Genomic DNA, 144179 nt, shown 5'->3' with positions numbered 1-144179 from the left:
GAATGGAATTCACAACAATACCCCCCCTTGAGGAGGGGTCACCGAACCCTCACCAGAGCCCCAGGCCGATCAGGACGAGCCAAATGAAAGGCATGAACTAAATCGGCAGCATGGACATCAGAGGCAACAACCCAGGAATTATCCTCCTGACCATAGCCCTTCCATTTGACCAAGTACTGAAGTTTTCGTCTCGAAATACGAGAATGCAAAATCTTCTCCACCACATACTCCAACTCCCCCTCGACCAACACCGGAGCAGGAGGATCAACGGAGGGAACCATAGGCGCCACATATCTCTGCAGCAACGACCTATGGAACACATTATGGATGGCAAAAGAAGCAGGAAGGGCCAAACGAAATGATACAGGATTAAGAATTTCAGAAATCTTATAAGGACCAATGAAACGAGGCTTAAACTTAGGAGAAGAAACCTTCATAGGAACATAACGAGATGATAACCAAACCAAATCCCCAACACGAAGTCGGGGGCCAACACGGCGACGGCGGTTAGCGAAACGTTGAGCCTTCTCTTGGGACAAGGTCAAATTGTCCACCACATGAGTCCAAATTTGTTGCAACCTGTCCACCACAGAATCCACACCAGGACAGTCCGAAGGCTCAACCTGCCCTGAAGAAAGACGAGGATGAAAACCAAAATTACAAAAAAAAGGCGAAACCAAAGTAGCCGAACTGGCCCGATTATTAAGGGCGAACTCAGCTAATGGCAAGAAGGTCACCCAATCATCCTGATCCGCAGAAACAAAGCATCTCAGATAAGTTTCCAAAGTCTGATTGGTTTGTTCGGTTTGGCCATTTGTCTGAGGATGGAAAGCCGAAGAAAAAGACAAATCAATGCCCATCTTAGCACAAAAGGACCGCCAAAACCTTGAAACAAACTGGGAACCTCTGTCAGACACGATGTTCTCCGGAATGCCATGCAAACGAACCACATGTTGGAAAAATAATGGAACCAAATCAGAGGAAGAAGGCAATTTAGGCAAGGGTACCAAATGGACCATTTTAGAGAAGCGATCGCAAACCACCCAGATGACCGACATCCTTTGAGAAACAGGAAGATCTGAAATAAAATCCATGGAAACATGCGTCCAAGGCCTTTTCGGGACCGGCAAGGGCAAAAGTAACCCACTGGCATGAGAACAGCAGGGCTTAGCCCGAGCACAAGTCCCACAAGACTGCACAAAAGAACGCACATCCCGCGACAAGAAAGGCCACCAAAAGGACCTAGCCACCAAATCTCTGGTACCAAAAATCCCAGGATGACCAGCCAACACCGAACAATGAACCTCAGAGATAACTCTATTAGTCCATCTATCAGGGACAAACAGTTTCACCGCTGGACAACGGTCAGGTCTATCAGCCTAGAACTCCTGCAGCACCCGCCGCAAATCAGGGGAGATGGCAGACAGAACTACCCCCTCTCTGAGAATACCAGCCGGCTCAGGAGCCCCAGGAGAATCAGGCACAAAACTCCTTGAAAGGGCATCAGCCTTCACATTCTTAGAACCCGGAAGGTACGAAACCACAAAATTGAAACGGGAGAAAAACAGCGACCAACGAGCCTGTCTAGGATTCAACTGCTTGGTAGACTCGAGATAAGTCAGATTCTTGTGATCTGTCAAGACCACCACGCGATGCTTGGCTCCTTCAAGCCAATGTCGCCACTCCTCGAATGCCCACTTCATAGCCAACAACTCCCGATTGCCAACATCATAATTACGCTCAGCAGGCGAAAACTTTCTCGAAAAGAAAGCGCATGGCTTCATTACAGAGCAATCAGAACTTCTCTGAGACAAAACAGCCCCTGCTCCAATTTCAGGAGCATCAACCTCGAACTGAAAAGGGAGCGAAACATCTGGCTGACCCAACACAGGAGCCGAAGAGAAACGACGTTTCAACTCCTGAAAAGCCTCAACGGCCGCAGAGGACCAATTCACCACATCAGCATCCTTCTTGGTCAAATCAGTCAATGGTTTAACAACACTAGAAAAATTAGCGATGAAGCGACGGTAAAAATTGGCAAAGCCCAGAAATTTCTGAAGGCTCTTCACAGATGTAGGCCGAGTCCAATCATAAATAGCTTGGACTTTAACAGGATCCATCTCGATAGTACAAGGGGAAAAAATGAAGCCCAAAAAGGAAACCTTCTGAACTCCAAAGAGACACTTAGATCCCTTTACAAACAAGGAATTAGCACGAAGGACCTGGAACACCATTCTGACCTGCTTCACATGGGACTCCCAATCATCCGAAAAGACCAAAATATCATCCAAATATACGATCATGAATCTATCCAGATACTTTCGGAAGATGTCATGCATAAAGGACTGAAACACAGAGGGAGCATTAGAAAGGCCGAATGGCATCACCAGGTACTCAAAATGGCCCTCGGGCGTATTAAATGCTGTTTTCCATTCATCGCCCTGTTTAATACGCACGAGATTATACGCCCCTCGAAGGTCTATCTTGGTGAACCAACTAGCCCCCTTAATCCGAGCAAATAAATCAGACAGTAGAGGCAAAGGGTACTGAAATTTTATTAAGAAGGCGGTAATCTATACAAGGTCTCAGAGAACCATCCTTCTTGGCCACAAAAAAGAACCCTGCTCCCAATGGTGACGACGACGGGCGAATATGCCCTTTCTCCAAGGAATCCTTTATATAACTCCGCATAGCGGCGTGTTCTGGCACAGACAAATTGAAAAGTCGTCCCATAGGGAACTTGCTACCAGGAATCAGATTAATAGCACAATCACAGTCCCTATGAGGAGGTAGGGTACTAGACTTGGGCTCATCAAATACATCCCGGTAATCCGACAAAAACTCAGGGACTTCAGAAGGAGTGGAGGAAGAAATTGACAATAATGAAACATCCCCATGTACCCCTTGACACCCCCAACTGGACACCGACATTGATTTCCAATCCAATACTGGATTATGGACCTGCAGCCATGGCAAACCCAACACGACCACATCATGCAGATTATGCAACACCAAAAAGCGAATATCCTCCTGATGCGCAGGAGCCATGCACATAGTCAACTGGGTCCAGTACTGAGGCTTATTCTTGGCCAAAGGCGTAGCATCAATTCCCCTCAAAGGAATGGGATGCTGCAAGGGCTCCAAGAAAAAAACACAGCGCCTGGCAAACTCCAAGTCCATCAAATTCAGGGCAGCGCCTGAATCCACAAATGCCATAACAGAATAGGATGACAAAGAGCAAATCAGTGTAACGGACAGAAGAAATTTAGGCTGTACAGTACCAATGGTGACGGACCTAGCGAACCGCTTAGTGCGCTTAGGACAATCAGAGATAGCATGAGTGGAGTCACCACAGTAAAAACACAGCCCCTTCTGACGTCTATGTTCTTGCCGTTCAGCTCTGGTCAAAGTCCTATCACATTGCATAGGCTCAGGCCTCTGCTCAGAGGATACCGCCAAATGGTGCACAGTTTTGCGCTCACGTAAGCGCCGATCGATCTGTATGGCCAAGGACATTGATTCATTCAGACCAGCAGGCGTGGGGAACACCACCATAACATCCTTAAGGGCTTCAGAAAGACCCTTTCTGAAAATTGCTGCCAGGGCACACTCATTCCACTGAGTAAGCACAGACCATTTTCTGAACTTCTGACAATATACCTCCGCTTCATCCTGACCCTGACACAAAGCCAGCAAAATTTTCTCTGCCTGATCCACAGAATTCGGTTCATCATAAAGCAAACCCAGCGCCAGAAAAAACGCATCTACATTACGCAATGCAGGATCTCCTGGCGCCAGGGCGAATGCCCAGTCTTGAGGGTCGCCACGCAACAAAGAAATAATGATTCTTACTTGCTGAATAGGGTCACCAGAAGAGCGGGGTTTCAGAGCAAGAAACAGTTTACAATTGTTTTTGAAATTCTGAAATTTAGATCTATCCCCAGAAAACAAATCAGGAATTGGAATTCTAGGCTCCAACATAGGATTCTGAACTACATAATCTTGAATGTTTTGTACCCTTGCAGCGAGTTGATCTACACTAGAGGACAAACCTTGAATGTCCATATCCACACCTAAGTTCTGAACCACCCAGAGTTTAAGGGGAAAAGAAAGGCAAAACACACTGCCGAGAAAAAAAAAAAATGGTCTCAGAACTTCTCTTTTCCCTCTATTGAGATGCATTAACACTTTATGGGCCAGCTGTACTGTTATGGACCTGTTATGACCCCAATGGCAGAGGGTCTCAGAAATAGTTTCTAAGTCTGCAAACACAAAAACCAGCTCATAGGGCAGTGGTAACTGATCTGACCATATATCTAATCCTAGCACCACAAATAACAGCAGCCGGGGAACGTGCCTACGTTGATTCTAGACGTCTCGCGCCAGCCGGAGAACTAACTAACCCTAGAAGGGAAAAGAAAGACCTTTCTTGCCTCCAGAGAAAAGACCCCAAAAGTTGGATACAAGCCCCCAACAAATAATAACGGTGAGGTAAGAGGAAAAGACAAACGTAAGGATGAGCTAGGTATTTAGCAAAGAGAGGCCCACTAGATAATAGCAGAATGTAGTAAGATAACTTATATGGTCAGCAAAAACCCTATCAAAAATATCCACGCTGGATATTCAAGAACCCCCGAACCGTCTAACGGCCCGGGGGGAGAACACCAGCCCCCTAGAGCTTCCAGCAAGGTCAGGAATCACATTTAGTACAAGCTGGACAAAAATGAGAGCAAGCAAATAACCCAAAAAACAAAGAAGCAGGACTTAGCTTAATTTTGCACGAACCAGGACCAGCAGATAGGAGCAAACAAAAAGGATCTGATTACAACGATGCCAGGCACTGGACTAAGGATCCAGGAGGTTTATATAGCAACACCCCTGGACTAACGACCCAGGTGGGTGCAAACTGAGGAAAGAAAATCCCAGAGTCATATCACTAATAACCACCAGAGGGAGCCAAGAAGTCTAATTCACAACAGTACCCCCCCTTTAAGGAGGGGTCACCGAACCCTCACCAAGACCACCAGGGCGATCAGGATGAGCAGCGTGAAAGGCACGAACTAAATCGGCCGCATGCACATCAGAGGCAACCACCCAGGAATTATCCTCCTGACCATAGCCCTTCCACTTGACCAGATACTGAAGCCTCCGTCTGGAGAGACGAGAATCCAAGATCTTCTCCACCACGAACTCCAACTCGCCCCCAACCAACACCGGAGCAGGAGGCTCAACAGAAGGAACCACAGGTACAACGTACCGCCGCAACAAGGACCTATGGAACACGTTGTGAATGGCAAACGACACCGGAAGATCCAAGCGAAAGGACACAGGATTAAGGATTTCCAATATCTTGTAAGGACCGATGAAGCGAGGCTTAAATTTAGGAGAGGAGACCTTCATAGGAACAAATCGAGAAGACAGCCATACCAAATCCCCAACACGAAGTCGGGGACCCACACCGCGGCGGCGGTTGGCAAAACGCTGAGCCTTCTCCTGTGACAACTTTAAGTTGTCCACCACATGATTCTAGATCTGCTGCAACCTATCCACCACAGAATCTACCCCAGGACAGTCAGAAGGCTCCACATGTCCCGAGGAAAAACGAGGATGGAAACCAGAGTTGCAGAAAAATGGCGAAACCAAAGTAGCGGAACTAGCCCGGTTATTAAGGGCAAACTCAGCCAACGGCAAGAAGGTCACCCAATCATCCTGATCTGCCGAAACAAAACACCTCAAATAAGCCTCCAGAGTCTGATTAGTTCGCTCCGTTTGTCCATTAGTCTGAGGATGAAAGGCAGACGAAAACGACAACTCAATGCCCATCCTAGCACAAAAGGATCGCCAGAACCTGGAAACAAACTGGGATCCTCTGTCAGACACAATATTCTCAGGAATGCCGTGTAAACGAACCACATTCTGAAAGAACACAGGAACCAGATCGGAAGAGGAGGGCAGCTTAGGCAAAGGCACCAAATGGACCATTTTGGAAAAGCGATCACATACCACCCAGATGACAGACATGCCCTGAGACACCGGGAGATCAGAAATGAAATCCATGGAAATGTGTGTCCAAGGCCTCTTCGGGACAGGCAAGGGCAAGAGCAACCCGCTGGCACGAGAACAGCAAGGCTTAGCTCGAGCACAAGTACCACAGGACTGTACAAATAACCGCACATCCCTTGACAAGGAAGGCCACCAAAAGGACCTAGCCACCAGATCTCTGGTGCCAAAAATTCCCGGATGACCTGCCAACACCGAGGAATGAACCTCGGAAATGACTCTGCTGGTCCACCTATCAGGAACAAACAGTCTGTCAGGTGGACAAGAGTCAGGTCTACCAGCCTGAAATCTCTGCAACACGCGTCTCAAATCAGGAGAAATGGCTGACAAGATAACTCCCTCTTTAAGAATACCAACTGGTTCTGCGACTCCAGGAGAGTCAGGCACAAAGCTCCTTGAAAGAGCATCAGCCTTCACATTCTTTGAACCTGGTAAATACGAGACCACAAAGTCAAAACGGGAGAAAAACAATGACCAGCGGGCCTGTCTAGGATTCAGGCGTTTAGCAGACTCGAGATACATCAGATTTTTGTGATCAGTCAAGACCACCACACGATGCTTAGCACCCTCGAGCCAATGACGCCACTCCTCAAATGCCCACTTCATGGCCAGCAACTCCCGATTGCCGACATCATAATTCCGCTCAGCAGGCGAAAACTTCCTGGAGAAGAAGGCACATGGTCTCATTACCGAGCAACCAGGGCCTCTCTGTGACAAAACGGCCCCTGCCCCAATCTCAGAAGCATCCACTTCGACCTGAAAGGGAAGTGAGACATCAGGCTGGCACAAAACAGGCGCCGAAGTAAACCGGCGCTTCAACTCTTGGAACGCCTCCACGGCTGCAGGAACCCAGTTAGCAACATCAGAACCTTTCTTGGTCATATCCGTCAAAGGTTTAACAACGCTAGAAAAATTAGCGATAAAACGACGGCAGAAGTTAGCAAAACCCAAGAACTTCTGAAGACTCTTAACTGACGTGGGTTGAGTCCAATCATGAATAGCTCGGACCTTGACTGGGTCCATCTCCACAGCAGAAGGGGAAAAAATAAACCCCAAAAAGGGAACCTTCTGTACTCCAAAGAGACACTTTGAGCCCTTAACAAACAAAGCATTCTCACGCAAAACCTGAAACACCATCCTGACCTGCTCCACATGTGAGTCCCAATCTTCAGAGAAAACCAGAATATCATCCAGATAAACAATCATAAATTTATCCAGATACTTCCGGAAAATATCATGCATTAAGGACTGAAACACTGAGGGCGCATTAGAGAGCCCAAAAGGCATCACCAAGTACTCAAAATGACCTTCGGGTGTATTAAATGCAGTCTTCCATTCATCTCCTTGCTTAATGCGCACAAGGTTGTACGCACCACGAAGATCTATCTTGGTGAACCACTTGGCACCTTTAATCCGGGCAAACAAGTCCGACAACAGAGGCAAAGGATACTGAAATTTAACAGTGATTTTATTCAGAAGCCGATAGTCAATACAAGGTCTCAAAGATCCGTCCTTCTTGGCCACAAAAAAGAATCCCGCACCAAGAGGGGAAGAGGATGGACGGATATGCCCCTTCTCCAGAGACTCCTTGATATACGAACGCATTGCAGCATGCTCAGGTACAGACAGATTAAATAATCTTCCCTTAGGAAATTTGCTACCTGGAATCAAATCTATGGCACAGTCACAGTCCCTATGAGGAGGCAGAGCACTGGATCTGGACTCACTGAATACATCCTGATAATCAGACAAATACTCAGGAACTTCCGAAGGAGTAGAGGAAGCAATAGACACCGGCGGGGAATCAGCATGAATTCCCTGACAGCCCCAACTTGACACAGACATTGCCTTCCAATCCAGGACTGGATTGTGGGTCTGTAACCATGGCAGACCCAAAACGACCAAATCATGCATTTTATGCAGAACAAGAAAACGAATCACCTCCCGATGTTCAGGAGTCATGCACATGGTTACCTGCGTCCAAAACTGCGGTTTATTTTCCGCCAATGGCGTAGCATCAATACCTCTAAGAGGAATAGGATTTACCAACGGTTCAAGAACAAAACCACAGCGCTTGGCAAATGACAGATCCATAAGACTCAGGGCAGCACCTGAATCCACAAACGCCGTAACAGGGTAAGAAGACAATGAGCAAATTAAAGTCACAGACAAAATAAATTTAGGTTGCAAATTACCAATGGCGACAGGACTAACAACCCTTGTTAGGCGTTTAGAGCATGCTGATATAACATGTGTAGAATCACCACAGTAAAAACATAACCCATTCTGACATCTATGATTTTTCCGCTCATTTCTAGTCTGAATTCTATCACATTGCATTAAATCAGATGTTTGTTCAGACAACACCACCAGAGGATTAGCGGTTTTGCGCTCCCGCAAACGCCGGTCAATTTGAATAGCCAGCGCCATAGAATCATTCAGACTTGTAGGAATGGGGAAACCCACCATCACATTCTTAATGGCTTCAGAAAGGCCATTTCTGAAATTTGCGGCCAGAGCACACTCATTCCACTGAGTAAGCACGGACCATTTCCGAAATTTTTGGCAATACACTTCAGCTTCATCCTGGCCCTGAGAAATAGCCAGCAAGGCTTTTTCTGCCTGAACTTCAAGATTGGGTTCCTCGTAAAGCAATCCGAGCGCCAGAAAAAACGCATCAATATTTGCCAATGCCGGATCTCCTGGCGCTAGCGAAAAAGCCCAATCCTGAGGGTCGCCCCGTAAAAAAGAGATAACAATTTTCACTTGCTGAGCTGGATCTCCAGATGAACGGGGTCTCAGAGAAAGAAACAATTTACAATTGTTCCTGAAATTCCTAAACCTAAATCGGTCTCCAGAAAACAGTTCAGGAATAGGTATTTTAGGTTCAGACATTGGACTACTGGTAACAAAATCTTGTATGCCCTGCACACGAGCAGCAAGCTCGTCTACACTTGTAATCAAGGTCTGGACATTCATGTCTGTAGCAAGCACAAGCCACTCAAAGGTAAAGGGGAGGAAGAGAGGAAAAAAAAAAAAAAACTCAGAATTTCCTTTCTTATTATCCCACTTCTGCAATGCAATAAACATTCAATGTTGGCCTGGCATACTGTTATGACCCCAATGGCAGAGGGTCTCAGAAATAGTTTCTAAGTCTGCAAACACAAAAACCAGCTCATAGGGCAGTGGTAACTGATCTGACCATATATCTAATCCTAGCACCACAAATAACAGCAGCCGGGGAACGTGCCTACGTTGATTCTAGACGTCTCGCGCCAGCCGGAGAACTAACTAACCCTAGAAGGGAAAAGAAAGACCTTTCTTGCCTCCAGAGAAAAGACCCCAAAAGTTGGATACAAGCCCCCAACAAATAATAACGGTGAGGTAAGAGGAAAAGACAAACGTAAGGATGAGCTAGGTATTTAGCAAAGAGAGGCCCACTAGCTAATAGCAGAATGTAGTAAGATAACTTATATGGTCAGCAAAAACCCTATCAAAAATATCCACGCTGGATATTCAAGAACCCCCGAACCGTCTAACGGCCCGGGGGGAGAACACCAGCCCCCTAGAGCTTCCAGCAAGGTCAGGAATCACATTTAGTACAAGCTGGACAAAAATGAGAGCAAGCAAATAACCCAAAAAACAAAGAAGCAGGACTTAGCTTAATTTTGCACAAACCAGGACCAGCAGATAGGAGCAAACAAAAAGGATCTGATTACAACGATGCCAGGCACTGGACTAAGGATCCAGGAGGTTTATATAGCAACACCCCTGGACTAACGACCCAGGTGGGTGCAAACTGAGGAAAGAAAATCCCAGAGTCATATCACTAATAACCACCAGAGGGAGCCAAGAAGTCTAATTCACAACAGGACCTGTTGGTTAGGTGCACCAGGAATGACCTGATAGTTAAACACGGAATCAGGACGAGCTCTGGGGAAATGGGAACTCTGCTGACCGCAAACCCTACTCCTATCAACATAACTAGAAACAGCCGTGGAGCGTGCCTGACTCTGCCTAGACGCCTCTTCACAGCCTAAGAGCTAACTACCCCTAAAGAAAGGAAACAAAGCCTTACTTGCCTCAGAGAAATTTTCCCAAAGGTAAAAGCAGCCCCCCCACAAGTATTGACTGTGAGATAAGAGGAAATCACAAACACAGGATGAAATAGGTTTTAGCAAAGAGAGGCCAGTCTAACTAAACAGATTGAGGATAGAAAAGGGATCTTTGCGGTCAACACAAAAAGCTACAAAAACCACGCAGAGTGTGCAAAAAATACTCCCGCACCGACTCACGATGCGGTGGTGCCGCTCTGCACCCCCAGAGCTTCCAGCTAGCCAGGTAGTTTCATGATAGCAAGCTGGACTAGAACTTAGCAAGAAAAACCATATGTAACAAATGAACAAGCAGGAACTTAGCTAGTGCTGGAGTAGACAGATCCTCAGAAAGATCCAGGAGAGATCTGAACCAGTACTAGAACATTGACAGCTGGCATGGAGCAACGATCTGAGTGGAGTCAAATAGAGAATCAGCCCAGCCCCAAACGAGGGCAGCTGGAGAAGGAATCTCAGAACCAGCAGCTCCACTCACAGCCACCAGAGGGAGTCAACGGACAGAACCCACCGAAGTACCATTCATGACCACAGGAGGGAGCCCGAGAACGGAATTCACAACAAGAAACACCCCCAAAACATAGTGTTTCTACCTCCATGCTTGACAGTGGAGATGGTGTTCTTTGGGTCATAGGCAGCATTTCTCTGCCTCCAAACACGGCGAGTTGAGTTAAAGGGAACCTGTCACCCCGTTTTTTCCGTACGAGATAAAAATACCGTTAAATAGGACCTGAACTGTGCATTACAATAGAGTATTTTGTGGACCCTGATTCCCCACCTATGCTGCCGAAATACGTTACCAAAGTCGCCTTTTTCGCCTGTCAATCAGGCTGGTCTGGTCAAATGGGTGTGGTGACATCGCTGTTCCTTCCCCCAGATCTTGCTTATTTTTCCGTTGGTGGCGTAGTGGTTTGCGCATGCCCAAGGCCCGAATCCACATCATAGGTGTGGAAAAAGAGCGCGATCTGCGCTATTCCCCTGGTGATCGGTGGGGGCGGCCATCTTCCTGTGGCCGCGCGTGCGCAGATAGAGCGCTCTGCTGCCCGCGGCTTCAGGAAAATGGCCACGGGGTGTCTTCCCCTCACCCTTCAAACATGCCAAGATCACACCCATCCTCAAAAAGCCCTCCCTTGACCCATCCTCTGTGTCTAGCTATCGCCCAATATCTCTTCTCCCTTTTGCCTCCAAATTGCTGGAGCAACATGTCCATCTTGAACTGTCCTCCCACCTCTCCTCCTGCTCCCTCTTTGATCAGTTACAATCTGGCTTCCGTTCCCATCACTCAACTGAAACTGCCCTAACTAAAGTCACCAATGACCTACTAACCTCCAAGAGCAAGCGACACTACTCTGTCCTCCTTCTCCTGGACCTGTCTTCTGCCTTTGACACTGTGGACCACTCCCTTCTGCTACAAATCCTCTCATCTCTTGGCATCACAGACTGGCCCTTTCCTGGATCTCGTCATATCTGACAGACCGGACATTCAGTGTCTCCCTCCTCCACACCACCTCCTTACCTCGCCCCTTGTCAGTCGGTGTTCCTCAAGGCTCTGTTCTAGGACCCCTACTCTTCTCCATCTACACCTTCGGTCTGGGACAGCTCATAGAATCCCACGGTATGCAGTACCATCTATATGCTGATGACATGCAGATCTACCTATCCGGACCTGACCTCAACTCCTTACTCACCAAAATCCCACACTGTCTGTCTGCTATTTCAGCCTTCTTTTCTGCTCGCTTTCTACAACTGAACATGGACAGAACAGAATTCATCATCTTTCCCCCATCTCACTCTACCCCTCCACCAGACCTATCCATCAATGTCAATGACTGCTCACTTTCCCCAGTCCCACACGCCCGGTGCCTCGGGGTGATCCTTGACTCTTCCCTCTCTTTCAAGCCACATATCCAAGCCCTTGCCTCCTCCTGCCGCCTCAAACTCAAAAACATTTCCCGGATCCGCGCATTCCTTGACCGCGACACCGCAAAAACACTAGTACATGCCCTTATCATCTCCCGCCTCGACTACTGCAACCTCCTACTCTCTGGACTCCCCTCTAGCACTCTGGCACCACTCCAATCCATCCTACACTCTGCTGCCTGACTAATCTACCTGTCTCCCCGCTATTCCCCAGCCTCTCCCCTAAGCCAAGCCCTTCACTGGCTTCCTATCGCCCAGAGACTCCAGTTCAAAACCCTCACAATGACCTACAGAGCCATCCACAACCTATCTCCTCCATACATCTGTGACATGATCTCCCATTACCTACCAACACGCAACCTCCGATCCTCTCAAGACCTCATTCTCTACTCCCCTCTCATCTCTTCTTCCCACAACCGCATCCAAGACTTCTCCCGTGCCTCCCCCATACTCTGGAACTCTCTACCCCAGCACATCAGACTCTCGCCTACCATAGAAGACTCACCTCTTCCGACAAGCCTACAGCCTGTAGTGATCCTGAACTTACTGAACCGCCGCACAACCTGCCCTACCCTCTCCTAGTGTATCCTCAGCCATCCCCTGCAGACTGTGAGCCCTCGCGGGCAGGGTCCTCCCTCCTTATGTACCCGTATGCCTTGTTTTTTGCTCATGTTTAATGTATTTGTCTATATTTGCCCCGTATTTCACATGTAAAGCGCCGTGGAATAAATGGCGCTATAAAAATGTATAATAATAATAATTTGAGATCTGCTGCAGTTACATTGATGCTGCATACTGTATGCGTAGGTGCGAATTTTACCTCTTGCAAATGAAATGGTGAAATGTGCAGCTCTGCCACTTCTTTGTCGCAATGACACCCAGAGTGGTAAATACGACTCCAAATATCACAGCAGCATCTTCCTGTGATGGCATCGGGGACTGTGTTTACTGGTGACACAATGTGGATTGAGGAAACCCTGTACCGACAACCCGAACAATCATTAAAACCTGAAAAATGAGTATACCAGGCTATTGTGGGTGCGTGTAGATTACTGCAGAATGTGACCACGCTGCAATACCCTGGTAGTCCAGCATTATGGGCGGCGCTATGCGTGGAATCTAAAGGAGTTGCGGTACTTTAGTAAATGTGACCCGGTCGTTTTAGTGATCACAGGATGGATATTAGTAGCTGAGCATGTATTACCAGGGTTCACAAAATCAGGGACCCCTCTAACAGAACATGTGGAGCATTACTGATAAGGCCAAGCAAAGACAAACTGGATGAAATCTCCAGAGGAGCAGGTATTAGTAGAGAGATGAGCGAACCCGAACTGTAAAGTTCACAGTTCAGGAGTCCGGGGAGGAGAGAGAAAGAGGGAGAGATAGGCCGGGGTCACACTTGCGAGTTTGATGCAAGAAACTCACGCGAGTCTCTCGCCTCTTGTCCCGCCACTCGGTACCGGAGCGTGCGGCTGCATGTATTTCTATGAAGCTGAACGTTCCGGTCCCGAGTGCCGGCGGCAGTGCCGGGACATGATGCGAGAGACTCGCGCAAGTGTGACCCTGGCAATAGAGAGTTTTCCGCTCCAAAGTTCGGGTCCTTATTGATTTCAATGGGGTTCAGGTTCAGGTTGAAGTTCGAGTACAGTTCTGGTACCCCAATTGAACTATGGACTAAAGTTCGGACAGGTACCAGAACCCGAACTTTGACGGGTCCGCTCACCCCTAGTTATTAGTACAGATAAGGTACATACCCGTGGGACCTTTCAGCTTTGGACTACCTGTACGGAAATTTGCCCAAAAAAGCCCAGCAAATTCCTTTGCAAAAATGTGGAGGACTCGTCATTCGCATCTCTTGCATTGCAAAAGTAATCAATCCACAACATTGGGTAGGTTCCCACCGGCCCTTTTTCCTGCAACAAACACTCAGCTACAAAATACATTGACTTCGTTGTGGAAATGCCGCGGATTTGCCGTACATTTCATTCTTTGCTTTCCGAAAAAAAAAAAATCTGCATCATAAATTGACAAATCTGCGGCGAGCGGATGAGATTTAACAAAGTCATTGGCACAATGCATCTACGGTAAAAGATGGTGAAGGAGATCTGCTGCGGATATGTCTTGTGCGCACATAACCCATAATGGACCGAGCGGTAAATGACATCAACTGTCCCCATTACGTGGTTTTTTTAGCTTTTTTTGTATAAGATAAAAACTATAAGGTGACCCCCCCCCAATACAATAAAGGTACCACTTAAATTAAGGTGGGGAGGGGGGACGGTGATAGGGGTGATTTTTTTTTGCAATTCTTCCCCTGGGAACACATTAGTCTATCAATCTAATAAATTGGAAAGCTATTAGCAGGTCGGGTTTATGCGTTTCAAGCTGTTAACTAGAGTTTGATGAATTGCGTTCCTTTTGATGGGATATGGAGGCCTGATCTGACTGGCTTTCGTGCTGCCATAAATTACGGGGCTGCTTCCCGGAGAGAATCTCCCCTGCAGGCTGCGGCTGCTCCCAGCACGCTGCACACCCTCTGCTTTATGGAGCCATTTAGCCAGCGAGCTCCTCAGCAATCCTAGCCTCCAAAAAATCGAAGCATAATCAAGGTGTATGTTTGGAAAATTTATTGTTATAATTTTCCCCGAGTAATCTCCTCCATTTTCCCGGCAGCTCTAACTCATAGATCATCATCTAAGAGGCAAAATGAATAGCAGTTTAAAATTTATCGGTCTTTGATTCTCAATTATACGTGTTTATGGCTTCATCTGTCTTCAGTGGCTTCAACCTTTTCCATTCCGATGGAATATTATTTGTACGAGATCCATTAAATTCACAATCCAGCCCTAATGGTCGGCTGTAGCATTTTCAGAAGGAAATTTTTTGAAAGGTGCCGTGCAAAAAAAAAAAAAGCGCAGCTGTTATGACATTAGAAATTGCCTTATTGATGGCTCCCCTCTCAGCCGCTCTCCGTGCAATTTGTAATCTGGTCCATATCTATATCTTAGGCTGACAGCTCCAGAACAGCCCTTTAAGCCCCTCTCACACATCATCACACTCGGTGACAGAGGGCGTCCAGCCCGACAGAGCCCATTCGCCCTCATAACGCTCTCAAAGGACTAGGCGTCTAAAAGCTCGCCCACGCTACCGGGATTTGCCCTTAAGTCGACTTGTTTGGACTTTGCTTCTCGTAAAGGAAAAACAATGTCCCAAAAATGGAAAAAGGGGACAACTCCATATCCCCATAAGTACAGAATTCATCAAGCATCGATCGGCCTGTCCTGGGATGGGGGAGTGGTGACCTAAACTAGCACCAAAAATCGACCTCCATTTGGTTTTTACGACATAGCCCGACCTGTCTTGTGTTTTGGGTGCCCCAGATCAGGCATACATAAATATATATAAAAAAAACCATGCTAAAGGTAATCAGAGAGCAGCATGATGTAATGGCAGAAAGCCCGAGTCTAGTGATATATCACTTATTGGTCTACATAGTGTAGTTTTGATAAAATCCCATTTTTTCTCTGCAGTGCTATGAATGCTGAGCTGTGTATAACCCCGCCCACACTCCTGATTGGCAGCTTCTGGTATTAGGGGTGGAGTTACACAGTTAACTGGACTGCTTGGCACCAGACACCTAGTCCAACAGTGATAATCTCCTGCTGATAAGAGACTGATTATATTGAAACTAAAGCAAGCTTCTGAGCAAGTGATACATGCCTGCAATCAGGCTCTCCGCTCCTACATTATGCTTCTCTCAAATCAAATACTAGGAAACTGCTGACAGTTGCCCTTTAAAAGAGTCACCAAAGTGCTGGGAGCAAAACTGTGTTGTGGAAGGGGGGCCAACACTGTACTGCCTTACCTTCTTGTTGTGAGACTGTCAATATTTGCTCCTATGGGTGTATACACCCATGTACAGTGTGCTCCCTCTAGTGGTGGCTACGTGCAGCTTAAATTTTGTCATGTCAGGAGATCAATTATGACCTGAAATTTTGAACCTGAGAATGGGCATTAACTTAATTATTTTAAAGGGGTTTGGTGGCCTTTTTTAAATTAAGATGTGGGAAGGGATGAAGGCATACTTACTCCCAGAATCCACCCTGTCTCTCTGACTGTCTCCATTAGAATGAAAGAGATGTCATCAGTACCACTAGTCTCCTGACCGCTGAAGCCACAGATCAGATGACTTCTGGTAGAAAGATGGAGATGGTTGGAGCGGCATCAATAGAGTAGATGGGGAAATTGTGGGGTATATATGCTTTCTTTATCTCTTTTAGAATTATCCCTTCCCGCTGTTTAATTTTAGTAAAACCCCCAAAAAACTCTCTAAGTAGTTGAGAGTGGGGCCAATTCTGCTATTGATAGGGTCCTATAATTTCTGCACACCAAATAGCATATTTTTGCATTCAGAAAAAAATTGGAATTGCAAAATATTTAATATGTTTGTATTAAAAAAAAGTATAAATTCCACCACTTTTGATAATGGTCGTACACGACGTACATGAATTTCCCAGTACATTCCTCTGCTATAAGCTCTTTCATTGCCATAGGCTTATATACTGCATAAACTGGGCACATTATAGCTGGGGAGCTCGAGCAGGCATGATGGATAATAGTCTATCTTAGCCCTCGATACTTATATAAACTCTATTGCTCTTTGTGGCAATGCAGCATTTTGACTTAGGGGGCATTCTACCAAAGCGGCTTATTTTCCAGTGCTCAAGTGCTTACACCTTCATAGGCAGGAAGGTTTATGAGAGATTTAGGTAGCCGAAGTCCTAGGAGAATCTCAGGCTGTAAAGTATAACATAGGAACCTCCAAATATGCCGGAGAAAGGAGCGATAAAAGCTGGATAGAAAAATAGGGAAAATAAAAAATAAGTGGTCAAATTGATAGGGGGCCCTGGCTTCTGCACCCCATAGAATGCACCTACATTTCAAAGACAATTCTTACAAACGGTAAAATATACAAAAGTTCTGCCTGCGTTCTAAAAATCTGGTTTATGTTATTTAATAGCATCATTATATCAACAGAATTTACGCCTTTTGTGAATGGGGGACTAATATGTCAGTATATGTACTAGGAACAGTAGAAGAAAATCTGGCCATATGGGACCAGTCTTCCAGAAAGAAATCTAAAGGGTCGAGGAGGACATCGTGTGCACCAGATCCATTCCTATGGAGGTAGGAACCTCAGCACCACAAAAAGAGAATGAGGAGTCGAAAACACTTATGGTCCAACGTTTCCACCAGGAGCGGTCTACGTCAAGGACATGTGTTGCGGGTGCAGGTAGAAGATCCACCGTCTCATTTTCTTTTGTGGTCCTGAGGTTCCTACCTCAATAAGTCGGGACCATGAGTCATTTCCTCAAGCGCATAATTCTTTAAAAAGGACAATGTGTGTCGGTCTTTCTCCTTCTAACAAGCCCCATACCTACCATAGTCCTAATGCACATGTATCTTTTAGGTAGGCCTGTTATTAAAGGGAACCTATCACCTGAATTTGGCGGGACCAGTTTTGGGTCATATGGGTGGGGTTTTCGGGAGTTTGATTCACCCTTTCCTTACCCGCTGGCTGCATGCTGGCTGCAATATTGGATTGAAGTTCATTCTCTGTCCTCCATAGTACACGCCTGTGTAAGGCAATATTGCCTTGCGCAGGCGTGTACTCCGGAGGACAGAGAATGAACTTCAATCCAATATTGCGGCCTGCATGCAGCCAGCGGGTAAGGAAAGGGTGAATCAAACTCCCGAAAACCCCGCCCATATGACCCAAAACTGGTCCTGCCAAATTCAGGTGATAGGTTCCCTTTAAACATGGCGTCTGATCTGCAGGTGGCATGTTATAAAGCAGGTTGTGTTAAGAAGATTTATATACAGTTTTGTTGAAAAAGATTCAATATAATTTGTATTTTCAACATATTAATGGCTGCTTGTCCTATGCTTAGGTGTCCAGTGGGCGGTCCTATTCAATGATTGACAGCCTTCCCTGTACAAACTGAGAACACTGCTGATCAAAAAAGGAAGATTGGCCTTAGGATTTTCCACTTGTGCCACATTGTCCATCATTTTTTTCTAAATATAAAGGTGAAGGTCAAAAAAGGTCAATTTGGTACTGGCATGGTGTGTAGATTATTTCCAAACTGGCATGCCCCAAAGCAGGTATGCCAATTGTAGAAATTCTCCTTCTAACAGGGCATAGTATTCTAGTGGGTCCATTATGGCCTACATACCACCATGATTTTTTAAGGGTTCGCTCACACGAGCGATGATTCTCTCTTCTGAGAGAGTCGGAACGGTTATGGTAATGACAACTCTGATCGGAGTGTGAGTCGAGTTTCATCTTGCGGTGATCCGATCGTCTCACATGAAAGAATGGTATCACAGGAGAAGATGGAGACCTTCATTTCTCCATCTTCTGCATTTTCTTTGTGAGCGTAACTCAGACTGCACTCGGATGACATCCAAGTGCAGTCCGATGTTTTACACGCATGGTCCGATTAGCTGAGCCACTCTTAACAAGCTGCGATTCGGCATGAGAAAAAAAAAGAAAAACGCAGATCTACGCTGCCCCATATCCGATGCTATCCAATAAAACATCATATAGCGCTCGTCTGAGCGAGCCCTAAACCATTGCCATTCTCAAGGCTCAGATGTTATACGTAGGAGATGGCAGTGAGGGGGTTAAGCCTCATTAATAAAAAGATAACGGCCGCTATTTCGGCTTAACAGTCCCTCTCGTATCCGGTAATTTCTTCCAATGTCAATATTTTGCACAAAAGTAAAAAAAATTGGCCGGCAAAATGCACACGAGGGGGTGAGAAAAAAAAAATCCAAGTGCATTATTTTCCACGTATTAGTTTTTATATATATTTTGTAGATTGCAAATAAAAGTCAAGGAGAAAGAATTGTTAGTGGGGTGAGATTTTTCATCATTTGCTTGTTAGATGGTGATGGATGTTTAGCTATAAAAATACCTAAACTAAAACCTTTCGCCATCCAGCAGCCTACTATTCTCATCATCGCTTTAATAGGAATCAGTGACTGCTCAGCACCATTTGTCATTTTCACACAGGAAGAATCAATATCTCGGCTATGAAATTAATAATTTAACACTCCCCCATACATTATTTTCCCTTTCAGTTCCTGTTAAGTAGAAGTTCGGCCGGGGGAGCCCGAGCGCCTCTCATCAGAGAAACAGCTGCCCCTCCAGCTAGACAAAAGCTGGAATATTCATCAAACATCAGAGCCCCTCATTTTATACAGTCTCTTCTCCTATTAGGTAGCACCCCCCGACCTACGCCTGATGACATCATCACTATGACATCATCGCGGTTTTAATTTCACCATTAGAGGTCTCATTACACTACAATCTGTTATTCTTCGCCTCTGTCAATCATTAGTGGAATAATTGGCATATATTCACTTTGTCGTTCTACTTCGGGACTATGCAATATTTGAAGTATAAGGGTAAGTTCACACGTGGCGGGTTTTTTTCAGAATTTTTTCCGCCGCAAAACTTGATCTCATGGCAGGAAAGAAGGAAAAAAGCAGGTTTTTCTTGATTTTTCTTGCTTGTTCAAGGCGTTTTTCGATGCCTTTTTTACGAAGGTTTTGGCATGCTCGATTTGTCTCTTGTTCATGCCGATCAAGTCTTGTTCTACAGAATCGGGTTTTGGCACAAAAAAACGCAGCAACATATGATACCTGCGTTTTTGGTGCATTTTTTTCAGCGTTTTTTCACCACCCATTCAAGCTAATGGGTGAAAAATGCTGAAAGAAGTGACATGCTGTATGTCCAAAAAGCCACAAAATATTGATAATAATAAAAAAAACTGTGTGCATGAGATTTCTGAAATCTCATAGGCTTTGCTGGTACTGTGAAACGCAGCTGAAAATTAGCATAAAAGCGCCTAGTGTGAACATAGCCTAAGCATTCGCTCACGGAAATAATCTTTCCCTTTCTCATCCAGGAGAGCGCAATGATTTTTTTCTGTCTTGACATTCGTGTACGATCCGGTTTTTACTCATCAGTCTTTTACACAACCATTTACAGTTTCCTATGTTAGAGAATTATAATGAATCCGTAAAGATCGCGTGTCACTCTGGTGATCCGTATGGCATGCGATTTTTTTTTCTCGCACTGCCCGATTTCAGAGTGAATTCTCAGCATGCTGCGATTTTTTTTCTCACTCCGAATACAGCTGATATAAAAATACTGCCTCATTGAAAAACATTGTGCAATCCGATTTTTTTTTTTTACCATCCAATTTGTACGACAGTGTGAGTGAGTTCCAAAGTGAAGATCACACGGCTCGCTCCAATATTGCATTCAGAAATATTGCATTTACTCTACAAAGATTTTATATTTATTTTTATTTATATTGCTCCCACTGAGACTCACAATTTAGAGTGGTGGAGGTATGCGGGCACCAAGTGCTGTTTTATGACAAGACATGCTACTATGTCAGGACAGAAGAAGCCTTCTTTCCTAATATGTGTAGGGAAGAATCAGTATGACCCTATTATTTTGTTCCCCTTCTCTTGGTTGATTGAGGTGTCTTAGGAAATAGGAACTCCTAGACAGGTTTCCATTAGCCATGTAGATGGCTGTTGTGAATTCTGTTCTCGAACTCCCTCCTGTGGTCAGGAATGGTACTTCGGCGAGTTCTGTCCATGGACTCCCTCTGGTGGCTGTGAGTGGAGCTGCTGGTTCTGAGGTTCCTTCTTCAGCTGACCTCGTTTAGTCCTGGCTGGCTGCTCTATTTAACTCCCCTCAGATCGTTACTTGATGCCAGCTGTCAATGTCCTAGTACTGGTTCAGTTTTCTCTTGGATCTTTCAGATGACCTGTCTACTCCAGCAAAAGCTAAGTCTCTGCTAGCTTATTTGTTCACCACTGTTTTCTTATCCAGCTTGCTATCATGATTTTGCCTTGCTAGCTGGAAGCTCTGGGATGCAGAGTGGCACCTCCGCACTGTGAGTCAGTGCGGGGGTCTCTTTTTCACACTCTGCGTGGTTTTTTGTAGATTTTTGTGCTGACCGCAAAGATACCTTTTCTATCCTCAATCTGTTTAGTTAAGTCTGGCCTCCTTTGCTGAAACCTGTTTCATTCCTGTGTTTGTGACTTCCATCTTAACTCACAGTCAATATGTGTCGGGGGCTGCCTATTTCTTTGGGGAATTTCTCTGAGGCAAGTTAGGCTTAATTTTCTATCTTTAGGGGTAGTTAGCTCTTAGGCTGTGAAGAGGCGTCTAGGCAGAGTCAGGTACGCTCCACGGCTATTTCTAGTGTGTTGTGATAGGATTAGTGTTGCGGTCAGCAGAGCTCCCACTTCCCAGAGCTAGTCCTGTATTACTAGTTTGCTCATCAGGTCATTCCGGGTGCTTCTAACCACCAGGTCATCATAACAGATGGCACTGGATCCAGCCTACGCTGGTGGTCCCCGTCCGTTAGCCCCATAAGACCTTTCTTATGTTGCATATGCCCTACTTAAAAGCATATTGTACCTGTAGGTCATTTTAGATTGGTTCCAGAAAATTGGAGTAGTCATAGAATCATTTGGATCTTGATCTGACCTCATCTAGAAGTGATGGCTTTCAATCCTAAAAGGGGTTATTGAGGACTGTAGCTTTGATGGCCTAAGGTCATCAATAGGGATGAGCGGACCCTTGGAAGTTCAGGGTCATAGGGTTCGACCAAACGTTAGTCCAAAGTTCAGGTACCAGAACAGTACCCAACCTTGAACCTGAACCCAATAGAAATCAATGGGGACCCAAATTTTGGAGCTGGAAAGTCTCTCTCTCTTCCCTGCTCGATCTGTATAACAGACATTCAGGAAAAGTCCATATTCAGAGTTCAGCACCAGGCACTAAGTGTCTGGTACGAACCCCAAACTTTATAGTTCCGGTTCGCTCATCATCTAGTCATCATTGTCTGATCAGTGGGGGTGCGACACCCAGCACCCCAACCAATCAGTTGTTCCCGTTGTTTGTGGTGGCTGAAACCATTCAGTTGTGGAGCTGCATAACAAAGTTATTTCAACTGTAAAGTGGCTGCGACCGGGTACTGCACATCCGCCACCTATTCAAATCAATAGGGGAGGATGTGCAGTACTATATTATTATTATTATTATTATTATTATTTATTATTATTATAGCACCATTTATTCCATGGCCCTTTACATGTGAGTACCTAGCATTGCCCACTGTTCCGTCTATGGAGCTCTACTGTGCAGCCCCATAAAAGAGCAGTTATTGGTGGGGGTGCTAGGTGTTGTACCCCCACTGATCAGACATTGATGACCTATCCTAAGAATAGGTCATCAAAGTTATAGTCCCGGTCAACCCCTTTAATGAAGATGTGTCCTTTCATCATGGGTGTTTTACACTTAGACATTACTAGCATGTTAGAATCTCCATAAGGAGACAACCTTTATTTTCCTGATGTCTTTAATTCTTCGGAACTAAGAATCCAAAGTTCATCAGACAATATTAGTTGCACTGAGATTTAATGGTTTAAAGACATTAATCTGGGAAATATATAAGTTTTAGTTACTATACCATACGGACAACTAAGTGGAATATCAGACACAGATCATGTCATCCCGCTGCAGAGGATGGGATGAGAGGTATTGCTAATTCTGAATTTTCAACCCCCTTGGATGCAGCGGTCAATGGCAACTGCGGCATCTGATGAGTTTGACAGAAGCAATGAAATGAAACTGAAAGGGAGAAGATACAGATTAGATATTAGAAAAAAAAACTTTTTGACAGTGAGGGTGATCAATGAGTGGAACAGGCTGCCACGAGAGGTGGTGAGTTCTCCTTTAATGGAAGCCTTCAGAGGCTGGACAGACATCTGTCTGAGATGGTTTAGTGGCTCCTGCATTGAGCAGGGGGTCGGACATGATGACCCTGGAGGTCCCTCCAACTCTAATATTCTAGGATTTATGATTCTTTGACAATTAGCTTTTCAGAATGTGTCCCCTTGATGTGAACCCCAACAATGCTCAACTGTGATCTGTTGATTAATATGATTGTGAGTGAGCAGTTCCTGTACAGCGCCATCACAGGGTAAATTATTTAATTGCACAATATCTATTCAAATTAATGGGTAGGACTTGTAGATCTGGAGCAAGAAAAGAAAAACTCTTTTTAGCTACTCTGAGAATTAAAGTTGTTATCAGAAGGCCTTAAAAAGTTGTTAATAAGATTAATGAAAATTAGTTTTTAATACTGGATAACTCCTTTAAAGAGAACCTTTCACCAGGTCAAAAGTGGTCATTCCCCTGAGTATTGCTTGTTTTTTGTAAATCCAACATGTGGATTCCAGTGATATGGGCATTTTTATTTTGCTCTAGTTTTTCTGGTCTATACAAAGGGGTAGTGCTCACATGGTAATTATGTAAAGCATCCTAAAGACACGCCCCAGAGGATCTGTGAGCCACGCCCACTTGCAAGATCATCAAAAGGTCCAAATCTCTGGCACTGTATGGCGGATTTCTAAAAAACAAAAAATGGAAAATGTACAGGGAAGCAGCGGGAATTAAATAAGAGCAAAAACTGGCCACTTTCCAACTGATGTAAGGAGACATAGACAACCTATGGCCGTAAGCTTTGGCCACTGCCTAAATGGTGAGCCTGCCCCTGGTCCCCATTCACATACATGTGGCCTAGTCATTACTATGATGTCATAAGATTTTGATATGACACGCTCCCTAAGAATAAATGAACGAAACCATCGATCAGTTCTTGTGCAGAGAAGACCGACCGAAAAGAGAACAAACAGCGAACATCATCTGTGCATTTTTAAGTAAATCACTAACTTATGGTATTTCGTAATAGCCTATTAAGAAAATGGATGTAGCAATTATGCCAGTGACAACCGCCGACAATTTATTTTTCACATTTAAAGCGACACTTATGCTTTAGTGGGTATCATAATAATGAAAAGCTGAAGCCCATAATCAATGCAATCCTTTCTCTTACGTCAGTAAATTACTCTTCGCGTTAGTAAATCAAGCTCCGAGATTAAACTCGGGTTTGGCGATCAAGCTGTTGCTATGGTTACGGAATCCTCAACTATCTTTTAAAAAAAAAGGTTTAATCGTAGGAGCTTTACCTTTCATATAAAGGGGGGGGAGGGGAGGAGGTGCAGGCAGCACAGGATGGGTTAATGGATGCGAGGCGGTAATTTATGGTGGGCTGAAGGTGGGCATGTGGTCTCTGAAACCATAGATCACTGCATCAAATTTTTATTGGTTTAGAGAATGTGCTCGGGCTGAATTATTATCTGACCCCCCAACCAAGATTAAGTCAGAAGAAAGTGACCTAAGAAGCAGGGGACAATTTATGGCCGGCAGTGAAATTACTCCTGATATATAGGATTTACAGTTCCTTCCTGTCAGGGCTAATACAAAATAATACCTCGTCTTGTATAGGGGGGGATACGGACCTGTACATACCCATGAGTATATACCTATATACCTACAGCTCCCAGCAAGGAGCAGATTATCACCCGTTACAGACTTTGGACTGGTTTTAGATGGGTAAGGAAAGGAATTGTAATATTTCTATCATGAAAATTAGGAATCAATTCTACTTCTCTGGCTTCCAAAATTGGTTAGCCGAAATCTAGGTGACAGCCTGCACGGGGGGATGTCAGGAGCGGACACACAAAGAGGCCCCTGAGAAGCACAGTATATGGGCCCTTTGCACATCAATGGCACAATTCCATCTGTTCTGCAGGTGTGAGTGGCCCCTTTATCTCTTGGGCCCCTGTGTAGTCCCACAGGTTGCACCAGCGTAGGGCCGGACATATCAGTGGTGCAACTTGTGCAGCCAAGAAGCCAAAGGATGAGGAGCTACTACCACCTCCAAAGCAGAAAGCAGCTTCTGGCACAGGCCGAACTCTTGGACGGACAAGGGCCAATTTACAGTTTTTGCAAAGGGGCCCTTTTCTGTTTGGGTCCACCACTGAACCAATGGGATGTCCACCCCTGGTTGGGTTTTCTCACAGCTCCTCACAAAACAGATCCATAAAGTTATGTTTATGCTAAAAAAAAAAAACTCTTCAAAAACTTTTGGAAAAACTCTTTATTTCTATGGGAAATCCATTTTTGCTACTTATACTAGAAGTTTTTTTATCCTTTTTTTTTTCCTTGAAGAAGTTCTGAAAAAACGCCTAGTAGAAAAAAATGAAAGCTCATGTCAGTTCTGTGGAGTTTTGCCAAAACTAGACACTGTCCAGTTACAAAGGCTGCAAAGAATGTTTCAGGGTAAAAAAAAAACTTCTAAAACATCTTCAGGAAAAAAATAAACTTCTCCTGAAACTTTTCAAAACAATGAGCTTTTCCTGAATTAGTTTCTGCTTGAAAAACTTGCATGTTTTTATTAGAGGTTTTTTGCTGAGTTTTCAGAACAGAAAATCCAACCCTCCAATCAAAAGTTGTGGGTTTTTAAGTCCTTGTAATTTTTGAGTTTCTGCTCAAAAAAGGCTTGCAAAAAAGGTTAGCAAAAAAGGTTAGCAAAAAATCCTCAGTGTGAACAGACCGCTGGTGAATCTGACTCAAACACACACACTTGAGTACAGCTTTTCAAGACTGAATTTTTTCATTGTGATCATCAGGATGACTTAAACTTTTACAATTGTCATTCTTTATGTATAATTTTTACAATGTTTTTACTTTTTTTTTAAAGTCTACTTTGGGGACTTGATCATTTGATCGCTCATACCCCAGTATGGCAGTATACAGTAGAAATGGCGTTCTTCTATGAAGTCGAGCCCGAGGCTGCTCTTCATAGGATGACTATGATGGCGGCCATGGGGGAGCCTTCAGCAAGTGCCCATCAGTTCCCCTGGGGCGTGATCAATGGAAGCTGGCGCACGCTCATTGGCAAACAAGCTATTTTAATGATGCTGCCGGTTACTGAATCCAGCATTTAAATGGTTAAACGGCAAAAGCCTGAGCTAGCTCCAGTCGCTGCTGTTACGGGAAGATGCTGGCTGTGTGTTCCTGCTGCTCCCTCGAGTATGACCGTGCTCACAGGTTAATTATGCAGATCAGCCTAAAGACACACCCCCGAGAAGCAGTGAGCCACCCCCTTGTAAAGAGTCTAAAAATTATCACTAGGTCCTATCTCTGGAACCAAATGGTCAATTTTTAAAAAAATGGAACACTCACGGGAGCAGCAGGAATAAAAAAAGGGGGCAAATATTGATAATTTTTCACCAGATGACCGGTCCTCTTAAAGCTCAGTCTTTCCCACTGTAAAGGCACGCCCCCAGAGAATCAGTGAGCCACACCCTCTTTTAAAGAGTCTAAAAATTATCACTAGGTCCTATCTCTGGAACTGAATAGTCAATTTAAAAAAAAAAAAATGGAATACTCACGGGAGCAGCAGGAATAAAAAAAAAGGGGCAAACATTGATAATTTTCCACCAGATGACCGGTCCTCTTAAAGCTCAGTCTTTATCACTGTAAAGACACGCCCCCAGAGAATCAGTGAGCCACACCCTCTTTTAAAGAGTCTAAAAATTATCACTAGGTCCTATCTCTGGAACTGAATGATCAATTTAAAAAAAAATGGAACACTCACGGGAGCAGCAGGAATAAAACAAAGGGGCAAACATTGATAATTTTTCACCAGATGACCGATCCTCTTAAAGCTCAGTCTTTACCACTGTAAAGACACGCCCCCAGAGAATCGATGAGCCACACCCTCTTTTAAAGTGTCTAAAAATTATAACTAATTAGAAAAGGTCTGTATCTCTGGAACCAGATGGTGGATGTAAAAAAAAATAATAATGGAACACTTAGGGGAGCGGCAGGAATAACATAAGAGCAAACAATGATCATTTTTTACCTGATGACCTGTCCTCTTTAAGTTCAATCTTTACCACTGTACAAACCTTGCTAGGGAAAAAAAAGGAGTAAATGCTCACAGAATCAGTTGCTAATACTAACTTGACACTATCCAAGCTGCAAAATACAATGTGGAAGAAAAATGCTTCAAAAAGCTGATAAAAACCGAATCAAAAAATTATTTAGAAAAAAAAAGTAAAGTTTCCTGAACTGTTTTGTTCTTGAAAAACTCATCGGATTTTTTCGTCACCAAAAAACTCACATGAACATTACCCAACTAGGGGCTCAGACGTCTCAGTTCTGTCCACCTCTCCACAATAGCCAGCAGAGGGCGCTCAAACATTGAATTCTTCTCTCTCCCTTTTACCTCAAGAGCCACTAAATTGTACAAATTCCCGGCTGTTACTTTTGATTTTTATGACTTATTTACGTTGTGCGTCTATTTAACAATACTGTTAGCGTTTGAGAATTCGTTTTAGAGAACATATTTCGTTATGGAGCACCCATAAAAACGTGCAGCCGCCTCCACACAGGGGCAGCCATTCCTTCTGCTTTGTTTTAGTATAAAAGAACGATTTGGTTCTGGTGGAAGATTAAACACCGCAGACATTTCCATATGCGGCCGCTGTAATGAGCTCTCCACACGGATTATTGTCATTTGTCCCTCACAGATTGCGTGTCACAAGTGTGAGAATAAAAAAAAACCTCAATAATGATCACAAAAAGCCAAAAATATATGTTCTGGATAAAGTAACATCTGTCAGGAGAAAAAAAATCACCATTATAGGTCAAATAACATAGATAGATAGATAGATAGATAGATAGATAGATAGATAGATAGATAGATAGATAGATAATATAAGAGAAAATAGATAGATGATAGATAGATAGATAGATAGATAGATAGATAGATAATAGATAGATAGATAGATAGATGATAGATAGATAGATAGATAGATAGATAGATAGATAGATGATAGATAATAGATAGATAGCTAGATAGATAGATAATAGATAGATAGATAGATAGATAGATAGATAGATAGATAGGTAGATAGATAGATAGATAGATAGATGATAGATTGGTAGATAGATAGGTAGATAGATAGATAGATAGATGATAGATAATAGATAGATAGATGATAGATAGATGATAGATAGATAGATAGATAGATAGATGATAGATAGATAGATAGATAGATAGATAGATAGATAGATAGATAATAGATAGATAGATAGATAGATAGATAGATAGATGATAGATAATAGATAGATAGATAGATAGATAGATAGATAGATAGATAGATAGATGATAGATAGATGATAGATAGATAGATAATAGATAGATAGATAGATAGATAGATAGATAGATAGATAATAGATAGATAGATAATAGATAGATAGATAATATAAGAGAAAATAGATAGATGATAGATAGATAGATAGATAGATAGATAGATAGATAGATAGATAGATAGATAGATAGATAGAGGATAGATAGATAGATAGATAGATAGATGATAGATAATAGATAGATAGATAGATAGATAGATAGATAGATAGATAGATAATAGATAATATAAGAGAAAATAGATGATAGATAGATAGATAGATAGATAGATAGATAGATAGATAGATAGATAGATAGATAGATAGATAGAAAATGTGAAAACAGCACAGTACAATTAAAAATAGGGTGCAAAGCCTTATAGGCACATACCAAACCTTGTATATAAAGTCAAAAAGAGCTGAGGTAGCACACCATAATGCAGTTGTAAGGTGCTCTTTATTGGCCCATGTGGCCGTTTCGGTCCTAGGTGTTGACCTTTATCAAGCTTGGACGCTAATTGTGGGCTATCAAAATAGCTTTTTTTGCACTAAAATGATGGTGTGCTACTTCTTTGATTTTTCTAGATAGATAGATAAATACTGTAGATGAATAGATAGAAAGATAGATAGATGATAGATAGATAATAGATAGAAGAGATGATAGATAGATAGATAGATAGATAGATAGATAGATAGATAGATAGATAGATAGATAGATAGATAGATAATAGATAAATACTGTAGATGAATAGATAGATAGATAGATAGATAGATAGATAGATAGATAGATAGATAGATAGATGATAGATAGATAGATAGATAGATAGATAGATAGATAGATAATAAATAGATAGATAGATACTGTTTATGAATAGATAGATAGAAAGAAAGATAGATAGATGATAGATAGAAGAGATGATAGATAGATATATACATAGATACATAGACACATAGGTAAACAGAAAAATATATAATTTCCCTGATATAGAAGGCTGCATTTTTATCCATCTGCACACACATAACATGGGATTTTCTCGCCGATGATTGTTATTTCTGACTCCTGACTTTTTCCCTATGTGTTTTTCCTTGTGAGATAAGATGTTGCTCCTTTGATGCTGCAGACACTGCCCTCATCTCCGCACTAGTCAGTGAGCCAGATCCCTTGTATACACAATACAGGGCGCTATATGCGGGTATTTACCCTGCGCCCCGGGTATGATGATAATAACCATCAGATTGCTGCTCCTTATTGTGCTCCTTGTCCTGTGTCGTGTGGCTGTATTTACACTCCTGATGCCTAATCTGTTCTAGATGACAAGTGTACAATCACAGGAGAGTTCCCGGAGCCATAAACGGTCACATGTGACGTCACAACACACTGAACATATAGGCTGGGAAGGAAGAAGACACAGCTACTGCTCACAATGCACAGGATGTTCTGTACTGGAAGAAATGTCAGCTAAGGTGTGTGTGTACACGGTGCACTGCAAGAGCCAGACCTGTCCTAGGTTCACACCAGAGACTGCAGAAAGTAGTGTCAGGCGTCTTCTAGCAAGGTGAAAACTATGCATGGTGTACCCATAGACCATCACTGTACTTCTTACACATAGATCATACATAAATACGGAGATAAATAATACAATAGATAAATCAATAGATGGATGGATAGATAGATAGATAATAGATAGATAGATAATAGATAGATAGATAAATAATAGATAGATACATAATAGATACATAGATTATAGATAATATATGGATGATAGATAGATAGATAGATAGATAGATAGATAGATAGATAGATAATAGATACATAATAGATAGATAGATTATAGATAATAGATAGATGATAGATAGATAGACCAGAGGAAAACAAATATAAACAAATAACTTAAAGGAGAGATATGTACTTAAAAATTAAGAGAAAAATGAGCAGATAGAAAAACCCAGAAAGATGAAAGAGGCAGACATACAGAATCATAGTTAGATAAATAGAGAGACAGACACACAGTGTTGTCCTTATCCCTCATTCCCTTATTTTCCACTTGCTTTGGCAAAGTTTGTGTGCCTTTGGTGCTGCAAAAAAAGCTGGTTTCAATTGATAGATGTATGGATAATAAATAGATAATTAAATATACAAATATATAAATAAATAGATCATATAAAGTAAGTACAAACACACAAAAAGAGACTGATCGATATACAAATATATAAGAGAAAGACAGATATATATATATATATATATATATATATACAGACAGATAGATGATAGATAGATAGATGATAGATAGGTAGATAGATAGATAGATAGATAGATAGATAGATAGGTAGATAATAGATAGATAGATAGATAGATAGATAGATAGATAGATAGATGCAGGCATGTGGAGAGATAGATAGAAGGCAGCACTCCAAGATATGTAAAAAGTGGACTTTAATTAGCCCATGTAGGATTGCAATGATTCAGTTACAAAGAACCTTTATTAGGCCTTTGTTATATATATATATATATATATATATATATATATATATATATATATATATATATATAACAAAGGCCTAATGAAGGCCTAATAAAGGTTCTTTGTAACTGAATCATTGCAATATATATATATATATATATATATATATATATATATATATATATATATATATATATATATATATATATATTGCAATTGGATAACTGCCTGGAAGGATGTGCTGTTCCATATGTTTTCATAGAGAGATAAGAGATAGAAAGAAAGAAAACTATAGATAGATAGATAGATAGATAGATAGATAGATAGATAGATGCAGGCAGCCCTCCAAGATGAAAAAAAAAAAGTGGACTTTAATTAGCCATTGTAGCGTTTGCCAACATTTCGGTTACAGAGAACCTTTATCACGCTTTTATTTTTTAATTGGTTATTGTGCTGTTTGATGGATGATCCATAGATAGATGGTGAAATAATTATGAGTTGAGAGCTATAATAAATGCAGCTAATTATTCTATTTTATTTCATAATTTAAATATATCACATGGAGCGTAAAATTAATTACATCTCTGCAAACAAATAAGAAAACAAAATTGTCAAGTACATTGAAACTAAAGCAGGCGCAGATCGCAAGAGTGTTTCCCGCAGCTGGAGGAGATCTTTCTGGCGGAGACCGTCGGGTGAGAGTCGCTTCCTTCAGATCGATGCGATGCAGCAGGGACACAGATTGCTCCATAAATCATCGCATGCTCTCCATCAGGAGATCGCGCCCATCAGCACTGGGCTCCTATGGACATGTCAGTGTCTGATCTCTCAGCTGCAGACATAGATCCCATAGATCTGGGCACAGGTGGAGCTGACATAGCTGCACTGTATAACATCATTGATGGCAGGGTCATTATATAGCTCGGGTGATGTTGGAGAAGTCGGTGCCAACTGCAATGAAATAGCAGCACATAATACTCTTATTTTGTATCTAAAGCAAAAGTGCCAACTTGTGCCAACCGTGAGCGGTGTGTGCCAGCAGTCAGCTCCGTGTCATTTGCCTGCTGCACTTGTAGCCATATCCTTTGTGCTAATAGCCCTGTCCCCATTTGCTGCCTAATTGGACTATATAAAGCCAATAAGAGCAGAGTCCTTGCAGCCTAGAGGCAGAGCACTGAGTGTGAGGAGCTGGGCAGTGCTGCAGCTGTGCACAACCCTCCTCCTCCTCCTCCCCCAATTCCTCCACCTCCTGGTCCTCTTCCCTCCATCCCTCCTCCTCCTCCTCTTTGACTCTTCCTTCTCTTGCTTTTTCCCAGTTGCTATCAGCCTTCCTAGTTTGCAGGTGCTGGCTGCTACTCCCTGGATGGCTGTTTAGTTTGCCTTTGCTGGCCTTCCTTCTCAAATGTTTGCTTGGGAGTTGTAGTTCCCTTTGCTAGCTTCTCACCAGCTTCTAAAAATCTCCTGGATTTGGGAGTCCATTGGAAAGAAAAAAAACAAAAACTTAATTTCTTAATCTTTTGGTTCATGGTTACATCTTGATCATAGCCATGCCTGAAACGGGACAAGAAAGCAATACCACCCCGGCCAAGGAGTCCCCCTTCTCCATCAAGAGCCTCCTGACTTGTGAGCCACCTAAAGCTGCTCGTCCACCAAAAGCCCTCTTCACCCCCATCAAAGGGACCTTGGATGGAGCAGCCTTTGCCTTATCCCCCCTGACAGATCTCTCCTTCCCCAGGCTGGAGATCCCAACTCAGAGGTTCGCTTTACCTGCACATTATTTGGAGAGGTCCCCTGCTTGGTGGTACTCCTACACCTTGACGCATGGAGGTCACACAGCCAGGACTGAAGGTAAATTAATGCAATGTCCCATCAGGTTTCTAGCTGAAAGGGTTAAAAGTGATAAGGTGTGTAAAGTGATGCACAACTACAAGTCCTACCATATCTTCAGCATAGAGACCCACCATTTCTTAGAAGTAGAAAGAAATAAGTTCCTTCAAAAAATATATCCAAAAAAAACATATGTAGAACGATCCAATCGGACATCAAATTATCTTAAAAAAAAAATTATTGTTGAATTTAATTTAGCTTCGAACAATACAACAGACAGGTAAGAATGAATTTCTAATAATACTTTTTATTACAGAGAGGAGACACTTCAATTAGCTGAGACTGGGATGAATAGGTTCCTGGCAATGTCCTAATGGACAGGTGTATTAATAGGGAGCTAAGTGCTGCTCAGCTTCAGATCTTCTCTGACGGCTTTTTTTCGGGCAATGAAGAAAAATTTGATGGATGAAAAGAAGGATAATGAGATAAATAGGAAGAAGAGGAAATTGAGCTTTTCTGTAGGTGCATTGGGCTCACCATCTTCTCACATTACCTTCCTCTTTTCTGGATCTGCATGTTAGACATAGGACAATTATTTAAAAAAAAAGGAGCAGCCAGTGTTTGAAAGAGGGAACATATATATTGGGTTCCTAGGGATCCTCATATTGTCTCTGACCTCTATGGACTATCTACATATGCTGTTGTCCTTGCTCTGGGCTTGGTAATTGCATCATGTTCCTCAGAAGACATGGTTGCAGATAAATTGATCATAATGATGACATAATAGATAATGTTATTGGGACAATGACTAATGACTTCTCTTGTTTGTTCTTCTGTATAGTTCCTGAGAAAAGCCTTCTGCTTGGTCCATCTTCACCGATCTCTGGTGGTGACAGAGAGTCTCCAGAACCCATCCATAGCCTCAAACAAGACCTTGATCACAAAGAGAATGACTCCAAGAGTCCAGAAGAGATCATCCTGGAAGAAAGTGAAACTGAAGATGGGGGGAAAAAAGATGAAAGTGGTGAGGACTGGAAGAAAAGGGAGGACAGTCCAGACAAGAAGCCCTGTAGGAAGAAGAAGACTAGGACAGTGTTCTCCAGGAGCCAGGTCTTCCAGCTAGAGTCCACCTTTGATATGAAAAGGTATCTGAGCAGCTCAGAGAGGGCAGGACTGGCAGCTTCTCTCCATTTGACAGAGACCCAGGTCAAGATTTGGTTCCAGAACCGTAGAAATAAGTGGAAAAGGCAACTGGCAGCAGAACTTGAGGCTGCCAACCTCAGCCATGCAGCTGCCCAGAGAATCGTGCGAGTGCCCATACTGTACCATGAGAACTCCTCCAGTGCAGAGAGTGCAAGCTCTGCTGCCAACGTGCCAGTCAGCCAGCCCCTCCTGACTTTCCCCCATCCAGTCTACTACTCCCACCCTGTGGTCACATCAGTCCCTTTATTGAGGCCAGTCTGAGGCCATCACCTTGGCCCCCTGAACTTTTATTTGTGGTAGGGATGGACATAAATTTTATAAGAACCTCTGGTGGACAGGACAATCCACTGTAATTTAAAGCTGCAGGACTTCTCTGACAAAAAAAAAAAATATTTGTAAGTATTGAAAGTGTCTCGACTTCTGCGACAATTTGTGGGAACTCAGAAAAACAAGGACTTTATAAAATACAGGTCTCAACATTTTTTTAGTGAACAAACCTCTCAAAAATATTTTTTTTATGGTTTAAAAAAGGGCATAATAAAATAATATTATTTCATCCATTTCTTTTTCTCAAAGTGCCAAATACTGAACCTCCTGGCACCAAATTATAACAGCGAGCACTGTATTATGTTATTGTGTTCTGGGCAAATTCACTGTATACAAAATAGTTTTGTTCATTTTTGCTTAATTATTATTGCTATTATTATTGTTGTTTTTTTTTATATAAACCACTGAGTTGTTATTTATTATATAAAATCTTATTATTCTGTTTTCAGAGCCCATTGTCCTCTTCTTTTCATCTAGAATATTTTCTCTTATTGACTTATGGACTACTTGAAACAAAATTTAACAATATAATTATTAATATTATTATTTTTTTCTTTTTTTTATGTTTTAATATATATATATATTTTTTGGATTGTGCAATAGGAGAAGTGGGACAGGTCACAACCCCTTTTATCGTGATGGTCACATTACAAAATAAATAAATAAATAAATAATCCATACATAAAATGGACATTTCACAAATGTAACTATTAAATCATACAAATAATTATGAAATAAAATGCAAAACTGATTTGCATATTTAAAGGGGCAGGAGAATGAAATGTGCTGTGTACAATGCGAACAGGAGCTGGGCTTTGTATTAAGGGACAATCAATGATGTAATTTAAGTTATTTTATAAATGTACAGTATCCATACAAGTTCAGTGTGGGCTTGGGGCTGCTGGTGCCTTGCTCTTCTTCATTACTTGTTGCTATGAGAGAGGAAATACTCAAGCTGAGCGCACAGGCAGCTCCATCCTCACCTGTATCTGGGACAAGTTAGAGAAATCTTTTTTTTTTTTTTTTAATAAAATATATTTGTAAAAAAATGAATGTTTGTTGTGACAATGAAATAAAATACAATTTCTTAATTTTGTCTGTGTTTTTTTTCCTTTGTTCACAGAGCACTTTACATCTATGTACCATATGTAAAAGGGATATATGTATCTATGAATTAATAATAGTAACTCCCTATTTTATACAATTTATTGGTATTTTAAATCAATATATGTGAGTGAAATTTAAATAAAGATGTGTATAATTCAGGTCATAAATGATAATCATCCATTTAAATAGAAGGGTTAGAGTTCTGCCAAGTTCTTCTTATTATTACTAGTAGTACATTTTATTCTAATCATACAATCATAATGATAATTGTTATTAGAAGCATTTTACATTTACTAGAAGTAAACAATTACCATAACTTGTTTATAATCATATATTAAATAGCATTTATAATTATTGTTAATAATATGTATAATAATAATAATTATTATTAGTAGTAGTAGTAGTAGTAGTTAGATGGCATTTTAGAGCAATAATTAATATTATATTTCTAGGTGTGTGTAGTGGAATTTTATATTATTGTTGCTTTTATTATTAGTACTAGTAGTATGACAGTTATTTTAAGCCTATAATAATTGATATTATTTATCAGAATTAACACCATTATTTATTAGTATCATTAATATTTTACAATATTATTATTCAGCGTTATTATTATTATTAGTAGTAGTAGTAGTAGTAGTAGTAGTATTTTTAACCAGCATGAAATAATAAAGATGATCAATATATTTATTAGTATAACTAGTAGTAGTATTGACAATAATAATGATAATTGTAATGGTAGCAGTAGCACGAATGTAATTTATTTTTTAAAACTACAGTGTAGTATTATTTCTTATATTCATGTTTTTTTTCCATTTGATGACAATTATAATAACTTTTACATTATTATCATTTAAATAATCATCTTTTCATTAGTTCTATTATTTTTGTGAACTATCTTCACCACTATCCCCATCATCATCATCAACAATATTTTATTTTCCCCTGCCTGACAAAAAAAAGATATTTTTTAGCTGCCACCAAGTTTATGCACCTATATATTTTCCCCATTAACCATCTCTCCAGTACTGGATGTTCCTCCTCAGTACATTTGATGGAGTGAAGATCTATAGTAAATAAATAAATAAAAAAAGCTATCATCCATTTTGAAGTGAATGTAGCACAATGGAACTAATTCTGCCTCCATCTGTTCCTACCTCTCTGCATATAAGGTGCATTGCATGGAGGATGATGTGTTTCTTCTTTGCCCATATATAACATCAGTGGTTGGAGGTATATTTGGGATAGATCCTTCCATCACATTACAATTTTTCAAGCTATTTTAAAACTCCAATTAAAAATTCTAAGAAGAAATGTCTTGTGCGTTATGTATTCCTAGCACAAGTGTGAACGTGTGCATGCCCTTGTCTGTTAGTTTGGAACCTGTGCTTTATAGCCAGGGCCTCAATCTGTCAGATCCACTCCTGTTGTGGTGATGATAAAGATGCTATCAAGAGAGAAATATTAAAACCCTTAGTATAATTTGTGTATGTTTTCATTTAATGATTTCAAAGCAGACTTAAGACTTTGAAATGTAGGGTTTATTTGCAGAACCCCTGGCATGTGACCCAGCTGGAAAAAAAACAAAAAAAAAACCCTGGTATTTGAAGCCAAAATATGTTGCCCTTGTGTATGTGACAACATAGGGATGCGTCCACTGTTTGCAATACCAACTCTTAGACAAGTCAAAGGGAGCTCATTAAAGTGTGTCAATCCCAAACAAGCGCCAGATTTCACTGAGATTATTCACATGTTACCAAATCATAAGAAAATAACTTCTTTATTTAGGGTTTAGTGGCTGCAAAACGCTCCTTGACTTTTCCAGTCTTTGCTAGAAGAATTGGAACCCAAAATAAGCCGATGAATGTTATTGTATCAATTGTCAGCAGCAGCAGCAGAGCCCTGCAAGAACAGGTTCGGTTCTGCTCCGCACACCTTCTGCCCTGATCACAGAACATGGAGCAAAGGGATCCTGAATCCTCTCTGGATGATACGAGGCCGAATGCAGATGGTGGAGCTCAGGTACCAAGCTTGTACCAAAGTTGTTAAACTTGTCTGCACAGGTAGAGGATGGATGAGCACCAGGTACCACGGATAAGAACCTCTTACCTTTATTTGGGTGGAGCCACCTATCCAGTTTTGATGCAGTTTTCATGCAATCTTTGAGACATTCACAGGAGTGGATACAAAGGAAAAAAAAAAAAGTGACTATCGTTCCTGAGGACTCTAAATTCCAAATATTATTTTATCTTTCCTTTATACATTTTTTTCCTTTTGGATTCACTTTTGGCTATGACTTGAAAGAGTGCATCGAACACTTTCACAAAAACTGAATGTGCGATTCTACAATTTTCCTTCTTTTATATTGCTAATGCAGATAACTAAAATATTATATAACCGATAGATAGAAGGATAGATAAATAGATAATAGATAGATAGATAGATAGATAGATAGATAGATAGATCGATAGAAGGATGATAGATAATACATAGATAGATAATAGATAGATAGATAGATAGATAGATAGATAGATAGATAGATAGATAGATAGATAGATAGATAGATAGATAGATAGAGAATAGATAGATAGATAGATAGATAGATAGATAGATAGATGGATGGGTGGATGGATGGATGGATAGACAGATAGATAATAGCTAGATAGAAGAAAAGATACAAGGAAGGGATAAAAGTAAGAAAGAGAAATAAAGAAGGAAAGAAAGAAAGAAGAAAAAAAAAGAAACAGAAAAAAACATATGCTTGATAGAGAGATAGAGATAGTGATAGGTCTAATATTAGATACATGATACAAGATAAACACACTAAATAAATATTTACAATTACTTGGGAATGTTTTGGATGAAATATTATCCCATATATTGTACATGTTCCTGCTCCATATCGTGTGTTGCATGTATACAACTATATCAGTTATATATAAGGAACTTTCACCTTTTCTTATCCAGGATAAATCAGGGTTTTGTTTTTTATAGTAATGACCCTGCATTAGTTGTTGGAGTGTAGTGATTAAATCAGACATTTCCTGCGCTGGTGAAGCTGCTGGAGAGGCAGCGAGTCATTGAGGGGCGTTCGCAGAAAGGTATAGTGTGTGCAGATGAGGAGCCCGGAATCTCCCACCTGTGAGCCACATCCACAGCCCCAAAATACAGCAAATTAAACTATTAATGAAACAAAGAGGGGTCTTCACATCACAGATCATTGCGCGCTCTAAGACAACACTGCAGAGTGGAGTGGGTATATTCACGATGGGTAAAAACAAAAACAAAACAAACAAAAAAAACAGCTGCCCCTCTTCTTCTGCATCATGTTCCTCTTTGGGAGGAATGTAATTACATGGAGAACATAGAGCAAAGCTGGGACAAGTGCAGCATGTTACCCTCAGAGCTCATCACCGCAATGTTCTGCATTGGATTATTAAAGATTAACGTGCGCAATTGGCACAGAGGATGGCACAGGGCGCAGTGTAAGTGAGTGGCACAGGGCGCAGTGTAAGTGAATGGCACAGGAAGCATTTGTTGTCTTTCTAGAAGCTCCACTTCTGTAATGTCGCCTGAATGATATCATATAGATGAAGCTTTCATTGTGCCATAACACCAGAAATGGTATTGTGCTGTGCCAAAATAGTGCCAGGGTGGCATCACATATAAAGGTACTTTAGCACCATGTGAGTGTATTATCATGGCACACCTTATTTACTGTGCCACAGTACCCATACATTTTGCAATGCATTGCATCACATGACATAGAATGCTTTATATTCAAACTGATACTTTAGTTTTATATTATTATCAGTAGATTGCAGCAGGGAGGGAGAAATACCAAGGAGGAATGTACAGATTTTTGGTGCCATAGTCCCTAACACTGAAATGCTTCATGTGAAACACTGTTTTTCAGACTTGAAAGTTTTTTTTAATAAGTTCTTCTGTTGTACCATAATGCCCAGCTATGGCAATGCAAAAAATACCAGATGGCATGATATCTGAAGCTTTATATTAGCAAGGATAGTGGATGAAGCACAATGGTTAATGCTAACTTGGTTCCTGTCGTATCATAATGTTCTGTGCCAGATGAAGCTTTATCTTCAGACATATTCAGGTGTTGCCCCTTTAGAGCAGAGAGAAGGAGATGCCAGGAGTAATGCTATTATTAAGTCTTGCTGACCTGCCACAGCACCCATCAACAGCAATTCACTGTGCCAAATGATGTCATAGTAGCATGGCACCTATAAAGTTGGGTTTGTTTTTTTTAGTGAGAGGCATTAAGGTGATAGACATGATACAAAAGTGAGGCTGATCTGGACCTTGGCATTGCCAGCTGCTGCTGTGCCCTCTCTGGCTGGGCAGGGGGTGCTGCGCCTACCTGGCCCTGGCGCATCTCCTGGAGCTGCTCTAGCCAGTGATGTGGGCAATCCAGTCAAGCGATGCATTTTCCTTGGCAATCTGTGGGTAAGTTCCCCGGACACTTGAGTTGATTCTTTGGAGTTTGAGTTCTTAAATCTGAGCGTTTGTTTGCAATTAAAAAATGCAGCATTGGCCATGTCCAGTGTTTGGTATCAGACTGAGCAGATCCCGCTCGGCTGTTTGCACTAACAACACACATGTATTTCTTTTATTTGATAGTAAATACTCCAGCCCTCTGTATAGCAAACAGCAGAGAAATCTATAAATTTCCCGGCTCCGCATTCGCTCACATTATACAGCAGAGGACCAGATGCTGACACTACAACACCCAGCACACCTGGCTGCAGCTTCCTGGGCACCCAAGAGCATTCACCAGTGCAGGTCAGTGGCTTCACCCAGCAATGGGCAGGAGAGGGGGATGCATAAAATTGGGGAGGTGGGTAACAGTTCAGGGTTAACCCCTTCTGGGCCAAACACTCCAGCTAGTTATCACTGACTGTAATATAGACCAAAATGATTCGCTAGCCTGCAAATGAGGAGAACATCCCAGATCTGCAGCGAGGGGAAGGAAGAACAATAATAATCTATGAGATGATTGATGACATGCTGCAGGGTCGTTTTTTTCCAGTAAACGTTAAATAATTGGAATGAAAAGAAAAAAGGAACCTCATCATAATTCATATTAGCCAGGGAATCCTATAGGTTCCATTGATGTGTTGAGATTAAAGGGTTAAAAGTGTGACTTAACCAATATGCCCTGCATGCATGCAACGTTGGGTGCAATTGATGGTACATTTATAGTATACACTAAATACATATTAGCCAGGGTGGGGAAGTGTGATAAACCTGCTCATAGAAGACTCTGCAGAGCGGAAGGGGTTAAATCCTATGCATTCAGTAACTATCATGTATATGTGTAGTGAAAATGGTAAAATCCCCCCAGTCTACCATGTAGAAGGTTCTGAGTCCAAACCAACCCACAGCGAATGTACAGTGTGTGATGTATATTAGTATATGGTCCTTGTATGGAGGAGAAATAGAAATGACATGTAATAGAAGTCAGCAGATGTCACAGGTTCCTCCACACTGCTCCTCTCTTCATCTTCCCCTGTCCCTGCCTTCCACTATTCGCTCTTGGTATTTCTCTACCTGTCAGTGGTTTTCACTCCATTTCTCATCTTTATTTCTCAATCGTTCTAATTCTCTCCTTTCTAATTTTCTCTTTCTCCTCTTTCTTTTTGCCTTTCACTCTTTCATCCTCTCTTTTCTGTCACTGTCTTATTAGGTCTTCTCTTTTTTTTCCCGTTTGTTACTTTCTTTCTCTCTTTATCTTTCTGTCTTATTCTGTGTGTCATTCCCTACCAAGCAGAACATGCACAAATGATGCTGGATTCTGATGTAATCAATATAGATCATGGATGTAAACGAAGGAGACACACAGGCACACACATCTGTACAAACATGTAAATAAGGCACACGAATACACATAGACACACGAAATGTAAATAGAGGCACAAATGCACATACAAATACTGAGAAACATAAATAAATATATTATATATATATATATATATATATATATATTTATTTATATCCACACAAGTGTATACACACAAATACAGAAACACAAACACACACTCATATAAGTATACACACACAGACATGCACACAAATAGGTACACATACATATATATTTATATACACAAACACATATATACACACACATGCCCACACACATATATATATTTATATACAAAAACACATATATACACACATATTTATACAAACACAATTGCACACATATGTACACACACACAAACACACAGACACACATATATATAAACATACACACACATATACACAACTACACATTTATACACATACCCAAACATATATACACATATATTATACAATCATGCACACACATAAATATCCACACACATATACAATACTCACATATACACAAAAATATATATACACACAAACACATGTATACTCACATATATATACACAAACACACAAGTAAAGATACACAAATCTACATATACACATATAAACACACATCAACATAAAACATACACATACACAACACATCACATATATACAGTATTGTACACATGTTACAGGCAGAAAACACAGCACACTTCTTCCATACAATATACTGCACACACATGACTGCTCCTGGACACAGGATTTAGTGGATTGCCCTTCAGGAGTGGATATTCCATAAGTAGACATTGCTCATTGATTCCCAATTGTTCATCTAACCGTATTGGTCATTCTCCTTATCACAACTAATGATGAGTATAATCATGCACTAGATAATGTGTCCCTGAAAGGTCCTTACTAATAGCAGTCCTCATTATCACTGATGATTCCGTGTCACAGACACAGCATTACACACCTGCCCCTATATGTATCTGGTGTATACTGTATACAGCAGTGTGTATCTATACAAGGCTTATACACATCTGCCCCTATATGTATCCGGTGTATACAGTATACAGCCGTGTGTATCTATACAAGGCTTATACACATCTGCCCCTATATGTATCTGGTATATACAGTATACAGCAGTGTGTATCTATACAAGCCTTATACACATCTGCCTCTATATGTATCTGGTGTATGCAGTATACAGCAGTGTGTATCTATACAAGGCTTATACACATCTGCCCCTATATGTATCTGGTGTATACAGTATACAGTAGTGTGTATCTATACAAGGCTTATACACATCTGCCCCTATATGTATCTGGTGTATACAGTATACAGTAGTGTGTATCTATACAAGGCTTATACACACCTGCCCCTATATGTATCTGGTGTATACAGTATACAGCGGTGTGTATCTATATAAGGCTTATACACACCTGCCCCTATATGTATCTGGTGTATACAGTATACAGCAGTGTGTATCTATACAAGCCTTATACACATCTGCCCCTATATGTATCTGGTGTATACAGTATACAGCAGTGTGTATCTATACAGGGCTTATACACATCTGACCCTATATGTATCCGGTGTATACAGTATACAGCAGTGTGTATCTATACAAGCCTTATACACATCTGCCCCTATATGTATCTGGTGTATAAAGTATACAGCAGTGTGTATCTATACAAGGCTTATACACATCTGCCCCTATATGTATCTGGTGTATACAGTATACAGCGGTGTGTATCTATATAAGGCTTATACACATCTGCCCCTATATGTATCTGGTGTATACAGTATACAGCGGTGTGTATCTATACAAGCCTTATACACATCTGTCCCTATATGAATCTGGTGTATACAGTATACAGCAGTGTGTATCTATACAAGGCTTATACACATCTGCCCCTATATGTATCTGGTGTATACAGTATACAGCAGTGTGTATCTATACAAGGCTTATACACATCTGCCCCTATATGTATCTGGTGTATACAGTATACAGCAGTGTGTATCTATACAAGGCTTATACACATCTGCCCCTATATGTATCTGGTGTATACAGTATACAGCAGTGTGTATCTATACAAGGCTTATACACATCTGCCCCTATATGTATCTGGTGTATACAGTATACAGCGGTGTGTATCTATATAAGGCTTATACACATCTGCCCTTATATGTATCTGGTGTATACAGTATACAGCGGTGTGTATCTATACAAGGCTTATACACATCTGCCCCAATATGTATCTGGTGTATACAGTATACAGCAGTGTGTATCTATACAAGGCTTATACACATCTGCCCCTATATGTATCTGGTGTATACAGTATACAGCAGTGTGTATCTATACAAGGCTTATACACATCTGCCCCTATATGTATCTGGTGTATACAGTATACAGCGGTGTGTATCTATACAAGGCTTATACACATCTGCCCCTATATGTATCTGGTGTATACAGTATACAGCGGTGTGTATCTATATAAGGCTTATACACATCTGCCCCTATATGTATCCGGTGTATACAGTATACAGCAGTGTGTATCTATACAAGCCTTATACACATCTGCCCCTATATGTATCTGGTGTATACAGTATACAGCAGTGTGTATCTATACAAGCCTTATACACATCTGTCCCTATATGTATCTGGTGTATACAGTATACAGCGGTGTGTATCTATATAAGGCTTATACACATCTGCCCCTATATGTATCTGGTGTATACAGTATACAGCGGTGTGTATCTATACAAGGCTTATACACATCTGCCCCTATATGTATCTGGTGTATACAGTATACAGCTGTGTGTATCTATATAAGGCTTATACACATCTGCCCCTATATGTATCTGGTGTATACAGTATACAGCGGTGTGTATCTATACAAGGCTTATACACATCTGCCCCTATATGTATCTGGTGTATACAGTATACAGCGGTGTGTATCTATATAAGGCTTATACACATCTGCCCCTATATGTATCCGGTGTATACAGTATACAGCAGTGTGTATCTATACAAGCCTTATACACATCTGCCCCTATATGTATCTGGTGTATACAGTATACAGCAGTGTGTATCTATACAAGGCTTATACACATCTGCCCCTATATGTATCTGGTGTATACAGTATACAGCAGTGTGTATCTATACAAGGCTTATACACATCTGCCCCTATATGTATCTGGTGTATACAGTATACAGCAGTGTGTATCTATACAAGGCTTATACACATCTGTCCCTACATGTATCCAGTGTATACAGTATACAGCGGTGTGTATCTATATAAGCCTTATACACATCTGCCCCTATATGTATCTGGTGTATACAGTATACAGCAGTGTGTATCTATACAAGGCTTATACACATCTGCCCCTATATGTATCTGGTGTATACAGTATACAGCGGTGTGTATCTATATAAGGCTTATACACATCTGCCCCTATATGTATCTGGTGTATACAGTATACAGCAGTGTGTATCTATACAAGGCTTATACACATCTGCCCCTATATGTATCTGGTGTATACAGTATACAGAGGTGTGTATCTATATAAGCCTTATACACATCTGCCCCTATATGTATCTGGTGTATACAGAATACAGCGGTGTGTATCTATACAAGGCTTATACACATCTGCCCCTATATGTATCTGGTGTATACAGTATACAGAGGTGTGTATCTATATAAGCCTTATACACATCTGCCCCTATATGTATCTGGTGTATACAGTATACAGCAGTGTGTATCTATACAAGGCTTATACACATCTGCCCCTATATGTATCTGGTGTATACAGTATACAGCGGTGTGTATCTATATAAGGCTTATACACATCTGCCCCTATATGTATCTGGTGTATACAGTATACAGCGGTGTGTATCTATACAAGCCTTATACACATCTGTCCCTATATGAATCTGGTGTATACAGTATACAGCAGTGTGTATCTATACAAGGCTTATACACATCTGCCCCTATATGTATCTGGTGTATACAGTATACAGCAGTGTGTATCTATACAAGGCTTATACACATCTGCCCCTATATGTATCTGGTGTATACAGTATACAGCAGTGTGTATCTATACAAGGCTTATACACATCTGCCCCTATATGTATCTGGTGTATACAGTATACAGCAGTGTGTATCTATACAAGGCTTATACACATCTGCCCCAATATGTATCTGGTGTATACAGTATACAGCAGTGTGTATCTATACAAGGCTTATACACATCTGCCCCTATATGTATCTGGTGTATACAGTATACAGCGGTGTGTATCTATACAAGGCTTATACACATCTGCCCCTATATGTATCTGGTGTATACAGTATACAGCGGTGTGTATCTATACAAGGCTTATACACATCTGCCCCTATATGTATCTGGTGTATACAGTATACAGCGGTGTGTATCTATACAAGGCTTATACACATCTGCCCCTATATGTATCTGGTGTATACAGTATACAGCGGTGTGTATCTATATAAGGCTTATACACATCTGCCCCTATATGTATCCGGTGTATACAGTATACAGCAGTGTGTATCTATACAAGCCTTATACACATATGCCCCTATATGTATCTGGTGTATACAGTATACAGCAGTGTGTATCTATACAAGCCTTATACACATCTGCCCCTATATGTATCTGGTGTATACAGTATACAGCAGTGTGTATCTATACAAGGCTTATACACATCTGCCCCTATATGTATCTGGTGTATACAGTATACAGCAGTGTGTATCTATACAAGGCTTATACACATCTGCCCCTATATGTATCCGGTGTATAGAGTATACAGCGGTGTGTATCTATATAAGCCTTATACACATCTGCCCCTATATGTATCCGGTGTATACAGTATACAGCAGTGTGTATCTATACAAGGCTTATACACATCTGCCCCTATATGTATCTGGTGTATACAGCGGTGTGTATCTATACAAGGCTTATACACATCTGCCCCTATATGTATCTGGTGTATACAGTATACAGCAGTGTGTATCTATACAAGGCTTATACACATCTGCCCCTATATGTATCTGGTGTATACAGTATACAGCGGTGTGTATCTATACAAGGCTTATACACATCTGCCCCTATATGTATCTGGTGTATACAGTATACAGCGGTGTGTATCTATACAAGGCTTATACACATCTGCCCCTATATGTATCTGGTGTATACAGTATACAGCGGTGTGTATCTATACAAGGCTTATACACATCTGCCCCTATATGTATCTGGTGTATACAGTATACAGCGGTGTGTATCTATATAAGGCTTATACACATCTGCTCCTATATGTATCCGGTGTATACAGTATACAGCAGTGTGTATCTATACAAGCCTTATACACATCTGCCCCTATATGTATCTGGTGTATACAGTATACAGCAGTGTGTATCTATACAAGCCTTATACACATCTGCCCCTATATGTATCTGGTGTATACAGTATACAGCAGTGTGTATCTATACAAGGCTTATACACATCTGCCCCTATTTGTATCTGGTGTATACAGTATACAGCAGTGTGTATCTATACAAGGCTTATACACATCTGTCCCTACATGTATCCAGTGTATAGAGTATACAGCGGTGTGTATCTATATAAGCCTTATACACATCTGCCCCTATATGTATCTGGTGTATACAGTATACAGCAGTGTGTATCTATACAAGGCTTATACACATCTGCCCCTATATGTATCTGGTGTATACAGTATACAGCGGTGTGTATCTATACAAGGCTTATACACATCTGCCCCTATATGTATCTGGTGTATACAGTATACAGCAGTGTGTATCTATACAAGCCTTATACACATCTGTCCCTATATGAATCTGGTGTATACAGTATACAGCAGTGTGTATCTATACAAGGCTTATACACATCTGCCCCTATATGTATCTGGAGTATACAGTATACAGCAGTGTGTATATATACAAGGCTTATACACATCTGCCATTATATGAATCTGGTGTATACAGTATACAGCAGTGTGTATCTATACAAGGCTTATACACATCTGTCCCTACATGTATCCAGTGTATACAGTATACAGCGGTGTGTATCTATATAAGCCTTATACACATCTGCCCCTATATGTATCTGGTGTATACAGTATACAGCAGTGTGTATCTATACAAGGCTTATACACATCTGCCCCTATATGTATCTGGTGTATACAGTATACAGCGGTGTGTATCTATATAAGGCTTATACACATCTGCCCCTATATGTATCTGGTGTATACAGTATACAGCAGTGTGTATCTATACAAGCCTTATACACATCTGTCCCTATATGAATCTGGTGTATACAGTATACAGCAGTGTGTATCTATACAAGGCTTATACACATCAGCCCCTATATGTATCTGGTGTATACAGTATACAGCAGTGTGTATCTATACAAGGCTTATACACATCTGTCCCTACATGTATCCAGTGTATACAGTATACAGCGGTGTGTATCTATACAAGGCTTATACAAATCTGCCCCCATATGTATCTGGTGTATACAGTATACAGCGGTGTGTATCTATACAAGGCTTATACACATCTGCCCCTATATGTATCTGGTGTATACAGTATACAGCGGTGTGTATCTATACAAAGCTTATACACATCTGCCCCTATATGTATCTGGTGTATACAGTATACAGCGGTGTGTATCTATACAAGGCTTATACACATCTGCCCCTATATGTATCTGGTGTATACAGTATACAGCAGTGTGTATCTATACAGGGCTTATACACATCTGCCCCTATATGTATCCTGTGTATACACTATACAGCAGTGTGTATCTATACAAGGCTTATACACATCTGCCCCTATATGTATTTGGTGTATACAGTATACAGCAGTGTGTATCTATTCAAGGCTTATACACATCTGCCCCTATATGTATCTGGTGTATACAGTATACAGCAGTGTGTATCTATACAAGGCTTATACACATCTGCCATTATATGAATCTGGTGTATACAGTATACAGCGGTGTGTATCTATATAAGGCTTATACACATCTGCCCCTATATGTATCTGGTGTATACAGTATACAGCAGTGTGTATCTATACAAGCCTTATACACATCTGTCCCTATATGAATCTGGTGTATACAGTATAAAGCAGTGTGTATCTATACAAGCCTTATACACATCTGTCCCTATATGAATCTGGTGTATACAGTATACAGCAGTGTGTATCTATACAAGGCTTATACACATCAGCCCCTATATGTATCTGGTGTATACAGTATACAGCAGTGTGTATCTATACAAGGCTTATACACATCTGTCCCTACATGTATCCAGTGTATACAGTATACAGCGGTGTGTATCTATATAAGCCTTATACACATCTGCCCCTATATGTATCTGGTGTATACAGTATACAGCGGTGTGTATCTATACAAGGCTTATACACATCTGTCCCTACATGTATCCGGTGTATACAGTATACAGCAGTGTGTATCTATACAAGGCTTATACAAATCTGCCCCCATATGTATCTGGTGTATACAGTATACAGCGGTGTGTATCTATACAAGGCTTATACACATCTGCCCCTATATGTATCTGGTGTATACAGTATACAGCAGTGTGTATCTATACAAGCCTTATACACATCTGCCCCTATATGTATCTGGTGTATACAGTATACAGCAGTGTGTATCTATACAGGGCTTATACACATCTGCCCCTATATGTATCCTGTGTATACACTATACAGCAGTGTGTATCTATACAAGGCTTATACAAATCTGCCCCCATATGTATCTGGTGTATACAGTATACAGCGGTGTGTATCTATACAAGGCTTATACACATCTGCCCCTATATGTATCTGGTGTATACAGTATACAGCAGTGTGTATCTATACAAGCCTTATACACATCTGCCCCTATATGTATCTGGTGTATACAGTATACAGCAGTGTGTATCTATACAGGGCTTATACACATCTGCCCCTATATGTATCCTGTGTATACACTATACAGCAGTGTGTATCTATACAAGGCTTATACACATCTGCCCCTATATGTATTTGGTGTATACAGTATACAGCAGTGTGTATCTATACAAGGCTTATACACATCTGTCCCTATATGTATCTGGTGTATACAGTATACAGCAGTGTGTATCTATACAAGGCTTATACACATCTGTCCCTACATGTATCTGGTGTATACAGTATACAGCAGTGTGTATCTATTCAAGGCTTATACACATCTGCCCCTATATGTATCTGGTGTATACAGTATACAGCAGTGTGTATCTATACAAGGCTTATACACATCTGTCCCTACATGTATCCAGTGTATACAGTATACAGCGGTGTGTATCTATACAAGGCTTAAACACATCTGCCCCTATATGTATCTGGTGTATACAGTATACAGCGGTGTGAATCTATACACGGCTTATACACATCTGCCCCTATATGTATCTGGTGTATACAGTATACAGCAGTGTGTATCTATACAAGCCTTATACACGTCTGCTCCTATATGTATCCGGTGTATACAGTATACAGCAGTGTGTATCTATACAAGGCTTATACACATCTGACCCTATATGTATCTGGTGTATACAGTATACAGCAGTGTGTATCTATACAAGGCTTATACACATGTGCCCCTATATGTATCCGGTGTATACAGTATACAGCGGTGTATATCTATACAAGCCTTACACACATCTGCCCCTATATGTATCTGGTGTATACAGTATACAGTGGTGTGTATCTATACAAGGCTTATACACAACTGCCCCTATATGTATCTGGTGTATACAGTATACAGCGGTGTGTATCTATATAAGGCTTATACACACCTGCCCCTATATGTATCTGGTGTATACAGTATACAGCAGTGTGTATCTATACAAGCCTTATACACATCTGTCCCTATATGAATCTGGTGTATACAGTATACAGCAGTGTGTATCTATACAAGGCTTATACACGTCTGCCCCTATATGTATCTGGTGTATACAGTATACAGCAGTGTGTATCTATACAAGGCTTATACACATCTGCCCCTATATGTATCTGGTGTATACAGTATACAGCAGTGTGTATCTATACAAGCCTTATACACATCTGTCCCTATATGAATCTGGTGTATACAGTATACAGCAGTGTGTATCTATACAAGGCTTATACACATCTGTCCCTACATGTATCCAGTGTATACAGTATACAGCGGTGTGTATCTATATAAGCCTTATACACATCTGCCCCTATATGTATCTGGTGTATACAGTATACAGCGGTGTGTATCTATACAAGGCTTATACACATCTGTCCCTACATGTATCCGGTGTATACAGTATACAGCAGTGTGTATCTATACAAGGCTTATACACATCTGCCCCTATATGTATCTGGTGTATACAGTATACAGCGGTGTGGATCTATACAGGGCTTATACACACCTGCCCCTATATGTATCTGGTGTATACAGTATACAGCGGTGTGTATCTATACAAGGCTTATACACATCTGCCCCTATATGTATCTGGTGTATACTGTATACAGCAGTGTGTATCTATACAAGCCTTATACACATCTGCCCCTATATGTATCTGGTGTATACAGTATACAGCAGTGTGTATCTATACAGGGCTTATACACATCTGCCCCTATATGTATCCGGTGTATACAGTATACAGCAGTGTGTATCTATACAAGGCTTATACACATCTGCCCCTATATGTATTTGGTGTATACAGTATACAGCAGTGTGTATCTATTCAAGGCTTATACACATCTGCCCCTATATGTATCTGGTGTATACAGTATACAGCAGTGTGTATCTATACAAGGCTAATACACATCTGCCCCTATATGTATCTGGTGTATACAGTATACAGCAGTGTGTATCTATACAAGGCTTATACACATCTGTCCCTACATGTATCCAGTGTATACTGTATACAGCAGTGTGTATCTATATAAGCCTTATACACATCTGCCCCTATATGTATCTGGTGTATACAGTATACAGCGGTGTGTATCTATACAAGGCTTATACACATCTGCCCCTATATGTATCTGGTGTATACAGTATACAGCGGTGTGTATCTATACAAGGCTTATACACATCTGTCCCTACATGTATCCGGTGTATACAGTATACAGCGGTGTGAATCTATACACGGCTTATACACATCTGCCCCTATATGTATCTGGTGTATACAGTATACAGCGGTGTGTATCTATACAGGGCTTATACACATCTTCCCCTATATGTATCTGGTGTATACAGTATACAGCAGTGTGTATCTATACAAGGCTTATACACATCTGTCCCTATATGAATCTGGTGTATTCAGTATACAGCAGTGTGTATCTATACAAGCCTTATACACGTCTGCTCCTATATGTATCCGGTGCATACAGTATACAGCAGTGTGTATCTATACAAGCCTTATACACATCTGACCCTATATGTATCTGGTGTATACAGTATACAGCGGTGTGTATCTATACAAGGCTTATACACATCTGTCCCTACATGTATCCAGTGTATACAGTATACAGCAGTGTGTATCTATACAAGCTTTATACACATCTGTCCCTACATGTATCTGGTGTATACAGTATACAGCAGTGTGTATCTATACAAGCCTTATACACATCTGTCCCTATATGAATCTGGTGTATACAGTATCAAGCAGTGTGTATCTATACAAGCCTTATACACGTCTGCCCCTATATGTATCTGGTGTATACAGTATACAGCGGTGTGTATCTATACAAGGCTTATACACATGTGCCCCTATATGTATCCGGTGTATACAGTATACAGCAGTGTGTATCTATACAAGGCTTATACACATCTTCCCCTATATGTATCTGGTGTATACAGTATACAGCAGTGTGTATCTATACAAGGCTTATACACATCTGCCCCTATATGTATCTGGTGTATTCTGTATACAGCAGTGTGTATCTATACAGGGCTTATACACATCTGCCCCTATATACAAGCCTTATACACAACTGCCCCTATATGTATCCGGTGTATACAGTATACAGCAGTGTGTATCTATACAAGCCTTACACACATCTGCCCCTATATGTATCTGGTGTATACAGTATACAGCAGTGTGTATCTATACAAGGCTTATACACATCTGCCCCTATATGTATCTGGTGTATTCTGTATACAGCAGAGTGTATCTATACAAGGCTTATACACATCTGCCCCTATATGTATCTGGTGTATACAGTATACAGCGGTGTGTATCTATACAGGGCTTATACACATCTGCCCCTATATGTATCTGGTGTATTCTGTATACAGCAGTGTGTATCTATACAGGGCTTATACACATCTGCCCCTATATACAAGCCTTATACACATCTGCCCCTATATGTATCTGGTGTATACAGTATACAGCGGTGTGTATCTATACAAGGCAAATACACATCTGCCCCCATATGTATCTGGTGTATACAGTATACAGCAGTGTGTATCTATACAAGCCTTACACACATCTGCCCCTATATGCATCTGGTGTATACAGTATACAGCAGTGTGTATCTATACAAGGCTTATACACATTTGCCCCTATATGTATTTGGTGTATACAGTATACAGCAGTGTGTATCTATACAGGGCTTATACACATCTGCCCCTATATGTATCTGTTGTATTCTGTATACAGCAGTGTGTATCTATACAAGCCTTATACACGTCTGCTCCGATATGTATCCGGTGTATACAGTATACAGCAGTGTGTATCTATACAAGGCTTATACACATCTGCCCCTATATGTATCCGGTGTATACAGTATACAGCAGTGTGTATCTATACAAGGCTTATACACATCTGCCCCTATATGTATGTGGTGTATACAGTATACAGCGGTGTGTATCTATACTAGGCTTATACACATCTGCCCCTATATGTATCTGGTGTATACAGTATACAGCAGTGTGTATCTATACTAGGCTTATACACATCTGCCCCTATATGTATCTGGTGTATACAGTATACAGCTGTGTGTATCTATACAAGGCTTATACACATCTGCCCCTATATGTATCTGGTGTATAAAGTGTACAGCAGTGTGTATCTATACAAGGCTTATACACATCTGCCCCTATATGTATCCGGTGTATACAGTATAAAGCAGTGTGTATCTATACAAGCCTTCTACACATCTGCCCCTATATGTATCTGGTGTATACAGTATATAGCAGTGTGTATCTATACAATGCTTCTACACATCTGACGTATATGTATCTGGTGTATACAGTATACAGCAGTGTGTATCTATACAAGGCTTTTACACACCTGCCCCTATATGTATCTGGTGTATACAGTATACAGCAGTGTGTATCTATATAAGGCTTATACACATCTGCCCCTATATGTATCTGGTGTATACAGTATACAGCAGTGTGTATCTATACAAGGCTTATACACATCTGCCACTATATGTATCTGGTGTATACAGTATACAGCGGTGTGTATCTATATAAGGCTTATACACATCTGCCCCTATATGTATCTGGTGTATAAAGTATACAGCAGTGTGTATCTATACAAGCCTTATACACATCTGCCCCTATATGTATCTGGTGTATACAGAATACAGCGGTGTGTATCTATATAAGGCTTATACACATCTGCCCCTATATGTATCTGGTGTATACAGTATACAGTAGTGTGTATCTATACAAGGCTTATACACATCTGCCCCTATATGTATCTGGTGTATACAGTATACAGCAGTGTGTATCTATACAAGGCTTATAAACATCTGCCCCTATATGTATCTGGTGTATACAGTATACAGCAGTGTGTATCTATACAAGCCTTATACACATCTGCCCCTATATGTATCTGGTGTATGCAGTATACAGCAGTGTGTATCTATATAAGGCTTATACACATCTGCCCCTATATGTATCTGGTGTGTACAGTATACAGCGGTGTGTATCTATACAAGCCTTATACACATCTGCCCCTATATGTATCTGGTGTATACTGTATACAGCAGTGTATCTATACAAGGCTTATACACATCTGCCCCTATATGTATCTGGTGTGTACAGTATACAGCGGTGTGTATCTATACAAGGCTTATACACATCTGCCACTATATGTATCTGGTGTGTACAGTATGCAGCAGTGTGTATCTATACAAGCCTTATACACATCTGCCCCTATATGTATCTGGTGTATACTGTATACAGCAGTGTGTATCTATACAAGCCTTATACACATCTGCCCCTATATGTATCTGGTGTATACTGTATAGAGCAGTGTGTATCTATACAAGCCTTATACACATCTGCCCCTATATGTATCTGGTGTATGCAGTATACAGCAGTGTGTATCTATACAAGCCATATACACATCTGCCCCTATATGTATCCGGTGTATAGAGTATACAGCAGTGTGTATCTATACAGGGCTTATACACATCTGCCCCTATATGTATCTGGTGCGTACAGTATACAGCAGTGTGTATCTATACAAGGCTTATACACATCTGCCCCTATATGTATCTGGTGTATACATTATACAGCGGTGTGTATCTATACAAGGCTTATACACATCTGTCCCTATATATATCTGGTGTATACAGTATACAGCAGTGTGTATCTATACAAGCCTTATACACATCTGCCCCTATATGTATCCGGTGTATACAGTATGCAGCAGTGTGTATCTATACAAGGTTTATACACATCTGCCACTATATGTATCTGGTGTGTACTGTACACAGCAGTGTGTATCTATACAAGGCTTATACACATCTGTCCCTATATGTATCCGGTGTATACAGTATACAGCAGTGTGTATCTATACAAGCCTTATACACATCTGCCCCTATATGTATCTGGTGTATGCAGTATACAGCAGTGTGTATCTATACAAGTCTTATACACATCTGCCCATATATGTATCTGATGTATACAGTATACAGCAGTGTGTATCTATACAAGCCTTATACACGTCTGTCCCTATATGTATCTGGTATATACAGCAGTGTGTATCTATACAAGCCTTATACACGTCTGCCCCTATATGTGTCTGGTGTATACAGTATACAGCGGTGTGTATCTATACAAGCCTTATACACATCTGCCCATATATGTATCTGATGTATACAGTATACAGCAGTGTGTATCTATACTAGGCTTATACACATCTGCCCCTAAATGTATCTGGTGTATACAGTATACAGTAGTGTGTATCTATACAAGCCTTATACTCGTCTGCTCCTATATGTATCCGGTGTATACAGTATACAGCAGTGTGTATCTATACAGGGCTTATACACACCTGCCCCTATATGTATCCGGTGTATACAGTATACAGCAGTGTGTATCTATACAAGGCTTATACACATCTGCCCATATATGTATCTGTTGTATACAGTATACAGCGGTGTGTATCTATACAAGCCTTATACACATCTGCCCCTATATGTATCCGTTGTATACAGTATACAGCAGTGTGTATCTATACAGGGCTTATACACACCTGCCCCTATATGTATCCGGTGTATACAGTATACAGCAGTGTGTATCTATACTAGGCTTATACACATCTGCCCCTATATGTATCTGGTGTATACAGTATACAGTAGTGTGTATCTATACAAGCCTTATACACGTCTGCTCCTATATGTATCCGGTGTATACAGTATACAGCAGTGTGTATCTATACAAGGCTTATACACATCTGCCCCTATATGTATCCGGTGTATACAGTATACAGCAGTGTGTATCTATACAGGGCTTATACACACCTGCCGCTATATGTATCTGGTGTATACAGTATACAGCAGTGTGTATCTATACAAGGCTTATACACACCTGCCCCTATATGTATCTGGTGTATACAGTATACAGCGGTGTGTATCTATACAAGGCTTATACACATCTTCCCCTATATGTATCTCGTGTATACAGTATACAGTAGTGTGTATCTATACAAGGCTTATACACATCTGTCCCTATATGAATCTGGTGTATACAGTATACAGTAGTGTGTATCTATACAAGGCTTATACACATCTGCCCCTATATGTATCCGGTGTATACAGTATACAGCAGTGTGTATCTATACAAGCCTTATACACATCTGACCCTATATGTATCCGGTGTATACAGTATACAGCGGTGTGTATCTATACAAGGCTTATACACATCTGCCCCTATATGTATCTGGTGCGTACAGTATACAGCGGTGTGTATCTATACAAGGCTTATACACATCTGCCCCTATATGTATCTGGTGTATACAGTTTACAGCGGTGTGTATCTATACAAGGCTTATACACATCTGCCCATATATGTATCTGTTGTATACAGTATACAGCAGTGTGTATCTATACAAGGCTTATACACATCTGCCCCTATATGTATCTGGTGTATACAGTATACAGCAGTGTGTATCTATACAAAGCTTATACACATCTGCCCCTATATGTATCCGGTGTATACAGTATACAGCAGTGTGTATCTATACAGGGCTTATACACATCTGCCCCTATATGTATCTGGTGTATACAGTATACAGCAGTGTGTATCTATACAGGGCTTATACACATCTGCCCCTATATGTATCCGGTGTATACAGTATACAGCAGTGTGTATCTATACAGGGCTTATACACACCTGCCCCTATATGTATCTGGTGTATACAGTATACAGCAGTGTGTATCTATACAAGGCTTATACACACCTGCCCCTATATGTATCTGGTGTATACAGTATACAGCGGTGTGTATCTATACAAGGCTTATACACATCTTCCCCTATATGTATCCTGTGTATACAGTATACAGCAGTGTGTATCTATACAAGGCTTATACACATCTGTCCCTATATGAATCTGGTGTATACAGTATACAGTAGTGTGTATCTATACAAGGCTTATACACATCTGCCCCTATATGTATCCGGTGTATACAGTATACAGCAGTGTGTATCTATACAAGCCTTATACACATCTGACCCTATATGTATCCGGTGTATACAGTATACAGCGGTGTGTATCTATACAAGGCTTATACACATCTGCCCCTATATGTATCTGGTGCGTACAGTATACAGCGGTGTGTATCTATACAAGGCTTATACACATCTGCCCCTATATGTATCTGGTGTATACAGTTTACAGCGGTGTGTATCTATTCAAGGCTTATACACATCTGCCCATATATGGATCTGTTGTATACAGTATACAGCAGTGTGTATCTATACAAGCCTTATACACATCTGCCCCTATATGTATCCGGTGTATACAGTATACAGCAGTGTGTATCTATACAGGGCTTATACACATCTGCCCCTATATACAAGCCTTATACACAACTGCCCCTATATGTATCCGGTGTATACAGTATACAGCAGTGTGTATCTATACAAGCCTTACACACATCTGCCCCTATATGTATCTGGTGTATACAGTATACAGCAGTGTGTATCTATACAAGGCTTATACACATCTGCCCCTATATGTATCTGGTGTATTCTGTATACAGCAGAGTGTATCTATACAAGGCTTATACACATCTGCCCCTATATGTATCTGGTGTATACAGTATACAGCGGTGTGTATCTATACAGGGCTTATACACATCTGCCCCTATATGTATCTGGTGTATTCTGTATACAGCAGTGTGTATCTATACAGGGCTTATACACATCTGCCCCTATATACAAGCCTTATACACATCTGCCCCTATATGTATCTGGTGTATACAGTATACAGCGGTGTGTATCTATACAAGGCTTATACACATCTGCCCCCATATGTATCTGGTGTATACAGTATACAGCAGTGTGTATCTATACAAGCCTTACACACATCTGCCCCTATATGCATCTGGTGTATACAGTATACAGCAGTGTGTATCTATACAAGGCTTATACACATTTGCCCCTATATGTATTTGGTGTATACAGTATACAGCAGTGTGTATCTATACAGGGCTTATACACATCTGCCCCTATATGTATCTGTTGTATTCTGTATACAGCAGTGTGTATCTATACAAGCCTTATACACGTCTGCTCCGATATGTATCCGGTGTATACAGTATACAGCAGTGTGTATCTATACAAGGCTTATACACATCTGCCCCTATATGTATCCGGTGTATACAGTATACAGCAGTGTGTATCTATACAAGGCTTATACACATCTGCCCCTATATGTATCCGGTGTATACAGTATACAGCAGTGTGTATCTATACAAGGCTTATACACATCTGCCCCTATATGTATGTGGTGTATACAGTATACAGCGGTGTGTATCTATACTAGGCTTATACACATCTGCCCCTATATGTATCTGGTGTATACAGTATACAGCAGTGTGTATCTATACTAGGCTTATACACATCTGCCCCTATATGTATCTGGTGTATACAGTATACAGCTGTGTGTATCTATACAAGGCTTATACACATCTGCCCCTATATGTATCTGGTGTATAAAGTGTACAGCAGTGTGTATCTATACAAGGCTTATACACATCTGCCCCTATATGTATCCGGTGTATACAGTATAAAGCAGTGTGTATCTATACAAGCCTTCTACACATCTGCCCCTATATGTATCTGGTGTATACAGTATATAGCAGTGTGTATCTATACAATGCTTCTACACATCTGACGTATATGTATCTGGTGTATACAGTATACAGCAGTGTGTATCTATACAAGGCTTTTACACACCTGCCCCTATATGTATCTGGTGTATACAGTATACAGCAGTGTGTATCTATATAAGGCTTATACACATCTGCCCCTATATGTATCTGGTGTATACAGTATACAGCAGTGTGTATCTATACAAGGCTTATACACATCTGCCACTATATGTATCTGGTGTATACAGTATACAGCGGTGTGTATCTATATAAGGCTTATACACATCTGCCCCTATATGTATCTGGTGTATAAAGTATACAGCAGTGTGTATCTATACAAGCCTTATACACATCTGCCCCTATATGTATCTGGTGTATACAGAATACAGCGGTGTGTATCTATATAAGGCTTATACACATCTGCCCCTATATGTATCTGGTGTATACAGTATACAGTAGTGTGTATCTATACAAGGCTTATACACATCTGCCCCTATATGTATCTGGTGTATACAGTATACAGCAGTGTGTATCTATACAAGGCTTATAAACATCTGCCCCTATATGTATCTGGTGTATACAGTATACAGCAGTGTGTATCTATACAAGCCTTATACACATCTGCCCCTATATGTATCTGGTGTATGCAGTATACAGCAGTGTGTATCTATATAAGGCTTATACACATCTGCCCCTATATGTATCTGGTGTGTACAGTATACAGCGGTGTGTATCTATACAAGCCTTATACACATCTGCCCCTATATGTATCTGGTGTATACTGTATACAGCAGTGTGTATCTATACAAGGCTTATACACATCTGCCCCTATATGTATCTGGTGTGTACAGTATACAGCGGTGTGTATCTATACAAGGCTTATACACATCTGCCACTATATGTATCTGGTGTGTACAGTATGCAGCAGTGTGTATCTATACAAGCCTTATACACATCTGCCCCTATATGTATCTGGTGTATACTGTATACAGCAGTGTGTATCTATACAAGCCTTATACACATCTGCCCCTATATGTATCTGGTGTATACTGTATACAGCAGTGTGTATCTATACAAGCCTTATACACATCTGCCCCTATATGTATCTGGTGTATGCAGTATACAGCAGTGTGTATCTATACAAGCCATATACACATCTGCCCCTATATGTATCCGGTGTATAGAGTATACAGCAGTGTGTATCTATACAGGGCTTATACACATCTGCCCCTATATGTATCTGGTGCGTACAGTATACAGCAGTGTGTATCTATACAAGGCTTATACACATCTGCCCCTATATGTATCTGGTGTATACAGTATACAGCGGTGTGTATCTATACAAGGCTTATACACATCTGTCCCTATATATATCTGGTGTATACAGTATACAGCAGTGTGTATCTATACAAGCCTTATACACATCTGCCCCTATATGTATCCGGTGTATACAGTATGCAGCAGTGTGTATCTATACAAGGTTTATACACATCTGCCACTATATGTATCTGGTGTGTACTGTACACAGCAGTGTGTATCTATACAAGGCTTATACACATCTGTCCCTATATGTATCCGGTGTATACAGTATACAGCAGTGTGTATCTATACAAGCCTTATACACATCTGCCCCTATATGTATCTGGTGTATGCAGTATACAGCAGTGTGTATCTATACAAGTCTTATACACATCTGCCCATATATGTATCTGATGTATACAGTATACAGCAGTGTGTATCTATACAAGCCTTATACACGTCTGTCCCTATATGTATCTGGTATATACAGCAGTGTGTATCTATACAAGCCTTATACACGTCTGCCCCTATATGTGTCTGGTGTATACAGTATACAGCGGTGTGTATCTATACAAGCCTTATACACATCTGCCCATATATGTATCTGATGTATACAGTATACAGCAGTGTGTATCTATACTAGGCTTATACACATCTGCCCCTAAATGTATCTGGTGTATACAGTATACAGTAGTGTGTATCTATACAAGCCTTATACACGTCTGCTCCTATATGTATCCGGTGTATACAGTATACAGCAGTGTGTATCTATACAGGGCTTATACACACCTGCCCCTATATGTATCCGGTGTATACAGTATACAGCAGTGTGTATCTATACAAGGCTTATACACATCTGCCCATATATGTATCTGTTGTATACAGTATACAGCGGTGTGTATCTATACAAGCCTTATACACATCTGCCCCTATATGTATCCGTTGTATACAGTATACAGCAGTGTGTATCTATACAGGGCTTATACACACCTGCCCCTATATGTATCCGGTGTATACAGTATACAGCAGTGTGTATCTATACTAGGCTTATACACATCTGCCCCTATATGTATCTGGTGTATACAGTATACAGTAGTGTGTATCTATACAAGCCTTATACACGTCTGCTCCTATATGTATCCGGTGTATACAGTATACAGCAGTGTGTATCTATACAAGGCTTATACACATCTGCCCCTATATGTATCCGGTGTATACAGTATACAGCAGTGTGTATCTATACAGGGCTTATACACACCTGCCGCTATATGTATCTGGTGTATACAGTATACAGCAGTGTGTATCTATACAAGGCTTATACACACCTGCCCCTATATGTATCTGGTGTATACAGTATACAGCGGTGTGTATCTATACAAGGCTTATACACATCTTCCCCTATATGTATCTGGTGTATACAGTATACAGTAGTGTGTATCTATACAAGGCTTATACACATCTGTCCCTATATGAATCTGGTGTATACAGTATACAGTAGTGTGTATCTATACAAGGCTTATACACATCTGCCCCTATATGTATCCGGTGTATACAGTATACAGCAGTGTGTATCTATACAAGCCTTATACACATCTGACCCTATATGTATCCGGTGTATACAGTATACAGCGGTGTGTATCTATACAAGGCTTATACACATCTGCCCCTATATGTATCTGGTGCGTACAGTATACAGCGGTGTGTATCTATACAAGGCTTATACACATCTGCCCCTATATGTATCTGGTGTATACAGTTTACAGCGGTGTGTATCTATACAAGGCTTATACACATCTGCCCATATATGTATCTGTTGTATACAGTATACAGCAGTGTGTATCTATACAAGCCTTATACACATCTGCCCCTATATGTATCCGGTGTATACAGTATACAGCAGTGTGTATCTATACAGGGCTTATACACATCTGCCCCTATATGTATCTGGTGTATACAGTATACAGCAGTGTGTATCTATACAGGGCTTATACACATCTGCCCCTATATGTATCCGGTGTATACAGTATACAGCAGTGTGTATCTATACAGGGCTTATACACACCTGCCCCTATATGTATCTGGTGTATACAGTATACAGCAGTGTGTATCTATACAAGGCTTATACACACCTGCCCCTATATGTATCTGGTGTATACAGTATACAGCGGTGTGTATCTATACAAGGCTTATACACATCTTCCCCTATATGTATCCTGTGTATACAGTATACAGCAGTGTGTATCTATACAAGGCTTATACACATCTGTCCCTATATGAATCTGGTGTATACAGTATACATTAGTGTGTATCTATACAAGGCTTATACACATCTGCCCCTATATGTATCCGGTGTATACAGTATACAGCAGTGTGTATCTATACAAGCCTTATACACATCTGACCCTATATGTATCCGGTGTATACAGTATACAGCGGTGTGTATCTATACAAGGCTTATACACATCTGCCCCTATATGTATCTGGTGCGTACAGTATACAGCGGTGTGTATCTATACAAGGCTTATACACATCTGCCCCTATATGTATCTGGTGTATACAGTTTACAGCGGTGTGTATCTATTCAAGGCTTATACACATCTGCCCATATATGTATCTGTTGTATACAGTATACAGCAGTGTGTATCTATACAAGCCTTATACACATCTGCCCCTATATGTATCCGGTGTATACAGTATACAGCAGTGTGTATCTATACAGGGCTTATACACATCTGCCCCTATATGTATCTGGTGTATACAGTATACAGCAGTGTGTATCTATACAAGGCTTATACACATGTGCCCCTATATGTATCTGGTGTATACAGTTTACAGCAGTGTGTATCTATACAAGCCTTATACACATCTGCCCCTATATGTATCTGGTGTATACAGTATACAGCAGTGTGTATCTATACAGGGCTTATACACACCTGCCCCTATATGTATCTGGTGTATACAGTATACAGCAGTGTGTATCTATACAAGGCTTATACACATGTGCCCCTATATGTATCTGGTGTATACAGTATACAGCAGTGTGTATCTATACAAGGCTTATACACATGTGCCCCTATATGTATCTGGTGTATACAGTATACAGCAGTGTGTATCTATACAAGGCTTATACACATGTGCCCCTATATGTATCTGGTGTATACAGTATACAGCAGTGTGTATCTATACAGGGCTTATACACACCTGCCCCTATATGTATCTGGTGTATACAGTATACAGCAGTGTGTATCTATACAAGGCTTATACACATCTGCCCCTATATGTATCTGGTGTATACAGTATACAGCAGTGTGTGTCTATACAGGGCTTATACACACCTGCCCCTATATGTATCTGGTGTATACAGTATACAGCAGTGTGTGTCTATACAGGGCTTATACACACCTGCCCCTATATGTATCTGGTGTATACAGTATACAGCAGTGTGTATCTATACAGGGCTTATACACACCTGCACCTATATGTATCCGGTGTATACAGTATACAGCAGTGTGTATCTATACAAGGCTTATACACATCTGCCCCTATATGTATCTGGTGTATACAGTATACAGCGGTGTGTATCTATACAAAGCTTATACACATCTGCCCCTATATGTATCCGGTGTATACAGTATACAGCGGTGTGTATCTATACAAAGCTTATACACATCTGCCCCTATATGTATCTGGTGTATACTGTATACAGCAGTGTGTATCTATACAAAGCTTATACACATCTGCCCCTATATGTATCTGGTGTATACTCTATACAGCAGTGTGTATCTATACAAGGCTTATACACATCTGCCCCTATATGTATCTGGTGTATACAGTATACAGCGGTGTGTATCTATACAAAGCTTATACACATCTGCCTCTATATGTATCCGGTGTATACAGTATACAGCGGTGTGTATCTATACAAAGCTTATACACATCTGCCCCTATATGTATCCGGTGTATACTGTATATAGCAGTGTGTATCTATACAAGGCTTATACACATCTGCCCCTATATGTATCTGGTGTATACAGTATACAGCGGTGTGTATCTATACAAGGCTTATACACATCTGCCCCTATATGTATCTGGTGCGTACAGTATACAGCGGTGTGTATCTATACAAGGCTTATACACATCTGCCCCTATATGTATCTGGTGTATACAGTTCACAGCGGTGTGTATCTATACAAGGCTTATACACATCTGCCCATATATGTATCTGTTGTATACAGTATACAGCAGTGTGTATCTATACAAGCCTTATACACATCTGCCCCTATATGTATCCGGTGTATACAGTATACAGCAGTGTGTATCTATACAGGGCTTATACACATCTGCCCCTATATGTATCTGGTGTATACAGTATACAGCAGTGTGTATCTATATAGGGCTTATACACATCTGCCCCTATATGTATCCGGTGTATACAGTATACAGCAGTGTGTATCTATACAGGGCTTATACACACCTGCCCCTATATGTATCTGGTGTATACAGTATACAGCAGTGTGTATCTATACAAGGCTTATACACACCTGCCCCTATATGTATCTGGTGTATACAGTATACAGCGGTGTGTATCTATACAAGGCTTATACACATCTTCCCCTATATGTATCCGGTGTATACAGTATACAGCAGTGTGTATCTATACAAGGCTTATACACATCTGTCCCTATATGAATCTGGTGTATACAGTATACAGTAGTGTGTATCTATACAAGGCTTATACACATCTGCCCCTATATGTATCCGGTGTATACAGTATACAGCAGTGTGTATCTATACAAGCCTTATACACATCTGACCCTATATGTATCCGGTGTATACAGTATACAGCGGTGTGTATCTATACAAGGCTTATACACATCTGCCCCTATATGTATCTGGTGTATACAGTTTACAGCGGTGTGTATCTATACAAGGCTTATACACATCTGCCCATATATGTATCTGTTGTATACAGTATACAGCAGTGTGTATCTATACAAGCCTTATACACATCTGCCCCTATATGTATCCGGTGTATACAGTATACAGCAGTGTGTATCTATACAGGGCTTATACACATCTGCCCCTATATGTATCTGGTGTATACAGTATACAGCAGTGTGTATCTATACAGGGCTTATACACATCTGCCCCTATATGTATCCGGTGTATACAGTATACAGCAGTGTGTATCTATACAGGGCTTATACACACCTGCCCCTATATGTATCTGGTGTATACAGTATACAGCAGTGTGTATCTATACAAGGCTTATACACACCTGCCCCTATATGTATCTGGTGTATACAGTATACAGCGGTGTGTATCTATACAAGGCTTATACACATCTTCCCCTATATGTATCCGGTGTATACAGTATACAGCAGTGTGTATCTATACAGGGCTTATACACATCTGCCCCTATATGTATCTGGTGTATACAGTATACAGCAGTGTGTATCTATACAAGGCTTATACACATGTGCCCCTATATGTATCTGGTGTATACAGTATACTGCCTTGTGTATCTATACAAGGCTTATACACATCTGCCCCTATATGTATCTGGTGTATACAGTATACAGCAGTGTGTGTCTATACAGGGCTTATACACACCTGCCCCTATATGTATCTGGTGTATACAGTATACAGCAGTGTGTGTCTATACAGGGCTTATACACACCTGCCCCTATATGTATCTGGTGTATACAGTATACAGCAGTGTGTATCTATACAGGGCTTATACACACCTGCACCTATATGTATCCGGTGTATACAGTATACAGCAGTGTGTATCTATACAAAGCTTATACACATCTGCCCCTATATGTATCTGGTGTATACAGTATACAGCGGTGTGTATCTATACAAGGCTTATACACATCTGCCCCTATATGTATCTGGTGTATACAGTATACAGCGGTGTGTATCTATACAAGGCTTATACACATCTGCCCCTATATGTATCTGGTGCGTACAGTATACAGCAGTGTGTATCTATACAGGGCTTATACACATCTGCCCCTATATGTATCTGGTGTATACAGTATACAGCGGTGTGTATCTATATAAGGCTTATACACACCTGCCCCTATATGTATCTGGTGTATACAGTATACAGCAGTGTGTATCTATACAAGGCTTATACACATCTGCCCTTATATGTATCTGGTGTATACAGTATACAGCAGTGTGTATCTATACAAGGCTTATACACATCTGCCCCTATATGTATCTGGTGTATACAGTATACAGCGGTGTGTATCTATATAAGGCTTATACACATCTGCCCCTATATGTATCTGGTGTATACAGTATACAGCAGTGTGTATCTATACAAGGCTTATACACATCTGCCCCTATATGTATCTGGTGTATACAGTATACAGCGGTGTGTATCTATACAAGGCTTATACACATCTGCCCCTATATGTATCTGGTGCGTACAGTATACAGCAGTGTGTATCTATACAGGGCTTATACACATCTGCCCCTATATGTATCTGGTGTATACAGTATACAGCGGTGTGTATCTATACAAGGCTTATACACATCTGCCCCTATATGTATCTGGTGTATACTGTATACAGCAGTGTGTATCTATACAGGGCTTATACACATCTGCCCCTATATGTATCCGGTGTATACAGTATACAGCAGTGTGTATCTATACAGGGCTTATACACACCTGCCCCTATATGTATCTGGTGTATACAGTATACAGCAGTGTGTATCTATACAAGGCTTATACACACCTGCCCCTATATGTATCTGGTGTATACAGTATACAGCGGTGTGTATCTATACAAGGCTTATACACATCTTCCCCTATATGTATCCGGTGTATACAGTATACAGCAGTGTGTATCTATACAAGGCTTATACACATCTGTCCCTATATGAATCTGGTGTATACAGTATACAGTAGTGTGTATCTATACAAGGCTTATACACATCTGCCCCTATATGTATCCGGTGTATACAGTATACAGCAGTGTGTATCTATACAAGCCTTATACACATCTGACCCTATATGTATCCGGTGTATACAGTATACAGCGGTGTGTATCTATACAAGGCTTATACACATCTGCCCCTATATGTATCTGGTGCGTACAGTATACAGCGGTGTGTATCTATACAAGGCTTATACACATCTGCCCCTATATGTATCTGGTGTATACAGTTTACAGCGGTGTGTATCTATTCAAGGCTTATACACATCTGCCCATATATGTATCTGTTGTATACAGTATACAGCAGTGTGTATCTATACAAGCCTTATACACATCTGCCCCTATATGTATCCGGTGTATACAGTATACAGCAGTGTGTATCTATACAGGGCTTATACACATCTGCCCCTATATGTATCTGGTGTATACAGTATACAGCAGTGTGTATCTATACAAGGCTTATACACATGTGCCCCTATATGTATCTGGTGTATACAGTATACAGCAGTGTGTATCTATACAAGCCTTATACACATCTGCCCCTATATGTATCTGGTGTATACAGTATACAGCAGTGTGTATCTATACAGGGCTTATACACACCTGCCCCTATATGTATCTGGTGTATACAGTATACAGCAGTGTGTATCTATACAAGGCTTATACCCATGTGCCCCTATATGTATCTGGTGTATACAGTATACAGCAGTGTGTATCTATACAAGGCTTATACACATGTGCCCCTATATGTATCTGGTGTATACAGTATACAGCAGTGTGTATCTATACAAGGCTTATACACATGTGCCCCTATATGTATCTGGTGTATACAGTATACAGCAGTGTGTATCTATACAGGGCTTATACACACCTGCCCCTATATGTATCTGGTGTATACAGTATACAGCAGTGTGTATCTATACAAGGCTTATACACATCTGCCCCTATATGTATCTGGTGTATACAGTATACAGCAGTGTGTGTCTATACAGGGCTTATACACACCTGCCCCTATATGTATCTGGTGTATACAGTATACAGCAGTGTGTGTCTATACAGGGCTTATACACACCTGCCCCTATATGTATCTGGTGTATACAGTATACAGCAGTGTGTATCTATACAGGGCTTATACACACCTGCACCTATATGTATCCGGTGTATACAGTATACAGCAGTGTGTATCTATACAAGGCTTATACACATCTGCCCCTATATGTATCTGGTGTATACAGTATACAGCGGTGTGTATCTATACAAAGCTTATACACATCTGCCCCTATATGTATCCGGTGTATACAGTATACAGCGGTGTGTATCTATACAAAGCTTATACACATCTGCCCCTATATGTATCTGGTGTATACTGTATACAGCAGTGTGTATCTATACAAAGCTTATACACATCTGCCCCTATATGTATCTGGTGTATACTGTATACAGCAGTGTGTATCTATACAAGGCTTATACACATCTGCCCCTATATGTATCTGGTGTATACAGTATACAGCGGTGTGTATCTATACAAAGCTTATACACATCTGCCTCTATATGTATCCGGTGTATACAGTATACAGCGGTGTGTATCTATACAAAGCTTATACACATCTGCCCCTATATGTATCCGGTGTATACTGTATATAGCAGTGTGTATCTATACAAGGCTTATACACATCTGCCCCTATATGTATCTGGTGTATACAGTATACAGCGGTGTGTATCTATACAAGGCTTATACACATCTGCCCCTATATGTATCTGGTGCGTACAGTATACAGCGGTGTGTATCTATACAAGGCTTATACACATCTGCCCCTATATGTATCTGGTGTATACAGTTTACAGCGGTGTGTATCTATACAAGGCTTATACACATCTGCCCATATATGTATCTGTTGTATACAGTATACAGCAGTGTGTATCTATACAAGCCTTATACACATCTGCCCCTATATGTATCCGGTGTATACAGTATACAGCAGTGTGTATCTATACAGGGCTTATACACATCTGCCCCTATATGTATCTGGTGTATACAGTATACAGCAGTGTGTATCTATATAGGGCTTATACACATCTGCCCCTATATGTATCCGGTGTATACAGTATACAGCAGTGTGTATCTATACAGGGCTTATACACACCTGCCCCTATATGTATCTGGTGTATACAGTATACAGCAGTGTGTATCTATACAAGGCTTATACACACCTGCCCCTATATGTATCTGGTGTATACAGTATACAGCGGTGTGTATCTATACAAGGCTTATACACATCTTCCCCTATATGTATCCGGTGTATACAGTATACAGCAGTGTGTATCTATACAAGGCTTATACACATCTGTCCCTATATGAATCTGGTGTATACAGTATACAGTAGTGTGTATCTATACAAGGCTTATACACATCTGCCCCTATATGTATCCGGTGTATACAGTATACAGCAGTGTGTATCTATACAAGCCTTATACACATCTGACCCTATATGTATCCGGTGTATACAGTATACAGCGGTGTGTATCTATACAAGGCTTATACACATCTGCCCCTATATGTATCTGGTGTATACAGTTTACAGCGGTGTGTATCTATACAAGGCTTATACACATCTGCCCATATATGTATCTGTTGTATACAGTATACAGCAGTGTGTATCTATACAAGCCTTATACACATCTGCCCCTATATGTATCCGGTGTATACAGTATACAGCAGTGTGTATCTATACAGGGCTTATACACATCTGCCCCTATATGTATCTGGTGTATACAGTATACAGCAGTGTGTATCTATACAGGGCTTATACACATCTGCCCCTATATGTATCCGGTGTATACAGTATACAGCAGTGTGTATCTATACAGGGCTTATACACACCTGCCCCTATATGTATCTGGTGTATACAGTATACAGCAGTGTGTATCTATACAAGGCTTATACACACCTGCCCCTATATGTATCTGGTGTATACAGTATACAGCGGTGTGTATCTATACAAGGCTTATACACATCTTCCCCTATATGTATCCGGTGTATACAGTATACAGCAGTGTGTATCTATACAAGGCTTATACACATCTGTCCCTATATGAATCTGGTGTATACAGTATACAGTAGTGTGTATCTATACAAGGCTTATACACATCTGCCCCTATATGTATCCGGTGTATACAGTATACAGCAGTGTGTATCTATACAAGCCTTATACACATCTGACCCTATATGTATCCGGTGTATACAGTATACAGCGGTGTGTATCTATACAAGGCTTATACACATCTGCCCCTATATGTATCTGGTGCGTACAGTATACAGCGGTGTGTATCTATACAAGCCTTATACACATCTGCCCCTATATGTATCCGGTGTATACAGTATACAGCAGTGTGTATCTATACAGGGCTTATACACATCTGCCCCTATATGTATCTGGTGTATACAGTATACAGCAGTGTGTATCTATACAAGGCTTATACACATGTGCCCCTATATGTATCTGGTGTATACAGTATACTGCCTTGTGTATCTATACAAGGCTTATACACATCTGCCCCTATATGTATCTGGTGTATACAGTATACAGCAGTGTGTGTCTATACAGGGCTTATACACACCTGCCCCTATATGTATCTGGTGTATACAGTATACAGCAGTGTGTATCTATACAGGGCTTATACACACCTGCACCTATATGTATCCGGTGTATACAGTATACAGCAGTGTGTATCTATACAAGGCTTATACACATCTGCCCCTATATGTATCTGGTGTATACAGTATACAGCGGTGTGTATCTATACAAAGCTTATACACATCTGCCCCTATATGTATCCGGTGTATACAGTATACAGCGGTGTGTATCTATACAAAGCTTATACACATCTGCCCCTATATGTATCCGGTGTATACTGTATACAGCAGTGTGTATCTATACAAGGCTTATACACATCTGCCCCTATATGTATCTGGTGTATACAGTATACAGCGGTGTGTATCTATACAAGGCTTATACACATCTGCCCCTATATGTATCTGGTGCGTACAGTATACAGCAGTGTGTATCTATACAGGGCTTATACACATCTGCCCCTATATGTATCTGGTGTATACAGTATACAGCGGTGTGTATCTATACAAGGCTTATACACATCTGCCCCTATATGTATCTGGTGTATACTGTATACAGCGGTGTGTATCTATACAAGGCTTATACACATATGCCCCTATATGTATCTGGTGTATACAGTATACAGCGGTGTGTATCTATACAAGCCTTATACACATCTGCCCCTATATGTATCCGGTGTATACAGTATACAGCGGTGTGTATCTATACAAAGCTTATACACATCTGCCCCTATATGTATCTGGTGTATACAGTATACAGCGGTGTGTATCTATACAAGGCTTATACACATCTGCCCCTATATGTATCTGGTGTATACTGTATACAGCAGTGTGTATCTATACAAGGCTTATACACATCTGCCCCTATATGTATCTGGTGTATACAGTATACAGCGGTGTGTATCTATACAAGGCTTATACACATCTGCCCCTATATGTATCCGGTGTATACAGTATACAGCGGTGTGTATCTATACAAAGCTTATACACATCTGCCCCTATATGTATCCGGTGTATACAGTATACAGCGGTGTGTATCTATACAAGGCTTATACACATCTGCCCCTATATGTATCTGGTGTATACAGTATACAGCAGTGTGTATCTATACAAGGCTTATACACATCTGCCCCTATATGTATCTGGTGTATACAGTATACAGCGGTGTGTATCTATACAAGGCTTATACACATCTGCCCCTATATGTATCTGGTGTATACAGTATACAGCAGTGTGTATCTATATAAGGCTTATACACATCTGCCCCTATATGTATCTGGTGTATACAGTATACAGCAGTGTGTATCTATACAAGGCTTATACACATCTGCCCCTATATGTATCTGGTGTATACAGTTTACAGCGGTGTGTATCTATTCAAGGCTTATACACATCTGCCCATATATGTATCTGTTGTATACAGTATACAGCAGTGTGTATCTATATAAGCCTTATACACATCTGCCCCTATATGTATCCGGTGTATACAGTATACAGCAGTGTGTATCTATACAAAGCTTATACACATCTGCCCCTATATGTATCCGGTGTATACTGTATACAGCAGTGTGTATCTATACAAGGCTTATACACATCTGCCCCTATATGTATCTGGTGTATACAGTATACAGCGGTGTGTATCTATACAAGGCTTATACACATCTGCCCCTATATGTATCTGGTGTATACAGTATACAGCGGTGTGTATCTATACAAGGCTTATACACATCTGCCCCTATATGTATCTGGTGTATACTGTATACAGCAGTGTGTATCTATACAAGGCTTATACACATCTGCCCCTATATGTATCTGGTGTATACAGTATACAGCGGTGTGTATCTATACAAGGCTTATACACATCTGCCCCTATATGTATCCGGTGTATACAGTATACAGCGGTGTGTATCTATACAAAGCTTATACACATCTGCCCCTATATGTATCTGGTGTATACAGTATACAGCGGTGTGTATCTATACAAGGCTTATACACATCTGCCCCTATATGTATCCGGTGTATACAGTATACAGCGGTGTGTATCTATACAAAGCTTATACACATCTGCCCCTATATGTATCTGGTGTATACAGTATACAGCGGTGTGTATCTATACAAGGCTTATACACATCTGCCCCTATATGTATCTGGTGTATACAGTATACAGCAGTGTGTATCTATACAAGGCTTATACACATCTGCCCCTATATGTATCTGGTGTATACAGTATACAGCGGTGTGTATCTATACAAGGCTTATACACATCTGCCCCTATATGTATCTGGTGTATACAGTATACAGCAGTGTGTATCTATATAAGGCTTATACACATCTGCCCCTATATGTATCTGGTGTATACAGTATACAGCAGTGTGTATCTATACAAGGCTTATACACATCTGCCCCTATATGTATCTGGTGTATACAGTTTACAGCGGTGTGTATCTATTCAAGGCTTATACACATCTGCCCATATATGTATCTGTTGTATACAGTATACAGCAGTGTGTATCTATACAAGCCTTATACACATCTGCCCCTATATGTATCCGGTGTATACAGTATACAGCAGTGTGTATCTATACAAAGCTTATACACATCTGCCCCTATATGTATCCGGTGTATACTGTATACAGCAGTGTGTATCTATACAAGGCTTATACACATCTGCCCCTATATGTATCTGGTGTATACAGTATACAGCGGTGTGTATCTATACAAGGCTTATACACATCTGCCCCTATATGTATCTGGTGTATACAGTATACAGCGGTGTGTATCTATACAAGGCTTATACACATCTGCCCCTATATGTATCTGGTGTATACTGTATACAGCAGTGTGTATCTATACAAGGCTTATACACATCTGCCCCTATATGTATCTGGTGTATACAGTATACAGCGGTGTGTATCTATACAAGGCTTATACACATCTGCCCCTATATGTATCTGGTGTATACAGTATACAGCAGTGTGTATCTATACAAGACCTTTGGAAATAACCACTTTTTGCTATCGACTCGTATGGTCGTGTGCAAACAGAATGAGAAGCCCATTAAGGAACATTAACAGATTGCCGCAGCATAATGCTCCAGTCCATATTGATCGTAAAATGTCTGTAAAATATTGTTTCAAATGAATCTATTGTTCCTGTGCTTTGCTGTCACTTAGTGACCTTGGTTTGTTCTCAAACTGCCAAATGAGCCTTTCATGAGTGTTATTAGATTAACAAGTTTAGGGAAATCTCACTGCAGGGGAGGCAGAGCCAGGAGGTGGGGGGCAGAGCCAGGAGGTGGGGGGCAGAGCCAGGAGGTGGGGGGCAGAGCCAGGAGGTGGGGGGCAGAAGCCAGGAGGTGGGGGGCAGAGCCAGGAGGTGGGGGGCAGAGCCAGGAGGTGGGGGGCAGAAGCCAGGAGGTGGGGGGCAGAGCCAGGAGGTGGGGGGCAGAGCCAGGAGGTGGGGGGCAGAAGCCAGGAGGTGGGGGGCAGAGCCAGGAGGTGGGGGGCAGAAGCCAGGAGGTGGGGGGCAGACAGAGCCAGGAGGTGGGGGGCAGAGCCAGGAGGTGGGGGGCAGAAGCCAGGAGGTGGGGGGCAGAGCCAGGAGGTGGGGGGCAGAAGCCAGGAGGTGGGGGGCAGAGCCAGGAGGTGGGAGGCAGAAGCCAGGAGGTGGGGGGCAGAGCCAGGAGGTGGGGGGCAGAAGCCAGGAGGTGGGGGGCAGACAGAGCCAGGAGGTGGGGGGCAGAGCCAGGAGGTGGGGGGCAGAAGCCAGGAGGTGGGGGGCAGAGCCAGGAGGTGGGGGGCAGAAGCCAGGAGGTGGGGGGCAGAGCCAGGAGGTGGGAGGCAGAGCCAGGAGGTGGGGGGCAGAAGCCAGGAGGTGGGGGGCAGAGCCAGGAGGTGGGGGGCAGAAGCCAGGAGGTGGGGGGCAGAGCCAGGAGGTGGGGGGCAGAGCCAGGAGGTGGGGGGCAGAAGCCAGGAGGTGGGGGGCAGAGCCAGGAGGTGGGGGGCAGAGCCAGGAGGTGGGGGGCAGAAGCCAGGAGGTGGGGGGCAGACAGAGCCAGGAGGTGGGGGGCAGAGCCAGGAGGTGGGGGGCAGAAGCCAGGAGGTGGGGGGCAGAGCCAGGAGGTGGGGGGCAGAAGCCAGGAGGTGGGGGGCAGAGCCAGGAGGTGGGGGGCAGACAGAGCCAGGAGGTGGGGGGCAGGCAGAGCCAGGAGGTGGGGGGCAGGGCCAGGAGGTGGGGGGCAGACAGAGCCAGGAGGTGGGGGGCAGGCAGAGCCAGGAGGTGGGGGGCAGAAGCCAGGAGGTGGGGGGCAGAGTCAGGAGGTGGGGGGCAGAGCCAGGAGGTGGGGGGCAGGCAGAGCCAGGATGTGGGGGGCAGAGCCAGGAGGTGGGGGGCAGGCAGAGCCAGGAGGTGGGGGCAGAGCCAAGAGGTGGGGGGCAGGGCCAGGAGGTGGAGGCAGAGCCAGGAGGTGGGGGGCAGACAGAGCCAGGAGGTGGGGGGCAGAGCCAGGAGATGGGGAGCTGGCAGAGCCAGGAGGTGGGGGGAAGAAGCCAGGAGGTGGGGGGCAGAGCCAGGAGATGGGGAGCTGGCAGAGCCAGGAGGTGGGGGGCAGGCAGAGCCAGGAGGTGGGGGGCAGAGCCAGGAGGTGGGGGCAGGCAGAGCCAGGAGGTGGGGGGCAGGGCCAGGAGGTGGGGGGCAGAGCCAGGACGTGGGAGGCAGGCAGAGCCAGGAGGTGGGGGGCAGAGCCAGGACGTGGGGGGCAGGCAGAGCCAGGAGGTGGGGGCAGAGCCAGGAGGTGGGGGCAGAGCCAGGAGGTGGGGGGCAGAGCCAGGAGGTGGGGGGCAGAAGCCAGGAGGTGGGGGGCAGGCAGAGCCAGGAGGTGGGGGCAGAGCCAGGAGGTGGGGGGCAGAGCCAGGAGATGGGGGGCAGGCAGAGCCAGGAGGTGGGGGCAGAAGCGAGGAGGTGGGGGGCAGAGCCAGGAGGTGGGGGGCAGAAGCGAGGAGGTGGGGGGCAGAGCCAGGAGGTGGGGGCAGAGCCAGGAGGTGGGGGGCAGAAGCCAGGAGGTGGGGGGCAGGCTGAGCCAGGAGGTGGGGGGCAGAGCCAGGAGGTGGGGGGCAGAAGCCAGGAGGTGGGGGGCAGAAGCCAGGAGGTAGGGGGCAGAGCCAGGAGATGGGAGGCAGGCAGAACCAGGAGGTGGGGGGCAGAGCCAGGAGGTGGGGGGCAGAAGCCAGGAGGTGGGGGGCAGAGCCAGGAGGTGGGGGGCAGAAGCCAGGAGGTGGGGGGCAGGCAGCACATTGCTCTGCAGCAGCCTCCTGACTATTAGCACTTAGCTCCATGGTGCCACATTCCCCCCCATCCCCCCATAGCCCTGGGAGCCCCTCACTAAGGCTACGTTCACATTTGCGTTGTGCGCCGCTGCGTCAGCGACGCAACGCAGAACACAAACAAAAACGCAACAAAACGCACGCTAAAACGCTGCGTTTTGCGACGCATGCGTCCTTTTTCGCCAAAAGTTGGATGCAAAAAAAATGCAACTTGCTGCGTTCTCTGTGCCCAACGCTTGCGGCCAAAAAAACGCATGCGTCGCAAAACGCAGCACAATGCATGTCCATGTGCCCCCATGTTAAATATAGGGGCGCATGACGCATGCGGCAACGCTGCGGCGCTGAACGCTAATGTGAACGTAGACTTACTCATCCCATGGTGATGACCTTCCTCAGCAGCCACCAAACGTTTCCCTTCCAAGCTAAATACACTTCTGTCTTCTGCACATATTAGATTAGGTTTCTTAAATCATTTCAAGAGGGTAGGGGGGGAAAGAAGGAGCAGGAGGAGGTGGGTGTAATACACCTGCATTGTTCGGAGGGGAAATAAAGATGAAATGCCACTTCATTAGTCTACTTCTGGAGCAGGCTCAGGGAAACAAGAGCTCAGCTGCGCATGCAGAACTACAAGTGCCAGTGTTATCTGGAGGGAGGGATTGCTGGGGGTTGTGGTGCAACAGGAGAGGGGTGTCAGGTGCTGCACCAGTCATTTGAGCATGTATATTAACTTTATTAAAAAGGAGACATAGGTATAAAAATAATGATGTAAACATGACAGGTACCACATATAGCACAATGCAAATAATAATAAAACAATTATATTAATTATCATTATTGTTATTATTTTTATAATTATTATATTATCTTTATTAAGAAGGAGATATAGGTATAAAAATAATGATGTAAACATGACAGGCACCACATATAGCACAATGCAAATAATAATAATAAAAATAATAATAAAACTATTATATTATAATTGATATTATTATTATTACTGTAATTATTATTGTTGTTATTATTATTATTATTTTGCAAAGCCAATCATAAATAATCTCAAAGCCTGTCCAGCTCTAGCCCTGGTATGATGTTCGATAGTAATTGTGCCCTACCGCTATATTACACTAGTATTTGGTGGCCAAGCTCGTGTTGCAGCTGAAAGAGAACATTTGATTATTAAAATCCGATGAATTCTGCATTCCTCTCACTAACATATTTAACATCTCAAATTTGTATAAATGATCCATACATACCACTTTATCAAATATGGTGGTATACACAGTTTTTTCCTTTTTCACTGCGACATCTACAGTAAATAAAACATTAAACTCGCTCCACCGGCGTCTCAGACTGGGTTTTGTTTTAAGTTTCACTGGTCAAACGTTGAAGCTATATAGGCTACCATACAATGTTCACTATGCTCCGATATTGTGCAATATATCACAGTATTTTTGTGTAAAATGCCACATTTACTCATTTTTTAGAGTAAGTTCACATGTTCCATATTTGGTGCAGATTTCTCCGTTCCCATTGCAAAGTGTGATATCTGCAGATTTTGGGCGCCGTTCACATGTTTTGTATTTGATCCTTATTTTTTACACTCATGTGTTGTTTTTATGTTTCTGAAAAACACCAAAAAATGCAATAAGATAAAGTCAATCTGTGGATTTAGGACCCCCTCTTAAATGAATGGTAAAATTCACACCAAAATGGTGCCTTTTCGTAGCGGAAAATTGAGGTTAGAAAACACAACAGGGCTGTGTTCCCACGATGACTTAGTTAAAATTGGTTACTAGCATTTTTTCGAAAATATGCACAGTAAAAAAAACTCAACAAAACTCAGCCAATTTCTTCAAAGATTCTGCAAAATAAAAATCAGCGACTTTTGCGCATGGAAAATCTACGCAGAAAATACGCACCAAATCCACAATGTGTGAACCCAGCATTGAAGTCCAAAGTTCTGTGCAGAAATCTTCAGCAACGTGTAGATGAGCTTTGCTAAAATCTCATTTACTTATATACTACAGTAATGATTTTCCACATGCAAATCTGTGCTGAAAATCCGCATCGTGAGAACTTACCTTTAATGAGGTTTTGGCTTGACCAATAATGCTTTACCGGAATGTGTTGGTTGCCCTTTAAAGTTGAATTATAAAATAAAGTTCACTTTATACAATGCTGTTAGTGGCTTCTTTTGGGGGTGGTAAATGGCATTTATTTTTTTTTTTTAAGTAGCATCCTAAGGTCACGTTCATACGTTCAGTATTTGGTCAGTATTTTACATCAGTATTTATAAGCCAAAACCAGGAGTGGGTGATAAATGCAGAAGTGCTGACGTGTTTCTATTATACTTTTCCTCCGATTAAGACTTTGGTCGAAACGCGTCGGAATAACGCTGCTATAGCTTTTAATTTTGCGTGATATGCTGTGAAATAATAATATGTTTCATACTTTTGACTGGTATACCATAACCATTAATATTGTTAAATGAAGAAATAAATGGAGATTGGTTTTAACTTCATTCCTGCTGGATTCATCAAGTCTTTTTTCCTCTGTTCCACTCCTGGTTTTGTCTTTACAAATACTGATGTAGAATACTGACCAAATACTGAACGTGTGAACACGGCCTTAGGTTACACGACCATTCAGTGTGATTTTGGTACTATGACTCCCAGCAGTCATCACATGTATAGCACAGAGGATAGTCTGCACATGCAGGAATAATCTACGATACATTTCTACATTTCTAAAGAATCAACGCAGTCAAAGGTGATAATCAATTGGTGCATTGTAACGCCCCGGGGCTATAATTCCCTGAAATTGTCCTTGGCTTCTGGTTGATTGTGGATCAGTGTCCCATGTCATCATTAGTGGACAGAGCGCCCCATTCATTTCAATCAATGTGACAGTGTGGGGTTTAACCCCTTCCTTGCCCGCTGCTGTGCTCCTTCTGTGCCATCTGGTGCCTTCCTAGAGGTCAGGCCATGGTATCTCAGCAGCTTGTACCCCGTCCCTCCTTGTGTCCAGGGCCGGTCTTGTACTCTTGCAGCCTCCCCTCGGCTTCTTCAGCGCCTCTTGTTGATAGAGAACAGGCATCAGATTTTCATCAAACTTCTATTAAGTGAAACATAGGTTGGAGGGCAGCCCCTGATTGAAACAGTTTAAATTTTAATTGTGTTTTTAATTTGACATATAGTTGCAGAAAGGAATGACACTACAACGCCAAAGGCCGGTCGATTTTCTTAATTTCTCCCAGAGGAATTGATGGGTTTATCAGGCAACTAGATTGGAAAGCCATTAACGGCCTCTCTGGCTGGCCTGTTAATTGGAACTTGATGGATAGTGGGAGTCAGGGTAGGCAATGCTGATCCAATCTTTAGGACTTTCTGTTTTCCAATAAATTACCCAATTCATTTTCCAACCACAGATTACATAAATTGTACACCTCTAGGGCTCGGATCTTTCAAAAAGAAAAAAAAAAACCTCCTCCCCCACCCCCCGCCCATAGCACAGTGCCAAATGCCATTTGCTCCAAAATATGTTCTGAATGAAAATCGAAAAATAATCAACGTTTATACTTAGAAAATTTATTGCAATCATTTTCTCTGGTAATTTCCTTATTTTAAAGTTTGGACATGTCATATATCATAACCCCAGTCCATGTAAAAAAAAAAAGGGATTGCAGGCCTGTGCTTAATATTTGGCAAAGCTTGATTCCAAGATCAAACGTGTTTATGATTCCATCTGTCATTTACTCCCATAGACTTCTCCCAATATAACAGCTGAGCTACAAGCCTATTTTCTAACTGCTGCAAAAAAAGGGAGAAAAAAAAAGATCAATTTTTATTAAGGCTTCATGAAAGCTCCCAGCTCCCTCCATAAGAACAGTTCTGCTGATCTGAGGCCATTTACCCCTTCATTGCAGGTTATGTGCTGATAACATTTACTGTGGGTATTTCACGGCCGGACAAATGAAACAAAGACATTCTGCACAGAGAAAATGATATAATGTATTACAATGTAGTGCATACATTATTACTGGGCAATTTATATATTATCTATTGGATATATGTCCATTAAATAGCTCCAATATGCAAAGATATACCATAAAGTCTATGCAGCTAATAGGGGGGCCTAGAGAGAGGGGGCCAAGCCAGGGTTGTTGCATCATTTATTTTAATAGGTATTGAACATCTATACTGGCCCATATATCCCCCATCCTGGTATAGACATCCCCCATTCTGATATATGTCCCCCGTTCTGCTTCTGTTCTTTAATGCATAGAAAGACAAAAAAAAGATTATACTCACCTTCCCTCCGCTCCCCCGCCGTGCATCATCCTCTTCTGAACAGGACTTAATACGCATAGTAAGAATCCCTCAAATGAGGATAAGTCAATCAACCACAAGTTTCAGAACCGCATCTTGAATATTTAAAAAAATATTAAAGTTCAAAATCGGTCGTTTTTGACCGAAGACAACAGCAGGGTTAAGATAGTTCCTCATATCCAGACAATAGATATTTTGACCGTAGCATTTTCACGTACATGTCACATCCGTGTGGCATCTGTTTTTAGACATCAACATTTTAACATATACATGACCAAATAGCGTTTGCTATGGTAATAATTGCAATCTATTTGCAACCATCAGATGCTACACAGATGATCTGTATGTGATCCGATTTTTTTGCACAGTCATAGACTTGTATAAGCGATTCTTGTCTGAGTAGTGAATTGTGCACTCTGTACCTTTCTTTCACATGGACACTGTGAAATAGCTGTCATCTGAACAGCCCAATTGAATTACATCGGTCGGTGCGGTGTCCGATTTTTATTTGGACAGCACACATCCGTATTGTACTCCTGTCTGCATGAACCCTAAGGTTCTCATTGGGTTTTCCATCAACCCTTAATAATAGACCTTAATGACCTGTGATTAGCTCCAAAGTCAGCATGAAATTGAGTGGTCTTTTGTTGTACCCCTGAGGGCCATTACTGTGTTACTGCCTGGGCCTAATGGAGGATTCTCTGATACTCTAGTTGGCCAGTACACTCCTGATAATGGTCATAGACGGCTAAGGATCAGGCACATGCCAAAAGTCTGTTAGATGTATCTAAACATAAAGGTGTAGTAGGTATAGGATAGACCAAGTTTGACAGAACCAAATAATATCGTGGGGATTAGCAGTGTAATGTGCTGGCCAATCCTTTTGTTCTCCGGGAGATAGACTGCTGCTAGATGATTCTGGCAATGGCTCTCTCATGTAGAACACACACAAAAACACAGATGCCAATTATATACTGTACATAGTTGGGACTTTTCTTGATCTTGTTTTGCTATTGTAGTATGAAGCTCTATGGAGACACAAAACCATGTTCAATAGGGTCCAACAACTGATCTCAAGAATGGGAGAGGAATAGTGGTAGAAGTGGCCTTCATGTGTTCCCTCTCTCCGCCTTTTCTTGCCAACCTCTAGACCAGAGGTGTCCAAGCTTTTGACATTTCTGGGCCACATCTTAGGTTGCATATTAAATGCACAAACAGTAGTGAAAGCTGATAAACAGTGTGCAGAATTTTCATGATTTCCTCCACTACAGATAAGCAAAAGATTCATCCCGTAATATTCTAATTATGCAGCGGCCCATTCGCATAGTGTTTTAAAATAGTTGACCAGGTCAAAAATTGTGGTCACAAATATAGAAAGTGTGTATGGTTTACACATCACTAAAGATACAATGAGACTGTTGTGTATAAACAGCACATAGGAAACACTGAGACTGCTGCATACACATCACATAGGAGAGATGAAACTGCAGTATATACATCACATAGGAAACATGAGACTGCTCTCTATACAATACATAGGAGACACTTAGACTGTTGTATATACCTCACATATGAGACATGAGGCTGTTGTATGTACATCACATAGAAGACGCTGACACTGCTGTTTACATCACATAGGAGACACTGAGACTGTTGTATATACTTCACATATGAAACACTGAAACTGCTGTATATAAACCACATAGGAGATACTGGCACTGCTGTATCTACATCACATAGGAAACACAGACTTCTGTATATACACTCACTGGCCACTTTATTAGGTACACCTGTCCAACTTCTTGTTAACACTTAATTTCTAATCAGCCAATCACATGGCGGCAACTCAGTGCATTTAGGCATGTAGACATGGTCAAGACAATCTCCTGCAGTTCAAACCGAGCATCAGTATGGGGAAGAAAGGTGATTTGAGTGCCTTTGAACGTGGCATGGTTGTTGGTGCCAGAAGGGCTGGTCTGAGTATTTCAGAAACTGCTGATCTACTGGGATTTTCACGCACAACCATCTCTAGGGTTTACAGAGAATGGTCCGAAAAAGAAAAAAAATCCAGTGAGCGGCAGTTCTGTGGGCGGAAATGCCTTGTTGATGCCAGAGGTCAGAGGAGAATGGGCAGACTGGTTCGAGCTGATAGAAAGGCAACAGTGACTCAAATCGCCACCCGTTACAACCAAGGTAGGCCTAAGAGCATCTCTGAACGCACAGTGCGTCGAACTTTGAGGCAGATGGGCTACAGCAGCAGAAGACCACACCGGGTACCACTCCTTTCAGCTAAGAACAGGAAACTGAGGCTACAATTTGCACAAGCTCATCGAAATTGGACAGTAGAAGATTGGAAAAACGTTGCTTGGTCTGATGAGTCTCGATTTCTGCTGCGACATTCGGATGGTAGGGTCAGAATTTGGCGTAAACAACATGAAAGCATGGATCCATCCTGCCTTGTATGGAGCATCTTTGGGATGTGCAGCCGACAAATCTGCGGCAACTGTGTGATGCCATCATGTCAATATGGACCAAAATCTCTGAGGAATGCTTCCAGCACCTTGTTGAATCTATGCCACGAAGAATTGAGGCAGTTCTGAAGGCAAAAGGGGGTCCAACCCGTTACTAGCATGGTGTACCTAATAAAGTGGCCGGTGAGTGTACATCTCATAGGAGACACTGAGACTGCTATGTATACATCACATAGGAGAAACTGAGACTGTTTTATATACATCACAAAGGAGACACTAAGACTGTTGTATAAACATCACATAGTAAACACAGACTGCTATATATAGATCACAAAGGAGAAACTAAGACTCTTGTATATACATCACAAAGGAGACACTAAAACTGCTGTATATATGTCATATAGAAGACACTGAGACTGTTGTATATATATCACATAGAAGACACTGTCATTGTTGTATACATCACATAGGAGACACTGAGACTGTTGTATATACATCACATAGGAGACACTGAGACTGCTGTAGATACGTCACATAGAAGTCACTGGGACTGTTGTATATACATCACATATGAGACATGAGGCTATTATATATACACCACATAAAAGACACTGACACAGCTCTATACATCACAAAGGAGACACAGACTGCTGTATATACATCATATATTAGACATGAAGTTGCTGTATATACATCACATAGGAGAAACTGAGACTGCTTTAAAGACATCACATGAGATACATTGAGACTGCTGTATATACATCACATAGGATACTCTTAGACTGTTGTATATAGACCCATTTAGACCCTGGAGATGCAAACCAATGGAGTGCCTGCACAGTTCACTGCACAAAAATTAAATAGATGGTGGCCCACTATACATTTAATCACTGCAGCTTCGGGAAATCTGTATTAGACCACATAAATAGCCATTTGGGGATGCATGCGTAACATGAGTAACATGACTGCAAAATCAGACTACACAGGGTTCATTTGTAGTCTGTAACTATGGAAACAGGTCTGCATAGGGCACAAAGCAGTTGGATATTTTTTATATATAGAGTTTGTGTAGCTCTGCTTCATTTTTTATTTTAGACGCAATAGAAAAGGAAATAAAATTGCTTGTGAAGGTGACATTGCCTCCTTTTACATCTATCGTATTGTTTTTCTGTAATGCACTAACAAGTTGTAGCTTTGTTTAAGTAATTGTAGAAAATCCAAAGTGAATGTTGAAAAAAACAGCTTAGTCCTAGATCATCTTGCATTCTGAGAAGTAAAAAGGATTCAGCATTACATCTTGGATTACACCTGCTCTACTACACCCCCTCCATAGCTTCTTACACTACTAAATATTTAACCGCACAGAGGAATAAGTGTGGATTCCAGGGGCGCCGCCTGGCACTCAGCAGGTGCTGTCTTAGGATGGTATCTGGACACACAGGCTTGTTGCTGTTTCTGCTGTTTCTCTACAATTGTGTTTTGGCTACAGTGGAAACTTTTTCACAGATACATTTTCTTCTAGGACTAGAAAATTCTAAGAAAGCTGTAAAGAATTTCAAGACGTTTCCCCATATTGAGATTTCTTCATCCATAAAGGGGTTGTCCTACTTTGGGCATGATTTTTTTTGTATCTTAAATGCATGTAACTGGGTTAATAGTTTTTTTTTTTTTTAGAATTGCTCTATTTACTTTCTATAGCCTCTGAGTTAACTGAGAATACATCAGTGAGCCTGCTATAATGGTGTGACGGGGAGTTTGTAACACTTTATCCGTCTTTTTCTGAGGTCCTCTGCGCTAATTTATGACCAGACACCACGTCAAAGTTGAATGTGTAGTGAAACAAAGAACCCGTGAAAGCCAAACAGTGCCAAATTTGTAATGAAATGCAATAGAACGCCACAGCGGTTCAGAACCAAACAAACATGGCTAAAATCATGCAGTATCTGATACTTGTTGTGGTTCGGGCAGCATGTATCAGCAGTCAGGTTCACACTTAACAGGCTGCAGCTTCCACACTTTCCTCTGCAGCTCCAACACACAGACTGCTCAGCTTTACCAGCTGATACGTGCAGTCTCCGTTGAGAAACTCTGGCATGTCCCTCTCCCAGCTACAGTTCACATTTTGGCTGGTCACTCACCAGCTTCAACACACTTCACTCTACTCAACATCCAGCTGACCGACACAAGGTGAACACATTTCCTGGTTCTTAGCCAAAGCTAGCGAGGTTCATGTAATTAAGACCTGCAGTGGAACGATTTAACCCAGTTCTACCCGGCTTTGCTACAGCAGATATGACTGCAGTGCAAAGCATGGGGCAAAAACAAGAGAATCTAAATATTTCAGATTATGCAGCATTCCAATTAAATTATTAATTGCTGTTATATTTACATAATGGGGCAATAAAGTGCAGGTGGATACAACGCATTTTTATTTTAGTAAAACATACTTGCCAACCTGACAAAAAAGTCATCATCAGCGATTTATACGTTGGTGTAAGTGAGCCCTAAAACTAAGCTTAGCATGGGTTGTCATAAAATGTAACCAGAGACATATATGCCTTAGGTGGTGTATTTGGGTGACAATGACAACCCTATGACCACAGTAATGGCAGCCATTTGTGGTTGTCAACCTGCATATTTTACAGTTAAGAGACCAAAATAACCCCTTGTGGGCTGAATAAAAATTAGAAAATTTCCATTACATGGGATTGTCATACTTTAAAGAGGTTATCAGGTGCCATCCAGTTCCACACTGTGTCCGTGACATTACAACCCCATGCTACTGGTAATATACGCACGCCATCAGTTGGTGTCATGCACATGTTTTGTAGCTTTCTAAATCCACTGGACGGCACAGTTTAACACCTTTAAACAAGAATATGGGCAGCATGGTGGCTCAGTGGTTAGCACTGTAGCCCTGCAGCGCTGGGGTCCTGAGCTCAGATCCCACCAAGGACACATCTGCAAGGAGATTGTATGTTCTCCCCGTGTTTGCGTGGATTTCCTCCACGTTCTCCGATTTCCTCCCACACTCCAAACACATACTGATAGGGAATGTAGATTGTGAGCCCCGATGGGGACAATCATGTCTAAAAAGCGTTGTGGAATTACTGGCGCTATATAAGTGTATAAAATGAATAAAGGCGGTATAAACCCTGTTTATACATGCAAATCAAGTTGCTCCTGCAGCATGTGCATGGATTTCCGGAAGCCATAATCCCGTATATTAGACAATTGTAGAAATTTCTGCAACCAATCTGTCGGGAGTGAATTCACCCTAAAGGTCTCCATGGGGCTAGTATTTATGATCCTACTCCTTCTCCCTCGCCTCGTTCATTTGTGTCACTCAATTGAACAGTTTAACAAGGCTTCTCTTTTAATCTTCCCTACTTATGAAACACGTCCACTGCATGGCTGCTCAGGTTTTAATGCCGCCTGCCCGGCAGAATTAATATTTCATAAGCCTCCTGAATTAAGTGAGAGGTCCGCTCGCACTATGACTGCGCTCAATTCTCCCGCAGAGCAGGACCATGAAGGTGTATGTATATTGCGGTGGATGGAGAGCCTGGATATGAGGTGTCTGAAATGGAATAAGACATTGATTTGTAGAGTATGCCTACTAGAGTTGGAAAACCAGCCCGAAAGGCCTTTGAGATTCTCCGTTCAGCTGACAGATGTGCTCATTTAACAAGCCGAGGCTGAAATGGGTGTATAAAACCTCCCCATTTAACTCTGACAGAGGAGATTTCACGGCCTGTCTACAGAGGTTGTAAATTCTGTTCCCAACTGTGCGGCTGCAAAGTTGCCCAATGTATCGAGCCACTGCGGGCAGAGACCCCCTGCTCTTGGCATATGCCTCTTTTAAATGGACATGCTGGGTGCTATTGACTGGCATCACTATAACAAACCATCTTCACTTTATGAACCCTACTGCCCCTTCCCCAGTTCTTCTTTCCCAGGATAGGACCGTCTGGGGGTCTAATGTCCCTACACAGCAATTAGGGGGCGATCATCTGATATAGCTTCTAGGGTTATTCACCCGACAGTGCCAGAGTGCAGCAATGGATAGGATGCAATAAGACATTGCTGTCTTCATTGGCTACTAATAGAGAGGAGTGAATCTCCCAAAATTTGGTTTTGCAGATTTGCTCAAGTTCGATTAGGATCACATAAATTTGGGCTAAATCAAAATTGCCCCGATTGCCATTATTATACTTTGAGGTTTCTTCAGACCCCAAGGCAAAATAAACGGAGGGAAGGGAAAGTGTTAAAAATAATAAAATACATGACACTCACCTTCCCTAGGTTGCCACCTGTCTTACGCCGTCTCTATCGACACCGCAGGTCTTAGGTTCTTCTAGTGCTTCCTCTCCTGTCCCTAGACTAGTGATTTGCCTCACGTGATCACATAGGTCATGATGTACATCACCACCCATGTCACCTGCGTAGAGGACATCGATTGGCTGAGATCTGGTAGGACTTTATCCAACCTCATTAATGCAAACAAAGCCTCAGTCATGTCAGGGTGATCTCGGCATATATTGGTACTGGTGAACGGATGCTAACCGTTCTTCACTGCTGTGCTGACCCAAACTATCTGTGCACTTCATTTAGAGTTCAATGGCGTTCTCTTCCTATCTCTATGGCTAAGCGGTGAGCTTTGACGTCCTTTCACTATCCAGATTCATCTGAAAATGGCAACTGCATTCCCTACCTTTGATTTTATAGAGGATACGATAGTTCCTCCTGATTGGCTGTACTATACCATGGGATATGATAGCTGCAAGGAGGTATGGGGAAGCTAGTTTGGCAGCACCTAAAGTCATTGAATTCTTCTCTGTCGAACGCAATCTTCTGCAAAGTGTAAAATGGTGGTAGCCTTTTTAGTTGTTCGCGTAAAGAGAAATCTCAAATTGTTCAAATTTGCCATGTCTAGTGAATTCCCCAAAATTCACTGTGAATTCTACTTGTATCAAATTGATTGGCTCTAGTGATGAGTGAACATGCTCAGATAACGTCTTTTCCAAGCATGCTCGGGTGTTATCCGAGTATCTGGGCGTGCTCGTACATTATGTTCGAGTCCCTGTAGCTGAATGATTTGCGGCTGTTAGACAGACTGGACACATGCGGGGATTCCCTAATAATTTTGAGCGAGTATACTCGTTGCTCGAGTTTTCCCGAGCACGCTTGGGTGACCTCCGAATATTTGTAATTGCTCGGAGACACAGTTTCATCACGGCAGCTGAATGATTTACAGCTACTAGCCAGGCTGAGTTCATGTGGGGGTTGCCTGGTTGCTAGGGAATCCCCACATGTAATCAAGCAGGCTAGTAGCTGTAAATCATTCAGCTGCCGCGATGAAAACTAAATCTCCGAGCAGTCATAAATACTCGGAGACCACCCGTGCGTGCTCGGGAAAACCTGAGCAACGAGTGCACTCGCTCATCACTATTCCCTAACAAACAGGCAATCCCAACATGTGTTATGGCTGTGTAACAGTCGCGAATCATGCAGCTACAGGGACTGGAACATAATGTACGTTCATGCCCAGATACTCGGATAACACCCGAGCATGCTTGGAAAAGACTTTATCTGAGCATGTTTGCTCATCACTAATTTGCTCATCTCTACTAGTGTGCTAGTGATATCTTACCCTCAACCCATGCAGGCCGTGCACCAAGGTTTATGTTGTGAAAGTAAACTAAATAATAATGTTTCAACTGTCTGCAAGGCTTTATAGGGTAGGGGGGTCAAATGCCCTTTTGTCACAGTAGATCAGCAGTATAATTGCCATTAGCGTTTGAAGTCCCTTCTACATTTTGCATTGGGTGAGGATATTCTTGCATATACATCCGATACTATGTAAAGTACATGTCACACATGGTGGTAGGGAGGAAGAAGGCCCAGGTATAGCTTTTGCGTTGGGGCTATTGCCTTAATATAGGGATATTTGCATTGATATTCTTTGCATTCTCCATTCTGACGCTAAGGGGGTGTGATGGACATTTTAGTGAGTACAAGTGCATCTTAACAGGAATCTGTCAATAGGATCGACCATCCCAAGCCGTCTATATGGGCACGCAGGTCATAGGAAGCGGAATAAAATTATGTTTTGATAACTGTGCTCTGATCTCTTATTCCCAAAAAATCCACATTTTTTTTTAAATATGTAATTTATCTTTTAAGATCTATGAGCGGATCGGAGAATCTGCCTCCGGAGCTTATTTTAAATGAAAGGGGGTGTTACCATTGTGAGACATGTGGATCAGGAGAGCGGACTGTCAGTCATTACATGTCTCACACTGGTAAGTCCTCCTTTCATTTAAAATAAGCTCTGGAGGCAGAGTCTCAGGGAGATCTATGTCCGGCCCATAGATCTTAACAGATAATTTACATGTTAAGAAAATATAGATTTCTCTGGAATAAGACAAAGGATCGCAGATATCAAAATATCAGTTTATTCAGCTGCCAAAAAATCCACATTTTTCTTAATATGTAATTTATCTTTTAAGTTCTATGAATAGATCTGAGAATCTGCCTCCAGAGTTTATTTTAAATGAAAAGGGGCGTTACCATAGGGAGACATGTGGATCAGGATAGCAGACTGTCAGTCATTACATGTCTCATACTGGTAACTCCTCCTTTCATTTAAAATAAGCTCTGTAGGCAGATTCTCAGGGAGATCTATGTCGGGCCTATAGATCTTAACAGATAATTTACATATTAAGAAAATATAGATTTCTCTAGTTTAAGATATAGGATCACAGATATCAAAGTATCAGTTTATTCAGCTACCAATGACCTGAGTGCCCATATAAACGGCTTAGGACAGATGCCCTCGAAAGGAACTTATTTAACAAATCTCCCCATGTCTGTGTGGGGACTAGTTTTAGGGGCTCAGTATTTTAATATTGATTTATTACACTTTAGACAGTGGCAATACATTTCCGGTTAGCTGATCCCCCAAGCACTGGAGGGTTAATAGTACCCGGATAGCGTCCCCTTCCTGGAGTTCTTCTTTATTCCAGCAGTGCTTCTATTTCCCCATGTTCTGGGTATTATAATAGCTGTCCGCTGGATTGACAAGTAATTGATACAAAGACGTTATCGCACATTTAATTACTTTAACACCTTATCTTGACAGCTGAGATACAAGGCCGGACATTTACTGAATTGGCTTTATTTTGTCATTGCCACTAGGACAGTCATTTAATTACTCCTATTGTTGTCAGTGACATCAACATGGAAATTAAATGTACAGGAAAAAGAAAAATATGGAATAGGATGGACAATGGCACCTTTACTGCCGAGCTCTATGGGGGGGGGAGTTATTTTTAATTCCCTTTTCCTCGCGCCTGCGTTGCCGTTATTTGCAACAAATTTATTAAAGTGTCACAAATGCTTTAAAAATAGGGCACATTTAAAAAAAAAATGATATGTCTGAAACAGTTTCTCTATTTTTAACTCTACCCTACTACTTTTTAAAAAGTCACAATGAATAAATCTGGGTTGCAGCTCATTTACATAGCAAACCACTATGATTCCCAGTAGTGAGTGCAGATTAAAAAACATCACAAATATTTGCTAATAAATGTGCCCCGATTTTTTAATACCAAAAGATTAGAGAAAGAGCTTTAATATGTTACAATCCCTTCCATATGTAATGAGCTGCACAAACAGTCCATACTATATCATATATAAATACATACTGTATATATATGTGTGTGTATATATATATATATATATATATATATATATATATATATATATACATATATATATTACACTGTATGATTTTTACATAATTAATTTGAATTTTATTGCATACAATAATTGATACAATAGAAAAACAGAACTTAATATTTGGTACAGAAACCTTTGTTTGCAATTACGGAGGTCAGATGTTTCCGGTAGTTCCTGACCAAGTTTGTGAACACTGTAGAAGGGATTTTGTCCCACTTCTCCATACAGATCTTCTCCAGATCTTTCAGGTTTCGGGGCTGTCTCTGGGCAACATTGAGTTTCAGCTCCCTCCAAATATTTTCTATTGGGTTCAGGTCTGGAGACTGGCTAGGCCACTCCAGGACTTTGAAATGCTTCTTACAGAGCCACTCCTTAGTTGCCCTGGCTGTATGTTCCGGCTCATTGTCATGCTTAAAAACCAAGCCACAACCCATCGTCAATGCTCTTACTGAGTGAAGGAGGTTGTTGGACAAAATCTCACGATATATGACCCCATTCATCCTCCCTTCAATATGGTGCAGTAGTCCTGTCCCTTTTGAGAAAAGCACCCTCAAAGTATGATGTTTCCCCACCATGCTTCACGGTTGGGACAGTGTTCTTGGGGTTGTACTCATCCTTCTTCTTTATCCAAACAAGGCCAGAAGAGTTGATACCAAAAAGTTCTATTTTGGTCTCATCTGACCACATGACCTTCTCCCATACCTCCTCTGGATCATCCAGATGGTCATTAGTGAACTTCAAATGGGCATAGACTTGTGCTGGTGTGAGCAGGGGAATCTTGCGTGCTCTGCAGGATTTTAATTCATGACAGTGTAGTGTGTTACTAACAGTAATGTTTGAGACCTAGCTCTCTTCAGGTCATTAACGTGGTCCTCCTGTGTAGTTCTGGACTGATTCCTGAATCTTTTCAGAATCATCCTTACCCCACAAGGCAAGATCTTGCCTGGAGCCCCAGACTGAGGAGGATTGTCAGTCATCATGTGTTTCTTCTATTTTCGAATAATTGTGACAACAGTTGTTGCCTTCTCACCAAGCTGCTTGCCTATTGTCCTGTAGCCCATCCCAGCCTTGTGCAGGTCTACAATTTTGTCCCTGGTGTTCTTAGACAGCCCTTTGGTTTTGGCCGTGGCAATGGTGGAGAGGTTAGGAGTGTGATTGAGTGTGTGGACAGGTGTCTTTCATACAGGTAACAAGTTCAAACAGGTGCAATTAATACAAATAAGGAGTGCAGAGTAGGAGGGCTTTTTAAAGAAAAATTAACAGGTCTGTGAGAGCCAGAATTCTTGCTGGTTGGTAGGTGATCAAATACTTATTTCATGTAATAAAATGCAAATTACTTATTTAAAAATCATACAATGTGATTTTCTGTTTTTTTTTTTTATTTTTAGATTCTGTTTCTCACAGTTGAAGTTTACCTATGATAAAAATTGGAGACCTCTCCATTTTTTTGTAGGTGGGAAAACTTGCAAAATCGGCAGTGTATCAAATACTTATTTCCCCCACTGTATGTGTAAAGTAATTGGAAAGAGTCTAAGTTTAAAATATTAGCAGAAAATAAATAAAATAAATGTATCGATATATCTATTGATCTATCTGCCTTTCCATATAAAAAAGTAGAATGAAACAGCACCAGAAAAACTATAATATGGGTAAAAATAAGCAGCAATCCAATCCAAAAAGTGCAAAAATGAAGGACTTTTTATTAGCCTATGTGGCGACGTTTCGGCTCCACTGAGCCTTTCTTAAGCTTTTCCATATATTATTATTATTATTTATTATTATTTATTATTATAGAGCCATTTATTCCATGGCGCTTTACATGTGAGGAGGGGTATACATAATAAAAACAAGTACAATAATCTTAAACAATACAAGTCACGACTGGTACATCAGGAGAGAGGACCCTGCCCGCGAGGGCTCACAATCTACAAGGGATGGGTGAGGATACAATAGGTGAGGTCCATATTTTCTCGTAAAGAGATAGATATACTGCCCACTTTCCCCGTTGAAGACACGTGTGTTTTGGTGATGAAGCAGTGTTCTGCCCAGCAACAGGTAGTGAGTAGTAAATGACAGAGTTAAGGTCTGACTAATTTGCAGAGCCGCATCACGTGGGTGTACCTGACATGAGTGGAGATCGAGGCAGTGGATAGCGCGATCCTGAGGAGAGAGAGAAGTGACCGTAGGACAGAGTGATCAGCAGGAGATGGGTCCTGCTTACAAATCAGAGAGGGAACTGGCCAGGATAGAGCAGAGACTGTGGGATGAGTGTCTGGGTTGGGAGTTCCAAGCCGTCAGCAACAGAGAAGCTGAGTACTGGCCATATTGGCAAATTAGTTCCTTGAAGAGGAAGAGAGGGCGAAGAACAGAGGGTTGAGATTAGGACTCTCACTAACTGAACTGTAGTAGTGTCCTGGGTAGTGATGAACATATAGAACAGAGTGAGGCAGAACTGAGCAATTTTGATAAGGACAGGGAGAATGTATGTGAAGATTCCGAAGACGCTCCATGTGTTAAAGAAAACGTTCATAAAGTATTGCAACAAGTTTCTGTTTAGTAAAACAATGTTTATTTTGGGCTGGTGGTCTGCCTCATTGAACTGTTCAACATCCAGTCCTGGACAGTGAAAGTCACCGTCATCATGCAGCCTGCAATGGTGTAGCGCCTCCATAGAACATGTCCACACACCCAGCCAGGACCCCCATCTTCATGTAATGTGCCAGATGAAATGAGTACCTCGCCAACGGCTGCTGCCCCGAGCCTCGTTACATCAGGTCTATCTATCTTAGTATTACAGGTGGTGTCCGCTGTCTTTATACTAAGCAGTTCTGCTTCATGAACTGTTATCATCCGGCCACCTACAGAGGTGATAACAGCTGATCGGTGGTGGTGCCGGGTGTCGGACCCCCACGGACCTCATATTGGTTACCTTTCCTAGGAATGGGTCATCAATATGAAAGTAGTGGACAGCTCTTTTAACAGCAAGCAATGCAGAACAATGACACATTCCTTGTTTCTTGATTTCTAGGCTAATTTGGGCAGATTTAGGGACAGGTGGATAAATCCCTTATGGTAGATGTAATGTCATCCATACTGACTGTCACCCAGTATCCCCAAAAGCAGATATATTGTAACAACTTGATAAATAGGCTATACTCAATATGTGCAGTTTCCTAATCTTTATGTTACTTGCATACATTACTGTTGTAGTCGGTGCCATGTTTAGTAGCCCATGGATGAATAAAGCTGGATTACAGTAGAGTACTCTGATAAATTGTTAAGTCCGTATGACGACTTAACATTCATGTGGAGGAAGAACGACACAACTCAAGTTTCTCCTGGTGCTGGCTCCTTGATAGAATAACAATGGCTATCTGATCCAGGAGCTCATCCCTCCTCAGGAAATAGCAGCGAAGCTCTCCTGAGATCTAATATATGGATGCACTCTTCTTTATGGAGCTTCGTCACGATCCTCTTTGTTGTTGTAGGTTTGTGTTTTCTGTAAAAAAAAAACAAAGCAAAACAAAAACATTTTGACACAATATATAGAAAACGCATAATCCTAAAGATTGATCTCCAGTTATAATCAACTTTATAATGCTGCTGTGGAGTTATCAGCCATAGACATGGACCATACCATTGCTGTGTGACCCATAGAGTAAAGGGCTGGATAAACCACATCTGAATGCCAATTATGGTATGAATTGTCCATATTGAAACTATTGACATTGGACAATGCATTTTTGTTAGAAGGAACTCAAAATGTAAAGTTGACTGCAGGGGTACCGCTGTGGGGTCTCACTATGACCACCTATAATCTATATGGGAAAGCACAAAAAGTTGGGTTTTCATTCCTTTCACTTTAGACTAAAGTGATCTGTAGGATATATTCTGTTTTAGAATAGAGGAGTTCCATCTCCCAGCACTTTTCGTCAATCAATTGATTGCCTTCTTCTTTGCTTACCAGACCCTGTGCCGTATACTTTGTAGTCACTGTGCCTGGTGCTGCAGTTCAGTCCCATTCACTAAAGATAGACCATCAGTATTGAAGGTTCTCAAAACCTATTAATTGGGTTCTCAATTCCTTTTTTAAAGTGAAGCTGTCAGCAGTTTTGTGCACAGTAACCTACAGACAGTAACAGGTTGGCGCTGTTATAATGATTACAATGATACGTTGGTTGATGAAATCCGTCTTGTCATGTCACACTGGTAACAGTGGTAACCATGTCATATCACACTGGTAACACTGGTAACCATGTCACATCACACTGGTAACAATGGTAACCATGTCACATCACACTGGTAACAGTGGTAACCATGTCACATCACACTGGTAACCATGTCACATCACACTGGTAACTCCCCCTTATATTTACAATAAGCTCTGGAGGCAGAGCTATCTCCAGGCACCATCCGCCCCAGAGCCTGGAAGAGGTAACTTATATAAAGTGATAAAAGTTGATTTCTCAGCAACAACACGGCTGATACCAGACACACAGGGAGGATATTTATCAGCATTGTATAATCTGTGTGGCCATATTAATAGTTTACATAGGTTAAATGTGGTGACAGATTCCCTTTAATTATTCAGAGAAACAGAGAGCCTGTAAGAATGAAAAGGTGCAAACTTTTTAATAAAGCTTAATTGCAAAAATGACTTTTAGCCCCAGATACATGCACTTAAATAAGAAAAAAAGAGTTGACCCTGAAGTTGGAGAACCCTAGGGTCTTATCCAAAATAGATGAGATATCAAGAATTTTAGTAGACCCTGATGACTCTCATTTATGAACTGAAGTTTGGTACCATGGTTGCTCTGCCCCCTTTGCACCCCTTCTATTCTCCTGGACATATGTCACCCCTGACGTCCATCTAGGAAATATTAATGTATCAGCTGGCTTCTTCTCCAACTCCGAGTAACCTGATTCACTTAGAAACACATACTGACAGGTGAAAACTAGTTAACGTGGTCAGATTAGTGACAGAAGAAGGGTTGGAACTAGTTCTGAGCGGTCCTTTCATCAGGCATCTTAAAGGTTATTTAAAAGTTACATTTTGTATTTTGGGTGTATACAGAGGGCTTGCCTCCATGTGTGGATGTCTGACTTTACCTATTTACACATATACAGGCTGCTCGGATTATCAGCACAGCCATCTGTCAGTCTGCGGGGGATCAGTCTATCACATCACAGATAGCGGCAGTGTCCTGTAAATACACCATGTGTATATGTGCCACGCTCACACAAGAAATTATACACCTGTTCTAGCACTTGTCATGGTAGAAAAGGGTTGGTCAAGTGTCACTGGCTGGACTGACACCTGCAAACAATAGAGAGCTATGCAGACATGCATTAATATGGGCTTCACTCCCAGAACAGGCGTCACATAGAGTAATTATGAGTATAAGGTGAGGTACGGGCGACCGTATATTCTCTCATCTGAGAGAATCACACTCTGATCAGACTCTGATTAGAGTTTGATCAGAGTGTGATCACAGAAATCAGATGCCATCCAAGTGCAATCAGATTTTTCCCATGGACTCATTGATTTGCATAATTGGATCAATTTTGGACGTACAGCGCTTATTTCCCCTGACTAAAAACATCTGACATGTGCACAGCCCAATAAAATAACATTGGTCCAAGTGCTATTCCATATTTTGTCGGATCACGCTTGGGCTGAAAATACGGCCGATAACATGAGTCCTACTTCAACAAATATATAATAAATTTGCACCATTTTGTGATGTGAAATACACCCACCCCGGTTTTGCTTTCTACTTTTTTAGCTAACTGCGTTGAACTTGCATGGCGATTTTCTTCAATCCTTCTCATCATAAGACTCTCCTGTTTAGGATATGTTCCCATGGTCAGGAACTGGCAGCGCTTGTGATTCCGGATGTGTTCACTGAACCGTGTGGAATCACCGTGCCCAATACATTATACGGGTGACATTTATCTTGCGGAGACTGAGCGTCTCCGCAAGATAAATAGACATGCTGCAGTCTGGAAAGACGCGCTGCATGTCCAACTCCGCAGGGAAGTCGGAGGCATCCATGCACGCATAGTGGAGATGGGATTCCTTCAAATCCATCCACTATGTTGTAACATCTGTCCGCTGCGGGTTGGACGCTACTGATGTATGCAGCGTCCAACCCGCAGCATTTACTGACTGTGGGAACATACCCTTAGGTGTTAACTTCCATCTCTGGAAGTCTCTGTGAGATGGTTACAGTTTCATGTAACATTTTTGGATCACTTTTGCTCCAGTATTCAAACTGGTAAGTAAAACTTTGCTGATCTTCTTGTAGCCTTCACTTTCTCGTGTAAAAAAAATATTTTCTTTCTCAGGTCTTGTGACATTTCTCTTCCATGTGGTGCCATTGCTGACAGAATGAAATCAAAGGGGTTTTCTTTGTTAAGAAGCGCCCTTTTATAGTCACCTTTCTGCTGGTAGAAAAAATGGTAGATTGTGATGTTAAATGGAAGGAAAGTGGAAGAGCTGTAAAAAAACAATAGCACAATAGTGCATAAAACTATTAAAGGACAAAGTGGATGGGTGTGGGAATAGTTCACCTGGCTCAGCATGTGCGACCACAACCACAGAAATCAGGTAGAAAGGCTGATGTAGACCAACATGGAAGATCAAAGCAATGTGGTGGGAGGAGATGGGGTGAATCATGCACTGCCTATTCGGATGAATGATGATGGATGGAGCCAACGAAGGATCAGTTAAAATTCAGTTTATTTGTTGACGCGTTTTCAATTATATGCACCTTCTTTCTTAAGACAAAACCACAAGTGACCAATAGGATTAACCCCATTAAATAGAGATTTAGGATTAGAATACATTTTAATTTCTTACCACCCTTATAGATTGTTATTTTTCTAATTAAAGTATTATGATATTAATACAAATATTATTATTATCATTAAAATAATTACAATCATTACTTAGATTGCTTTTTACCATTTGAATTGTACAAGTTTCAAATATTATTATAGTTCTTGGCTTTATTATTATCATGCCATATTATCATTTACGGTATTTATTTTACTTATTTTTAAAGCACCAACGTATTCAGTAGTGCTGTACACAGCTTCTCAACATTTTATTTATTTTACTTATTTATAAAGCACTGACCTATTCCGTAGTGTTGTACAGAGCTTCTCAACATTTCCATTGACCCCTTTCCCCATTGGGGCTCGCAATTTACATTTCAAATTAGCCTATCAGTATATTTTTGGAGTATGGGAGTAAATATGGGAGGAATATTCTTATTTATGAGGTCATCCGCTATATTCACTAGCCTATTATTACATATACCACCAGAGCAGAGCACATGGCACTGATTTATCTCCAGTTTTTAGTTTATTTATGGAGGGTTTCCAAACATGATCAATATACTGAAGATTACCAGGCAATAAAATTCTAAACCTGGTGTCATCCAAATATCACTATTCATACATGACTCCCCACTTCTTATTGTGCGCGGCCAGATGGATGCTCGCCGGAGCCCCTGCTATATGTTGTATTTAACAGCTTCATTTTAATGGTGGATTGAAGGCCTGCGAGGCACAACCAGAATGTGTGAATGAATGTGGAAATGGACTTGGACTGATGAAGGATAGACCCCCAAATAGTTATTCAATGACTGGGTCTCCCAGGGTTAATGACCTGACATCATGATTAAAGCTGACCATTTGTAATGTGTCTGGACTGTGCTGCCGAACCCTGAAAAGGTTAATGTGCTGAGAGAGGAGGTCTTTTTATGCTGCACCTGCCCCTCTTGGCTGCAAGAGAAAAGGGGGCATGTTGCCTGGGGAGAGGAACAAAGGGGCAGACATACCCTGATACAGAGAAAGGTGAGAGGTCTGAAAATAGCAAGATAGAAAGGAGAGACTGATTGGGATAGAAAAGAACCTCAAGTGGCCGCAAGAACAATGAATTTCTGGAGAAATTTGCCTCATCTCTTAAATAACACTAGAAGTGTGATGAGCTGGAGTGAAGGGGCTCATTTACAATAAATGGAGACCACCTAAGAAGTATAACAAAACCATAGAAATGAGCCGAAGCATAAGTTGGTATTCATGCAAAGTGTAAGAGCACGTTCACACTATAGTAAGTAAATAAGTATAGTAATAGTACATGTCAATAACATAGGGGACTTAGGTAATGCTGTTTTAGTAGAAAATGCATAAATGGCATCCCACCACGACAAGGTGACCCATCAGGAAGGTCCTATCTAGTCTCTAGTAATAAAACCTTACCTTGTGTCAGCCGACCTCAATGTGAATAAGAGCAGAGCAAGGACAAGGGCCCCGACTGTTACCCCACCTGTCCATGGGAGGCTATGGGCCCCTGTCCTGCTCTGCCCTTATTCATTTTGAGGTCGGCGGAAACAAGGTAGGGTTTTATTACTAGAGACAAGCTAGGACCATCCCGATGGGTCACCTTGTCGCGGTGGGAGGGCTTTTATGCTTTTTCCTTTATCAAAATAGTATTATCTAAGTACCCTATGTTATTTACATGTACTATTACTATTTACTTACTATAGGGTGAAATGGCCAAAGTGTGAACGTGCTCTTACACTTTGTACATATACCAACTAAAGTTTCGGCTCATTTACTTATTTACTTACTGTAGGGTATATGATCAATTTTTTTTTTTTTTTTTTGGTGGCCGGGGTGGTTCATCTAAGAAGTATGTCCTATCAATCTATGCATAATCTACCAAAATGAGTATAATCTGAGTCCAAAAATAAAAAAAAATAAAAAAATGTAATGCAAATATTTCCTATAAGAACCATATCAGTACCACATTCCCTGTGTCACATCACCTCCTTTTTATCGCTTCTTCTTAAACTACAAAAGAAAAAGACATGGTGACACAGGATCAAACTACACACAAGTGTTGCTTCGAGTCTGTAACACTGGAATCACATAGATTTACATAGCAACTGTTTGCAAAAAAAAAAGTAGGATATTTTGTTAATAATATTTTCAGTTTGTTTTTAATTGCATTGTAGTAAAAGGGTTATAAAAGTTGACATAGCTTGGCCTACATAAGATATAGTAGTACAGCTCTGTTTGTATGATACCGCTTGCTGTATAGCTGACCTCACCCTACAATATATTTCCAAAAAGCCCTTTTAGGAATTCTAAATTAATACAGGCAAAAGGAGATAACTTTAAAGGGGTTGTCCACTACTTTCAATTAACCCCCCTATGTATCCCCCCGGGGCCCCTGATGATTTGTGTAAATACCTTCATTAGCCGTTTTCGCCTGTGAGCGGCGCTATGCTGGTGCCTGAGTCCGGGTCACGTGACCCCCAGGCTTCAGCCGCCGCTCATTTCCGCCGACGTCACGTCAATTTCCAGACTCTGGAAATTGACGTGACGTCAGTAGCAGGCGTGTCCCGAGGCTCCACAGACAGCAGTCACTCATAAAGAGTGACTGGGCTGTGGGCGGGGCTGAGGCTGCCTGCGGGGCTGTGCTGGGGGCGGGCGGGGCTAGGCAGGGATGTGCGTGTGCGGGCGGGCGCCGGTGCTGTGCGGTCCCGGGCGCCGGGCGGTCTCGGGCGCTGTGCGGTCCCGGGCGCCGGCGCTGTGCGGACCGGTATGTGCTGGGGGGTGGTGTGTGTGTGTGTGTGTGTGTCTGTCTGTCTCTGTGTGCAGGCATCGTCCGATGGGACAACAAGTCCCATCGGGCTCTGCCTGCTACAGTGGCAGTGAGTGACACATTAGCCAATGATGGGACAGTAGTAGTCCCATCATCCGGCTAATGTTTTGAATGTAATAAAAAAAAACAAAAAAAAACACATATACATATACAGTACATACATATATACATACATACAACACACACCATGCGACGACATGCGACAACACACACCATGCAACGACATGCGACAACACACACCATGCGACGACATGCGACAACACACACCATGCGGCGACATGCGCCATGCGATGACATGCGACAACATGCGACATGCAGCATGCGACGACATGCGCCATGCAACTACATGCACCATGCGACGACATGCGACATGCAGCATGCGATGACATGCGCCATGCAACAACATGCGACATGCGAGACATGCAGCATGCGACGACATGCAGCATGCGGCGACATGCACCATGCGACGACACTCACCATGCGACGACATGCGCCATGCGACGACATGCAGCATGCAACGACACTCACCATGCGGCGGCATGAGCCATGTGACGGCATGCGACATGTACCATGCAATGCCATGCGGCGACATGCTGCATGTGACGACATGCGCCATGCGACGACATGCGCCATGCGACGACATGCTGCATGCGACGCCATGCGACAACATACTGCATGCGACGGCATGCGACGACATGCGCCATGCGACGACATGCGCCATGCGACGGCATGCGACGACATGCGCATACAGTACATACATACAGTACATACATACATACAGACATACAGTACATACATACAGTACATACATATAGACATACAGTACATAAAACATAGAGTACATACTCACCATCACTTGTCACTTTGATCCCCGAAGCCATTGTCATCTGTAAAAAATATTAAAATAATAAACAAACAATATACTCCCTGATCCGCAGAAATCCAATTAAAACGAGTGTCCCACGACGATCTCCCGTGGAGAGCAGGAGCATCTGCTGACCCAACCACTCTCCAGGGGCTCCAGGAACACAATGAGGGGAGGAAGGTATCCTTCCACAATGTATTCCCCACAATGTATTCCTACGCCCCTGTGAGAAAATAGTCCCTAGTCTCACTTTATGGCATTGCTGTGTGAGGAAGTTCCCACGCAGCTTTTTGCCATAAAGTGAGACCAGTGAACTTTAGTAACCTCAGTGATGCACTACAGGAGCCATTGTCTCCTGTCAGTGTGTCACTGAGGGTCCTATAGAGCAGTGACATCACCCGATGTCACTGCTCTATAGGGGAGATCGTCGTGGGACACTCGTTATTAATTGGACTACAGCGGACAGGTAGTATACGGTTTATTATTTTACGTTTTTTGCAGGCGCTGAAGTATGGTAAGTATGGTTAAATGAAGAATATTAAAATACTTTTTCCTAATGTGTGTGTTTTATTTTCCCTTTTTTAGCATTGGATTAATAATGGATAGGCGTCTTATTGACGCCTCTCCGTTATTAACCCGGCTTAATGTCACCTTACAATAGCAAGGTGACATTAACCCCTTATTACCCCATATTCCACCGCTACACGGGAGTGGGAAGAGAGGGGCTAAGGCTGGTTTCACACTTGCGTTTTTATCTGCATGCGTGAAAAAACGCATGTAAATGCGGTAAAACGCTGCGTTTTTTAGACGCATGCGTTTTTGCATGTAGGAAAAAAAACGCGGCGTTTTGCCGCGTTTATATGCGTTTTTTCATGCATTTGCGTTTTTAAAACGCATGCTGAGAAGTGTGTGACAGCTGCCAATCATCAAAATCCACAAGAAAACCCACTATAAATAGAAATAGCTAGGGGTAGGGTTAGGGCCTAACCCTAACCGTGACAGAAATACGTGGCACTTTAATACGTGACACTGAAATACGTGGCACTTAAATACATGGCACTGAAATACGTGGCACTTACATAGGTGGCACTTAAATCCGTGGCACTGAAATACGTGGCACGTGGCACTTAAATCCGTGGCACTTACATACATGGCACTTAAATACGTGGCACGTGGCACTTACATACGTGGCACTTATATACGTGGCACTGAAATATCGTGGCACTATGACTGTCAGAAAATGTTCATTAAACGGTTAGTTGTGAGGTTAGGGGTAGGGTTAGGGTTTGGATCCCTTTATCACCCTGATGGTGGTGGGTGGTTTTTCAGTGTTTTTTCTGTTTTTTCTATAAAAACGCATGCGTTTTTAACGCAAACAAACGCATGTGCTTAAAAACGCATGCGTTTACATAGACAGCAATGCATTTTTTTTCCGCAAATAAACGCATGCGTTTTTTTGCGGCAAAAAAACGCCGCTAAAAATTACTACAGGTTGCATTTCTGCAAATGAACACGCGCGTTCAAAAACGCATGCGTTGCCGAAAACGCGTCAAAACGCATGCGAAAAAACGCATGCGTTTTTAATGTTAAGTATAGGGAAAAAACGCATGTGTTTTTTAGCGCTAAAACACAGCGTCCAAAACCGCACGTGTGAAACCAGCCTCAGCGCCGGAATTGGCGCATCTTACAGATTCGCCATTTCTGGGGTGGCTGCGGACTGGTATTTGTAGCCGAGGGGGACCAATATCCATGGCCCCTCTCTAGGCTATGAATATCAGCCCGCTATCTGCTTAGCCTTTCTGGCTATAAAATATAGGGGGACCCCACGTCATTTTTTTGGGGGGGTCCCCCTATTTTAATAGCCAGTAAAGGCTACGCAGACAGCTGCGGGCTGATATTCATAGCAGGCTACAAATATTGGCCCCCGGCAGTCGGCTTTCCCCCTCTTGCGCAGAAAATTGCGCCGGAGCCCACGCCGTTTTTTTCAGTTTTTTATTAAATTAAACGCTCATTAAGGCCTGTTTCACACTTGCGTCAGCACGGGTCCATCGCTATGCGTTGGGCCGACATACCGACGCACGTTGTGAAATTTGTGCACGTCGTGGGCAGCGGATGCAGTTTTTCAACGCATCCGCTGCCCATTCTGAAGTCCGGGGAGGAGGGGGCGGAGTTTTGGCCGCGCATGCGCGGTAGAAAATGGCAGACGCGACGGACGTGCCAACGGTCCGCCAAAACACGACGCATCCGTTGCACGATGGACGCGACGTGTGGCCATCCGTCGCGATCCTTCACTAATACACGTCTATGGGTAAAAAAGGCATCCTGCGAGCACATTTGCAGGATCCGTTTTTTTCCCAAAAAGACGGATTGCGAAAAACGCAAGTGTGAAAGTAGCCTTATAGAAACATCGGCCTTTCTATTATATATCTATGGATATATCTATCCATAGATATATTTATCTATAGATATATCTATAGATACATAGATGTATCTATCCATATATTTGGGTGCTTTCACACATCAGATTTTTGCCATGAGGCACAATCCGGCGAGTTTTTAAAAAAACGGATCCATTTTTTTCCGTCGGATCCGTTTTTTTCTCATAGAGTTTCATCCGTTTTTTGCCGGATCCGTCAAAAAAGCTGTTTCCGCTGGATGGAAAACACATACAGAGGAACGTTTTTTCTGTCCGGCGAAAAAACGCACAGCGACGGATCCGACAAAAAAACCTATGAAACTGAGCTGTGAAATGATGAATCCGGCCTTGGAATCCGTTTTTTCATGCATGTTTCCATTCAAATCATGCACATTTTCCATTTATTTACTTATTTCCAAAAACGGCATTAAAACCGCGCATAAACCGCACCAAAAAAAGCATCAAAACTGCACCAAAAACTGCATCAAAACTGCACCAAAAACTGCATCAAAACCTGGTGCAGTTTTGCAGTTTTGGTGCGGTTTTGATACAGTTTTTGGTGCGGTTTTGATGCAGTTCTTGGTGTGGTTTTGGTGCGGCTTTTTCCGCAGCATGTGCACAACAAGTCTGCGGCTCCCATAGACTTACATTGGTTGTACACTACACTGCGGATTTGATGCAATTCAGTGCAGCAAAAAACCCTGCGGATCTGCAATCAGATCCGCAACGGGTGCACAGCCTTAGCATTTAGTGAACCTAGCCAAAAAGCCAAGCAAAAAACAAGTGTGGGATTGCACTTTTTTGCCATTTCATTGCACTTTGAATTTTTTTCACATTTTCTGCTACACGACATGGTAAAACCAATGGTGTCGTTCAAAAGTAGAACTTGTCCCGCAAAAGATAAGCCCTCACATGGCCATATTGACGGAAAAATTATGGCTCTGGAAAGAAGGGGAGCGATAAATAAAAACAAAAAAGCTCCAGGGGTGAAGGAGTTTAGAAACATGGATATGGACATATATATAGAAATAGACAGATATATAGAGATATCTGTATGTATTCATCTATCTATCTATCTATCTATCTATCTATCTATCTATCTATCTATCTATCTATCCATCCATTTATCTGTGTGTAATGGAGTGTGGGTTGGACAAATGTAAAAGAGGAGGTTGGACAGAAATCACATCACAAATCTTTTTGAAGATAGAGGAGGGAGAGGAGGGAGGGGTTTGGGTGTGTTTTGGAGTGGGTGTGCTAGGTTCAGGCTTAGTAGCAGTGCAATGCATCATGGAACTTGTAGTATTAGAGCACAGTAACTCAGGAGAAAGGAAGTTGTCGATTAACCCCATGAGAGCTGAATCCAGCACTAAAGATGTGCTGCTACAGCATGATAAAAGGTAATATTGCTAAAATAAACACAGTAGATGTTTTCAGTGGCACATAATAGCAAGATTTATGAAAAAAAAAAAAAAAGGTTATAGTAGTGGACAACTTCTTTAAGGATCCTAAAATATTAGTTAAAGTGGAGAAAAGCTTCAAAAAGATTTCAATGGGGCTTGTGTAGTACTCAGTTTTTGCCTGCGGGGTTGCTGTAGGGAATTTAAACACTTTCTTCTAGTTTTCCCTGCTGGTTACAGCTAATCACTGTATGTGGTATAGTTATATACTATTTATAGTATGGTATTGTATTGTTCTATTGTATCTAGAGTACAGTTAGTTATTGTTTTATAGTATTTATACTACAATAAAGTATTGTTGCATACAACCCAAATTCTGAAAAAAGACATTGTGTAAAATGTAAAGAAAACAAGAATGCAATGATTTGGAAATCTCCTATAGCCATATTTTCTTCACAAAAGAACCGAAAACACAAATCAGAAGATGGGACTTAGACATTTTTTTCCATTTCATTTGAAAAAAAGAAACAAGTTTAGAAATTGATGTCAGCAAGACATCTCAAAAAGTTAGGACAGGGTTAGCAAAAAGCTGGAAAATTAAGCGATAATAAGGAAAAATAGGTGAAAGGACAATTTTCACCTGTCACATGACGGCTTAAAAAATGGCTTGTTAGAGAGGCAGAGCCTCCCACAAGCAAAGAAGGTCAGACGAACAACTGCGTACAAAAATTGAGGAACAATTTCAGAAAAAATGTTTCTCAACGTAAAATTGCAAAGACTTTGAATTTCACACCATTTACAGTACATAATGTCATCAAAAGATTCAGAGAAATCCATGACCCAAGGGACAAGTCCAACCGTAGATCTATAGAACAGTATAGAACAGTACAGTATAGTGTAGAATAGAATAGTATAGTGTATTACAGTAGAGTACAGTGTATTGTAGTGTGACGTATTGTAGCATCGTATAGTGTAATAATGTTCTGTAGTATTTGTACTATTGGTCTCTATAGCATGTAGAGTGCTACTGGGAACAGTGACACCTGCTGGGGAGAACAACCCAGAGCTGCAGAGCAGAGTATAACAACCCCCAGCAGTACCTGACACAGTGGAATATCATTTTATTCTATATTTTAATTTACAGTTTGCCTTTAACAGATGCAGACTTGATACATCAGAGTGTACATAATATACTATATGATATATATGAAACCTGCTTAAAATGTAGTCGTAGGTGAATTTCGGATAATGGAGTATAAAAAATCCCAGATCTTTGTAAAAACAAATTCTGCCATTTCCAATGTGAGAGCCATTTTTCTTCCTTAGGCCGGCGTCACACTAGCGTATTGCATACGATGCGATATGCTAATGACCCTCTGCTGCGGGCAGGAGCCGAGTGTCACGTGTCTGTGCACGGAGCCTCTCGCACAGAGCAGATCGGAGCACAGCTGCGGAGGAGGCGGAGAAACTAAATTCTCCATCTCCTCCATTGCCGGGGTCCGTGTTTAGCGCACAGCACTCGGATGATATCCGAATGATGTGGGACGGTACAGGGGGTACTGATTTGGGACCGTACAGGGGGTACTGATTTGGGACTGTACAGAGGGTACTAATTTGGGACCATACAGAGGGGTACTGATTTGGGACGGTACAGAGAGATATTGATTTGGTACAAACAGAGGGGTACTGATTTAGAACCGTACAGACAGGTACTGATTTGGTTCAGTGCAGAGGGGTACTGATTTGGGACGGTACAGAGGGATACTGATTTGGTACAAACAGGGGGGTACTGATTTAGAACCGTACAGACAGGTATTGATTTGGTTCCGTGCAGAAGGATACTGATTTGGGACCTTACAGAGGGGTACTGTATTGGGACCTTACAGAGGGGTACTGATTTGGTACCATACAGGGGGGTACTAATTTGAGACAATACAGAGGGGTACTGATTTGGTACTGTACATAGTATACTGATTTGGGACTCTACGGGGGTGTACTGATTTGGTACCATACAGAGGGGTACTGTATGATTTGGAACCATACAGAGGGGTACTGATTTAGTATTGTACAGAGGGGTACTGATTTGGAATTGTAGGGGGGTACTGATTTGGGACCGTACAGGGCTTGCATGAGGTCTTATTTTCCTATTCACTGCAGCATGCAGAGACAGCGGGGGAGAAGGGCAGATTTGGGGAGCGTATTGTGAATCAATTAGTCCATTACCGAGTATATCAAGGAGTATTTAAAGATTAGACATCTGGTCAAAGAACAGTGGGCACGTGACGCCATTTAATAACATTACCAGCACTTTATTCAATAATGCACGCATAATAGACTGCTTCAGAGTTAATGAAAATATCATCTGAGAATGCCCTGACATTTGTCTCTATTGATTTCTATACAGTCCTGTAATTTCTTTTTTTAATATATTAGAATTTACGCAGAATTTAAAGCATGAAGTTATTTTTCACTGTCCAATAAAAAAAAAAAAAGACCACAGTCAGGAAACATTTCTGTGAAGATGGAGAACTAAATCTCAGTATAACTGGCAGATAAGTCCCACCCGTCAGTGGCCACCAGCAGATTTATGAAAACTGTCTCAAAAGGAAAACTTTATCTTTGTTGTCCCTAGCAACCAATCACAGCGTGGCTTACATTTTACCAGAGCTATTTAAAAAATTAAAGCTGAGCTCTGATTGGTTGCTAAGGGCAACAAACACAGTTTTGATAAATGAGGCCCTTACTTCTCATTCTCAGGCCTATAAATGTACGTCACTACCAAGTATTATTAACGGCATATGGGCCCATATACATGAGTGTATTAAGGAGCTGTACTGTACTGATCCCCTGAGCCGTGTGTGTCTGATATTATACAGAAGGCCCTCAGGAGTTACCTGTGTCCACTGTTACCAACATCAGTGCTATCAGTTTAGGGCTGTAGCCCTGGACAGAAATGTCCCAAACCCAACCAGAAATGGCCATTTGTGAGTGGATGTTGTGTAAGCAATGTCCCTTTTAGGCCCAAAATTTTGGAGGAGATGTTTATGAAAAATCAGGACATTACCAGCAAATTTGGGACCATTGGCATTTACGGCAGACTATAGTGTCTTAAGGGGGTACCATATGGCAACACTTGGCATGAGAACTCTAAGGGACCAAGTCATCAGGAATGGTGTTTTATAAGCCAGTTTTGATCCAGGGTACGCTGGAGAACAGTGCGCCAATTCATTAGTCGTAGTCATGTATTCCTCTAAGGGAAGAGTCAGACGGCCGTATATCTCGGACGAGGATCACATCGCAGTGCTCGGACTGGTCACCGACCTGAGCATACAAATACATGCCGTCATGTTCGGGTCATGAGATCCGCCGGCCAGTCCGAGCATTGCGTTGCGATCCTCGTCCGAGTTATACGGTCATCTTACTCTTCCCTAAATCGATTTCACGCATCTTTCATGTGCCAGTAAAATTGTGTATTTATTTACACCACTTTTGTGTCATAAATTATGATTAATTTGTTGGGCTGCACTCAGCTATACCGCTTTCCAAATTTTAAAAAGTTGCTAGTACTGATGTAAAAATGTCAAAAGTCGGAAAATTTTTGCACAACTATGAGTTACGCAAATATTGTGCAACAGTTTTACTCCACGCTACTGGATCAAACTGTTAAATCAATCATTCCCTATGCGCCAGGATATTGGGTCCATGCCCAAAGTCTTACTACCTGTGTAAGCCCTTACAGAAAATTCAGAAAAAAATGTGAATTTATTCAAAAACACAGTCCACACCCCAACATTACAGATCTATGATATTGTAATATTCAGGATATCATAGATATGAAGATAACAGTCATCAGAATTGGGTGAAACCAGAAATTAGGATTAGTAGGCCCAGTAAGGGGCATGGCCATTGTCCTTTAATACTACACAGCAGGGTTGCAAAATTGACTTTTTATTTTTTTCTGGACAGCTTATCAAAAAATCACGGACAGAGAATATATTTATCGGACACATTGTAAAACCATGATAAATAATTATGATTATAAGTGATGCAAATACATTTCTACAGCCCATAATTCTGATATAAAGACATCAGCTGCATTTACTGTAAACTGGAAAATGATGATAATCACAGTCAAAATAATCGACATATGTTTCTTCAGCTTCCAAAAAAAACATGGACGCCTTTAACATTTTTTTACAGACAGGGCAAAAAAAAGTGTTAAATTTTTATGGACTGTCCTGGAATTTCTGGCAACATTGCTATAGTAGTGAGCAATGTAACATCTGTAGGTAAAAATGCTCCTAAATGTACGAGTAAAAACGAAGAAGAGAAACAAAACAGTTTTCAAAAATTGCGGTTTATGTGCACTTGACGCATTTCTCAAGCGGATTCCGCTGTGAAACTCTCCTTAAAAAGCACTATGCAAAATAAAAAAGAACATATACATTTATTTTTAAAAATGACTTAGGGTATGTGTCCACGTGCCGTTTTACATCCGGAATAGCAGCGCATTGAACGCTGCGTGTAGCCGCAGCGTTCAATCCGCAGCGTCCAGATGTTACAGCATAGTGGAGGGGATTTTATGAAATCCCGTCTCCACTATGCGTGGTAACACGCACCCGGCGGCCCTGCGATTCCAGACATGCGGCGCATCTTTTTAGATCGCAGCATGTCCGTTTACCTTGCTGCGACGCTGCGCCGCCGCAAGGTAAAACACAGGGCCCTATGTGTGGGGTGCGATGATGCCGGATGTGTGCAATGAACACATCCGGCATCATCGCGTCCCAGAAGGGGGCGGAGCTTTGGGTGGAGCGAGTTTGCCACTCCGTCCAAACCGCCGGCCATCCTGAAAGTGGACACGTACCCTTACTGTTAATATGTTCAGTCTTTTTGGCATCCTTTAACCTCTTTAGGTTTCCAAAGACAAGCAGCTAAACGAATTAACATTGTCACTGGCGTTTTCTGCTCTGAAGATACATTATACTTTGCAATAGAAGTCAAAGGGAAGGTTCAAAAGACCCCAGATTATGCTCGGCTGTCTGTTTGAGCATTTTGCACGAAAAAAACTCTAGCGTATTTATTCATTGTTGAATAGAGTTAAAAAATTTTACATCTCTTAGCCAGCATAAGTACATGTGGGGATTCCCTAGCAGCCAGGCAACCACCACATGTACTTATGCTGGCTAACAGATGTAAATCATTCAGCTGCGGCAAGAAAAACGAAATCTCCGAGTACTAAAAAATACTCGGAGGACCCCCAAGCATGCTCGAGAAATCTCGAGTAACGAGTATATTCGCTCATCACTAGTACTAACCACTGAGCCATTGTGATAACCACTGAGCCATTGTGCTAACCACTGATCCACAATGCTAACCACTGAGCCACCGTGCTGACCTTACTTACTTGTTCATTCCTCTGGAAAAGCAGATAATTATTTCAATTAATGGAGCTAATTTTCATGCAGATTTGTAGCATGCCCCCCGAAGAAATCGGTGGTGAAATATCAGCCATGGATATCTGCCAATAACATACATGTTAGCCAATATGATACAGTGTGAACATAGCCTGAGAGTTTTGCCTTTACAATTTTTCGGTACGTCGCTCTTTGACACATGAGGGAATAGTAGCCTTATAAGAAACGTGTGCGGGGTGAAGCAGCATTGTACTAATATGGAGACCTATGGGGGGTGCAGTATATATAGAGGTTCATTATATATGGAGGACTATGGAACGGTACATTATATTATATGGAGGACTGTGGTGCATTATACTATATGGAGGGCTATGAGCTGTGCATTATATATGGAGGACTATGGCGTGCATTATATAGAGGACTATCTATGGGATGCATTATACTATATAGAGGACTATGGGGGTGCACTATACTGTATGAGGGACTATGGGGGTGCATTATACTAATTGGAGTATTATGAGGAGTGCATTATACTGTATGGAGAACTATGGGGGTGCATTATACTGTATGAAGGACTATAGGGTGCATTATACTATATGGAGGACTATGGCGTGCATTGTAATATATAGAGGAATGTATGGGTGCATTATGTTATAGGGAGGACTATGGCCTGTGCATTATACTTCTTCTATAGAGCCCCATGACTTCTATGTACGCCCCTGTTTAGTATAACCTTTTTTGTTTTTGTTTTTTTTACATTAAAGAACAACGGTAGAACAGGGGATATATATATATATATATATATATATATATATATATATATATATATATATATATATTAGGCGGTTACTAATAGGCGGCTACTGGCCATGGTTGAGCTTGTAGCTCGTCTTTCCTTCGCCCAAGGGCGACTATTCCCTTTGTTCCTGCATCCCTTGATCTAAATGCCAAGGCCAAGGCAGGAGTGGTTCGGTAGTATCAATTACCAATGGCACATACCCCACCAGCCCCTGTAGTATGTTCTTGAACAGTTGAAATATACAAGCTCTGACACTGATCTACTCAATGTGTAGGCCTTACAAGATAATGGTTCTACAAGGAATACCAACATACCGTGTGCGCTGTATTAGTTCAGTGGGCATTATTGAAGTATTGGTTCAGTGGGCATGATAGAAACCCTTATATTCGTGAGTGAGATCTTTCATATAAAAGCCAGCATTTTTCAACCTAAAAATAGTTTTAAGACTGCAACCACATAAGGGCATGGTAGGAGATCAATAAACCATTTCCACCAAATGCAACATTAATTTATGAGTCTTTTCTCCTACTCCCAGTAAACATGACAGGTAATACAATGAGCCGGGGGCTGGGGGCAGTCGGCCTGCTGGCTTTGGGTGATCATGTAATAGTGCTTGTGTATGAAATGATGTTGGCTCAGGTTCCAGGCGCCAGACACTTGTCTCTCATCTCTCCCACTGATAGAGAGGGGGTGTGAAAGGCAAAAGGAGGATAACTAATTCCAAACTTATACAGATGATATATGAGACAGGCAATGCCCTTTTAATAAACAGATGTCAATAAGCTGCATTAATGGCTTTACTTAAAGCAATTATACTTTGGGGGTTTAAAGTGGAACTCTGTGGCTATGGCTCTGTAGCCCCCCATAAATAAAAATGCATCCAAGACACATCCTTGGGATCTATGAAAAAAAACCCCACTATAACGGCTAAATAATTGAAAGACATGGTTTAAAAGCAGGGATCAAGTAGAAGGATAAAATATCATCTTCCAATGGAATGTCTGCCCTGCAGCAAGGACGGACTAAGTTCTCTTTCCCAAGCTTGGAAAAACTGTGAATGTAGCAACCTGCTGTAAATCACGGCACCAATTAAACTGAATAAAAGAGAATTATACAATATCTGACCATTGGAGTTCAGAGAGATGAGCGCCATCCTCTTCCTAAAAGTTTGCAATTTAAGAGTTTTCTGCATTTAACAATCCGTTATTGTATTTTCAATTATGATATTGTTTCCCAACATTAAGATTTTATCCGCTGTAAAACTATTTGAAAATATTCCAGAGCACCCACTGAAATAGAATAACACTTGTAGTCCTGTGCAGTAGGCTAGGATTTGTGCAGAGCCGACATTTTCTGATTTCTTTTGTATTGAGGATTGTGTATGGCATAAAGGTCAAGTAATAATAGTGTTAGGCCACGTTCACACGTTCAGTATTTGATCCATATTTTACATCAGTATTTGTAAACCAAAACCAGGAGGGGAACAATCAGAGGAAAAGTATAATAGAAACACGTCACCACTTCTGGATTTATCACCCGCTCCTGGTTCTGCCTTACAAATTCTGATGTAAAATACTGACCAAATACTGAACGTGTGAACATGGCCTTACAAAGGAGGTAGCTATATATATATAGAAATATAGGTAGAAAAAGAGGAACAGCACCAGAAAAATTACCTTAAAGCGTGCACGCTTCCCTGGCCAGCATTCCAATGACCTTTCAGACAGTAAACAAAAAGGGAAACAGCACAAAAAGATGTAAAAAAAAAAGAGGACTTTAATGCCCTGTGGCGTGGCAACGTTTCGGATAAAACAAATCCTTTCTCAAGTTTGAGAAAGGATTTGTTTTATCCGAAATGTTGCCACGCCACAGGGCATTAAAGTCCTCTTTTTTACATCTTTTTGTGCTGTTTCCCTTTTTGTTTACTATACAGAAATATATACAGTATATAGAAAATTAACAGCTATCTTAACAAAAATAATATATATATATATATATATATATATATATATACAACCTCCTTTATATAAATATATATTTTTTTGTTAAGATAGCTGTTAGTTTTCTATATGTTATTATATACAGTGCACGAAACAGGGCTGAGGTTTTAATTTGATATCAGTATGTCACTTGTACTTTTTTACTTTTTCATGGGACTGCAAGTAAATCTGAAAAATTAAATATCTTGCATAGTATACATATTGCTATATAAAACGGTGAGGCTTCAAGATGACTTGCTGGTACTTCTAGTTCTGCAGAACCAGCAAGTCTTTCATGTTTGCATTATATCATAACCCTGGCATATAAGCACAGATGATTTTATATGTACTCTCATCATCATCATCATGTTCCTATATAAGGCATTAGCAAACCTGACAAATAAAAAAACTGAACATTAGAAGTTCTTTTCTTACATTAGGATTATTTATACCAATTACTTACTGGTTTGTCCTCCTCTAGTTTCCTTTTATTTCTCCCTACCAGCTATGTCTGGAAACAGTCCTATATAGTATGCCCACCTGTGCTGACAGTGCCCCCTCCATTATCTATCTCACTGGACTCTTTAGGGAAAGCTTAGATACACTACTGACCTCATGTCATTTCTCCACACAGGTGCATGGGGTTTTACAATGGAATTTCAATTTTTCCGGGGCTGCCTGCAGCTCATGATTGGTGCTCTGGAGCTGGGAATGTCCTGCAGATGTAGCCACGCCAGCAGGCAGGCAGCAGATCAGTAGGGACTTGTGCTTTGGATAGGGAGGGATGCAGTCTGTATGGGCAAACTGGAAGAAAAGACACCCCCATTATTAAAAACTGTAGCACCCCCTCCTTTTTTTCCAGCCCCCCTCAGTGCAACTCCATCATCATCATCTTCCTCATCCTCTTCCGTCCTATGTCCTCAGGATGAGCAGCAAAGAAGAGGCCACTAAGTGCCCCCCAGCCACCCTCTCCAGCTTCACTATCCAGTCCATCCTGCAGGGCACCACCACCTCCGGCCGAGCCAAGCCTTACAGCAGCAGAGCGCCCATCCTCACATGCAGGGAGCCCAGCCCCAGCGCCTCCTCAGCAGAGGAGGAAGAAGAAGAAGAAGAAGAGGAGGGATGGAGGGAGCAGCGCTGCTTCTGCTCTGCATCAGACAGCAAGGAGGCGAAGGATGAAGCCCCCCACACCTGCACTTCACATAGGTGTCTCAGTGAGTAGCTCCATTATACTATCACTGGTGGGGGGATCGGGCTCTAATTCTGGCAATGCATTACTCAGGACCCTTCTAGTCTGCTGGAATAGCGACTGCATCTTACTGGGTTTGCACTGGTCACTTTTTCTTCGTCTTGTGTCCCAGGACCCTTATACTGGTTTTATATGACAACACATGCATCGGACTTTAGTGCTGTGGTTTGTACAGACAGTAGCACATGAAATAAGGAAATGGAAATGTCGCAGGCAGCAGCAGTTCTGGGGGTGATAGAGGCGCATGGTGCCCGGGGACCCGGGATGTGTCACCTGTACAGGAGGAGAGATAATAATGTCCGGGATAATAGCGTCTGCACAGCGCCCACCCATCTCCTGCACCGGCAGCACTGCACTGGGGGAGACCATCCAGCCTCTCATATCACAGGGGAGAAAATATCCATCTATCTATCTATCTATCTATCTATCTATCTATCTATCTATCTATCTATCTATCTATCTATCATCTATCTATCTATCTGTCATCTATCTATCATTATCATCTATCTATCTATATATCAATCATCTATCTATCTATCTATCTATCCTTCTATCCATTATCTATCTATCTATCTATCTATCTATCTATCTATCTATCTATCATCTATCTATCCTTCTATCCATCTATTATCTATCTATCATTCTATCCATCTATCTATTATCTATCTATCTATCCATCTATCTATCTATCATCTATCTATCTATTATCTATCTATCTATCTATCTATCCTTCTATCCATCTATCTATTATATATCTATTATCTATCTATCATCTATCTATCTAATCTATCTATCTATCTATCTATCTATCATCTATCTATCTATCTATCTATCTATCTATCATCTATCTATCTATCTATCTATCATCTATCTATCTGTCTATCTATCTATCATCTATCTATCTATTACCTATTTATCTATCATTATGTATCTATCTAACATATGTTTGTTTTAAAATACCTTAATATACTAAATCTTTTTGCATGTTAGTGTAAGAATTCTCTAGATAATTTATTTTTTCTTGCCTAATCTAATTTAAAGAGGCATATATCGGTTTAAAAAAATTAGTAAAACATTCTACATAAGTATTAAATCATATACAAGCTATCTAATCTTACCTAGACATATCTTATATATATCTAATATATATATATATATATATATATATATATATATATATATATATATATATACATACAATATATTTATATAATATATTTATTTATCTATAATCTCATATCTATAAATTTATCTATCAATCATCTATTCATGAATCTATCTGTGATGTATGAGTTCTATCTATCTATTATCTATCAGCTATCTCTATCATCAATTTATCTGTCAATCATCTATTTATCTGTCATCTATCAGCCATCTGTATCATATATCTATCATATCTATCTAATATATATATATATATATATATATATATATATATATATAAAATCTAGTTATCTATAATCTCTATCTATCATTAATTTATCAATCAATCAATCAATCATCTATCACTTATTTATCTATCTGTCAAGTATCATATCTATCTATCTATCTATCTATCTATCTATCTATCTATCTATCTATCTATCTATCTATCTCCCTCCTTTTAGTTTTGCAAGTTGAGGAGTAAATACATTTCTTGCTGTAAAAAAATCTGCAATTCTTCAATGATATAAACCTTGTGACTGCCTATGTATATGTAATTATCCATAGACTTCCGTCCAGGTATTCGTGATTTGTATTGATAATTAATCTTCTAAGTATAATATTTGGAGTGCACCTGGCTGACAATGAGTGCTGATGGAGGAGCAGGTAGTGACATGTTGGTGATCTCTTGCAGATAACACACAAGGACCACCCAGTTCAGATCTCCGGACTCAGCTGCCCTCTCCATCCCAGCAGGACTATACAGGGGGCAAGGAGAGACTTTTAAGCTCCAGCAGCATACCAGGAGACAGGCAGAGGGACGTTCATGGGGACAGGCAGGGCAGTGCCAAGAAAAAGACCAGGACAGTGTTCTCCAGGAGCCAGGTCTACCAGCTGGAGTCTACGTTTGACATGAAGAGGTATCTCAGCAGCTCAGAGAGGGCTTGTCTGGCCTCCAGCCTCCAACTTACTGAGACTCAAGTTAAGACTTGGTTCCAGAACCGCAGGAACAAATGGAAGAGACAGTTATCTGCTGAATTGGAGGCTGCCAACATAGCCCATGCTTCTGCCCAGACTCTGGTGGGCATGCCCTTAGTATTCAGAGACACTTCTGTTCTGAGGGTACCAGTGCCCAGGTCTATTGCCTTCCCAGCCCCCTTATACTATTCAGGCAGCAACATGTCCTTACCTCTGTATAACCTATACAACAAACTGGAGTACTGACTGCTGCCCCCTGTGCCAACCCACCAGTGGAAATACAATAATACACCATGTGTATGCGCCCACTCTGACTCATCTCCATTATCTGCTGCACCAGATTTCTATGTATGTATCTATGTATTATTTACATAATTTTATTATATATTATTTTTTATTAAAGACCTTCCTTTCCCTTCTCCAGGTGTCTGTATTATTAAAGTGTTATATGCCAGTGCGACTTGTACAGGTGTACAGGGGCATGGAGACTATTAACCCCTGGAGTAAAAGATGTCTTGCATATAACAAGAAGTATTATCCTGTACAGATATATATATTTTTAATAATAAACCTCATATGCCTTGCTATTCTGTTTTCTGAGTTCCTGTGATAAAAGTAGTTAATATTTTTTCTAAATTCAATTATTAATTTTATAATAATAGTATTCTATATGCATCCTTATTATATACCTATCCACACATTATATGTAAGCTATATGTATTCTGTATGGTTTAATTGCACTGTATATTTACCCTGCACGGATTTTTTTCCCTTACTGCCACGTGAGATTTCCTTTGCCTTTTTTATTGATTTTTATGGTTTAATTGCAGTCTTATGGAAAAGTATGTATTTTATATATATAATATATATATTATATATATATATATATATATATATATATAAAATAACTCAGCTCTGCTATATATTAATAAGAAAAACACAGAAAAATAATATACAATTTTATTAAAATTAACATGCATTTTTCTAAAATGTATATAATGTATACATAATATATTATGCAATATATCATGTATATATTATATTATTTTTTTATATTATATAAAGTATAAGATATTTTCCAACACATATTTTATAGTATGAAATTATATATTTTTCTCTCTCAATATATAGATATGAAATCGCTGCTCTTTTACCATAAACATTATAAATGAGACATTTATTCCATTTACATGTAGCAGAGTTGAGTATGTTATTTGCTATCTCTCATCTTGAGTTGAGGATGCAGTGATTTTCTTTTCTCTCCATACAATTATAGAACGAATAATGACAAATTCAGAATGTCTAGTAAATGTAGGTGATTTTTTACATCTGGGAGGGGGGTTGATATCTATTGCAGCATTGGAGGTTGGAACATGGAGACCTGTGCCATCCTGCAGATTCCGGTGTGATGGGGAAGGTGTCAGTCCCGGCAGCAGTCGTTACATTGTATCTGCTTTGCTGTAATGAATGAGGTTATTGTATCACTCCCTTTATTAATTGTAAACAAAGAATTAACTACTCACTCGCCAGACTCGAGATGAACGATAGTGGTTGGCACCGGTAGCTGCCACCTGTTTTATGTGAGGCATCACTGGAGTAATAATCATAGCAATGACCCAGGGAGAGGAGGCTGCTGCTACTGACAATTAAACGTGTCATTCTCTCTCCTCTCCTCATTGTCAGGGTAATGAGCTGTCAATGGAGCGATCTGCATGTTTACCTTCCCAGGAAATCAACCATTTTAATGTGCCAAGGCGATCAAACCAAACTGGGAGATAAATTGTGCCACCCTGGTCCAAGCAGCCATGTGACTTCACAGGGGACAGCTGCTGCAACCAATGATCCTGATCAACTAAATGATAATTACTATAATTATATGAAATACTAATCATAAAAACACAGTATTATAGACTCAGAATTATTGTGGTTTATGATGCAACTGTGTCCAGGGGGAATATTGTATTATTATTTATATTTGCAATATTAGTATTATTTTTTAGCATTTTAATTTATTACTTTACATTATTGGTTTAGTGGTGTTTATGCTTTTTACGTTATATCTGTAAAAATATTCATTTCATGTACCTTTTCATTCTAGGATCAAGATTATATATATATATATATATATATATATATATATATATATATATATATATATATATCCCTTCCTTTTTCTAATGCAATTTGCATATACATACATATACATGTGTGTGTATATATATATATATATATATATATATATATATATATATATATAAATATATCCACACATATATAGAGGATGCAGATTGCAAAAGAAACAGTTGGGAATCCTATATCTATAGGAATTCTGACTTCCATAGAATGAAAAACTGCACAAAAGTAGAAAGGAATCCTTACTTTTGAAGGTGCATATTGTATAATATATTACACATATAGGATTTGATATATATATATGTATATATATATATATATATATATATATATATATATACATAATAATAATAATAATTTTATTTATATAGCGCCAACATATTCCGCAGCGCTTTACAACTTATAGAGGGGACTTATACAGACAACAGACATTACAGCATAACAGAAATCACAGTTCAAAACAGATACCAGGAGGAATGAGGGCCCTGCTGCTCGCAAGCTTACAATCTATGAGGAAAAGGGGAGACACAAGAGGTGTATATATATATAAATTCTGACTTCCATAGAATGGAAAATTGCACAAACAATAGAAAGGAATCCTTACTTTTGTAGGAGCATATTGCATAATCATGTACAAAAAAAAAAAATAAAAGTGCTAAGCACTGGATAATAAAAAAAAGTACATAGTACTTATTTTTCCTTAATATTTACTTATTTTTTTTACTTAGCATTCTAAGCACCCTGTAACACACAAAAAAATTCTAACCCTAAAAATACAAAATAATTGTTTTATTCAAATCCAACATTCTCCCTCTAAAAACTTCTTTCAGACTCAGGCTTACTGAAATATGTATCCACATAACTGACTTGTAAAGAAGGTTTTGCATCTCTTTACAGGCTCAGTAATTAGGACACTTTCCTGCCTTTTGATATGTGTTGGCGGCTGTGGAAGAGTGTCAGTAAATTTACTGACAGCTGAGTGAAAATGATGCCACAATTTTTTGGCGCACATTGTAATATTTTGCTATTGATTACTGTTACTGGGTGAAGGTTCTCAAAGAAAACACAACCATAAAATGTAATAATTGTTAAAGCTAGGATTTTAGAGACATAAGATTGGATAGTCTAATTATCGCAGCGGTTTGTCGCATGTGATGTCTCACAGAATAATCGTACACAAAATCCTAAATCTTACACAAGATCACAAAATTTGCAGGTGCATTGTCATTTTAAGGCGGAGGCTCATATTGCATAAAAACGTGATTGTGTAGTAGTAATAGTAATATATGTAATTTTAATAAAAATAATATAAGAGTAAAAAAATCATGCAATTATTTAAAAAAATCCTATATTGTTATCGCTTATTTAGCAATTTAATGCAACCAAAAAGGAAATACGTAAGTCGTGATGTCGCATTACGACCTAAAGCGATTATGTTAATGTGAGCATCACAACTGGTTAGCAACTGTGCAGCACTGACCCTGGACTAGTATGTAATCATTTGCATAGGTCAGGTAATGAATTGGTTAACAATAAAATCTCCTAATATTGATGGAGCTCAATTAGTCAGTGTGATCCAATCCTGGTATCTCAGTCCATCATGTCATGTGATTGTATGGTCATAGTAGATAGCATTACATCCTGCTGCTGGAAGAATACAATGCAGCTCCTCTCATCAGTACTTCCTAATCTATTCTGAAGTGAGAGGACAGTGACTTCTACATAGATAGATAGATGATAGATAATAGATAGATGATAGATAACAGATAGATGATAGACAGATAGATATATATATAGATAATAGATAGATAGATAGATAATAGATAGATATATAGATAATAGATAGATAGATGATAGATAGATAATAGATAGATAGATGATAGATACACAAATTAGATATGAGAGATAAATAGATAGATAAAATAGATAGATAGATAGATAGATAGATAGATAGATAGATAGATAGATAGAAGAGATAGATATGCAGATGAGGTAGAAGAGATAGATAAATAAAAGCGATAAATAGATAATAGATAGATAGATAAGAGATACATAGATAAATAATAGATAGATAAGGGCAGCACGGTGGCTCACTGGTTAGCACTGCAGCATTGGGGTCCTGGGTTCAAATCCCATTAAGGACAACATCTACAAGGAGTTTGTATGTTCTCCCCGTGTTTGTGTGGGTTTCCTCCGGGTTCTCCGGTTTCCTCCCACATTCCAAAGACATACTGATAGGGAATGGGGACAGTGGTGATAATGTCTGTAAAGTGCTGTGGAATTAATGGCGCTATATAAGTGAGCAAAATAAAAAGAGATAGATAGAGGTGTGTTATGATTTTAAAAACATAATTGCTGTCTATGCGAAGTGTTTGGTAATGTAGTTGTAATGGTGATGATCTGCAATACTAGATATACAGAATTTCACGGACAGATGTTGTGCTGTTTTTCAAAGACTAAACCCTCTTTTCTGAACCTGGGCAAAAATTAGGATTTTGAAATTGTATACAACTCATTTATCGGTATCTTATTTATCTATCATCTATCTATTATCTATCTATCATCTATCTATCTATCTATCTATCTATCTATCTATCTATCTATCTATCTATCTATCTATCTATCTATCCATTATCTATCTATCTATCTACAAACAGAAGAATACAAATGTAAAGGTCAGGTAGGATCCAGCATTAATTAAAAACAGCCTTAGAGCTCCTATAGACGCTCATGGAAATGGGTCCGAGCATGGGCCACAATGCATGAACTGGCCGTGGCTCTGCCGACCCGAGCGTCAAAGCCTGATAGACATAACTGAAGCTGTGAAGTTCGGGCCGGGAGAGCCGCAGCCAGTGCATTAATTGCGGACCGAGCTCAGACCAAATTGCCTGGTCGTCTGCATGAGCTGACGGGAGGAGCTCAGACAAATATAGAGGCAGTCAACATCTTCAATAATATACACCCCCCCCCAAAAAAAAAAGAACAACAAAAAAAAAACTGGTGCATATTGCACAGTTTTAACAACAGAAAGTGAAATCTGCTGTATGTCTACAGTGAGCAGGAGTCCATTTGAGAACTATTTAGTGTTTAATCCTTGGTACAGAAATGGGCCAATCCCTTCTGGTGAATGAGAGGCAGGGAACAAAAAAAACCTCACATTTCAGCGGGTAGCGTCATTGACCCAATGGGGCATCTGGGGCATTAATCCTGGATTTTTGTGGCTTGTCCTCATATCTCCTGTATCTAATCTTTATTCTCAGGATGTTGATGTTCACTCCCATAAGCCACTTTAGGCCTTTGGACTAGGCGGCACAATGACATCTTTACAACTCCCTCCACCAGGCCACAGGCTGTCCAAGCCACAAAGGCCAAAAGAGGGGACACTGTGGGGGAGCATTGTTACAATTGAGGGCAATGTTACCATTGGGCGCACGCTGGGGGAACATGAAAGGAATCTGTCACTAGATCATCCCTCCTAATCCATCTACATGTTCATGCACTGTAGGTCATAAAAAGCTGAACAAAGTACTGCAGTGCGCAGGGCCTCTCTGACCTTTCCCGGCACCTGCGCACTGCTGGACTTTGCTCTGCTCTCAACAGGACAGATCAGTACGCCTGCGCCGAAGCCGCGACAGGAAGCAAGCAGGATGATGACATCACATGAAGATGGGAAGCACCTGACCCGGACCTGCAACACCCATCGGACCGGACCGCCCCCAGGTGAGTATAATAAAACTTGTTTTTCTTAGCTTTCAGGTTAGATCGGGGGCTTATCTTATTCTATAATGCTGTAATTAAGCACTGAAAGGCAGTGGCCGCATCTTATAGCGGCAAAACGAGGTGACAGTTTCCCTTTAAGATCTATAGTCCGGACATAGATCTCCCTGAGAATCTGCCTCCAGAGCTTATTTTACATGAAGGGGGATTTACCTGTGTGATGTATAATAGCTGCTCTCCGTTCTGATCTCACTGCAGAGCTGTGTGTGACTACACCTGACACATCTGAAACTTCCATCTCACTGTCAGACAGGGCTGCAATGTATTTCCAATACAGCAGAGCTCAGAGAGCAGCAAAAAATGTGTTTGCAAGAGGACAAACTTCAGTTCTACTATTCTGTGTTAGTTAGTTGTCTCACTATATCTGTATATACAGCAAAAATGAAGAGACCACCACATCAAAACCCTGTCATCCCGACCTGAACCCCATTGTAAACCTCTGGAATGTAATCAGGAGGATGATGGATAGTCACAAGCCATCAAACAAAGAAGAACTGCTTAAATGTTTGTGCCAGAAGCAGTGGAAAGCATGCCAAGACGCATGAAAGCCGTGATTAAAAATCCTGGTTATTCCACAAAATATTGATTTCTGAACTCTTCCTGAGTTAAACCATTAGTATTGCTGTTTCTAAATGATTATGAACTTGTTTTCTTTGCATTATTTGAGGTCTGAAAGCACTGTTTTGTTTTTGTAATTTTGACCATTTCTCCTTTTCAGAAAAAAATACTACATTTATTGTTTGGAAATTCGGAGACGTTGTCACTAGTTTATAGAATAAAAGAGCAATTTACATTTTACTCAAAAATATACATACAGTACAGACCAAACGTTTTGGACACACCTTCTCATTTAAAGATTTTTCTGTATTTTCATGATAATTGAAAATTGTACATTCACACTGAAGGCATCAAAACTATGAATTAACACATGTGGAATTACACTCACTGGCCACTTTATTAGGTACACCTGTCCAACTTCTTGTTAACACTTAATTTCTAATCAGCCAATCACATGGCGGCAACTCAGTGCATTTAGGCATGTAGACATGGTCAAGACAATCTCCTGCAGTTCAAACCGAGCATCAGTATGGGGAAGAAAGGTGATTTGAGTGCCTTTGAATGTGGCATGGTTGTTGGTGCCAGAAGGGCTGGTCTGAGTATTTCAGAAACTGCTGATCTACTGGGATTTTCACGCACAACCATCTCTAGGGTTTACAGAGAATGGTCCGAAAAAGAAAAAAAATCCAGTGAGCGGCAGTTCTGTGGGCAGAAATGCCTTGTTGATGCCAGAGGTCAGAGGAGAATGGGCAGACTGGTTCGAGCTGATAGAAAGGCAACAGTGACTCAAATCGCCACCCGTTACAACCAAGGTAGGCCTAAGAGCATCTCTGAACGCACAGTGCGTCGAACTTTGAGGCAGATGGGCTACAGCAGCAGAAGACCACACCGGGTACCACTCCTTTCAGCTAAGAACAGGAAACTGAGGCTACAATTTGTACAAGCTCATCGAAATTGGACAGTAGAAGATTGGAAAAACGTTGCTTGGTCTGATGAGTCTCGATTTCTGCTGCGACATTCGGATGGTAGGGTCAGAATTTGGCGTAAACAACATGAAAGCATGGATCCATCCTGCCTTGTATGGAGCATCTTTGGGATGTGCAGCCGACAAATCTGCGGCAACTGTGTGATGCCATCATGTCAATATGGACCAAAATCTCTGAGGAATGCTTCCAGCACCTTGTTGAATCTATGCCACGAAGAATTGAGGCAGTTCTGAAGGCAAAAGGGGGTCCAACCCGTTACTAGCATGGTGTACCTAATAAAGTGGCCGGTGAGTGTATATACTTAACAAAAAAGTGTGAAACAACTGAAATTATGTCTTATATTCTAGGTTCCTCAAAGTAGCCACCTCTTGCTTTGATGACTGCTTTGCACACTCTTGGCATTCTCTTAATGAGTTTCAAGAGGTAGTCACCAGGAATGGTTTTCACTTCACAGGTGTGCCCTGTCAGGTTTAATAAGTGGGATTTCTTGCCTTATAAATGGGGTTGGGACCATCAGTTGTGTTGTGCAGAAGTCTGGTGGATACACAGCTGATAGTCCTACTGAATAGACTGTTAGAATTTGTTTTATGGCAAGAAAAAAGCAGCTAAGTAAAGAAAAACGAGTGGCCATCATTACCAAGAAATGAAGGTCAGTCAGTCAGTCCGAAAAATTGGGAAAACTTTGAAAGTGTCTCCAAGTGCAGTGGCAAAAACCATCAAGCGCTACAAAGAAACTGGTTCACATGAGGACCGCCCCAGGAAAGGAAGACCAAGAGTCACCTCTGCTTCTGAGGATAAGTTTATCCGAGTCACCAGCCTCAGAAATCACAGGTTAGCAGCAGCTCAGATTAGAGACCAGGTCAATGCCACACAGAGTTCTAGCAGCAGACAACTCTACAACAACTGTTAAGAGGAAACTTTGCGCAGCAGGCCTTCATGGTAAAATAGCTGCTAGGAAACCACTGCTAAGGACAGGCAACAAGCAGAAGAGACTTGTTTGGGCTAAAGAACACAAGGAATGGACATTAGACCAGTGGAAATCTGTGCTTTGGTCTGATGAGTCCAAATTTGAGATCTTTGGTTCCAACCACCGTGTCTTTGAGCGATGCAGAAAAGGTGAACGCATGGACTCTACATGCCTGGTTCCCACCGTGAAGCATGGAGGAGGAGGTGTGATGGTGTGGGGGTGCTTTGCTGGTGACACTGTTGGGGATTTATTCAAAATTGAAGGCATACTGAACCAGCATGGTTACCACAGCATCTTGCAGCAGCATGCTATTCCATCCGGTTTGCGTTTAGGTGGACCATCATTTATTTTTCAACAGGACAATGACCCCAAACACACCTCCAGGCTGTGTAAGGCTATTTGACCAAGAAGGAGAGTGATGGGGTGCTACGCCAGATGACCTGGCCTCCACAGTCACCAGACCTGAACCCAATCGAGATGGTTTGGGGTGAGCTGGACCGCAGAGTGAAGGCAAAAGGGCCAACAAGTGCTAAGCATCTCTGGGAACTCCTTCAAGATTGTTGGAAGACGATTCCCGGTGACTACCTCTTGAAGCTCATCAAGAGAATGCCAAGAGTGTGCAAAGCAGTCATCCAAGCAAAAGGTGGCTACTTTGAAGAACCTACACTCACCGGCCACTTTATTAGGTACACCATGCTAGTAACGGGTTGGACCCCTTTTGCCTTCAGAACTGCCTCAATTCTTCGTGGCATAGATTCAACAAGGTGCTGGAAGCATTCCTCAGAGATTTTGGTCCATATTGACATGATGGCATCACACAGTTGCCGCAGATTTGTCGGCTGCACATCCCAAAGATGCTCCATACAAGGCAGGATGGATCCATGCTTTCATGTTGTTTACGCCAAATTCTGACCCTACCATCCGAATGTCGCAGCAGAAATCGAGACTCATCAGACCAAGCAACGTTTTTCCAATCTTCTACTGTCCAATTTCGATGAGCTTGTACAAATTGTAGCCTCAGTTTCCTGTTCTTAGCTGAAAGGAGTGGTACCCGGTGTGGTCTTCTGCTGCTGTAGCCCATCTGCCTCAAAGTTCGACGCACTGTGCGTTCAGAGATGCTCTTAGGCCTACCTTGGTTGTAACGGGTGGCGATTTGAGTCACTGTTGCCTTTCTATCAGCTCGAACCAGTCTGCCCATTCTCCTCTGACCTCTGGCATCAACAAGGCATTTCCGCCCACAGAACTGCCGCTCACTGGATTTTTTTTCTTTTTCGGACCATTCTCTGTAAACCCTAGAGATGGTTGTGCGTGAAAATCCCAGTAGATCAGCAGTTTCTGAAATACTCAGACCAGCCCTTCTGGCACCAACAACCATGCCACGTTCAAAGGCACTCAAATCACCTTTCTTCCCCATACTGATGCTCGGTTTGAACTGCAGGAGATTGTCTTGACCATGTCTACATGTCTAAATGCACTGAGTTGCCGCCATGTGATTGGCTGATTAGAAATTAAGTGTTAACAAGAAGTTGGACAGGTGTACCTAATAAAGTGGCCAGTGAGTGTAGAATATAAGACATATTTTCAGTTGTTTCACACTTTTTTGTTAAGTATATAATTCCACATGTGATAATTCATAGTTTTGATGCCTTCAGTGTGAATGTACAATTTTCATAGTCAAGAAAATACAGAAAAATCTTTAAATGAGGAGTGTCCAAACTTTTGGTCTGTACTGTATAAAGAGAAAAATCAGACAAAATGAACATTTTGCAGTAGTCTTTGCCAGAGCTGTATGTGTAGTTTTATTGACTCACAAGATAGATGTTGCAACTTTTTTGCCAACTTATACTTTCATATTCGCAATCCAATGTGTTATTTGAGGGAAATCCACATTTTTTTAATATATAAATGAGCTGTTAAGATCTATGGGTCGGACATAGATCTCCCTGAGATTTTGCCTTCAGAGCTTATTCTAAATGAAAGTGTGAGACGTGTAATGACTGACAGTTCGCTCTCCTGATCTACATGTCTCACACTGGTAACTTCTCCTTTCATTTATAATAAGCTCTGGAGGCAGATTCTCAGGGAGATCTATTTCCGGCCCATAGATCTTAAAAGCTTATTTATAGATTAAGAAAAACATGGATATCTCTGGAATAAGACATCAGATATCAAGGTATCATTTTATTCGGCTTCCTATGACCTCCATGCCCATATAGGCAGTTAGGAGGGTTGATCCTACTGACAGATTCCATTTAATACTATTTGTGCACTATTACTAATGCATCTACTCTGAGGGAGCATTATTAAAAATGGGCACTATTAATACTAATGGACACTATGAGGGACTATTAATACTAACAGGGTACAATGGGGAGAATTATTAATATTGGGGCATACTGGGGGACAATTATGGAGCATTAGTGCTAAAAAGGGCACTCTGGTAAAGCATCAATACTGGTGCATTCATACTAATAGGGGTTCCTTGGGGGATTGTTATGACTAATAGGGAACTATTGAGGGAAATATTAATAGTGAGGCCATGGTGATGGAGTGTCATATCAATAGTTCACTATAGGGGGGGAGTTATAGTGATTTGGGGTACCATGACCAATGGGGCCACTCTGGGGGATAATTATGAGGTGTTATTAATGGAGCCACTCTGTCAGACAATTATATGGCATTATTTTGTGGGTAGTAGACTGGTGGGCATACATACTAAGAGAACTATGGGAAGAGAATTATTAGTATTGAGGGAATTATTATTAGTGGGGCCACCAGGGCTCTGGAGTTGGTAAGCCGAACCTCTGACTCCTCAATTTCCCTGACTCCGACTCCACAGCACTGGTCAGTACTGAGCATGTGCATAAAGAGCAGCACAGATTCATCTCAACTAAGAGCCCAGATCCTTAGATCAGGGAAGGAACAGACATTTATTGGACATTTCATAACTTTCCCAAATTCGTACGAAAACACTTACATCCTGCATTGTAGCACTGTACCCTATTTATTATACATTTTAAGAGTCGCAGTCGGTCCATTTTATACCAAGGCTGACTTCACCAAAATGGACTCCGACTCCACAGCCCAGGGGGCCACGGTGAGGGAGCACTATTTCTAATAGGATACTACCGTGGGAGAATTATTACTATTGGGAAGACTATCACTAATATAGCCCCTCTGGGAAACAATTATGGGGCATTACTTATAATTAGTGATGAGCGAGTGTACTCGTTGCTCGGGTGATCTCCGAGTATTTGTGACTGCTCGGAGATTTAATTTTCATTGCTGCAGATGAATGATTTCCCCTGACGAAGCTGTCCTGGTAACAGCAATACGCGTTGGGAGTCCACTCCCCCACCACCCGCTCTTGTGTTCAGCCGCCAGCATGGCAGTCCTTTCCAGGTTATTTGCTCCTGTTTAACAGTGTCTGTATTACTTGACAGATTGGACCCTGTGTTCATGTCTCAGCACCTTTTTTTCCTTTTTCTTTTCCCTCATGGATCTAGACTATATTTTTAGGTCTATGTGATATTTATGTCATTTATACCTTTATTGACTTGGTGCTGTGTACTATTTACCTGCTGGTGGGTGTTCTAGTATTATATGCCTATATTTCATTTTAGGTTTATCTTTCTCTGTTTTGTTATTCATTTGATTGTTTAGGTGTGTATTTTGTTTATTGCTATACTTTACACAGAGTGGGGGCTCATGTGGTGGAGTGTTGTATTGTATTGTTTTTGTTTTTAAACTTTGTTACCAATAAAGTTTCCTGTTTTATATATATATATATATATATATATATATATATATATATATATATCTTCGGCTGGTGTGCATACCTTATAGTGACTCTCTTTGTTTCTTTGTTGGCATGCTCCGTTACATGTTCACTTGGTATGCACCCCCACTGACCTTATAGAGTTATTTGAATTTGCTGTGCGCCAGATTGTTTTACTGAACAACTTCAGTATTGTCGATCAAACTCATTTAGCGGCCTGAGATCAGCGCATGTAAATACAACCGGAATGCTTTTGTGTGATGTGCAATATGTTAGCATTTAGGGCCCCATTTTAAACTTTACCTAGGGCCCCACTTTGCCTAAAACCGGCCCTGCCTACAAGTGTACAAACATATTATACAGTCACCATGTGACAAGTGGGCCTGTGTAACTTCAAATGCCAGGGCTGAATTTTAGTCCCAGTCCGGCCATGGCAGGAGTACTGGGATTACTTTACAACCATCCCCGTAGGGAATAACATCAATAACGGTAGTCTCTCTTCTTTCCTCTGGAGGACACAACCAGCAAGAAATACACACTCCCCTGATGAAACTATGCTTCTGGATTGCTGTCCCAGATAGGGCTCACAATCTAGAATCGTATCAGTAGGTCTTTGGAATTATGGGAGGAAACTGGAGAACCCGGAGGAAACGCACACAAACACGGGGACAACATACAAACTTCTTGCAGATGTTGTCCTTTATGGGATTTGAACCCCGGACTCCAGCGCTGCAAGGCTGCTGTGCTAACCACTGAGAGAATGTTCCAACTTTCATACATTCACACTTGAATATTGTCAGATTTTGTGGTACCTATCACTATAGGACAGAAAATTGGCTTTTTTCCCTCTACAGGTTTATGTGGGTCCGGCTCTACATACTCCATACAGGATAAGAGATATGGTCCCACTCTTTCAAACCTTATAGCTGTAGCTAGAGGAGGATTTCATACTTTGTATAGAGCCTTCTTGGTTTCGGTTCCAACCCCTAATAGGACAACAGTTGGCCCTATAGCTCTATTTCTTGTCTTTTAGACTGTTTCTGTCTCATGCGCTTTTTTTAGACTTCATCAGGGCCGGCCTTTGCCCTGTGCGACCTGTGCGGCCGCACAGGGCGCCAAGGCTCGTTAGCATACAAGGGGCGCATTTGAGCTCAGCAGATTTGAGCTCAGCCGCGCTCCCCGGAGGTGGTCGCTGTCAGGGTCGTCCTCCGTGCAGCCCGGTGTGCTGTGAGCCCCCCGTGTGCACAGCGGTGTACAGGGGCTTGTGACCAGGGCCGGCCTTTGCCCTGTGCGACCTGTGCGGCCGCACAGGGCGCCAAGGCTCGTTAGCATACAAGGGGCGCATTTGAGCTCAGCAGATTTGAGCTCAGCCGCGCTCCCCGGAGGTGGTCGCTGTCAGGGTCGTCCTCCGTGCAGCCCGGTGTGCTGTGAGCCCCCCGTGTGCATAGCGGTGTACAGGGGCTTGTGACCAGCGCCGGAGCCCCAGGTGCAGCCTCCTCCGGGGGCAGCTGCCGGCACCAGCACCGCGGAAGCTCCCGCCGCCGCCCCGTGCAGGCAGTGGAGCCCGGAGGAAGGAGCCGCCCCCTCTGTCGTGCGGCGCAGTGGTAGGAGCCGGGATCACAACAAAGGAGAGCGCCACATAAAAGCCATAGAAGCGGAGAGAGCAGCAGCGACAGCACCGACCGCACCGGCAGCCACCGGCAGAGCACGACAGGCAGGGAGCTGGCGCTCTACTCCATCACCAGGTCCAGCAGGGAGCCCGCAGCAGCCCCGGCACAGACCCCGGCTCCAGGTAAGCACCGGAGGATGAGGAGCAGCAGCGACGGCGGCGGCAAGTTCTGACAACTGTGTGAGGGGGAAGCAGGGAGGGCAGCGGATGTGTGTGACTGTACGGGGGCAACTGTGTGTGAGGGGCAATTACCTATATGTGACTGTACGGGGGCAACTGTGTGTGTGGGGCAATTACCTATATGTGACTGTACGGGGGCAACTGTGTGTGAGGGGCAATTACCTATATGTGACTGTACGGGGGCAACTGTGTGTGAGGGGCAATTACCTATATGTGACTGTACGGGGGCAACTGTGTGTGAGGGGCAATTACCTATATGTGACTGTATGGGGGCAACTGTGTGTGAGGGGCAATTACCTATATGTGACTGTACGGGGGCAACTGTGTGTGAGGGGCAATTACCTATATGTGACTGTACGGGGGCAACTGTGTGTGTGAGGGGCAATTACCTATATGTGACTGTACGGAGGCAACTGTGTGTGAGGGGCAATTACCTATATGTGACTGTACGGGGCAACTGTGTGTGTGAGGGGCAATTACCTATATGTGACTGTACGGGGGCAACTGTGTGTGTGAGGGGCAATTACCTATATGTGAGGACAGAGGAGCTGTGTGTGACTGTATGGGGTAACCAGGGCCGGCCTTTGCCCTGTGCGACCTGTGCGGCCGCACAGGGCGCCAAGGCTCGTTAGCATACAAGGGGCGCATTTGAGCTCAGCAGATTAATGTCACATTACATCACAATGTAGACGCTTAATGGCCTGAGGGCGCCCGCACCTCTTGTGGCGCCCCCCGCCGCGCCATTTGCGCTATCTGTATCTGCTGCTTGCCTGCTCCTGCCCAGTGCAGCCCGCCCGGGGCCCGCCCTGTCGCTCGGCTCTCTGCGTGTGACGTAATGTCACACGCGCAAGCCGTTCTCCCCGCTGGGCAGGGACAGCACGCAGAGGAACTTTAGTTCCGCCTTCTGCTGTCCCCGGCGGGAGAGAACGGCTGCACAGCGTGTGACATGATTACACCACACGTCCCCGCTCGTGCCCCGCCGCTCTCTTCCCGGCACTGAAGAGCAGAGCAGAGGTGGACCTGAGGAGCCAACTGTTACTCAGCCAAGCAAAGCGTGAGTAATAACCACCTCCCATGGCCTCCACTATGCTGGCGGTCGCCCCGGGGGGGGGGGGGGTTGGGGTGCAGCTTGCTTTTTTGCAGTGTGCGTGTGTGTGTGGGGGGGGGGTTGGGGTGCAGCCTTATTTTTTGGTGTGTGTGTGTGGGGGGGGGTTGGGGTGCAGCCTTATTTTTTGCAGTGTGTGGGGGGGGGGCGGGGTGGGGTTGGGGTGCTGCTTTATTTTGCAAACGTATTATGTGTGGGGGGGGCGGGGGGTTGGGGTGCAGCTTTATTTTGGAAACGTATTATGTGTGTGGGGGGGGGGCGGGGTGGGGTTGGGGTGCAGCTTTATTTTGGAAACGTATTATGTGTTGCCGCAAGCAAGGGGCCCATCCGCAAGCATGGTCGCTGTGACTGGGTCCGGACACTGTGGCTGGGCACCATTGCTGTGACCCTTTTGCTGTGGGGCCCATTGTGTGGCTGGGCCCTGTTGCTGTGGCTGGGCACTGTGCTTGTGGTGGGGCCTAGCCACAGCAATGGGGCCCAGCAGCAAGCACGGGGCCCAAGAGCAGCAATGGGGCCCAGCCACAAAAAAAGGGGACCAGCCGCAAGAAAAGGGCCCAGCGACAGCAATGGGGCCCAGCCACAAGCACGGTCACTGTGACTGGGTCCGGACACTGTGGCTGGGCACCATTGCTGTGACCCTTTTGCTGTGGGGCCCATTGTGTGGCTGGGCACTGTGCTTGTGGCAAAAATAAAAAAAAAGGACACACCATGGATGCGGGCGGGCGGCACTGGGCCCCCCCAAGCCACGGGCCTGGGTGCTTCCGCATCCGTCGCATCTATGGTGTGTACGCCACTGCATATGGCTCTAGGAACACAAAAGGGTGTTTAGCCTGATTTTCAGGCGTCCTATGGGTCTACCATGTAACATACTACTATGTCCAGGGCAGAAGGGGCTAAAATAGCCCTATGGTGCCTAACCTAACCATGGCAACCGGGGGGGGGGCAATTGGGGGTTAGGTGCATTGCTCAGGAGCCACCCTACTCTCACTTCCTCCCGCTCCTCTCTGCTAAATGTATTCATCCATCCTTCTCCTTCTCCTTCTCCCCCTCCCACTCTTCCCAGACTTTGTGCAGTGTACAGTGGCTTACTTGTTTCTAGTTACTTATCACCTGCTCACCTCTGCCACCTTAGGTTTAAATGAGCAGATAGATGGTTATAGTAGCATGTGGACTGCACTAATAAGACTTTTGGTCCACACCTAACCTTTTCAGGGAAGAATAACATTTGTCAGGCAAGATGAGCCCTAAGAAAGCATCTGGTGCACAGAACAGAAAGCGAAAGGCCTTAGCAGAACAGGCAAATCAAAAGCAAGCAGGGTCTTTAAAAAGACTGTTCGAAAAATCTTCTGAACATGGTGGCACCAATGTACCGAGCACTGCTGAGGAATCAACATCAGATATTCCACAGCAAGAATGTGAAATAAGGAGTGGTATGGATACAATCCCATTGGAGCCAGGGGAACCATCAACGTCATTGAAAATTAGGATCAGCGAAGTTGACCAAGAGTCTACCATAGCAGACGTTTATGAGGTTGCAGTAGAACAAGATCAGTCTACCACACCAGCCCTCACATCAGAAGGGGATAACACATGCCAGCATGTGGAGGGCATTGATGAGGCTGAAAGCAGTGAAATTTCTGCAATCATTGACTCAGATCCTGCACTTTGGCCTACATTAAATTCTTCATCAATTGATCTAATCGTAGAAGCAGGCCCTGTGCAACTTAAAAATATAGAATTTAAGAGAGATGAGAGGAATCGACATTTTTCAGAGGACTTTTACTCTAGAATTTTGGACAATGGCGTGAAACGAGCAAGAAAGTGGTTGGTGTACTCCAAAAGTTTGAACAAAGTATTTTGCTTTTGTTGCAAACTGTTTGATAGAAGATCCCGTACGGCACTTGCATTGGATGGATCACAGGATTGGAGCCATATGAGTCAGATGTTAAAGGCCCATGAAACTTCCATTAACCATTACTCAGCAGAAACAAAGTGGATAGAAGTTCAGCTTCGCATGAAAAACAAAAAAACAATTGACCATCAGTTACAGAGCAGAATACAGAAAGAGCAGCAGCACTGGAGAAACGTACTGGAAAGACTCATGCGTATTACTCAGTTGTTGGCTGAACGGAACTTGGCATTTCGAGGATCTTCTGATCGTCTATACACCGCAAATAATGGAAATTTTCTTGCTATAGTACAGTTATTAGGAAATTATGACTTTGTAATGGCAGAACATCTGCGACGAGTCAAGTCAAAGGAGACATCTGACCACTACTGTAGTAAAACTATTCAAAATGAAATAATTAATTTGATGGCCAAAAAGGTTATTAGTGAAATTCTTGAAAGATGCAAAAAGGCAAAGTATTATTCCTTAATTCTTGATTGTACAACTGATCTAGCCCATCAAGAGCAGATGTCTTTTACCATCCGTTTTATTGATGTTAAACTTGGGTTATGCCAGATCAGGGAACATTTTCTTGGATATGTTGCTGTAACAGACACAACTGGTAGAGGATTATCAGATATTATTCTTAATTTCCTAATTAGCAAAGAGCTAGATATTGATGACTGTCATGGCCAGGGCTATGACAATGGTGCCAATATGGCAGGCAAAAATAATGGTGTTCAAGCCAACATACTAAAAAAAAATCCAAGGGCGTTTTTTGTACCATGTGGATGCCACAGCCTCAATTTAGTGGTTGGAGATGCAGCAGAATCTAACATAGATTCTATAACCCTGTTTGGAATTATTCAGCGTGTATATACTATTTTTGCTGGGTCAGCCAAGAGATGGAAGGTTTTGACAGACCATGTATCAGGTCTTACTGTAAAACCTCTATGTACCACAAGATGGGAATGCCGGATAAACTGCCTCAAACCACTGATCCAAAATCTAGCAGGTATACAGGAGGCATTATTTGCCCTTTCTGAAGACAGCAGTACAGAGCCAAAAACAAAACATGATGCTCTAGAGTTGTCCCAACATATCCTTAATTTTAAATTCATGGTGTCCTTAATTGTGTGGTATGACATATTATTTCAAATCAATATTGTGAGCAAAGCTTTGCAAAACCAGACCGCCAACCTCATCACAGCAGCAGACATGATTGAAAAAACCCATGATTTTCTTAAGAAATTCAGGGAGAATGGTTTTGAAGGCTCTTTCCAAAGAGCAAAGAATATAGCAGAGGAAAATGGTGTGGACCCCATATTTAAGAGTACCTCACGTGTTAGAATTAAAAAACCCACTTTTAGCTATGAAGGACGGGATGAACCAATTGTGGATGCAAAGCAGAAATTTAAGGTTGAGTTCTTCAATGTGTTGGTGGATACTGCTTTAAATTCAATGGAGGAGCGTTTCCAGCAACTCAGTATTCATAATAAAAAATGGGGCTTTTTGTACGATATAAAGAGCCATGAATCACGGGAAGACTTGTTGGCACATAGTGTAGAACTGCAGAAGTCTCTGACTTATGGCAATAAGTCTGACATAAATGGTGCTGAACTTTCTGATGAACTCTGGCACATTCGGAATGTGCTCCCTGATGATGTTGAGACTCCGCTGCAGATACTTGGTTTCCTCACCAAAAATGAGTTTACAGAGCACTTTCCACAAACCTGGACTGCACTTCAGATTCTGTGCACCATCCCGATTTCTGTGGCCTCAGGAGAGCGCAGTTTTTCAAAACTTAAGCTCATTAAGACATATTTAAGGTCCACTATGACAGAGAGCAGGTTATCCTCACTTGCAGTCTTGTCAATTGAAAATGATGTGTTGGCATCTCTAGACTTAAATGAAACTATTGATGAGTTTGCCAAAGTAAAAGCACGGAAAGTTGCTTTTTAAATCAGTTTATGTAGCACGTTATTATGTTCTTGTTGTTGCTGGATTACAGTATAGTGCACTTTATTTTTATTTTTTTGTCTTGAAGGTTGAAAATTGTGCACATATTTAATGACAGTTTTTCTCATGTATGTTGCATATTTATTATATTATTTATATTTGATATTTTAAGATATTTTATTTAGTATTAAGGTGGATCAAAAGTCATAGAATGACTCTTGGTCCGCACGGCACCCGACCTGCTGCCACCCGTCCGGAACTCTTCTCCATGCTGGCCATCATCTCTGCACTCCGATTGGCTGTCAGCGTTGGGCTGACAGCCAATCAGAGTGCAGGGCGGTGTTTGGCCTTGCAGGCCGCCGCTCTGCACTCTGATTGGCTGTCAGCCCATATGGCTTTGGACCAAGCGTCATTTTTTCCTTTTGGTCCGCTTTAAAGCACTTTATAATTCCCGTTATTGCAATATTAGTGTTTCTTCAAGTGTTTTGCAGGGAAACACAAGTTTTCTAAGTAAACGTGTTGTTGTGAATATTAAAGAGTTATTGTTTTCTTTCAAAGTTTGGAGGGGGGGGGGGCGCCGTCCTGCAGTCTCGCACAGGGCGCCTTTTGGGCTAAGTCCGGCCCTGGACTTCATATATCGTTGTTTGATGTGTTGTGGTAGGACCCCAGTGTTCATCTCATCCCACGACATTGGTGCTACACCACAGCTGACCTGGCTATTCCTATACAGAGGAGTGGTGGCCTCTGAGATTGGTCCTCGAGCACAGCCCCTCAGCGGATGCGGTTGGAGTTATTCTCCCTACCCGGAGGTTCTGTCCCGATTTTTTAATGGTGGCACCTATGGTTACATTATATTAACTTATTAAAATGTATGTTTTAATTTTTTCTCACTTTCATTGTATAGTCACTATTTGGTGAGGTTTCTCTTCATTATCTTCTGCTAAGTAGGCAGTACTCCCACTATATGCTGTCTTGTCCATAGATAAAAACAGCTAAATTAGCATTTACATTAAAAACCATCCTTGTAGTGGGGTGAGTACACCCAGCATCCCGTATCACCATGTCATGTACAACATTCTCCTCCGTCCTCAGCGTTACATCGCTGAACTTCCATCACTTTAACTCTTTGCCATCCACAACATGGCGAAAAGTCACGTTTTCTTAGCGTTTTGACAGCCAGCCCGTGACGTCACAGCACGTCCGGTACATTAGTCGTTGACTTCCTGTCAGGTTCTACCTCTTAGCCAATGAGCTTCAAAGACACTTTTTCAAACTGGCCAATCAGCAAGCTTGATCTTCAGAGGTCCCGAGCTCAATGGTGGCGGTTTGAAGCTGAAACAGGGAAGAACAGGCGGTATAGATAGGAGGCACGGTGAGTGATCGTGAGGCAATGTGGAGAGAAGAAGAGGACGAGTGCAGGGAAGCGTGTGAGAAAGACACCGGGCTCTGTGGCCGCGCCCACCATGCTGCGTGTCTCCGGCTCCTGCAGTGTGGTGGGGTCCGCTCCTGTGTGACTGTGGATCTGCCAGAAGCCTGCGTGTGTGTGATATATGGAACATGAGAGGCGCACTCTGGTTCCTATGTGCCGCTGCTCCAGTTTTCCCTCTACTTCAGTTTTGATACCCCCCCCCTGTTCATGGTGCTTTGGTATGTTCCCTCATAGAGCTGCTGCACTAAGGAACGTGCCAAGTTAAGAAGATAGGGGTGTGTGCTGCGTTGTATAGAACAGAACGGCTGCGTACTCTGCTCCATCTGGATGTTATGTGGACCCAGCACATGAAATAAATTCTGCTCCACCTGCACAATGGCTACTTCATACATCTATCACTTATTAATCTAGATGTATGCTGGCACCCCCACCACACACAAGGGTTGGGGTCCTACCTGCCTTGTAGTTACCACAGGCGATGCAGCAGTGGTCACACATGCACTCGTGGAGGGTCCCAGTGGCGATAGCCCACAGTGACCATACACACACATGAGGATGTGTCACCCAGATTTCACCTTATAAACTGCATCCATTGTTAAATCTCTAAGACCTGATGGGACTGGTGTTCTTACTTTGAAAATTCTGATATTATAGTTAGCATTTTATAAGCTCTAAATTTAAAGGGAATCTTTCAGCAGGATTCCCCTCCTCCTGAAATTATTAGAGGCACATGTAGCTCTTTCAAAGACAAGACCTGAAATACCTTTACTAGGCCGGCACGTTCCTGAGAAATCAGCTTTTGTATCGATATTCATTTGAGGCTGAAGAGCTATGGTAGATCTGAAGCCTCTCACTCCAGCTCTATTCCCTGCCCTACATTGCCTCCTGCTGCTTGTCCAATGGCTCCTTTGCCTGAATTCAAACAGCATAGAAGCTGTGAGTGAGGCGGTGCTGGGCGGAAAATAGAGCTGGAGTGACAGAGGCTTCAGATCTACCATAGCTTGTCATCCTTATTTGCATATCAATTCAAATGCTGATTGCTCAATAATGGAGGAACGGACCAGCTTTGTAAAGGAATTGCTAGATTTGTCTTTGAAAGAGCTATGAGCACATACAGTTTGGGGGTGAAATCCTGCTGATTGTCTTTAAGGGGAACCTGTCAAACTGATTCATGCTTCCCAAACAATGGGCAGGATGAATCTGAGACTCGCTGCACAATTGCAATAGTTTTTTTCTAGGTCACGTTCAGTATTTAGTGATTTTTATTTATTTTTTAAATTTATTTATATTTGTTTAATTTTTTTATCTCTGTATTTGTAAGCCAAAACCAGGAGTGGAACAGTCAGGGAAAAATATAATAGAAACACGTCACCACTTCTGGTTTTGGCTTACAAATACGGAGATTAAAAAAATCACTAAATACTGAACGTGTGAACGTGGCCTATAAGAGACTTCCAGCTCATGCACAGAGTATAGAATGAGCCAGATATGTCACCACAGCTGAGACTCTCGAAAGAGCTGGAGAGCGCATCGGTAGGTGAGTATACAAGTATTATCACTCTCCCACTACATTACATGCACATATACACATTTAATCAATAAAACACGTAGTGGGAGTGCTTCTTTAGGCTAGGTGCACACGTTGCGGGGGTCTGCAGCAGTTTCCCATGCGTTTACAGTACAGTGTAAACCACAATCCGCAGTGCCCATGCTGCGGAAAACACAGCACGGAAACGCTGCGTTATATATTCTGCAGTATGTCAATTCTTTGTGCGGATTCCACAGCGGTTTACACCTGCTCCATAATAGGAATCCGCACAAAATCTGCATAAAATCCGCAGGTAAAACGCAGTGCCTTTTACCTTCGAATTTCTTAAATCCGCTGCGGAAAAATCCACAGAGGTTCCATCTACGTGTGCACATACCCTCAAAGTTGGTCACGCTACTGATTTTGGGGTGAATAATTGATCTTTAGACTTAAGTAAAAATCTTCACCGTACTGTAGCCCAGTGAACGTGACACTATGCAGTGCCTACAAATCAGAAGATGCTTACTGTAAGCTGTGGCCTTCAAAATTGTGTCCCCCAAAATATTGGCAAGTACATGGTGACCCCCAACACTAGAATTGCCAGCTTCACCCAGAGTTATAGTGCCTGACTGTGGCTCCCCAAAGGTAACTGTACTTCACTGCACTCTATAGTACTTCTGACAGCATCTCCTAATATTAAAGGGGTTGTCCACCAGTGGCCAACGGGTGATGCCTAAATAAACTTATATAATATACTTACCTACTGAACTTGTACTGCTTCTCAACCCTGTGTTCCCTACACACAGTCATTTGACCGCTGCAGCCAATCACATTACCCCTTTACATAAATGTGCCCCTTTACATAAATGTGCCCCAGGCCCAAAAAGTGATGATTGCAGTTCTTGCCCCATCCCTTTTCCATGTGGCTTTAACCACCTGCGGCCCAGTGAGGGGCGGAAACGTCAGCGCCATGCTACCCTGCTCCATAGCTTCGCCCTTACACAGACTACAGACCTACAATGACTGAGGGTATGTGCACTCGTTGCGGATCCGCAGCAGTTTTCCATGCAGTGTACAGTACCATGTAAACCTAATGGAAAACAAAATCCGCTGTGCACATGCTGTGGAAATTCCACGCAGAAACGCTGCGGATTATTTTCCACAGCATGTCAATTCTTTGGGCAGATTCCGCAGCGTTTTACACCTATTCGATTATATGAATCCGCAGGTGTCAAAACGCAGGCAAAACACAGGTCATTTTACTTGCGGATTCTGGAGAATCCGCTCGGAAAACTCCACAATTGAATCCGCAACGTGTGCACATACCCTTATAGCGCTGCAGCAGTCGCCTGGAGGTTCCCGTTGCTAGAGATGTCATCGGTGATGTCTGCCCTCCTGGCCGCCCAGTGCTAGAGATGTCATCGATGATGTCGGCCCTCCTGGCTGCAGCTGCCACCGATATCTATGCTGCCGTTCCTGTGCTTTCTGGGTCCCGCTCCCCCTCTTATTCATAGACGTACCCCTGTACCGTATACTGCGGGCTTGCTTTTTCTTTGATATCGTTTTAGTAGTTTTCTTGTTGGTTTCTCAACATCTGAATGTGAAGTGCCATTTGCAGACTCTCCAAAGCCATCATAATCATGGAGGAAGCCTTCTTGTCATCTTCCCACATCATGCAAATTGTCTTTTATGGCACAACCTTGTATACGCAGGATGCGGTGTAAATGGTGATCGGCGCACACTCATTATCCTATTTTCTGGCGGATTGCGCTGTTAGGTAGTTTAGGCGCTCTTGGATTATTGGTGGTGATCATTCTCTCGTCTTCAGCGAATGATGGGAGTAGATGGTGGCATTTTGTGTGCACCTGTGTGTTTATGGTGACTGGCTAAACCCTTTGATATAATGAGGCTGTGCTGCTGCACAGGGCAATTACCCGCAGATCTCTGGACCAGGCGCAGGGTTAATTGAGATGGTCCTGTTTATGCAGGCTGTTTTCTAGAGGAGAATCTGTGAAATTAAATTTGCTTGAAGCCACTGGCATATTTTTATTTAAGCGTCTGTAGTATATAATTACTTTATTGATCCGAGAGGAAATGAGTTGCGTTAGTGAGGCTTTCTTATTTTATTAGGGGCTTCATAGAGGCCTCTGCTTATTAAAGACATATGTCTTGTTTAAGCCAATCTTAGTTTCTGGTAATTTTAAGAGGTTAAAATACTTAGTAATTAGTGACAGATCTCGTTACAGAGAAGACATTCCTGACCCATTTATTAATATAGTTGCCACCAGAACAGGCCTCGTTAGGAAGAATCACAATGATTACTTACATCTTTCAGAGAAGCGATCTGCTGATGAAGCTGTATTATGGGATGTGTACGGCAGGCTGTCAGAACCATGCCGGCTCATTATCTAGACAGAAAATTTGGGTTTTGGTGACATTAGGATTTTCTGTTTCGGGCCGCCGTCACTATGTTCGGTGCGGACCACCATGTCTGGTGCGGCCACAGATCTCCTAACCTGGACTCAACAGGCTAATATGTCACTATGAGACGATGGAGTCCGGGTCAGGAGATCTGCGGCTGCTCCGGATATTTCAATCCGCAAGCAAACCATGAATTGCAGATGCGTGAGGCAATTCATCATGAGGCCTCTTCTTTTAGGACTTCATGGTGGACCACAACGTTGTCATCAGCTGTGTCCGAGATGGCCATAAGATAAAAAAACAAAATGAGAAAATACCCTGCAGTAACTAAATAGCAATAATGCATGAAAATAACATGGGGTAATTAGTTAATATTGTTTTGATCAAAAAAACAAAAGCCATCTCACCGCGTCAGTGACCCTGCTCGGGATGGTCTTTACCTCTAGTATTAAAACCTTACCATATGTAAAATGATGTAAATGTGAGTAAGGGCCGAGCAGGAATGGGTCCCCGACTAGTGGACACCTGGCGATGGAGAGCTATATAAACATAATGTCCAGCTCAAAGGAAAGGGAGGTCAAGCTCTTATTTGCATCGGGTACAAAAAAAACTAAATAAATGAACTGGAATATGGTGGGATGGCTCTTACGTTTTGTTTCTTTTTTTATCAAACTAGTGTCAACTAAACAACCTATGTTATTTACATGCACTAGTGATATATATTTCTTTACTGCAGTGTTTATTTTTTTATTTTCCTTTTTTTTTTCTTAAGTTTTGTCTGTTTAGTGGCCAGGGTGAACATGCGCCTACACATTGCATGCATACCAACCTATATTCCAGTTAATTTCTTTAGATTTGGACATAAAACGAATAGCCGGGTTCTATTTGATAGGGCAGGTAACTTTGCAGATTTTCTTGATTTAGTAATCTGCAAGTGTTGAGTATACAGGTTTTATACAGATCTATGTGTCTCCATGAAGACAGCAAGAGAAACTGCTCCGGTAACCATGTACCTAATGATGCATCCACACCAGTAGGTAATCTGTGAACGGCCATCTGTAGGAACCCTCCATCCAATTACCTGCTGGTGTAAGTATGTCAGCGATACTTTTCGACATCACACCGTCCTGTTATCGGAGGGTGTGCTTCAATAACCTGATACAATTGTTCTCGCCCCATATAGTCAGTGATTGCTCCATCGCCATTGTGGTTTTTTTTTTGCAAAATCGTCGATTTGTGATTTGTACAGTGTCAGCATAGTGCGACCAATTGTCTATTGAAATCGATGACGTCTGAGGTTTTCCATGGACTCATTAACTTACATGGTCGGTCACGATCCAAATTTCGGATTGAATTCGGGCATGCTGCATTTTTTTTTCTATATACCTGTGTGTATATATATATATATATATATATAAAATTTATTTCTGGACCGGTATGGGCAAAAATAATCTGACATGTGCACCACCCCATTAGAGTAACATTAGTCCGAGTGCGGTCTGATGTTTTATCACGGTCACTTTCTAAGTCAGAAATACTGTTCTTAAAATGCAAAGTAATTGAGTTTAATATTGGCCTTGTGATAATCTGCAGCAAGTGTAATTTTTCTATAGATTACCGCAGATGGTTTCAGTGGCTCAATTTTGGAATGTATCCTGACGAACACGTTCATGTTTTTCAATACTTTTGTTATTGTCTTAGATGACGGGCTCCAACGAATTTAAGCTCAATCAAGCCCCCGAGGATGGAATATCTGCCGTCAAGTTCAGTCCAAACACTTCCCAGTTCTTACTGGCTTCCTCCTGGGACTCTTCTGTCCGCCTGTATGATGTTCCTGCAAACACAATGAGACTGAAGTACCAGCATGCCGCTCCCGTCCTTGACTGCGCTTTCTACGTACGTGTTTTCTGATAAAGTTCCTTTACTGTTTGGTGTGTGAATGTGACCAGTTATAGAACACGTGTTGTTTTCTATGGCAGGATCCTACTCATGCCTGGAGCGGAGGCCTGGATCACCAGTTAAAAATGCACGACCTGAATACAGATGGAGGTAAGTGTGTGAAAAAGAAATGACTTTTTATTATTAACTCTTGCCAATTTTCATTTTTACACCCCTTTTTCCACCCCTTCTTCCAAGACCCATCTTTTTTTTTTTTTCTGTTGATGTGGCCATATGAGGACTTGTTTTTTGTGGGAGTTTTGTACAACACCATGTGTTTTACCATAAAATATACTGAATGACAGAAAAAAAACCTAAATGAGATAAAATGGTAAAAACAAAGCAATTCCTCCACTGTTTTTTGGGTTTAGTTTTTATGGCATTCGTCAAACATGATTCTCTAGGTTGGTGCGATTACAGCAATATCAAACCTGCATAGATTTTTGAGTAGTAAAAAGAAATTTCAGAAGTTTGGAAACTAAAAAAAATAAATTTGGTTTGTATCGCCATTTTCCGATGCCTGTAATGTTTTCATTTTTCAGTGCATTGAACTGTGGGAAGTATTATTTAAATGATACTAATTTGGGATCCATGTAATGTTTCGATTATATTATTTTTATTTTTATTTTATTTTTTTTTATAGCATTTTTATTAAAGGGGACCTTTCAGCATGTTTTTCGTGGCAAACTGGACACCATGAAATAGTGGCTGCAGAGTGGAATGCAAAGGTGTTTTTTTTTTTTTTTTTTTTTTCTAAATTTATTTAGTTTCGTCCCTCTGGCAGAGATATTGGCAGTCAAATATTTGGCACCTAATGAGTTAACTTTAAGTCCAAGTGGATAATACACACATTAATACATAGTTTTCAATGGGGGCGTTTACTTCTGCCTCCTGTATGGCTCTGACCAATCATAGGCAGGCAACATAGAAGTGCTTCAAAGAAAAAATTGACCACATTCGACAGGAAATCATCTCCCAATCTCTTCATACCATGCACTATCCTCCCTCCCCCACTGCATCTAGTTCACTCTCTGACTTTGAACCAGTTACAGAGGAAGTAAGCAGGCTCCTTGCATCTTCTCGCCCGACCACTTGCACCAGTGACCCCATTCCGTCACATCTCCTCCAGTCCCTTTCGCCGGCTGTCACCTCTCACCTAACAAAAATATTCAACCTTTCCCTCACTTCCGGTTTTTCCATCCTCATTTAAGCATGCCATCATACATCCATTACTTAAAAAACCCTCCCTCGACCAAAATTGTGCCGCTAATTATAGACCTGTCTCTAATCTTCCCTTCATCTCTAAACTCCTCGAACGCCTGGTTCACTCCCGTCTTACCCGTTATCTCTCAGATAACTCTCTTCTCGACCCTCTTCAATCTGGCTTCCGCTCTTTACACTCTACTGAAACTGCCCTCACTAAAGTCTCTAATGACCTACTAACAGCTAAATCTAAT

At 41.7% G+C, this 144179-nt stretch overlaps 3 protein-coding genes across 6 annotated transcripts in view; all 3 read left to right on the top strand.

Annotated features, from left to right (window-relative positions):
• The first annotated feature begins 31936 nt into the window (after positions 1–31936).
• Positions 31937–35322, top strand: HMX3 (H6 family homeobox 3). The gene is made up of 2 exons (XM_077257057.1): positions 31937–32600; positions 33421–35322. The coding sequence occupies exons 1-2, from the start codon at positions 32300–32302 to the stop codon at positions 34041–34043; spliced, it is 924 nt and encodes a 307-aa protein (XP_077113172.1). The 5' UTR covers positions 31937–32299; the 3' UTR covers positions 34044–35322.
• A 4622-nt stretch (positions 35323–39944) lies between these two features.
• HMX2 (H6 family homeobox 2) lies at positions 39945–116825 on the top strand. 3 transcript variants are annotated; one of them, XM_077258475.1, is made up of 3 exons: positions 39945–40019; positions 113671–114250; positions 116123–116825. In XM_077258475.1, exons 2-3 carry the CDS (start codon positions 113962–113964, stop codon positions 116650–116652), a joined length of 819 nt encoding a protein of 272 aa, XP_077114590.1. In that variant the 5' UTR covers positions 39945–40019; positions 113671–113961; the 3' UTR covers positions 116653–116825. The 3 variants fall into 3 exon arrangements, with proteins under 3 accessions (XP_077114590.1, XP_077114588.1, XP_077114589.1); XM_077258473.1 differs by having other exon boundaries at positions 39946–40019; positions 113961–114250; XM_077258474.1 differs by lacking the exon at positions 39945–40019 and adding an exon at positions 107552–107611 and having other exon boundaries at positions 113961–114250.
• A 19820-nt stretch (positions 116826–136645) lies between these two features.
• The window catches only part of BUB3 (BUB3 mitotic checkpoint protein), a 16727-nt gene continuing 9193 nt past the window's right edge, over positions 136646–144179 (top strand). Inside the window, exons 1-3 of one of the 2 annotated variants that reach the window (XM_077258472.1) lie at positions 136646–136778; positions 142486–142680; positions 142764–142833. In XM_077258472.1, the coding sequence (XP_077114587.1) occupies positions 142486–142680; positions 142764–142833 (265 nt within the window). In that variant the 5' untranslated portion in view covers positions 136646–136778. The other variant, XM_077258471.1, reaches the window with a different exon arrangement.

Source organism: Ranitomeya variabilis, chromosome 4 (assembly GCF_051348905.1).
Source record: "Ranitomeya variabilis isolate aRanVar5 chromosome 4, aRanVar5.hap1, whole genome shotgun sequence".
In the NCBI taxonomy this organism is placed as follows: domain Eukaryota; kingdom Metazoa; phylum Chordata; class Amphibia; order Anura; family Dendrobatidae; genus Ranitomeya; species Ranitomeya variabilis.
Note: the sequence above shows the minus strand (reverse complement) of the source record. Positions and strands in the feature narration are given on the sequence as shown.

Coding starts and splice junctions, on each gene's coding strand:
- HMX2 (XM_077258473.1), top strand. CDS start 39,949: ATGCTGACACTACAACACCCAGCACACCTGGCTGCAGCTTCCTGGGCA. Junction 40,020..113,960: donor AAGAGCATTCACCAGTGCAG/GTCAGTGGCTTC, acceptor CTATGTCCTCAG/GATGAGCAGCAAAGAAGAGG. Junction 114,251..116,122: donor CACTTCACATAGGTGTCTCA/GTGAGTAGCTCC, acceptor GATCTCTTGCAG/ATAACACACAAGGACCACCC.
- HMX3 (XM_077257057.1), top strand. CDS start 32,300: ATGCCTGAAACGGGACAAGAAAGCAATACCACCCCGGCCAAGGAGTCC. Junction 32,601..33,420: donor TCACACAGCCAGGACTGAAG/GTAAATTAATGC, acceptor TCTTCTGTATAG/TTCCTGAGAAAAGCCTTCTG.